Genomic DNA, 113,348 nt, shown 5'->3' with positions numbered 1-113,348 from the left:
GAAACATTGAGCCGCTTCACAATAAGGATCGAAGCTCTATGGTATCCATAAAGGTGAAGAGAACTTTCAGGGCAAAGTGTTGATGGGCTGGATGTGGCCAGGGACGAAGCAATTTTGTGAGAGAGAGGTGGCGAGTCTAGCTCCTTGAAGTGACAGTCCGGTCGAAAACATGGATCTGGGAAACACCGACTCATAATTTCTAATACTCATCACAACCACCGTGCAAAATATTACAGAAGAAATCGTATCGGGCGATTTATAATAGATTTTTTTCTATGCCGCAGTCGGTCCTGAGTTAGGGCCGCAGCGAGCTCTCGCGTGACCTGCATAAGAGCAAAGCCGCGCGTGACTTGCGCATGTCTGTCCGCTCGATAGTTAGTTGTTGCGTGCTAGCATATGTCCGTTATTATGATTTTGATTAGCAATCACAAGTTATGCAGAGCAAAATGCGGAGTGGCGTCAATGTAAACACAGGTATTAACCTACAGCTCGGTACACTAATAGGAGAAAGAAAAAAAAAACACCTCTCTGCATTCCCAGCAACCGCGCAGCCCTGCGCCTCACTATGTCCATTGGAAATGTACATAGAAGCTCCTTAGGGCAAGCAGTATGCGAGGGAGAAAAATGAAACCAGATATCTTCAGAGTAGTTTTTATTCAGCGTCTCGAAAACCACGCCATTATGTCAGCTTAAACTTTCCAAACAGCATGTAAGCATCAGCGGCAGTTGGAAAAATCAACTTCCGCTTTGTCTCGGACTGTCCGTTTTATGGAATCCAGAAAGTAGCGTTCGCGAAGGTTGACAATGCCGGCTATGGAGAAGAATGTGTTCTAGTTCTTCTACAGCACCTCGGTGACAGCATTGACAAGAGTCACCTTGTCTAAAGCGGTAGCCACCGTGCTGTAAAAGCCACATCAAGGTGTATTCGATCAACTCATGCAGCATCTTGAGGAGAGGTATGCCGAGGCACGTGCAAAGCGAGCGCTGAATCAACTCTCTTCGGCAGGACTGAGAGAGAACGTCAGCAGTTCATTGGCGGAAAGGGGCCGTCCATGGGAGTCACGAGGCGTTAAAGTACGGAAGGACGATCTCCTGTCAGCAGGGCAATACGCGTCTGGCTCCGGCACGACATAGCTGCTTCTGCGGCGCTGTCGGCCCGCTCCTTCACATAGACACCGCAATGGGCTGGAACCCACTGGAGAACCAGCCTCTGCCCTGCTTCATAGACAACGCTGTAAGCTATTAGCACATCCATCACCAACGGTGCGGATGAGCCTCTGATGCCAGAAGTTTTGAGTGGCTTCCAACGCATATGCAGGGTCAGTGAACACGGCCCATTCGCGAGGGGTAAAACCAACGAAGTGCTGCAGAGGACGTGGCATGGAGGTCTGCGGCTGTGGATGAGGTTTGGTGTGATTTTCCATTTCTAGATGCGCCATCGGTGTATGCCGTGGCATACGTAGAAAACTTCGCATCTTGCAGAGCATAAAAATGGGCTTGAAGAACATGAGGGGAACCTGATATCGAAATAATGTTGCTCATTAATAGGATTAATAGTTTTGTTCCAACAGTTGGTAACTGTCTGCGAATTGGGATCACCGGTTGATGACCGAAAACGAAGTGGAACTGGAGTTCCCTACCAGAACGACCAGCTGGACACATAATTGATTGATTGATTGGGAGGTTTCTGGCGCAGCGACAACGACACATAATGTTCAGTAGAGTGTCCAGTGTGAGTGCATGAAAAAAAAAAAAAAAACAGTCGGAGAAAGCAGTCACGGACGGCGTTCCCCATTCTCGCGTGACGTGGAAACAACCCTGTGTCTTTCTTATTTTTTTTCTGGAGCCCGTACACCGCTGACACTTGCTTCAGCTGTGACGCTGTTCGTCAGCGTACACTTGCCGGAGCCCATGATACGTAACAACGTCCTCTTGTTCGGTGTGACTCTTTGCAGGAAGAGACCAGTTTTTAAAGATGTACGAAACAGAGCCGCACGCGTGCTCTGTATAGATCACTGCGCTCATCCAGCTTTCGCAGGAGCTCATTTTATTCGTTGCAGAACACGCCGCAGTGAAAACAAAACATAGTGTGGGTGTAACTTCCATGCTCCTTTAAGGTAGTGATACAAATCGGGGACATAAATAATGCAGGTAAAACGAAACATGCAATTAACACATAATCAGTGAACAGATAACCGTCGGGATCATCAGGGGCCGACGGCTCCTTACAACGCGAGCGACATCCCCAACTACATCGAGCGGGTTTTACGGAAATATCTTCCAGGAACAGCACTGCAAATGATAATGCTCCGACGATCAGCCGTTCTTTAGGACAAAATCCTCCCAGAAATAAGAGCTCAAAGGAAGCTGCGCCGAGAACCCTTTTTATACGCCACGCACTCAAAATGTAGAATTGGGCCTGTTGGTACTGCATGCCGGATTAAAAGCGCTAAAAACAGACGAGGACAACACACACGGAAGATTCACTAACAACAAATACTGGAACGGAGATAAAGGCAAGGTTCCGTGATAGTAGGGAAAGGGAAATTTGGGAAGCTTTTTTGAGCTACAAGAGGGAGGAGCCTGAAGTGTCAGCTGCATGTCCATTGGTTTAACGGAAAAGGAGAGGGAGTTTTTCAGCTCTTTTACAGTACGTGCGTCTCATGTCAAATAAATTTGGTGTTAGTGTGTTGTCGTCTATCTTTAGCGCTTTTAATCCGGTATACGCCGCGCAATCAAAGGCACGGCCGACCCGTGGGAGGACAGCTTTCTCTACACTCTAAATCTGGTACCTTATAGTAAAGGGTAATAATTTCAAAATTTTTACCCTATATTTCAGAAGTTACCCTGTAACCTATGAGCAATACCCTCTATAAACGTTACACAAATCACCTATAAATAGAGGTTAGTGTCTCCTAACCGCCACACCGACTTAAAAGTTACAGTTTCGCCAGCCATGGCTGTCTCTAAGACGCACGCCTCTTCACAGACGCTACAGAACAAATGGTGCTCAAAATGAGTTCTAACAAGTCCAGAACGCATACTGTCATTTCCAACATATAGCTATAATATACGTAATTCATCTAAAGGCATCCAGTGGCGAAGAGCGAGTGATCACTACATGCACTGATACACATGCACAACAAATGAAATAAATAAATAAATAATTGCAAGTGGACCATATGTATTATTTAATTGGCAAGTGTTGGAACTACAGCTGAGGCAAGAGCATGAGGACTTCACAATACCAACACTTCAGCTGTGGTGCTTCAAGGAGGCATACTATTTACAGTCCTCACGTTGTTGCAACTCCCTCTTCAGTACGCCGAAAACATTTCTATTCCTTTCTGATATGTCAGAATGACACACCAGCAACGCGAACTTTCGAGCGAACGAGAACGAACTTGGAGAGAACGCATTTGATTATCGAGGCGAGCAAACCTGAAGGTCTTTAGTCTTCTGACTTACGACGCGGAACGGAACAAGGCTGAAGCTGAAGCTGCAGTTACGGCTCCTACAACGAAGGCACCTCCAATGGCAGTGGCTTCTTTTAGATCGATGTCAGACACTGGGACACCCAGCCGTCCTAGCAGCCTTTTGGTCCAGTGCTGGCAGTTGTTGGAGACAACGTCATACTTCTCGCAATTCAGGTTCAGTTCGTCCACCACTTCTCTGATATCTCCTTTGGAGAGACAAACACCATCCTTCAATAGTATCTGCGTGTAAAGTGACACAGTTGATTAGTAGAGTTACCAGAAGAAAAAAAAGTAGCAAATGTGAAGAACTTAAGAGTCGGCAAGTGCAGCTATCTATATTCACTTATGTTTTGAAAATCATATAAATCTGACCTTGAGGGGGTTCTCTTACGTCGCGACAAGTTATGGGGAAAGATGATAATTTGCATCGACGTGAACCACTAGAACAAGCTCAGACATATACAAGAATTGAGAATTAAGACAAGAAAAACGTTAGAATGTAAATGAGATAGAGTATAAATACAAGAAAATCAAAGTAATTCAGATAGAGTACAAAATGCTTCAGAAAGTATTTGAAATACAATAAAGATACTATTTATCCTTGAACGCAAAAAGTCACCGGGCACTGGGCAATGCGGCACGACGCCGTTACATCACATGAATCACCTAAACCACGCGCACTACGCTATAGCCGCTACTGTGTCATAGGAGTCATCTAAACACATGTCCGAAAAAAAGATGACAGAGAGATATCACGTAACTCCACTAAGTATATGTGACCCAGAACAAATCAAACTTCTAGGAGGTCCCTCCTCGGCGAGTTCAGGATGCGGCGTTACCGTGTCAGGGCACACATAACAGAACGATCACTGGCCAAGAATAAGTACACACGGGGCAAGATCTCTCGTTGGATACTCCCAAGAAGGGCCAATGTCCGAGTCTAGAGTCACTATCCCGGTCAAGTCCGAGGGACTCAGGAAATTTCCCCTGAACTAGCCAAATAATGGAAAGACGAGACACAGACCTTTTAAGAGGGAGATCCAAAATATGTAACTAGAGTATTGAGTAGAAAATACCATAAAATGTATTTTAAATACAGTACAAATACACAATGCAAGAAAATATTGAGTAGAGTACCAAGATACCGCAAATCGTACTTAAAATACAGTATTTTAAATACAATACTGCAAATACGTACAAGTCTAATTCAGGGTGGGATTTGTTAGATGTGGGCGCTCAAACACCGCATTTTTTCATATGTGGTAGGCTCCTCCATGCCTGACAGAAACCTGGCCTAGACACTACATATTGCATTCGATACCAAATTATAGAGGCACGGTCTCCACTACATGGCGATGTCTTTCCCGTTCCACCGGCATGTAGACAAGTGCAGCAACAGGTGCAAGAATATGAGCGATTTTCGTTGTCGTCGCCAGCTTTAAGTATTTTTAACTGTAAATCACAAAACGACCGCCGGAACTGAACCCACGCCCTAGAAGATTACAGTGCGAGCAAGAAAAATCAAAGCTGTGAACGCGTTCGCTCGAATGATACTGAATGCAAAAATCGCTATGGCTGAAAGTGTGTCGTACCCGACATATTTTTCCGGATTCTTCTTTTTCTTTTATCGGGGAATTACGGTCACTTGAGAAAAAAAAATACTTGCTGATGCATTCTCAAGCTGAGTCAGGCTACAATATTTTTTTTTCAGTAAAAATCGCAGGTGCTGTCCGGAGCACCTGGCCAGAATTGATATGGAATCATCCATAGTGTACGAGTATTATCGTGGGGGCGTTACCGTAGCCGGTGAGCATGGCGCTGCAAAATGTTTGAAGAGTCAACAAACCGTGCAAACATCTGCATCATGTGATATAGTATTGCCTCGTATTCATGATATACTCATATCTTCGTCATATATATGATATATACATGATTCATGCAAGAAAAAAAAAAAGGAGGAATGAGGTGAACCCCACTTCCACCTCACCCGCATTCCGAAATGTACTGCTTCTGTGAGTTCTTGACTACTCCTAGGTGAGGGAACGCACGTATTCCAAATGTTACCAGACGCCGCGATTTAAGGTGCCACTTTTCTGGACGTGGTCCCCCTGTTGAACAACCCTTCCTGGTAGACGATGTTCCGCCTCGAGGACGGAGGAATATGGTCACAACACGTACACCTTACTTCAGTTCATTCGATGATAAAAATATGAAAAACACCCATAGGTTCTCCCTGGAGTGTCGATGCGCGCAATACATTCTTTACGTTGTCGAACACGAATACCTGCATGAAAAACATAAACCGCGATTGTTATTTTTCATTTTTTGGCATCATTGGCAAAATATGCCAATGGTAGTCGCAGTGAAAATTTACAGGACAAAAAAAAAAAAAAACAAGGAAAAAACAGAGAGGCATTGCAGACAAGGAGGTTTGTACGGCGAGTTTCTTTTATAGGCCCGACTTCACCAACGCCGGTTATCTTTGAACCGAGATCAAGCGTTGCTAAGACTCGACGTTAGTGGTCAACTGTAGGCTGTCAACGGCAAACGTTAGTTGGTGATATGGTGAGTGTTTCAGTAACAATAACTCCCTTCAGTGAAACACAGTTATGCGTTAAATTCCAGGTAGGGGACCGTTGATCTCGGTTCAAGTGTTAATCGGTGTTGGTGAAACCGGGCCTTAAAACGTTTGTTCATCCTATTCGTCCGTGTCTTGTTATGTTTATTCTTGGGTAACCCAGTCATCACCGTAAATGGAGGCGATGCTCTTTGTGTGCTCTTTCTTTCTCCATCTGTCCACGTCTGTACACCGCTCATAGCCACAGTTGCTTCCGGGCGCTAACAATTGAGAATAAAATAAGAAATAAAAAATAAAAAAGAATTGAGAAAAAATTGCGCAGTAGAATGGGGGCGACGACCGGCTCTGCCTTTTCTAAGAGCCCGTAAAACATAGTCCCGCATTTCCAGCGCCTATATACATCAGGTAAGTGCGCGAAATCTTTTGACACCGGCAGCTCGCTTAACCATTCCTTTCTTGAACTTTCAATGAAGTTTATTCAGTTGACATTTATAGCGTTGGCACGCAATGCATGGGATACAACCGATAATACTCAGCGGAGGAAGGAGCGCCACGACAAGTTGGATGCTTTCCAGGCGCATTGCTCCTTCGGCGCCGACACAGACTAGCAGAATACCATGCACCGTCTAGCGCGGCCTTGAAAGCATACTCGATAAAAGATAGCAACACCAGGAAGTGAGTAAAAAAAAGCGGCGGGTGGTGGTCATTGCTACAGGTTGCATCATCAAATGTAACGGAATCTTTTTCGTTTCCGTTACCACCTCCGTTACTGTCCCGTATTTGTTTCTGTATCAGTTTCGGTCACCACCATTGTTGCTTTCGTTTCCGGTACGCTTCCGTTTCGGTTTTTGGTACCGCCCCACCTCCAGCTTTTTGTTCTTTCTTTTCTTAAAAAAAAAAAGAGAGCATTGAGACCGTGACAACACTTAATGCCTTTATGTTCGGATGTCTATTTTGAGGATGAGGACTCCAGGGGTAGATGCATACAAGAGACAACGTTTATTTAAAATACACATATAGGTACGTGATTTCTGTGAACAGGTAATATCAACATGGTTTCCAAGAACATTACTCACGCTTGCAACTTGCAGGTCACCATAAGCATGTAAAAACTACGATTCTTCTGTTTACTGTATACTACTTAATTATATGCTCCAGTTTGATAGTTGATTTTGGTTTTAGTTCTTCAGTTCATTTTAGTTTGCTTCATTGAGGTTTATTTCATAAATTTATCTGCATGATATGGTGAAGACAATAATTCGGGTCCTGCGGTACCCGAATTATTACCGTAAATTATTATCGCTTCCGTTTCTGCTTCAGGTATTCTAACTGTGCGATATCCGTTTCTGTTACCTGCAATATTTCCGGTATAATACCGTTTTCGTTTCTGTTACCTTTCACTATGTTCAATCCAGCTACTGTCGCGTTGGCCGTGAGACATCGTGACGTCGTTAGCGTTGCAGAAGGCCGGTGTCTTAGACTGACGGGCAGTATGAACGTATCGTTGGCATCGTAGAGCTCTCGCAAAACTTGTCAGTCTGGACATCCGCGCACACTTTGCATCCGCTGATCAGTCATGCAGATGCCGGTAAGCGACAGTCTGCGAGCACGTTCACGAAATATTGACCATGCTTCCAGCACGACGAACTATCGTAGTTGCCTCAGGCGAAGGCTTGTCAATCCCGAGCCATTTTTGCGTTCCCGGGATTTCGGGACGTCTACACCCTTTTTGGTGTAGCGTCATATCGCACACCTTTTTCAGTGAAGTAGCTACACCCAACAAGGTGGGTGCAATGAAGAACAGTCACCTCTCAGAGTGTATTCCACAACTCCTTCGAACCTGTACACTTAAAAGGGTGTGAGTTATGGTACACCAACATTACCTCTGAAAGGGTGTAACGGTTACTTAGCAGATGTGTGCGGCCTGTTAGTGTACAATGGTAATTTTGACGATACTCTGACTGGTATAATTTTTGGTGTAAATCAACACCCATAAGCAATGGCGCACCGTGTGCAGCTTTGTTTCAATAGTGAGTGCATCATGCATATCAACCAAAGTAAATGCATAACATGAACAAGTAATGCGTTGTGTTCTCCCAATATCGCCATTCCAAACTGGTGCATTATTGAGCCCAAATGCGGTCTGATATACCGATAAGGATATACGCGCTTAAATTTAGAGATACATTTCAAACATCACATAAATGGATGACGAACCAAAAGCTTACTTTGAACGGCATTTCTTTTCTAAGAGAAAACAGATACTACATACATTGCCTGTCATGCAAGCGTCTGCAAATTCCATAGCCTTGATCGCGTTCGAATCAAAACGAAGGGAGAGGTGTCAACGTTTCATTTGATTACAGATGCACAAAAAAGAAAAAAAAACACTGAAGTGAGAAATTGCTTGGTGTATCAACTCACCACCAAGATAATGTTTGTGTTTCTTACTGGGTTTTTGTATAAGAGAAAATTAAGACTCGATGCACACGCATTTCATATCCGACGACAATGTAGCTGCGGGGGTGGGGGGTGGGGGGGGTGGAAACAGTCAGCATCCAGGTAGAGGTAACACAAAAGAGAACCAACGATGAACACTTCTTTAATGGACACTAGCATGTAGGCTACATGAAAGCTAATGTCCATAAAATAAGTGTTCATCGTCGGTTCACTTTGGTATCCAACGACAATGTTAAACAATTTAGAATAAGGCAAAACAACTTCATCTATTGCAAGTTGCATGCTATTGCAAACAACTATTGCACTTATTACACCCATACTGCACCCCTAGCAAACCAATGCAGATGCACCCAATTCACACCCATCTATAAGAGGGACTGCCTCGTAGGAGTGTAATAGGAGTGTGGTCTGGGTGTATATTGCAAAATGCACACCTCTTACACCAACATGGGTGAAAAAAAAATAATTAGTCAGCCCCGTTGAAATCGGTACGTTATTTACCGAGAAAAAAATGACTGTTTCTCCCATAGAAAATGTAAGCCACCGAAACAGGTATTATCCCCTCTTATATACCCTCTAATATATTCCCTCATAAAGGCTTCGCCGTATCCCATGTAACGTGTCACTAGCGTACAAACGCTAACCACTGCCAGCGGAATAAATGAGTTGCTCGCCGTTTTAGATTCAGTGATCGTGACGAGGTGAAGTCTGTTTTATGTTTCGTCTAAAATTCAGCGTAAGGAATCAGGGATAGGGCGTTTCCACAGGTGGCATTGTCACCGCTGCATTCGCATTGTAAGGGGAGAATAATACGAATAAGAAAGCACATTGCAGGAACAGTAGTAAAAGCGCTGCGATGGTAGCGTCCTATTCAGCTTGAGGGGTTGCGGGGTCTGAGAAGGTCCAAAATGGACGGCGGGTACATATCGCGCTGAAAAAACGAGAAACTGAAGTGCCATCGCATTTTAATGTTGCACGTCTCACCATGTTTTTTCTGAAGGGCTCCACATCGCTGTGACTTAACAACCGTGTGTTTCCACGGAGTTTCTGGCTCATAGCGTCTTCTTCTCCATCGCACTCTAGAACTGTTCCGTCATCAAAAACAAAGTAGACCATCCAGTGCTGAAGCTGCTTCGAAGACGACGATAAACTGCGCAGAATCCCCGCCGAACGCTCTTCCAAGATCCGGTGGAAGAGATGAACACTACACTGTTTCTGCCCAGCCATAACGCACGTAGCAATCACCGCGCCTGCGACACTTCGTCCGCGATATCAAAGAGAATGAGAGGAGTGTACGAGGTGGCTCCTGTCTGCATCCCGTCGGGAGAGCCCCACGTAACTCAGCTCCATCACGTGACCTCGTCGCGAAAGTCGCCAGCCGCCGGCTCTAAATTATATGTGTAAATATTTGGATGCTCATTGGTTTCCGTGAACTGTCGTCAGTTTCCTTCGCGCTTAGTGGGCGAGAGTCATTTGATCGAGGTGCGAACAGGCCTCATAGCTCTCCGCATTCGCGGCAGTAGAAGAAGTAAATCACATCATAGTCACGTGGTATTATATCGTCAGGCATCATGACGGATGCCCATTGGCCGAAGGACGTTGCGCGCTCCGGGATTGGTTGACAAAGTTTCGAAATATCTGACAGCTCACTTTTCGCGGGCAGTCGGCCAGGCGGGCAGCTCCAAGCAAGGTCGCTGCGTCTCCGCGGCTCGCCGATGTTGACCACAACGACCAAAGAGGAAGTGTATTCGCGGGTTCGTGAGTTATAGTGACTCTGGCCATGTACTGATCTCCGATAAAGTATCAACCAACGGACATTCTAGCCATGTCGGAACTGGAATGCTTGGTGAGCTGACGCCTGAGGAACACTTTCGAGCGCTGTCGCATTTTCAAATACAGTGACTAGGAAGAGAGGGTTCGTAACGATACAAGTATTCCCCGTGGCAGTGTGACCTTCGGTGCATCGCCAGTATGAGAAGAAGATGCTCATTTTAATCATCATGATGCGGTGGCGAGCTCAAAGCCATAATGAAACAAACCTCAGCATGTATTCGCATTTTTCGTGTTAGCCATGCTCGGACTTGTTTCATCATTGCTTTGAGCTCGTTACTGCATCATAAAGATTCCAAGGCAAACGCCACCCGTAAAACCATAAGTGAAACCATCATGTAAAAAAAAAAAAAAAACATCCTTGAGAAAAGTAGTAGTGAGCTCTCGCACCTGAAAATATGGCAAAATAGGCACTTTTATTGCACTTTCATGCGATAAATCCCACAACCTTTTGATGCATTCCAAACATAGACCAAAAGTGTTTTCACCTTCCAGATTAGGAACTATACTGAGAAGAAAAAAAGAAAAAAGATTTTGCATGAAAATCCGCGCTGCAGTGATCACTGTTATTTCATGATTTATAAAATGTATATCGTGATGTGAAGTTAATTAAAACATCCATGGTGTGGAGGCAGTAACTGTATGAAGTTAGCGTTTTTAAGCAACAAATAATTGTGGTTAGTCCCGTTTGGGCGTCGGTATGTGAAAGCCATTGCTCGATGAAAGTTCTCATAATGGGTCCCGTTGCAGCCGATTATACTGCTCAGGGAGCTGTATGTCGCTGCAAACCCGTGTACTTGTAAAATAAAAAAAAATCAAATATGCTCAACAGCCTAGTTTGGTTTGTTGTGCCCAAACGGCTAGCACGAACGTACGGATAACGCGGCATACGCGATCGTCAACCCTTGCTGCCTTCGCGCGCGCCGTTGCGCGGCAGCTCCGCTCCCTAGGCAAACTTTCCGGCGGAGTTTCGTGACCAGAAAGAGTACCAAGGGACCGTGGCTGTACTGAGGCCGTAGCTGAAAATAAATAAGGGGACAAAAAATAAAAGGAAAGTATATCCCATCCAGGAGACCGGATTCCTTACTGTTGAAAGTACACCGGGATCTTCGTTAATGATTGATTGGAACTTGTAAATCAGGTAAGACTTTAGTTGTTCCCTGCCTCTATCTGAGCTAAAGTTTTATTGAAGAATGAACGGGGCGACGTCATTTGTCTAATAACCAGGCTGTTTGAAATGACGAGACACAGGAAGATTTGGCTTTTTGTTAACGTCCGAACGGTGGTTGTTCAATCTAATCCAAAAAGATGTTTTGGTTTGACCTACTTATTGTGCTTAACACGCGTTGCACTAAATGGGATAAATAAGTTGAATGAGTTATAGTCAAGGTCACTATGAATTTCGACGTACAACTAGAATTTCTGCTGCCTAGCACGTAGGCACTTTGCATTAGTTTGCATCTGCGACCATTGCACAGGTGGCAGTCTGCTGTCGGGCATGCCGCTCGGTTGACCTTGGAGCTGACTAGATTATCATGGACGTTTTGCATGCGCCTGTACGTCACACGTGGGTGTTCCGGGAAGATTTCTCCCATTTGCTCTGACAGAAGAAGAATACTGTGGTGGCGATTAAGTATACTGTCGATGTCTGAAACATTATTATTGAATGTTAAAATTAGGTTAATTTAACGAAACCACTGTCTGATTTGCGGTTGCGGTTTTGGAACAGAGCTTTGCGATCTGCCCTGCGAGCATTCTTTATTGCGTTCTCAACTAAACTGGTTGTGAACAGATGAATGTTTGCTTAAGTTGCTTAAGTTTCTGTCCTGATCACTGTCGCTGGAACAGATCCATCTGTAACAAAGTGGCTGGCCAGATGGGATAGCAAATTTAGAGTGCCGCGGATGGCAACTATTGAAAGCTAGCTACTGCTGGGAGTCCGTAGATTTACGGATCACGTCCGTAGTCACGACCCCGTCAGTTACTTCACTTGGACACCAGGAAGCTAACAGTTAGAGCTGAGTGAGAATGGGTGAAGGTGATAGCCGGATGTGCTTCGTTAAGATCACTAATGAATAAATTTAGGTCGTCCTCCGAATATGGCCAAACTAAGAGGATATAGTCCAGAAAACGCTTGCACAATGTTTGATTTTTCTCGCGTTGTAATAGAAATGCCTCCTCCAGATCTCCCATACAAATGATTGCATAATTTGGTGCCATCTTAGTGCCCATATAGCCGTGCCATTAACTTGCAGGTAATGTTTACCGTCAAATTCAAAGTTGTTACTTTTCAGAATAAGGTTAAGGATCGTGAATGGGACAGAAGGGTCGTGTGAGTTGTCCGAATATTTAAAAAAAACGTTATTTGAGCTGCGGCAATGCCATCTCCGTGGGGGATGTTGGTATAGAGGGAAGAAACGTCTAGCGTGACCAGCAAACTTGAAGAAGGAGGTTGGCACTGACTTAATATTTTCAGGAAGTGGTTTGAGCTGTAATTTAGGATGGACGTTTTGGGGGTATACCTTTGAGAAGGTAATCTACAAAGCTGGGAACATTTTATCTAGCTGTACCGTTACAGGAAACGATCGGGCGTCCTGGGTTCCCAGGTTTGTGGATCTTGGGGAACATCTAAAATGTGTCTGGCACGGAATCTCTAGGGAGGAAGTATTTGTACAGGGTGAAGTCTATCTTTTTGCTCGTTTTCAGATTTTCCAGGATACGGATAACATTCGCAAGTGATCTGTTCCGTAGGGTCAGCTTCGAGGTCTTTGTAAAATGATGTGCAAGGCAACTGTCGAATACCCTTCTTAATATAATGAGTTTCGTTAATTACCACAATTGTACAACCTTTGTCTTCTTTTTTTATAACCAAATCGTTACGTTCTTGAAGGTTGGAAAGGCTACGGTGTTCAGCTGGCGATAAACTTGACTTAGACTTAGGGTTGGATGAATGGCTGTACGCGTTAATAATATCCTTTTGGACTGCGCGTACATACATATCCAGGGCTTTATCGCTGTTACCGTCTGGTGTAAAACAGGACGGCTGTTTGAAAGGGTTGGAATCAGACTAGGGCTTGTCATGGAAGTATTCTTTGAGGCGTAAGCGGCAGGTGAAGTTATCTATATCTATGTTAAACTGATACTTTTTTTAAATTCATTATCGCTGGGACAAAATGAAATTCAATGGCTGAGTAAAGGTGCTTCAGAATCAGTGAGAATATGGGATGGCAAGTTAACGACATTATGAGACTTGGGACATTCGAGATTACCGGGATCAGCGGAGGCGGCGTCTTATTTTGATTACAAAGGGTGTCCTGGTCCTGTGATGACTTACTAGTTATCTGGAGAATACTTATCGCGTGACCATCCTGAAAAGTTGTTTTAAACCAAGTAGGGACAACCTGACTAATCGACGTTTTCTGCATCGTTTTCTGCGTTTTACAAACGTTTTCTGGATGATATCTTCTAGGTTTGGCCATATTCGGAGGACGACCTAAATATATTCATTAGCGATTTTAACCAAGAACATTCGGCTATCAAATTCACCCATTCGTACTCTAACTGTTAACTTCGTAGATGTTCAAGTAAAGTTAACTGACGGGGTCCTAACTACGGAGGGGGGGGGAATATATATTTATTGAAAGGAAAGGTCTGCCAGACCAAGGTCGGCATGCTATTCCATCCTAACTACGGACTCCTAGCAGTACCTAGCTTTCAATAGTTGAAACCCGCGGCACACTAAACTTGCTATCCCCTACAGCCAAGCGCTTCGTTATAGATGCATCCGTTGCAGCGACAGTAATCCGGACTGAAATTTGACTCAACTTAAGCAAACATTCATCAGTCGCCTATCCCCACCCAGTTTAGTTGAGGACGCAATAAGGAAGGCTCACAGGGCAGATCGCAAAGCTATGTTCCAAAACCGCAACCGCAAATCAGACATTGGTTCAGTTAACCTCATTTTAGCATTCAATATTAATGTTTGAAACGTCAACAGTGTAATACTGTACGAAGACCGACCGGAGTGAAACAACAAATGTCTTACTCGGCTGACGCCGGACGTAGACTATCCCAGTCGAATAGCTGATCCACGCAGCGCGCGCGTCTCGTCCTCATCGCCCCTCCTCTCGTGATGGTTGAAACAAGGGGATGAAACTCGCGAGTTCCTTTGCGGACTAAAGTGAGGCGCTGCGAGCCTTTCGCGTCATCAAACGTCATGACACGTCAAAATTTTTACGTCGAAGCGCGAGTTCTCTACCGAGAGCATCCCATTGGCTCCTGCGGCCGCTCCCCCGGTATGTGAGCGCTCATTGGCCGGTTTGAAATTATAACCTTTCCGTGGCGCGCGCGCGCGTAAGCCGGCACCGCCGTGTCTGGGGTGCCAGAGCAGAGGAGGCACAGTAAGCGGGTTTCGCCGCCACGAAAATAGTGTCGCCGCTGGCATTTCCCGCCAAATTCTGGCTATTTACTTTTCATTGGCTCCGGTCCCCCACGTGACCTTTCTCGATCATGATTGGCTGAGGCTTATTTAACCGGTGGATTCGCCCGTGTTCGTTTCTCCGAGGCGCCGACCCGTCTGACCGTTGTGTGGCTGGCGTCTATGGAGGCAGACGGTGATTTCGTTTCGTGGATTTCGAAGATGTTTGAGCCATGGACGAACGCCTGAATGAAAGGTAAGCAGACAAACGTATGATGCATGTCAGTGATCAGACTTTTAATACTGTCGCCTAACTGTGTACACATGGAGGTACGCCTTGTCCCGTATTACATCACTTTCTGCCGGTTAACAGTCATGATCTGGTTGATGATTCTGCGTGGCGTTACTTGTTGCGTTTTGTTCCGCTATTTGAATGTGTCTGATGTTTAATACACTGGGGCTCAATCTTGATGTGCACATAGCGATCGTTATAGCTATTTTTCAAAATTTGCGCGCTCATTCCGTCACGCGCATTGGCCGTCAACCGGGGAGCACGAGCGTTTAGCAAGCGTTACGGGATAGCGAAACGTTCAAAATCTAGCCCCCAGATGGAAAGGAAAACAGCGTGTATCGCGTACGCAGGGGTATTCGAATTTTGTCATTAGTCGACATTAGGCGCGTAACGATTGCATGTCTTACATGGCGTTATACAGAATATTAACGTTGCCTGTGCTCGGGTTTACCATATCATTAAGAGGTTCATTTTATTTTAATTTTATTTTTTCCATTCAGACACCGACAGCTGTTCGTGGCCCTGTGATCCGTGAACATGTGGCCCCTGTCAACTGAAGATTCTACAGTTGTGCTGGGATATAGCGGATGGCTTCTGCGACTCATCACGTGCTATATATGTGTATAGTAATATCTACTTTCTCCAAACCGAATAGGTTCCCTTAATGATTGTATAATATGATAGTCACTCTTTCTGTTGCTCGTCACTATTTCTTCTTTATTTATTCTGTAATAATCGTGTAGATTTACTTGCATTCAAATGTTGCTTCTTGTTTATATGTTTACCGTGTCAATAAATTTGTACATGTGAATTCCTTCGTCTTCTGGATTTTCATTTTCTGCTTCCCGATAATATTAGCAGATGGCCTGGCCGGCCTGGCGAAGCGCTCCGAACAAGGTGGGGGCGGGGGAGAAAATTCGAGTGAGAGGGTATGGAGAGGGCACGCAGCGCACATGCGCAGTTCGATCAGCCAGCGCGCGTTTTTTGGCGCCGTTTTCCGGCTATTTTGTCGTGATTCGTTACGGATGATCACGTGGTAAAGAGGGGCGGTGGTTTCCATGGCGAAACTGTGGAAGCTACAGCTGCACTCCACTGGCCAGAGCAGCTCGCCGTGAAGTTTCGAAATATGGTGCAGCAGGGACGCACGCAAAGCATCTTTGCCGGTACCGCTTTGGATGGTCTTTAGTGCCCGTCGATACCGACTCTGCAAAACTAGAATCTTCTTGGATACTTCTGCAAGTAAATTCAGTGATAGATAAGTGGAATGCAGGTCTGCTTCGCTTGCTTGGCGCGACAACGGTTCAAGAAGGATCAATACTGTGTTTTTCCACTCGATGGCAGGTAGGTCAGTTCCTATTCCATTCTGCCGCTTAGCGTAGCATAGCATGGCACCACACTGGCATATACGCAACATTTCGGCCGGTAGAATTTTTAGTTTTCACGTTTTCTGATCCCTGTTCTGGTCTTTCTTGCTCAGGTATCAACTAGGTACTGCTCAACTCATATCTGCTTCAGAAAAGCATCTGCAAGGACGCAATAGAATGGATATGCCACTCTGAGTGGTTGGAACATCATCTTTCGGCTTAGGAGCCGCACAGGTTCCTTTGTGACGGGTCAGCCTTGACATGTGACTACACAAGCAGCAAAGGGATATGGACATGTTTTCTGTCATGCTGGATTTGTGAATGTGTGTGCCTGTGCAGTGAATTTACTGATTCACTGTGAAATCTTCCACGTGAGACATATCAGCTAACACTGAATGCGAATTTGCTTCGGCATATTTCAAACTTCAGAACTTCAGAACTTCACTCGGAACTTCAGAAACAATGTTCATGTAAAGTTTGTGTTTGGCGCAGATACAGAAGACTGCATATGTGTGATTTGGAAATACCAATCCCGAAAAATAAAGCAACTTGTGCAACAGAAAGAGCCAACGCTTCCGCGTTGTATTTATTTCACTGGATGCGAACGAAAATCCAGAACCGCCAAAGCGGGGGAGAGAACAGAGGGGAAAGGGAAAAAGAACGCCTCGGCAGCGTCGCTTTACGTCACCCGTCACCCAGGGAGACAAAATAAAACAAAGCAAAAAACTACTCTACCGAGGCCCAATGATTGGCCCGACGTCAGAGGTCACGTGGGTTTTTCCAACAATAGAAATATACTACACGTTCATTCCCCTGGTTGAAACATGTTGAAACATGTTGAAATCTAATACTGCACGAAACAGAGTCGCGTGATGGTAGCAGAGCTGTTTCCAAGAAGATGTCCTACAAAATTGGTAACAACTTTCACAGGTACGTACTACATGATAACCTTCTTGTCGAAGCTGTTTGACATATATATTTATATATATATATATATTTTTATTAGTCATTTCTATTAGAAAATACATACATGTTTACATACAGGTGGAGAATCCAGTAGGAATGAACATGAAGGAACATGAAGCAGGTACATCAGTTGTCTTTTTAACATGTACCTTAATGCCGTTCTGGATACTATCTGAGCACAACACGAATAATCTATTCTTTTTTTCTTTCTTTTTTTTTGCTGTTGTTGTCTGCCTCCACCAGCTTCCCTGCGTGTAATGAAGTCCACGTCTTTTTTTCGTATATGTATCTTGTTTTTCTATTAGGCTGATACTATACAGGGTGTCTTCTTTTTCGATACAGATTCTTCATTAAAAAACTATAAGAGCTATAGAGATCCTGTTTTCACTTCTATAACCTCTGGGTCTTGTAACACTGCTCAAAAATCTTTTGCAAATGCACGAGACTGTGCTGACGCGGACGTACTGTGGCGGATGTTCGTGACCATCGGTTACTCAACCGTCGAATGACTAATTACCTAAAAATTGTTAATCAAATTTTTATTTATGAAACCTCTGAAGTTGTCCCAATGAGAACGTCTGTTCCTTTCGGTCACCTGATATCGTAGCTGTTTTCAGAACAAAAAATCTGTTCGGTAGATCGTCTGCTAACAAATTCTTCAAGAAACGCCATTGTTTTCATCATTTTGTTCGTAGCGCTTCTTCGGAGATGCGTCTTTCCTTCACTCCAAATATCAGAGGGTGAAGGAGCACAGTTCCGCCTCATACGTCGAAGATGAGCTTAAACTTGCGAAAGCAAAACAATAAAGAAATTGATCAGTTGACGCTATCGGAGCTGCCCTTATCTTGGGTTGAATTTTCTGTTTTCTTCTAATCTTTTTTCAGAACCCAAGAGGTCATAGCGTGCTCTTTCATACACAGCGCGCGCTTTCCTCAAGCCACTTAGGGACAGTCGCATCGACCACAGATCGATTCCGAAACCACAGTGAAATGCGATTGCCCGTCCTTCACTGACCATGACTCCGAAAGTCCCATCCCGATCGACGGAATACTTTTTAATAAGTCGTGTGTAAGCTGCGCTACAGCAGACAACGGATCCGGGCGTCAAGCGGAACTCCCTGCTGAGAATCTTTAGCAACGTCATATGAAATCTGACCAATAAGAACGCGGAAAGCCAGAGGAGTTCCCGTGGCTTACAGCTTGCATCAGCAAGGTCAGGGAGGTGAAGGCACATAAGGAGGTAATAAAAAATCGCTAGAGAAGTCGGCCCAGCTATTGTTCTTGAAGTTACATACATCTATCGGCACTTCTAATTAGAGCTCCACTATGGTGGTCACGTATAATAATGTTAGAGTTTTTATAATAAAACTTTTGATTTTGATTGTAATCATAGTGGTTAAAATATATTCTTTGATTACAATGTGCTACTCCTTCTGCTTAATTGAAAACTTGCGTGATTATCGCTAATAAAAAGATGTGATACCCCTTCAATGCTATTGCATCATATTTTTGGCTAAGTTTTTCTCCTTCACACAGAGTCATAACATAATTCTCGACACTGATGACTTTAATAAATATATTTTCACTTGTACTTTTGTGTATGGCTATCTTTTGCATGTAAACTTCCTACTGCACACCTGTTGTAGCGTGGGAAAAATTGCGATTGAATTCGACACAGACTGAAAAATGATGAAAGAAGTCGGCCCAGGCTGAAAAGTGTGAGTGGTTAGGCGCGCACGCAGCCCTCCGGCCACGCTCCGCCCACCGGTAAGAGCCTCCACCCGAGCGCCGCCTGCCGCGCGCGAGGAAAAATACGCGAAAAAAGTCGGCGTGACGGTGGCACTGCCCTGGCGGGGGAGCCGGCGTTTAACATGGCCGTAGTTTCTCAGCATAACAGTACTACTTCTGCGGCAGGCAGAAGGCGTTATGCTACTCCCTTGAGGGAGTGGGGAGACACCCTTTTGAAAGTAATTGTACTCTCCAAAAGGGTGCTATATATGTAGCAAGGAAAGGAGTTAAAGTACACCCCTTTTTTAAGAGTGCAGCTTGAACTGGTGCCACTTCACTTTCCAGTTGCCGCTAGCTGAGCTCGAACGGGTACCCCTTCATGTCCACTTGCAACCGGCCCAGCTTGAACTGGTACCGCTCTAGTTTCCAGTTGCCACCGGTTTGGTTCCACTTGGTTCGAGTTCATGACCAGGCGTAGGCAACTGCAACCAAACTGGTATCAATTGAGCTCCCAAGTGTGTCAGTCAACCATCTATAACACTTTCTGATAAAGAACTTGCCTTCCTAACTACCTAATTACGTCCTTACTATCTACTGGCTGCCGTGCGTCTATCAGCACGGTTTGAGGCTTATAACCCGGCACGTGTCGCCCAGCGGTTGTGTTTTAAAAGCAATCTTTTGCCTGCAATACATATTAGTTGCGAGCAGTGGCGTAGCCACGGGGGGGCTAGGGGGGTCTCGAGCCCCCCCTACCTGCCACGGACCGACCCACGGAAATCGTGCAAATCCGAGGAGAAAATAATATATGGGGGGGGGGGGGGGTGACAGTGTGACGATCGCGAAAGTTCTTACAGTTCATGGCGTCTAAGCAGCACTCTTGAATGGTTTTCAAAGTATGAGCTTTTCAAAATGCTTCCAATTTCGTGACACCACCTCATTGGACATGACAGCCTATACATGTAATCGTATTGTGCACGTCCAAATCAATTATTTTCGTTCGGTTTTTTTGAACCGCATTTTGCGGCGTGCATGAGTATGTGTGTGTTGTCGCACCCAGGATCAGCGGGGGGGGGGGAAGTGGGGCGAGTTTTCGTATCGAGCCCCCCCTACCTCGGAGGTCTGGCTACGCCACTGGTTGCGAGTGACGCTTGTGTTTGTGTGCTTCCTTCAGTCCCTGTCTTCCGCGTCCCAACATCTGCAGTATATTGACTTCCCACTTTTTTGCATTTTTCTGTTGTCGGCCACCAGTATCAAACTGGTAAATGATAAGGAGAAAATTGTCCATGGTTCACAGCACGCGGAATGGCGATAACGAAATCGTTGAAAGGAAGTTCGAGTACACTTTGAAGTCTGCTACTTCCCCCACTGTAACCCTCTCGTAAAAGGTACAACTCACGGATTTAATAATGCTTCGCCGCTATCGCTACGAACGGAGCAGTGTATCGTCTGAACGCAGAAGCGCAGCTAACTTTAAAGTGTACTATAACAACGTGCGGGCCACCACTACCAAAGGAGGGTGAGGGCACTAGTGAGGCCCGTCATGAATTGCGGCCATTCGTTGAAACTCGCGTAGCAAAGGCAAACGTCGTGGCGTCTTGTGGCGGGACAGTCGATGGCAACGGAGTTAGGAGGGTGGATTTCTAGGCACTAACACAGGGCCCTCTAGACTGCATAGCACCAGTGCCGTATATCAAAAAGGAGTCTGGCCATTAATGGGACCTGCATATACTTGAGGCTCCACGTTTTGAGGTATACAGCCAATCACAAGCCGGAATACAGTTGTCTATTATGTCTATAAAATCAAGTGACGTAAGTTGACTGAACCGAAAATGCGCAAAAAGGTACGTATGTATTCTATCATGTAATGCAAAATCTTAAGTGCGTCTTTCGCGCTATTTTTTTCGGAATCTCAGTCTTATAACACTCAAAGCTCCACCACATAGCACGCTGAAGGCCAACCATCGTACGGAGTGATACATGTATCACTCTTGATTTGTGGAAAACACGTGCCGTACGCCTTTTTGTGACAATTAACTGATCTGCATAAGTGTCACAAAAAGGCGTACCTCTCCCGTTTTCAACAAATCGTGGGAGAGAACGATGACAGTTGAGATGATAGTTGACTATGAGCGTGCAATGCAGTGAAGTTCATTTTTAAGAGTGCAGGCCTAAAGTTAGGGACGAAACATCTCAATTTCGTGCGAAGAATGATGGCGGCGGAGAGTAAGTTGAAGCTGATTTTGCGTATGCGTAGAGAAGGATATATACTCACAGCATAAAATTAGAGTTGTTTATGAAAGAATTTTGTGACGATATCTCCGTTTCTCCGCTCCAAGCACCATCCTCCATTTTGGAGAAATTTTGGTGTCATGGCGGCCCCCGTGGAAAACGTTTGACTGATAGGTCGAGCCTCTTTTTTATGCTCCTCTTAACGGCAAGCCTCCATTTTAGCACACGGCTCTGCATGGCACGCAGTATGCCAGTCTCCCGATAGGCTGAGGAAGAGGGCGCACACTTTTTATGTATCAATCGGAAGATAAAGCGATACGATTCGATACGGGCGTGCACGGGCCTGACCCAATCCTTCTCCCAATCCTTACCCCTCTCACCAAGGTTTGCGAACGCGTTTTTGAAATACGTGAGGAGCCAGGAGTAATGTAAAGTGGCTTTGAGAATGTTATATACAGAGTCAAATCATATGCATAATGCAGTGTCCCTTGCTTGTTTCTGCAGATACTATGCACAAGAATGACGCAAGCACGTGGTGCTATGATATAATTGTCATCCATTGCGTGGAATTAGCTTCGTGACCCGGTCCAGCCTGACTCTCGGAAACATGGTTGTCGGCCCTGCCCACGGGCCGGGACGGAGGCCCGAGCCCGTGCACGGCTCTACTCGCCCGTATCCGAAAAAAGTGCGTTTTTGTTTAACGCTGCACCCATTTTGAAGGAGAAGCATTGAGCAAGAACTTGTAATAGAATTACGAAGCGTAGGAAAACAATATTACAGCTGTTACGCCCGTCATAAATAGCTGCAGATAGGAGTACTTACCTCCTTTAAAATTCTACGTTGTATGAAAACAACCAGTCTTAAAATGACTAACCTTTTGTACACTCTTGTCACGACCACAACTCGTCTTATTGGTCTGATCTCCTTTGCCACGAACACCGCCTAGCAACAGGCAAGCAGTCAAGAAAGTGGCTAGCTGAATCATGTTTCATATGTATACTTCTCGACAGATACGCCTCAAGCGTGCGTAACTCGAATAAACGCTTATACGTGGTCAGGACGGTGTTCTCTCTCTGACGTCTACTTCACGCTTGAGGGAGAGATCACCAATACAATAGCGCCCGGTCTAACGAAAGGCCAAGAAAAACCATTACTAAGAATTGTTCCCAAACGTTTATGGTCTGCACATATCAGCAGCCTTTGCATTGCTGTACACGTACGGAGCACGTGTTGGATTTCCCCGGTGATGGCGAACACTGAAACCACAGCTGCACGTGAATCAATCAACTGTAGAGGTATTTATTGACACATCACGTTTAGACTTTGTAGACTTTGATAGATAGTTTGTAGACATGTTGACTTTGATAAATCGACTGTACTACCTCGTAGTATCCGGTTCTTTGAAGGAAATGTGAAATGTCCCAAGCGGCACAATGCATTGAAAGTCGAGTGCAACAGGGGTGGACGGGTAGGTGGAAGACTTTGAACAGACTCGTGAAACTAAGGGACATTGATAAGATGCATACCGTCCACCCCTATTGCACTCGACTTTCAATACATTGTGCTGCTTGGGGTGTTATACAGTTCCCAATAAACCATACAAGTCCCATGGACGTCCCAAGCCGGTCCAGATATCTTCGTCCATCTTGGATTTCATAAGATGTCCGCTTCTCATTGCAAAAATGACGTTCATGGGACGTCTTTTAGAGATGCTCATGTGATCGCGAAGAAGACGTTCCTTCTTTGACTTCTCTCTTGTTTTTATCTTCCTTCTCCTCTATTCCAAAGGCATATACAAAATCAGTGTACAGGACTGTGGGGGCCAGCCCTGTGATAGGTCTCGGTCTTCAACTTTCACATATCGTTCGCGAGCTCCAAAGCCGCTTTGATAGGCTCGTGCAAGAGCTCGTGGCGAATCAGGGGCCGGTGTGGTGCATTTAACGCGCGTTGTGGGATAACGACAAGCTGAAGCTCGGGGCCCTGGCCAAACAATATATGAAAAAGCGTAGATATTATAAGGGGGAGTAGAGTAACAAAGCAAAACAAAGAAAACGAAAGGCATAAACAACAACGCATGCTGCAGGCGTGGAGGTCACAGAGCAAAGACAAAAAAAGCGTTAATGATCGCACAAAACCAGAAGATCTCCGAAACAAGGGTACTATGGTGTCAAAAAGCGCAATCTCCAGGTCCTCAATGATGGACCTTATAATGATGGATCTCAAGTGCAACGGAAGTTCGTTCCAGGCATGGCTACCCAGTGAGGACAATAGGGATGATAAAGACGGCTTAAAAGCGCTAAAAGGATAAGGACACAAAGAGTGAGACGAACAAGGGGCGCGAACAACGCGCCAAAAGATTCCCTCTTCGGAAAAAACAGGGAGTTTTAGTTCCCACTGCGATAACACGCCAATCGATAAGACCTCCGAAAAACAGATACGACTCACGAGTCGGTGGGAATGATTCGTACAGCGCTCGTCCGCAGTTTTAGTTTGCAGGCGAAAAGTTACCGAGAACGACCCCATCGATGCAGAATATCAATCAGGATACAATCTGCCTGCAAAAATCGCAACTTCATTTACTCGTATCTTATTATGTGCGTGTATCTCGGGATTATGTGCTATACTGAGTAAAATGACCCCGGGAAACCCAGTTCCGCAAAGAAAACGTTGGGAAATTTCGGAGTTCAATTCAAGAGATTAACTTTCCGTCAAAATAAAAATTACCAATGTGTGGCAAAAGTTATTGGCAAAAAAAAAAGTCCCTTGACCACATGTGTCCCGGGGCCTACGTTTTTTACTATGAATTTCTATCATGGTTGGTGGACCACCCTGTATAGCTATAATATACGTAATTCATCTAAAGGCATCCAGTGGCGAAAAGCGGGTGATCACTACATGTACAGATGCACATGCACAACAAACGAAATAAATAAATAATTGCAAGTGGACCATATGTATTATTTAATTGGCAAGTGTTGGAACTACAACTGAGGCAAGAGCACGAGGACTTCACAATACCAACACTTCAGCTGTGGTGAACGACATTCAGTTTCAAGGAGGCATACTATTTACAGTCCTCACGTTGTTGCAACTCCCTCTCCAGTACGCCGAAAACATTTCTATTCCTTTATGATATGTCAGAATGACACACCAGCAACGCGAACTTTCGAGCGAACGAGAACGAACTTCGAGAGAACGCATTTGATTATTGAGGAGACCAAATCTGGAGGTCTTTAGTCTTCTGACTTGCGAGACGCAGAACGGAGCAAGGCTGAAGCTGAAGCTGCAGCTACGGCTCCTACAACGAAGGCACCTCCAATGGCAGTGGCTTCTTTCAGATCGACCTCAGACACTGGGACACCCAGCCGTCCTAGCAGCCTTTTGATCCAGTGCTGGCAGTTGTTGGAGACAACGTCATACTTCTCGCAATTCAGGTTCAGTTCGTCCACCACTTCTCTGATATCTCCTTTGGAGAGACAAACACCATCCTTCAATAGTTTCTGCGTGTAAAGTGACACAGTTTATGAGTAGGGTTACCAGAAAGAAAAAAAAGTAGCAAATGTGAAGAACTTAAGCGTCTGCAAGTGCAGCTATCTATATTCACTTATGTTTTGAAAATCATATAAATCTGACCTTGAGGGGGTTCTCTTAAGTCGCGACAAATTATGGGGAAAGATGATAATTTGCATCGACGTGAACCACTAGAACAAGCTCAGACATATACCAGATTCTCCAAAAATGTATCTGAGATAATAAATACTAACGGTTAGAATGTAAATGAGATAGAGTATAAATACATGAAAATTAAAGTAATTCGGATAGAGTACAAAATGCTTCGAAAAGTATTTGAAATACAATAAAGATACTATTTAGCCTTGAACGCAAAAAGTCACCGGGCACTGGTCAATGCAGCACATCGCCGCTACATCACTTGAATCACCTAAGCCGACTTCTAGGGGAACTGTGCTGACATATGCCTCAAGGTCGGCCCAGGACGCACATTTCCCCAGGGCGTCAGTCGTGACGTTGCCCACATACGTGAGGCCGACAACGGCAAGCCCTTTCACCACCACCACCACCTGAATCACCTAAGCCACGCGCATTACGCTATCCGCCGCTGTGTGATAGGAGTCATCTAAACACAGGTCCCCAAAAAGATGACCACATGATGAGAGATACCACATAACTCCACTATATATGTGACCCAGAACAAATCAAACTTCTAGCAGGTCCCTCCTCAGCGAGGTCAGAATTCGGCGTCACCGCGTCAGGGCACACATAATAGAGCACTCTCTGGGCAAGGATAAGTACACACGGGGCAAGATCTCTCGACGGATACTCCCAAGAAGAGCCAATGTCCGAGTCTAGAGTCACTATCCCGGTCAATTAAGTCCGAGGGACTCAGGAAATTTCCACTGAACTAGCCAGATAATGGAAAGACCAGACATAGACATTTTAAGAGGGAGATCCAAAATATGTAATTAGAGTATTGAGTAGAAAATACCATAAAATGTATTTTAAATAGAGTACAAATACACAAAACAAAAATATTGAATAGAGTACCAAGATACCGCAAATTGTATTTAAAGTACAGTATTTTAAATACAATACAATACTCCAAATACGTACAAGTCTAATTCGGGGTGGGATTTTTTAGATATGGGCGACACCAACCTGGCCTAGACGCTACATATTGCATTCGATACCAAATTATAGAGGCTCGGTCTCCACTACATGGCGATGTCTTTCCCGTTCCACCGGCATGTAGACAAGTGCCGCAATAGGTGCAAGAATATGAGCGATTTTCGTTGTCGTCGCCAGCTTTGAGTATTTTTAACTGTAAATCACAAAACGACCGCCGGAACTGAGACCACGCCCTAGAAGATTACAGTGCGAGGAAGAAAAATCAAAGCCGTGAACGCGTTCGCTCGAATGATACTGAATGCAAAAATCGCTATGGCTGAAACTGTGTCGTACTGACATATTTTTCCGGGTTTTTCTTTTTCTCTTATCTGGGAATTATGGTCACTTCAGAAAAAAATACTTGCTGTTGCATTCTCAAGCTGAGTCAGGCTACAACATTTTTTTTTTCAGTAAAAATCACAGGTGTTGTCCGGAGCACCTGGCCAGAATGGAGATGGAATCACCATAATGTACGAGTATTATCGTGGGGGTGTTACCATAGTCAGCGAGCATAGCGTCGCAAAATGTTTGAAGAGTCAACAAACCTGGAAACATCTGCATCATGTGATATAGTATTGCCTCACATTCATGATATATTCATATATATTCGTCATATGTATATGATATATACATGATTCATGCAAGAAAAAAAAAAAGGGAATGAGGTGAACCCCACTTCCACCTCACCCGCATTCCGAAATGTACTGCTTCTGTAAATTCTTGACTACTCCTAGCTGAGGGAACGCACCTATTCCAAATGTTACCAGACGGCCCGATTTAGACAGGGCAGGTCCCACTTTTCCAGACGTGGTCCTGCTGTTCAACCACCCTGCCTGGGGACGGAGGAATATGGTCAAAATACGTACACCTTACTTCGGTTCATTCGATGATAGAAATATGAAAAAGCGCCCATAGGTTCTCCCTGGAGTGTCGATGCGCGCAATTCATTCTTTATGTTGTCGAACACGAATACCGGCATGAAAAACATAAACCGCGATTCCTTCTTTTTATTTAGAAAATGAGAGAGTGGGAGTCGAAGTGAAAATTTAAGGCACCAAAAGAGACATTGCAGACAGGGAGGATTGTACGGTGAGTATCTTTCATAGGCCCGACTTCACCAACGCCGGTTATCTTTGAACCGAGATCAAGCGTTGCTAAGACTCGAAGTTAACGGTCAACTGTTTTCGGCAAACGTTAGTTAGTGATGTTATGAATGTGTCAGTAACAATAACTCCCTTCAGTGAAGCAACAGTTATGCGTTAAATTCCAGTTAAGGGACCGTTGATGTCGGTTTCAATGGTAATCGGTGTTGGTGAAACCGGACCTTAAAACGTTTGTTCATCCTACTCGTCCGTCTCGTGTTATGCTTATTCTTGGGTAAACCCAGTCATCACCTTAAAAACGAAGGTGATGCTCTTTGTGTGCTCTTTCTTTCTCCATCTGTCCACGTCTGTACACCGCTCATAGCCCCAGTTGCTTCCGGGCGCTAAGAATTGAGAGTAAAATAAGAAATAAAAAAATAAAAAATAAAATAATTGAGAAACAATTTCGCACTAGAATGGGTGCGACAACCGGCTCTACCTTTTCTAAAAGCCCGTAAAATGTAGCCCCACATTTCCAGCGCCTATATACATGAGGTAGGTGCGCGACATCTTTTGACACCGGCAGCTCGCTTAACCATTCCTTTCTCGAACGTTCAATGAAGTTTCTTCAGTTAACATTTATAGCGTTGGCACGCAATGCATGGGATACAACCGATAATATTCAGAGGAGGAAGGGGCGCCACGACAAGTTGGATGCTTTCCAGGCGCATTGCTCCTTCGGCGCCGACACAGACTAGCAAAATACTATGCACCGTCTTGCGCGGCCCTGAAAACATACTGGAGAAAAGATAGCAACACCAGGAAGTGGGTAAAAAAAGCGGCGGGTGGTGGTCATTGCTACAGGTTGCATCACCTCGTGCAACGGGCGGCGTCTTGGCGGTGGCTAGTCACACGGACGCCGCTTATATTCAAATTCAGGAAAAGGTAACGGAATCTTCTTCGTTTCCGTTACCACCTCCGTTACTGGCCCTTATTTGTTTCTGTTTCAGTTTCGGTCACCACCATTGTTGCTTTCGTTTCCGTTACGTTTCCGTTTCGGTTTTTGGTACCGCCCCACCTCCAGCTTTTTGTTGTCCTTCTTTCTTTTCTTTAAAAAAAAAGAGAAAAGAGACAAAACTTAATCCATCTATGTTCTGATGTCTATTTTGAGGACTCCAGGGGTACATGCATACAAGAGACAACGTTTATTCGAAATACACATATAGGTACGTGATTTCTGCGAACAGCTAATTTGCAACAGAACAGCTTTGAACAGCTAATTTGCTTCTGTTTACTGTATACTACTTAATTATATGCTCCAGTTTGATAGTTGATTTTAGTTTTAGTTCTTCAGTTAATTTTAGTTTGATTCATTGAGGTTTATTTCATAAATTTATCTGCAGGATATGGTGAAGACAATAATTCGGGTCCTGCGGTACCCGAATTATTACCGTAAATTATTATCGTTTCCGTTTCTGTTTCAGGTATTCTAACTGTGCGATATCCGTTTCTGTTTCTGCTACCTGCAATATTTCCGGTATAATACCCCCGTTTCCGTTTCTGTTACCTTTCCCTATTTTCAATCCAGTTTGTCAAACTGTCGCGTTGGCCGTGAGATATCGGGACCTCGTTAGCGTTGCAGAAGGCCGGTGTCTTAGACTGATGGGCAGTATGAACGTATCGTTGGCATCGTAGAGCTCTCGCAAAACTTGTCAGTCTGGACATCCGCCGATCAGTCATGCAGATGCCGGTAAGCGACAGTCTGCGAACACGTTCACGAAATATTGACCATGCTTCCAGCACGACGAACTATCGTAGTTGACTCAGGCGTAAGGTTGTCAATCCTGAGCCATTTTTGCGTTCCCGGGATTTCGGGACTCTTACACCCTTTTTGGTGTCAGCGTCATATCGCACACCCTTTTCAGTGAAGTAGCTACACCCAACAAGGTAGGTGCAATGAAAAACAGCCACCTCTCAGGGTGTATTTCAGAACTCCTTCGAACCTGTACACTTAAAAGGGTGTGAGTTATGGTACACACACATTACCTCAGAAAAGGTTTTAACGTATACTTAGCAGGTGTGTGCGGCTTGTTAGTCTACAATGGTAATTGGACGATACTCTGACTGGTATAATTTTTGGTGTAAGTCAACACCCATAAGCAATGGCGTAACGTGTGCAGTTTTCTTTCCATAGTGAGTGTGTCATGCATATCAACCAAAGTAAACGCATTACATGAACACGAAATGCGTTGTGTTCTCCCAATATTGCAATTCCAAACTGGTGCATTATTGAGCCAAAATGCGGTCTGATATACCGATAAAGATATATACGCGCTTAAATTTAGAGATACCTTTGAAACATCACATAAATGGATGGCGAAAGAAAAGCTCACTTTGAAATGCATTTCCTTTCTCAGAGAAAACAGGTAATACTGCCTGTCTTGCGAGCGTCTGCAAATTCCATAGCCTTGATCGCGTTCCAATCAAAACAAAGAGAGATATGTCTAAGTTTCATTCGATTACCCACGCACAAAAAAAAGAGAAAAAAAAAACACTGAAGTGAGGAATTGCTTTGTGCATCAACTCACCACCAAGATAATGTTTGTGTTTCTTACTGGTTTTGGTAGAAGAGAAAATTAAGACTCGATGCACACGCATTTCATATCCGACGACAATGTAGCTGCGTGGGTGGGGGGTGGAAACAGTCAGCATCCAGGTAGAGGTAACACAAAATAGAAGCAACGATGAACACTTCTTCTTTAATGGACACTAGTTTTCATGTGGACTACATGAAAGCTAGTGTCCATAAAGTAAGTGTTCATCGTCGGTTATTTGGTATTCGACGACAATGTTAAACAATTTACAATAAGGCAAAACAACTTTAAGCTATTGTACAATTATTACACCCTTATTACACCCGTAATAGAGTTGTAGATGTGCAGCCAATTCACACACGTCTATGAGAGGATAACCCTGGAAGGAGTATGGTATGGGTGTGATCTAGGTGTACATTGCAAAATGCACCCCTCTTACACTGACATGGGTATAAAAAATAGTTAGCCCCGTTGTATTAGGTACGTTATTTACTGTTAGAAAAATTTGACTGTTTCCCCTATAGAAAATATATGCCACCGAAACAGGTATGTCCCCTTTAATATATCCCGTCATAATGGCTTGTACGTATCCGAAGTAACGTGTCACTAGTGTTCAAACGCTAGCTACTGCCAGCGGAATAAATGCATTTCTCGCGGTTTTAGATTCGGTGGTCGTGAAGAGGTGAAGCCTGCTTTATGTTTCGTCTAACATTATTCGTAATGAATCAGAGATAAGGCGTTTCAACAGGTGGCATTGTCACCGCTGCACTCGCATTGTAAGGGGAGAATAATACCACTAAGAAAGCACATTGCAGAAACAGTAGTAAAAGCGCGACGATGGTAGCATCCTATTGAGCTTGAGGGGTTGTGGGGTCTGAGGAAGGACCAAAATGGACGGCGGGTACATATCGTGTTGAGAAAACGAGAAACTGAAGTGCCTTCGCATTTGAATGTTGCACGTCTAACGTCTCACCATGTTTTTTTTCTGAAGGGCTCCACATCGCTGTGCTTTATCAACCGTGTATTTCCACGCAGTTTCTGGCTGATAGCGTCTTCTTGTCCATCACACTCTAGAACTGTTCCATCATAAAAAATAAAGTAGACCATCCAGTGCTGAAGCTGCTCGAAGACCACGATACACTGCGCAGAATCCCCGCCGAACGCTCTTCAAAGACTCGGTGGAACAGAAGGACACTGCACTGTTTCTGCCCGGCCATAACGCACTTCGTCTGCGACATCGAAGAGGATCGACAGCGTTAATGAGAGAAGTGTACTACGAGACGGCTCCTGGCTCCTGTCTGCCTTCCGTCGGGGGAGTCCCACGTGACTCAGCTCCATCACGTGACTTTGTCGCGAAAGTCGCCAGCCGCAGCTCTAAAACAAAACGCACCGCCTCCAAAATACTGTCACCACCAAAATACTCCAAATACCGCCTCCAAAAAACTGATCTGGGGATCTCTGACGTGAGACTTCCATTGAGCTCGGCGTTCTTCACTAAGCGGACGCACAGACACAGGAAAATGGGAGACCTTAAATGTGATAGGTGCTGCCGTAGTTGTAGCATAAATTCTGAGTAAACGTAGGACGCTTGGCGCCTAAATATTCAAGGTAAAATTAGCATATGTAACGAACATGACTGATTGAACTCGTTTATTGGTCTTGAGGTGACGTCCGCCTCACTGGTTCGTGTAGAGCACTTGCTCATGATGGTACGCCTTCTGGGATTTCTCTGTTATCTTGCGAGACAGTTCAGGAACCGCTTCATGATCACTTTCACCCACGCTTTCACCAGTGGATGATATGTTGGGGCTCAGAGCTGTAGTTATCCAAGAGATGCCATTGATCTATGTAGTAGACTTTATGGTATAGTTATGCTACCTTATTCATGACAATGTGACTAACCAAAACAGACTTCTGCTCAATTCATTTTGAAGGAATTTCACTGCACGTATATGCATGTAGAGACTGTGTTGAGAGAGATGTATGTGAGACAAATCTGTTGCTTGTGCGCACTCATTTTCACAATTTATTAAATCCTAATTTCACAGGCTGTGGACACTGCAGTCATATCCTCTGGAATGACATGAATGTGGCACCGTGCCTCGCAAACAGGTGAAGGCGCTTCATTACCTTCAGAAAGTGGTATGGCCAGAGTATGGAGCCAAGGATTAATAGTAAAGCTTTGTACCACAGTACAACTAAACAGTTTTCAGTATTTCCTTATTCATTGTAATATCTATTTCTTAGGTGTACTTTACTGTGTGCTACAGACAGTAAACACTTAGTAACTGGAACAGCCAGGTTCCAGCACTTCTTGTTTAAACTAAGCAGTGATTTCCCCAGAAATTCACTCTGGGGGGGGGGGGGTGCCGAGCTTTCAAGGGGGGTTATGCTTGGTGAAGGTTCCACTTAAGGAATTTTTCTTAGACACGGAACGAATCGTGGCACAATGGTGACATCTCTGCACAGCTTTCCCGTTTTATTTGTACATGTTATTACGTTAGAACACAGTACATTAGAATACAGATTCATTCTGAACGGCATTTCAACTTTAAGATGTATAATCACACGACCGACAAAGAAAAAAATACTAGCACCTTGTCCCACGAAGCTCAATGAATACCTAGCAACGAACGGTGAAAAAGCAGAATACCTCGCTTGATTGAGTTGGGCGCATATAGTTCTTGATGATCCATATTGAGTTTGCGTGCAGCACGCATTTTTGCTCGTATATGCGCACAATATATGTATTAAGCAGTCACTTTCAAATTATTTTGGACAAACGCATGGTACAATCATATGCATCACTGTGGTCCTACAGCCCAAGTTTGACAGTACAGGATGTAATTCGCTGCGCCGGACTCTCTAGCAGAACGTGTTGGTGGCCGAGCTGGGTGGGGTCACCTGAGAAATTTCAGAGGGGGGTGCAAAAATGCAGGGGGGTGTACACCCCGCTGGGGAGGGTGTAGGGAAATCCCTGGAGCTAAGCAGTAATTGGACTAGTGGACTGCACTTTACAACAGAGTGAATATCTTTGTGCACCATGGTGTGTTTGATTTGACCATAAGTTTCAGCTAATGTGACGTTTGACTGAAAGAGCATTCACTGTATAATGCTCGAAACTGAGGTATTGATTTTGAACTTACACGTTAGTTACACCTCAGTCATATAGCTATTACGTGGACCCCCGACCAGTTGCAAACGCTGCTAATGCGCGAAAGTGTGTATTGGACTCTCTGCATCATACCAAATGAAATTTATATACTACCGTCCTGCTGTCCTGTTTCCAGGAGAAAACAGTGGGGATAGCACTGTTTACCTGGCTTCAGCCATTTTTTGTTGTGGCTAGAGTAAAAGCATGAGGGTTCGAAGTGTTTGGAACATATCCTTTGAGTCTGAGAAGGGTGAAAAGACTGCTCAAATACGCGTTGAAGCCACTGTCTCAAAAGTATGGGGTCATGGTAGGGAAACCTGCAATATTGACAGAAGTAAGACCTATGGCACCTCAAAAATTCCCATCGCCTATGAATAGAAATGACGATTTGGTTACTTCTATGTCTCCAATAAAGATGTTAGGGAATGTTAGTGAATAATGACACTCACTTGTGGAAATACATTCCATATGGCAGAATGTCTTGTGTGACACCTTGGAAGTGCGCATGACTTGTGCCCGAAGCACAAACACAATTCGGTAAACAAAACTCCAGATACAGTGCGGCAAGATTCGCAAGTTCACCAGCCAACACCAAACACCTTATTACAAATGAAGAAACGCTGACATGACAACAACAGTGGGAATAGTGGGTATTGCCGGTGTACAGTGAAGAACAATATTCACCATGATCCTGCGGCCTGGGAAGCTTCCTTGCACTGGCTTCGAAACTGTAATCCACATCTCCAGAAAGCAGACCATTACATTAAAAAGAAAGAAAGTCAGAGTTCCAAAGAATTCTTGGCGAGCTTGTGCTGTAAGGTTCCACCTCTTCCCCGGGAGCGCCGAGCCCGCAAATCATTCAAAATTCACATTATGTAATCTTTCTCCTGGCTTCACTGATCCAGTGACACTCCCCTTTTCAATGTGTATTAATTGCGTAAAAAGAAAAGAAAACAACTCGTCGCACCCGAAAGTTGAACGTAAGAGTGCCAGGCATAGAAATCATCAGGAGAAATCATCCTTATGATTTCTATGGTGTCAGGGCCTCATGTCTTTAGCGACGACAGAAGGCACCTGAGGCGGTATGTTTGTTTGTGCGCTTACGAGGATCTTCCGGGAGATCGAATATTTTTTGGGTGGGGCGGCAGTCCCACAAAGGAGGGACCGCCAGGATTGCCATCCCCAAGGTCAAACCAGTCTTTCAATCGTTTCATTGCTCATTGGGAGTTGACCTTCCCACGCAGACCATTCAGGAGTACTTTCCCCCTAATTCCACATGTTCTAACGTTCTAGTCAAAGATTTCTGGTCAGTTGTTTCAGTTGCATTATTTCTTGTGAAGCAGCGAGCGTCAAAGTCGCACTCTGCGTAATTAGCTTTAGCCGATAACTCCGGAACCGAAACTCCGCTAGCTTCCCCTTGCACTCAAGGCCTCCTTTTTTTTTCTTGAACAGGTAATTACAGCACGGGAAGGGCGCAGTGTTACTTACTTCATGTTTGTTTTATGCTTACCGCACATTTTGTTCATCATAAATTGATTACAGAAAACAATATTCACCATTGAAACCGAGCTGCCAAGGACAGCGCGCAGACAGCACTGGCACATGGCAACACTGGCCGCCACAATATGGCGCATCCCTCGTTTTGACGCAGAGCCAGCGCCACCTTTGCTTAGCCTCTCCTTATGATTTCTATGGCCAGAATGGAGTCGCTAGATAATGATCATGAACAGTTAACTATCCTGCTGATAAGGATCGCGTAGAATCACGCGTTCAAGAGCGCGTCATATCATATCAAGAACCTGTCTGTCATTCTTCTTAGAATCAGGGCCACCAAGACACTGATAAAAAATAGCTTAGAAACCTGCGGCAGAAAACGGAACCACCTCTGAATGTTTGCCATTTCATAGGGGCTGCTGGATACGAGACTTAGACAGTGATTTATTTAGTCAGACTTATTCAGACTTTATTCACAGTTATTCAGGTGGTCTTGCTGCGGAAGGAGGTCTTAAATGCGTTGTTATCTGCATTACGACCCCTGAGGAACTATGACCACCTCCCAGTTTTTCGCGACAGCCCCACAAGCTCAGACTTTCTGTATAAACCGCTGGGCTAGACCCTTTCTTCCGCCACATTCAAAATAAACTTGGTCCTGTGAACAGCCATGTTGCGCTCGCAAACATTGATTTGGAGACTTCATAGAGCCTATGTCGCTTTTTAAAATGCCTCGCCGCTCCATCTGACACGTAAATCGTTAGCACCGCACCAAGACGAACATTCTCGTCAAGCCACTCTTCAAAAGCCATAGAAGCTAACAGTCAGTGTGCTGAATCGTGACGCAAGTCTTCGCTCACCACGCCGAGACTGTACGTTTCTGTGCCAGCTGTTACCACACATGTGAATATGGTAATCTCTTTTTCCCCAGTGGCACGCTTGTATTTCGCTAGGCATAGCTACGGTCCAGTTTTCAGCGAAATCGAAGTACATTATATGCGTCTTGGACGGTTGATTAGTATTTTTCTCCCGTATGGCTTTGATTACAAATTATGACGTTGAATTATGACAAATGTGAGAACTCGCCGACTTCCTTAGCTCTGAGAGGAAATGTACTGTTGCAACTTCAGCACAGAACATGCGACAGCCCTCTGCATAACCCAGATATGTCGTGAAAATGAACTCGTGAGAACCCCGGAAAAAGCCGCTCCTAGTTCGATATTTATTTGTACAGTGTTCGTATCACCGTGTACGCAGCTTGCAAGAGAGAAGTTGTACGTTCGCTGAGCATTTAATCGTTGAAATACGGCTTTACGGCAATGTAGGATTTCGTTTCGATGCTTTGCGGGAAATAACGAACTCCCAGGTAGAGCTGAGAGCGGGTGCGGGTATAGGCGCAGGTACCCGCAGGTACCCGCACATCGTGACGATTTGCGGGAAGGAATTCGCAATCGCAGCGGGTAGCAGGCAAAATGCGGGTGTACCCGCAATGCGACCGCAGGTAATGCGGGTACACCCGCATTACCCGCATTCCATGGCCCCACCCCATGTGATCCCTCTCTGTCACACGCTAGCTCAGCAGTGCCGTATGTCGTTGGCCGCATAAATCCATGTGCCAGACTGCAGCAGGAAAGTGCTGGCGGGCGAGTTCGGTTATTAATGCAGACAAATATGGCTCTCTGTCGAATTGCAGTTTTATTGGCATACGATTGAAGCCGCGCGAGACACGTAGCCAACACTCATAATCTCCATTGTTTTAAAATAGAAACAAAGGTAAAGTGAACGACGAACAGTTCCCCCTGCAGGTCACAATGCGGTATACAGACAGCATTGCAGGTGCGGGTCGCCCAGATTAAATTATTGTGGGTGCGGGTCCCACACGCGAGGGTACGGCGCGGTTGCGTGGCCCAGTTTCCTTGCCTGCACTCACCTCTACTCCCACGAGTGGGTTCTTTCTTCAGCAGGGCGTCAACAGTTTGCCGGCGAATAGCTCAGGCAAGGCTAAGGCAAGACAGCCTCCGCCAAAATGGAACAGTGGGTCTGTTGGTACATGACTGAATTAAAACTAGAAACACAGACGAAGAAGCACACAAGACGACACTTGCTCAACTATCAACAGATTTAATGGCAGCGATCCTTAAAAAGAGTTGCAGAAGGGAAAGGGAGAAAACAAATAGGTCACTCCTCATGTTCTACATCTGCCTTCTAGATACTTCACTTCTAATGTGTCAGTGCCACGGACGGTTCACTAACACAGTTATCTTTGCCCAAGCTCTCGATTAAAAAAGCTCCAAACGCTTCCCCTTTCAGTTTTTGTTTTGAACCTACCATTGATCTGTGTTTTTGTAAAATCGGGAGAGCAACCACACTTGATTACCTGCACCCCAAGTGTACCACTACATGTGCCTTTGGTGCTGTAGTTATGCTCTTTAAGACGTTGCTTGATACATCTTCCCGACTGTCCTATATACACTTTTTGAAAAATCGGGTTTGCAACCAAACTTGATTACATGCACCCCAAGTGAACCACTACCTGTGCCTTTGGTGCTGCAGTTTAAGACGTTGATTGATACATCTTCCCGACTGTCCTATATGCACTTTTTGAAAAATCTGGTTTGCGACCACACTTGGTTACATGCACTCCAAGTGTGCCACTACCTGTGCCTCTGATGCTGTAGTTATGCTCTTTAAGACGTTGCTTGATACATCTTTCCGACTGTCCTATACACACTTTTTGAAAAATGGGGTTTGCAACCAGACTTAATTACATGCACCCCAAGTGAACCACTACCTGTGCCTTTGGTGCTGCAGTTTAAGACGTTGATTGATACATCTTCCCGACTGTCCTATATGCACTTTTTGAAAAATCTGGTTTGCGACCACACTTGATTACATGCACTCCAAGTGTGCCACTACCTGTGCCTCTGATGCTGTAGTTATGCTCTTTAAGACGTTGCTTGATACATCTTCCCGACTGTCCTATACACACTTTTTGAAAAATGGGGTTTGCAACCACACTTAATTACATGCACCCCAAGTGAACCACTACCTGTGCCTTTGGTGCTGCAGTTTAAGACGTTGATTGATACATCTTCCCGACTGTCCTATATGCACTTTTTGAAAAATCTGGTTTGCGACCACACTTGATTACATGCACTCCAAGTGTGCCACTACCTGTGCCTCTGATGCTGTAGTTATGCTCTTTAAGACGTTGCTTGATACATCTTCCCGACTGTCCTATACACACTTTTTGAAAAATGGGGTTTGCAACCACACTTAATTACATGCACCCCAAGTGAACCACTACCTGTGCCTTTGGTGCTGCAGTTTAAGACGTTGATTGATACATCTTCCCGACTGTCCTATATGCACTTTTTGAAAAATCTGGTTTGCGACCACACTTGATTACATGCACTCCAAGTGTGCCACTACCTGTGCCTCTGATGCTGTAGTTATGCTCTTTAAGACGTTGCTTGATACATCTTCCCGACTGTCCTATACACACTTTTTGAAAAATGGGGTTTGCAACCAAACTTAATTACATGCACCCCAAGTGAACCACTACCTGTGCCTTTGGTGCTGCAGTTTAAGACGTTGATTGATACATCTTCCCGACTGTCCTATATGCACTTTTTGAAAAATCTGGTTTGCGACCACACTTGATTACATGCACTCCAAGTGTGCCACTACCTGTGCCTCTGATGCTGTAGTTATGCTCTCTAAGACGTTGCTTGATACATCTTCCCGACTGTCCTATACACACTTTTTGAAAAATGGGGTTTGCAACCAGACTTAATTACATGCACCCCAAGTGAACCACTACCTGTGCCTTTGGTGCTGCAGTTTAAGACGTTGATTGATACATCTTCCCGACTGTCCTATATGCACTTTTTGAAAAAATCTGGTTTGCAACCACACTTGATTACATGCACTCCAAGTGTGCCACTACCTGTGCCTCTGATGCTGTAGTTATGCTCTTTAAGACGTTGCTTGATACATCTTCCCGACTGTCCTATACACACTTTTTGAAAAATGGGGTTTGCAACCACACTTAATTACATGCACCCCAAGTGAACCACTACCTGTGCCTTTGGTGCTGCAGTTTAAGACGTTGATTGATACATCTTCCCGGCTGTCCTATATGCAGCTTTTTAAAAATCTGGTTTGCAACCACACTTGATTACATGCACTCCAAGTGTGCCACTACCTGTGCCTCTGATGCTGTAGGTATGATCTTTAAGACGTTGCTTGATACATCTTCCCGACTGTCCTATACACACTTTTTGAAAAATGGGGTTTGCAACCACACTTAATTACATGCACCCCAAGTGAACCACTACCTGCGCCTTTGGTGCTGCAGTTTAAGACGTTGATTGATACATCTTCCCGACTGTCCTATATGCACTTTTTGAAAAATCGGGTTTGCAACCACACTTGTTTACATGCACCCCATGTGTACCACTAGCTGTGCCTTTGGTGCTGCAGTTATGCTCCTTAAGACGTTGCTTGATAAATCTTTCCGGCTGTCCTATATACACTTTTTGAAAAAGCGGGTTTGCAACCAGAGTTAATTACATGCACCCCATGTGTACCACTACCTGTGCCTTTGGTGCTGCAGTTATGCCCCTTAAGACGTCGATTGATAAATCTTTCCGGCTGTCCTATATACACATTTTGAAAAAGCAGGTTTGCAACCAGAGTTAATTACATGCACCCCATGTGTACCACTACCTGTGCCTTTGGTGCTGCAGTTATGCTCCTTAAGACGTTGATTGATAAATCTTTCCGGCTGTCCTATATACACTTTTTGAAAAAGCGGGTTTGCAACCAGAGTTAATTACATGCACCCCATGTGTACCACTAGCTGTGCCTTTGGTGCTGCAGTTATGCTCTTTAAGACGTTGATTGATAAATATTTCCGGCTGTCCTATATACACTTTTTGAAAAAGCGGGTTTGCAACCAGAGTTAATTACATGCACTCCATGTGTACCACTACCTGTGCCTTTGGTGGTGCAGTTATGCTCCTTAAGACGTTGCTTGATACATCTTCCCGGCTGTCCTATATACACTTTTTGAAAAATGGGGTTTACAACCACACTTGATTACATGCACCCCAAGTAAACCACTACCTGTGCCTTTGGTGCTGCAGTTTAAGACGTTGATTGATACATCTTCCCGGCTGTCCTATATACACTTTTTGAAAAAGCGGGTTTGCAACCAGAGTTCATTACATGCACCCCATGTGTACCACTACCTGTGCCTTTGGTGCTGCAGTTATGCTCCTTAAGACGTTGCTTGATACATCTTCCCGGCTGTCCTATATACACTTTTTGAAAAAGCGGGTTTGCAACCAGAGTTAATTACATGCACCCCATGTGTACCACTACCTGTGCCTTTGGTGCAGCAGTTATGCTCCTTAAGACGTTGCTTGATACATCTTCCCGGCTGTCCTATATACACTTTTTGAAAAAGCGGGTTTGCAACCAGAGTTCATTACATGCACCCCATGTGTACCACTACCTGTGCCTTTGGTGCTGCAGTTATGCTCCTTAAGACGTTGCTTGATACATCTTCCCGGCTGTCCTATATACACTTTTTGAAAAAGCGGGTTTGCAACCAGAGTTAATTACATGCACCCCATGTGTACCACTACCTGTGCCTTTGGTGCAGCAGTTATGCTCCTTAAGACGTTGCTTGATAAATCTTTCCGGCTGTCCTATATACACTTTTTGAAAAAGCGGGTTTGCAACCAGAGTTAATTACATGCACCCCATGTGTACCACTACCTGTGCCTTTGGTGCTGCAGTTATGCCCCTTAAGACGTCGATTGATAAATCTTTCCGGCTGTCCTATATACACATTTTGAAAAAGCGGGTTTGCAACCAGAGTTAATTACATGCACCCATGTGTACCACTACCTGTGCCTTTGGTGCTGCAGTTATGCTCCTTAAGACGTTGATTGATAAATCTTTCCGGCTGTCCTATATACACTTTTTGAAAAAGCGGGTTTGCAACCAGAGTTAATTACATGCACCCCATGTGTACCACTAGCTGTGCCTTTGGTGCTGCAGTTATGCTCTTTAAGATGTTGATTGATAAATATTTCCGGCTGTCCTATATACACTTTTTGAAAAAGCGGGTTTGCAACCAGAGTTAATTACATGCACTCCATGTGTACCACTACCTGTGCCTTTGGTGGTGCAGTTATGCTCCTTAAGACGTTGCTTGATACATCTTCCCGGCTGTCCTATATACACTTTTTGAAAAATGGGGTTTACAACCACACTTGATTACATGCACCCCAAGTAATCCACTACCTGTGCCTTTGGTGCTGCAGTTTAAGACGTTGATTGATACATCTTCCCGGCTGTCCTATATACACTTTTTGAAAAAGCGGGTTTGCAACCAGAGTTAATTACATGCACCCCATGTGTACCACTACCTGTGCCTTTGGTGCTGCAGTTATGCTCCTTCAGAAGTTGCTTGATACATCTTCCTGGCTGTCCTATATACACTTTTTGAAAAAGCGGGTTTGCAACCAGAGTTAATTACATGCACCCCATGTGTACCACTACCTGTGCCTTTGGTGCTGCAGTTATGCTCCTTAAGACGTTGCTTGATACATCTTCCCGGCTGTCCTATATCCACATTTTGAAAAAGCGGGTTTGCAACCAGAGTTAATTACATGCACCCCATGTTTACCACTACCTGTGCCTTTGGTGCTGCAGTTATGCTCCTTAAGACGTTGATTGATAAATCTTTCCGGCTGTCCTATATACACTTTTTGAAAAAGCGGGTTTGCAACCAGAGTTAATTACATGCACCCCATGTGTACCACTACCTGTGCCTTTGGTGCTGCAGTTATGCTCCTTAAGACGTTGCTTGATACATCTTCCCGGCTGTCCTATATACACTTTTTGAAAAATCGGGTTTGCAACCACACTCCATCACATGCACCCCATGTGTACCACTACCTGTGCCTTTGGTGCAGCAGTTATGCTCCTTAAGACGTTGCTTGATAAATCTTTCCGGCTGTCCTATATACACTTTTTGAAAAAGCGGGTTTGCAACCAGAGTTAATTACATGCACCCCATGTGTACCACTACCTGTGCCTTTGGTGCTGCAGTTATGCCCCTTAAGACGTCGATTGATAAATCTTTCCGGCTGTCCTATATACACATTTTGAAAAAGCGGGTTTGCAACCAGAGTTAATTACATGCACCCATGTGTACCACTACCTGTGCCTTTGGTGCTGCAGTTATGCTCCTTAAGACGTTGATTGATAAATCTTTCCGGCTGTCCTATATACACTTTTTGAAAAAGCGGGTTTGCAACCAGAGTTAATTACATGCACCCCATGTGTACCACTAGCTGTGCCTTTGGTGCTGCAGTTATGCTCTTTAAGACGTTGATTGATAAATATTTCCGGCTGTCCTATATACACTTTTTGAAAAAGCGGGTTTGCAACCAGAGTTAATTACATGCACTCCATGTGTACCACTACCTGTGCCTTTGGTGGTGCAGTTATGCTCCTTAAGACGTTGCTTGATACATCTTCCCGGCTGTCCTATATACACTTTTTGAAAAATGGGGTTTACAACCACACTTGATTACATGCACCCCAAGTAAACCACTACCTGTGCCTTTGGTGCTGCAGTTTAAGACGTTGATTGATACATCTTCCCGGCTGTCCTATATACACTTTTTGAAAAAGCGGGTTTGCAACCAGAGTTAATTACATGCACCCCATGTGTACCACTACCTGTGCCTTTGGTGCTGCAGTTATGCTCCTTAAGACGTTGCTTGATACATCTTCCTGGCTGTCCTATATACACTTTTTGAAAAAGCGGGTTTGCAACCAGAGTTAATTACATGCACCCACTACATGTGTACCACTACCTGTGCCTTTGGTGCTGCAGTTATGCCCCTTAAGACGTCGATTGATAAATCTTTCCGGCTGTCCTATATACACATTTTGAAAAAGCGGGTTTGCAACCAGAGTTAATTACATGCACCCATGTGTACCACTACCTGTGCCTTTGGTGCTGCAGTTATGCTCCTTAAGACGTTGATTGATAAATCTTCCCGGCTGTCCTATATACACTTTTTGAAAAATGGGGTTTACAACCACACTTGATTACATGCACCCCAAGTAAACCACTACCTGTGCCTTTGGTGCTGGAGTTTAAGACGTTGATTGATACATCTTCCCGGCTGTCCTATATACACTTTTTGAAAAAGCGGGTTTGCAACCAGAGTTAATTACATGCACCCCATGTGTACCACTACCTGTGCCTTTGGTGCTGCAGTTATGCTCCTTAAGACGTGATTGATACATCTTCCTGGCTGTCCTATATACACTTTTTGAAAAAGCGGGTTTGCAACCAGAGTTAATTACATGCACCCCATGTGTACCACTACCTGTGCCTTTGGTGCTGCAGTTATGCTCCTGAAGACGTTGCTTGATACATCTTCCCGGCTGTCCTATATCCACATTTGGAAAAAGCGGGTTTGCAACCAGAGTTAATTACATGCACCCCATGTTTACCACTACCTGTGCCTTTGGTGCTGCAGTTATGCTCCTTAAGACGTTGATTGATAAATCTTTCCGGCTGTCCTATATACACTTTTTGAAAAAGCGGGTTTGCAACCAGAGTTAATTACATGCACCCCATGTGTACCACTACCTGTGCCTTTGGTGCTGCAGTTATGCTCCTTAAGACGTTGCTTGATACATCTTCCCGGCTGTCCTATATACACTTTTTGAAAAATCGGGTTTGCAACCACACTCCATCACATGCACCCCAAGTGTACCACTACCTGTGCCTTTGGTGCTGCAGTTATGCTCCTTAAGACGTTGATTGATAAATCTTTCCGGCTGTCCTATAGACACTTTTTGAAAAAGCGGGTTTGCAACCAGAGTTAATTACATGCACCCCATGTGTACCACTACCTGTGCCTTTGGTGCTGCAGTTATGCTCCTTAAAATGTTGATTGATAAATCTTTCCGGCTGTCCTATATACACTTTTTGAAAAAGCGGGTTTGCAACCAGAGTTAATTACATGCACCCCATGTGTACCACTACCTGTGCCTTTGGTGCTGCAGTTATGCTCCTTAAGACGTTGATTGATAAATCTTTCCGGCTGTCCTATATACACTTTTTGAAAAAGCGGGTTTGCAACCAGAGTTAATTACATGCACCCCATGTGTACCACTACCTGTGCCTTTGGCGCTGCAGTTATGCTCCTTAAGACGTTGCTTGATACATCTTCCCGGCTGTCCTATATACACTTTTTGGAAAAGCGGGTTTGCAACCAGAGTTAATTACATGCACTCCATGTGTACCACTACCTGTGCCTTTGGTGCTGCAGTTATGTTCCTTAAGACGTTGATCGATAAATCTTTCCGGCTGTCCTATATACACTTTTTGAAAAAGCGGGTTTGCAACCAGAGTTAATTACATGCACCCCATTTGTACCACTACCTGTGCCTTTGGTGCTGCAGTTATGCTCTTTAAGACGTTGATTGATAAATCTTTCCGGCTGTCCTATATACACTTTTTGAAAAAGCGGGTTTGCAACCAGAGTTAATTACATGCACCCCATGTGTACCACTACCTGTGCCTTTGGTGCTGCAGTTATGCTCCTTAAGACGTTGCTTGATACATCTTCCCGGCTGTCCTATATACACTTTTTGAAAAATGGGGTTTACAACCACACTTGATTACGTGCACCCCAAGTCAACCACTACCTGTGCCTTTGGTGCTGGAGTTTAAGACGTTGACTGATACATCTTCCCGGCTGTCCTATATGCACTTTTTGAAAAAGCGGGTTTGCAACCAGAGTTAATTACATGCACCCCATGTGTACCACTACCTGTGCCTTTGGTGCTGCAGTTATGCTCTTTAAGACGTTGGTTGATAAATCTTTCCGGCTGTCCTATATACACTTTTTGAAAAAGCGGGTTTGCAACCAGAGTTAATTACATGCACCCCATGTGTACCACTACCTGTGCCTTTGGTGCTGCAGTTATGCTCCTTAAGACGTTGCTTGATACATCTTCCCGGCTGTCCTATATACACTTTTTGAAAAATGGGGTTTACAACCACACTTGATTACATGCACCCCAAGTAAACCACTACCTGTGCCTTTGGTGCTGGAGTTTAAGACGTTGACTGATACATCTTCCCGGCTGTCCTATATGCACTTTTTGAAAAAGCGGGTTTGCAACCAGAGTTAATTACATGCACCCCATGTGTACCACTACCTGTGCCTTTGGTGCTGCAGTTATGCTCTTTAAGACGTTGATTGATAAATCTTTCCGGCTGTCCTATATACACTTTTTACACGATAAGGGAATTTCATACACAATTGAGGAGTCACACTTCACAAATTGGTTCTAGTGATCAGGTCACACAGCGTCAATCATTTTTCATTTGTCATTGGGATGAGTGATGACAACCTTGCAATGAACTGAACACGACTGGTACGCCGAGGCTGTTTGCCATTTATTTTATATGGTGAGATGTTTTGTGTATATGTAGCAAAACTACTGGTCGTTCTGAAGGCTTATTCCGATCTTTTTTTTTCATATTTTACCTCATTTTGTAACCTAAGCACTATTGAAGCTATCACATGATGAGGCAACCCAGCCTCAGCCAAGCGGGACACGTAGATTAAAACACTATGCTGGATCTGATGAGAGCACGATTTTATTAAGGCTTTTCTGATCTAGGATATGCCAATTCCATTCATTATGGTTTTCGAATGGTTCGGACAAAATGGTAATAAGGGTTTTTCGGACCGCTGTTTATATTGGGAACATAAGTGGCTAGTCCCCTGAATCATGCATAAATCAAGGAACTGAAGTTTCCCATTTTCCGGTACTTCGTGGGTGAACACTAACCCTTTAGCGTGAGTCGAAAACGTATTTAAAATCGTCTGTTCATCAACTTCACCTTGACTAAATAAAATATTCTCGTCGACATACCTAAGCACGTTCCTGGCACCCGACATTTGTAAATGATCAAACATTTCATTGTCCCCACATCCCAAGAAAAGAAGGGGGCTATAGGTAGGACCCTATGCTAATGCCCCACTTTTGAATACACACTTTGTCGTCAACCTTTACTTTTAGTGATTGTAGATATAAATCCAGCAGATACAACAAGTCATGGCTACTAAAACGGCACTCGTTTTGGAACTGATTATCTTACATACAGTACTCCGCACATTCCATTAAGAGACTTGTTGGAATAGAATGACAGAGATCCTTTGTTGCCTGGTGATATGGACGTACTAAAGATATATTTTATATTATTACAAATACTGCTGGCATGACTAGCTATGTGAGGGGGTAATTAAGTTGAGATTTCCCGAATCGGTGTCTAACAGTAGCTACGAACGTACAATGGGAATGTAGGAGAACTTTGCCGCACTTTGTTCATTGACTTCGGTCAAGCTCCACTGTTTTTTTTACAATGGTTACCATTTGCTGACATGTTTACTAGGACTGTCTGTCAATGTTGTGGCGATAAACGTGCAACGAACTTTGGCAAAACACGTTTTATTATTGAGACAGGCCACCCTGAAGGTCTTCATGCAATCATGTCACCTAGGGACAGGGGCGGATTTAAGGGGGGGGCGGTAAAAACCCTATCTCCTGGACGATGCTGCGCCGCAAAGCACGAAATTTCCTTAAGACTGCCCCCCCCCCCTCCCCGTGACAGAACCTTAACTCCGCCCCTGCCTAGGGAAGATGGAAATGCGTGCTTACGACGGTGCAGCCCTGCAATACCGAATGGCGACTTGTCTCAGATCGACGTCAGGCACTGGCACACCTAGCCTTTCCAGCAGCTTTTTGATCCAATACTGGCAGTTGTTGCAGAGAATGTCATACTTGCTGCTCTTCAGGTTCATCTCGTCCACCACTTCTCTGATATCTTCTTTCGAAAGGGAAACACCGTCCTTCAATAGTTTCTGCGTGTAATGCGAGACAATTCATTACTGAGGTTACCAGAAAATTAAGTAAAAGTGCAGCTGTCTACAGGGTGGGTGCTCTAAAAGGCCAGCCACATTTTCGTGCAGGTTCGTGAAACTTCCCTGACCGATACGACGCCGACGCACCTGCTTTCGCTGCGTCAGAGTAAAGTATTTATGCCAGGGGAAACCTACAAAAAATATATATACAAAAATTGCGGTTTCTAAGCACTGTGTAACAAAGTAAATACGACCACGCAAACTTTCGTCTCAATCCATCGGTATAGCGCATAGGAACGGCACGAAGACGAAAGTTTGCAAGGTCATATTTATTTTGTTAGGCCGTGTATGGCAACCACGATATTTTCGTAGGTTTCTCTGGCGCAAATTGTTTACTGTGTGGTAGAGGAAGCCTGTCTCTCAAGTAGACATAGCGTCACGCGCGGAAATCTGACTGACTTTTTATTGTACCCACCCTGTATATTTACTTATCTTTTATAAATCTGACATTAAAGGGGTTCTGATACTTTGCCACAAGTTATGCGGAAAGACGGTAATTTGAATCGATGTGAACCTCTAATCCAAGCTTCCGAAATTTACTTTCAAGAGCTAGTGCATGAAGAACGTTCTGTGTACAAAATATATATTTAAAAATGTGCTAAAAGGACACCAGCTGCGCGCAATGCAGAATTACTACAAATACGTTAGACAATGAACGATGAAAGATGAAATTCACTGAAAAGGTTAGCCAGCTCGAGGACTAGGCTAACCTTTTCAATGACTTTCGTCTTTCATCGTTCATTTTTTAGGCAATTTGAGGCTTTGTATGTACTTGCCCTTTCTATGCTGTTCTAGCCTCAGAACATCAGTTCTCTCACGTTAGACAACTTTCGCTTACAGCACATCCGGTTGACCGGAGAATGGCATCAACAACAAACAACTTTACTCGGTGATGGACGTGATCTTGGTATTCCATCGTCACAGATAATGGCGTGTACCTCTATGGGAATGACAGATACAGACATATTCAGGTTTGGAATGTCGGCAGAAGTCCTTGTCGTAAACAAAAGCGTTTTTTTTTTACCGTTAGGGTTAGCACGGCAACCACATCGCATCAGCAGAAATGGTCCGAATTCGGTTAGGCTAGGTTAGTTTTCAGGGGTTACGTTAGTTTAGGTTCGTTTTGAACAGTTCACCACGCGGTTGGGGGGGCTCACCACAGCTGGGCGTGCGAGCAACGTTACGCTGTAACGCCGTTTGGAATTTTGAACATATGGTATATTTCGAATGGTGGATTCTTAACCGCGGCATTCCTGGATACCCTCGAAACGCGTACAAAGACCTCGTGATCACTGGAGGCGTCAGCATAGCCAGCGAACAGAGCGCTGCAAAATGTCTGAAGATTTACACGAGTCAACAAACCGTGCAACCATCCGCCTTATATGATGCTATATTACATTGCCTTCCCAGTCCTCATGCAAAAAAAGAAAAAAGTTAATAAGGTAACGATGTCCCAGCGGCCGGAGCTCGTGTGGGCCGCCACCAATATTCCCCCAACTTCCACCTCCCCGCGTTCCGAAATGCACTGTTTCAAAATTCTTCACTATTCTTAATTTAAGGAATGCACCTGTACCCAATGTTACCATACGTCCCGATTTAGACAGGACATGTCCCGCTTTTGCGGTGGTGGTCCCGCTGTTCAACAATCCTTGCCTGGGGACGATGTTCCGCCTTGGAGACGTAAGAATTTGGTCACATTACCTACACCTCACTTCAGCTCATTCGAGGACAGAAATGTGAAAAAGCACGCAGGTTCTCCCTGGCACGTTGATGAGCGTAAATGATAATTTGCGATGCCGAAATGCATTACATGCATGAAGAACGTAAACGGGGCAACTTTTTTTTTCTGTTTTCCACATCATGTTTTTACAATGCACTGTCGCTGCAACTTTCGAAGGTAGGAAGGACAAAAGACGAGAGAACTGATGATGAAGGAACGAATAACCGAATGACACGAAACACGAAGACAAGCACAAGAGTTGTGCTTGTACTCTTGTGCTTGTCTTCGTGTCCCGCGTCTCTCGGTTATTCGTTCCTTCATCATCATGCTCCAGTTAGTCTGCGCCCTATCTCTTTTATGAGAGAACTGATGTTCTGAGGCTGGAACAACATAGAAGTTAATGACAAAACATGTTTCTTCTATAAGCGGTAGGGAGAAAACAACTTCCTTCACCCTTGGCCTTGCATGACCTGCGCTACTGAATGGACCATCAGATCTCGAGTATTATGTCACATAAAACGGATGCCGCCACCAGATGAGACAGATAACAGGAGGCACACACAAATCCGAACCGAACCGGTATCCCGAACCGGTAACCGAAATATTTAGATCGATTCAAGTCCGGTTCAGTTCCAGCTAAAAAACCGGTTAATTCCGGTTTACTGTTCGGTTCGACGCTCTGCCGGTATCTCTCGCTTAAGCATTTTTTTCTGGAACGACAAATGAGGATAATTCCATTGACATCTTTGTAGTGTTGGCACGAAGCGCGTGGGATACAACTGATAATATGTAGAGAAGGTAAGGAGGGCTACGGTAAGCCGGATGCTTGCCAAACAGATTGCCTCCCTATGTGCCAACACATTGCACCGCCCGCGCCGCCTTGGGGGCGACTGAAGTAAAAAATAACAACGCAAAGGAACGGAGTGGTAACGGCGGGTACAACGCCCGAGATGTTGTGAGTGAGGCAGAAATACGAGGAGCACGAGACATCTCAGTTGCACGACGTACGGTAAGAGATTACTTGTCGATCGCGTGATCGTTTATCGTGAGGAAAATCCGTCTTATAACCCCCATGATGCTGAAACGGAGAAAATCGGACCTAACTCGTTCTCCAGGATTGAACCTGCAAAAGTAATCTCGCCACTTAATAACATTACACAATAATATTATCACGCGAAATTCATCCTGAAACGTAACGCAGGATTCATCTTTTCATGTGTCTAGCAGCCATGTATTAGGAATCTAAAAAGCGTGTGTAACACATCCCGGTTGCAGTGCTCTGCGTTCGTCCGCTAGTGTCACGTTGCCATCGTCACTCTGATGTGAATTTTGTTTTCGATTTTGTTTTGTTTGCATGTGTTAGATCTATTTAGACCTTGGAAGTTTCTGCCATTTTCAACATGTAAATGAGGCTTCATCTGCTATGCTGCAGCGTTGGGTTGAAGCCCACCATCATCATACGCGCCATGTATTCAGGAGAACAAGTACTTCTTTTGTTGCCTTTTTATTGTTATTATTATTATTTGTTTTGCGGAATAGTAAGCCGACATACGGTTTGGCTGACCTTCCCTTGTTTTGTTCGTTGTTTTAATAAATTTATCCCCCCTACTCCGTGAAGAGTTTTGGGACTCCAACGAGTAATCGGAATGTTTTGTAATCTTTCTGAAATAGCCTATCCAATACAAACGTTCGCAAACCCGGAGGCATACACTAAAAACTGGATATTGCCCTACTGGATGCGCGGTTTCGTAAAAATGCGCCAAACGCGCATACCGACCAAATCGCTTCAATTTGCACGTAGAAACAACTAATTCTACAGTCCCGTTTCATCTATGCGAAGAGTGAAGTTGTGGCTGCGCAATGGTTGAGTTACGGGGTCGAAAACATCGGCGCTTTGAGGAACAACAACTTTATGTTGAGATGATGAGTGGGGAGAAATAGCTGCAAGCGCTGCTGTATATAGGGAACACATTGATATGCGAGCAGAAGCGAGGAACTGGGCGCTAACATGACTCCATATACATGATGATCAATTTGAAACGGGTGTATGGTCTAAAAGGGTCTAAATTAGGACCTCCTGCAGCTGCGCATAAAGTTGCAGAGCGCACAAGACAGTCCAGTCTTTCATGCCAATGTGGAAACTTTTTAGGGAAGCCCTGGTTTTGACGTAATTAACGGATTAAGACACGCCAATGTATTCTGCCATGAAGCCAACATGGCGAAAATAAGTCTCTCAGGAAAAGTGTGACGGTGTCGAGCTACCAATCTACTTGTGGACAATCGAAGAACCTTCTGCCGTCACGCCTAGATGTGGAAACTTTTTTCAAACCCTCAGTACTAATGGATATTTTATGGAAAGCAGAGGAATGTTTAGCTTCAATGTAGGGCATCGAGTTCGCAGGTTAAGCCAACTTTAAGAGTAGGCGTCCCGCAATTCTGGGAATGTTCTCACAGGTGGCACTGTCACCGCTACACAGCATTGTAAGGGAAGAATAATATGAATAAGAAAGCACATTCCAGAAGACGACGGTAACATCCTATTCAGTTGGAGGGGTTGTGAGGTCTGAGAAGGACCAAATGGACGAGGCGTACATATCGCACGAAAAAAATGAGAAACTAAGGTGCCCTCACATTTCAATGTTGCACGTCTAGTGTCTCACCATGTTTTTTCTCAAAGGTTCCACGTCGCTGTGACTTATCAACCGCGCACTCCCACGCAGTTTCTTAGAGGTAGCGTCTTCTTGTCCATCACACTCTAGAGCAGTTCCGTCATCAAAAATAAAGTAGACAATCCAGTGCTGAAACTGCTTCACAGACGACGATACACTGCACAGAGAACCTAACGACGGTGAGTTCAAGTTTCGATGGAAGAGGTAGACACTACACTTTTTCCTCCGATCCATAACGCTTGTAGCAATCACCGCGTCTGCCACACGTTGCCCGCAATGCTAAAGTGGTGAATGAAAGAAGTGGGGGGGGGGGAGGAGTGACGTCAGTGGAGAAAAAGAAGGAGGTATGTCTGCCCAGTGTTGGGCGGCAGGGTTCGCTCCGAAAGAAGTGAGATGCGAACGAGCTCCTTTTAGCATCCGTCAGGGGAGTCCCACGTGACCTCGCGGCGGAAGTCGTTGCCACACGCCGTCTGCGTTCGCGCAAAGCAGACAGCAGGCGGGCCGTACGCAAGCCACCTTCCAGCGCGTTAGGCGAGGGAGAAAGGACAGAAAAAAAAAGGACGCACGCACGACCCGCACGAAAGCGGTAATGTGTTTTCTGTGTCTCCCTCCAACGTTTCTTCTTCTCGAGTGTCGGCTTTGACGCCTGTCGTGGTCGTTCTTTTAGTTGTGGCGGTACCTTTGCCGCGGCACCCCACCTTGCCGCGTGGCACACCATGCGTGGTGTGCCACGTGCGGCACACTATTCCTAAAACAGTGACAACAAGACTTTTTGTAAAATTATCATGGACATATTCTCGATAAAAGGGGAAAGAATACAACTCAGAAGACGAGACTAGATTTATAACACGAAAAAAAAACATCGACACCACCATCGACAAACGAGTCAGACCAAATGACGCGTAGAGACGAACACAAAACGTAAAATAAAATGTGAACTTTACGTTCGGCGCTACCTCATCAATGTAATCATTTCTCAGTCACTTTTATGACTCTTGTAAAGCAAACTGAGAGATATTCACTTCTTTACTTACAAAATACAGCGTCCGGCGCTACACCACGAAGTTAACTTTCGGTCTCTCATTGGTCTAACCGCTACGAACAGCACCGTTCACCAAAACACACACATGTTCGCGCAATACAAGTTGACACAACAGTGCATAACGACGAAGTTCCCACAGCGCCTACACCCTTTGAAGTATCACACGATCAAAATCCAAGAAAAGTAACAAGGTGGGATGCCGCGACAAAGGTGATATACCGCCACAACTAAAAGAATGACCAAGGCAGGCGTCAAATCCGACACTTGAGAAGAAGAAACATTGGGGGGAGACACAGAAAATACATTACGGCTCTCGTAGACGGGTAGAAACCGAGAGGACCGGTAGAGAAGTACGAAGGGAGTTGCCTCAGGACAGGAGCCGAGAACAGAGACTGTTCTTTTTCTGGGCAATGTCCTCATCATTGGCATGGTATTTAAAAGGTTAGGTGTGACGTGCTAAAGGTAACACGTGACACCTAACCCTTTAAATACCATGCCAATGATGAGGACGGTGCCCAGAAGAAGAACAGTGTCTGTTCGAAATATCTGCGGCCTCTGTCCTGAGGCAACTCCCTCCGTACGGCTCTCTTGCGGGTCCTGTGTGCGTGCTCTTTTCTGCCCTTGTCCCTCGTCTAACGCGCTGGAAATTGGCCAGCGTATGGCCCGTCTAGTGTCTGGTTTGCGCGAACGCAGACGGCGTGTGGCAACGACCAGGCCTCCATAGCTCCCCGCATTCGTGGCAGTATAAAAATAATTCCACGTCACAGTCGCGTGGTATAACTTCGTCAAGTATCATAACGGATGCCCATTGGCTGAAGGAGGTTGCGCGCTCAGGGATTGGTTGAAAAAAGTTTCGAAATAGCTGACAGCTCACTCTTTCGCGGGCAGTTGGCCAGGCGGGCAGCTGCAACCGGGGCCGCAGCGTCTCCACGCCTCGCCGATGTCGGTTGACCAAAACGATCTGAAAGGAAGCGTATTCACGGGTTTGTTCGTGAGTTATAGGGACTCTGGCCATGTACTGTTCCCCATTAAAGTATGAGCCTACGAACATTCTAGCCGGTTCGGAACTGGAATGCTGTGGTGAGCTGACGCTAGAGGAACACTTTCGAGCGCTGTCGCATTTTTGAAATACAGTAACTATAAGAAGACAGGATTCGTAACGACATAAGTATTTCCCGTGACTGTGTGACCTTCGGTGCACCGCCAGCATGAGAAGAAGATGCTCATTTGTGAAATTGCACGCATTCGTGGGTCTTGTTCGCTTCCAGAAATAGACTGTGTATGTGTTTTGCAAGTTCGAACTTGGTTTGGTTGCAGTCTATTCAACGCACGAAACGTCCTGTACGCACGTGATTATATGAGTCAAACATGTGAGTCTATACGTTGCATCAATAAATTTGTATTTAGCCTGTCAAAAATGTCTTAGGTATTGTATAATAGCGGGCTCCAGGCATGAAAACCCGTAGAAATAAAAGGTAGCCAGGACTGGCCGAAAGGCGAGCCAAACGGAGTGGCTGCTCATTGGCTGGCTGTTAGGCATCACGACCCATTTTCATTGGTCGTATGCCCCGTGGTGGCTGAATTATCTCGAAGTATAGGCTCTACGGGGAGCTGTGGCCGCCTGGCAACTACTTCCGCCACGAGGTCACGTGATAGAGCCGAGTCACGTGGCGCTCCCCTGAGGAGTGCTAAAAGGAGCCCGTTCGCCCCTTCGTACACTTCTCTCATTCGCCTCTTTGACATTGAGGGCAACGTGTTGCAGACGCGGTGACTGGTACAAGCGTTATGGATGGACGGAAACAGTGTAGTGTCTATCTCTTCCACCGAGTCTTGGACTCATCGTCGTTAGGTTCACTGACCAGTATATCGTCGTCTGTGAAGCAGTTTCAGCACTGGATTGTCTACTTTATTTTTGCTGACGGAACAGCTCTAGAGTGTGATGGACAACAAGACGCTACCTCTAAGAAACTGCGTGGGAGTGCACGGTTGATAAGTCACAGCGACGTGGAGCCTTTGAGAAAAGACATGGTGAGACATGAGACGTGCAACATTGAAATGCGAGGGTACCTTAGTTTCTCGTTCGTTTTTTTCCCCCGTGCGATACGTACGCCTCATCCATTTCGTCCTTCTCAGACTCACAACCCCTCAAACTGAATAGGATACTACCGTCGTCGCACTTTTAGTATCTAAAGTGCGCCCGCCACATCAGGAACTTACAGGAGAGCGTCTTCTGCAATGTGCTTTCTTATTCGTATTATTCTTCCCTCACAATGCTGTGTAGCGATGACAGTGCCACCTGTGAGAACGCCTTATCTCTGATTCATTCCGAATAACTTGGGACAAAACGTTTAGCAGGCTTCACCTTTTCACGATCGCCGAATCTAAAGTCCGAGCAATATTTTCCGCTGACAGCGGTTAGCTTTTGTACGCTAGTGACACGTACCTGTGATACGGCTAAGCCTTTAAGAGGGGATATCTTAGAAGGGATATAAGAGGGGATAACACTTGTTTCGGTGGCATATATTTTCTATGGGAGAAATTATCAATTATTTCGCGGCAAATAATGTACCGATTTCAACGGGGCTGGTCTTATTTGATAGCTTTTCACGATCAATCAATTCATTAGGTTAAAACGATTTACCGAAATGGGTGTATTTCTTATTGTGTTTCTAAAGACGTTTTTCGTACTTTTAGTAACGTCCATTTCAGTTTAGAAATTTTCAGCATAGACGCAAGCTTTCATCTGCTTCACTCAAGCTTTGGAGTGAACCTCACCATTCTCATATGCACGATGTACTCCTACACTGGCTTAGCTATTCCGAGGATGAGAATGACCGAAATTTGCGTACAGTGTTGCTTTTTTGGTATCTTTGAAGCACTCTAGCATAGTTTATTGCGGAATGTCACCTCACGCATCACATTTACTCAAGCGCAAAATCCTCTTCAATGAGCGGAGGTCAATATTCGATGTACTAGCACTGTTCCACTAGACACTATAGAATGCAGCGATGTAGTTGCTTCGCATTCGAACCCATTGCATTGCATTCCTGTGGTCGATATATTATAACCGGGATTCCGCTGCCTAGCAAGTGTCGCCTACATTTGTTTAAAAGAGTAATATGCGGACACCCGTTTGAACGTGACGCGCAAGAGAGCAGATCGCAAACAAAAACGTTGAGCTCTGTGAGCTCTGTGGAAATGATTGCACTGTTGTGTGCCTCGTGCATTGTGGGTAAAAGTGAATGTTGTTGTTATGATGTCCGATAGTAGCACGTAGTTATATCCAACAAAGGAACTCCACGAGCGCAGAGGGGGCTTGCAGAGGGTGCAGTGCGAGCACGTGTGCTGTCCTATTTCTCCAGGAGACCATGCAAACGTGCAGAAATCCCACCCTCATACAGTTATCAGTGACTAACAGTAGAAAAGCTCGCCGACGAGGAACGAACCTAACCTCTAACACGGGACGCAACACCGTCCTTTTTTATCCCTAGTGTTGGTGAAAGGCGTTTTTACACCAATCGAACGAGCCATATTTTATGGTGCTGGTTCTCGCAAGGACATATACGCCTACAGGGCATACCATTAAACATCATTTCAAGTAAACTAGCAAAAAGTTGCTGTTGTATGGCCCGGCGAGAAGTAATAAACCATGAATTAAGTGCACAATCGGACAGCTGTGCGATAACACAAGTAGAACACAGGATTAAAGCAATTTCGTTTTCTGCTTGTTTACTTTATTTTCGTAATCCAGCTAACCCAGCTGTGGCGAAGGAGGTTGCGGGTAGAAGGCACATAGCCAAGGCCAACCTGGATGGCTCCTTTACAGACTGCGCAAAAGGCGCAGACTGCGCGGGGGCTTGAGTCCCCGCTGGGCTTTCCAAGGGGGAGCAAGCCGATTGTAAACTCTCCGCTGTGGTGGTGACGCAAGGTAATGACAGCGAAACTTATCGTTTGCTCATTCATGAGGAGTTTACTTTTGAAGAAAGGTTACGCCGGAGTTTTCATTCCGCAATAGATTATGCTCGAGTATTACAGATGTCCTAAAGAAGCCGCAATCTACGCGGACAGAGTCTTTGGGCATTCCGAGTCTAAGAAATTTTAGACCTGTCTTAAATTCAACATGACGCATATGGAGTCGTGTTAGCGCCAAGTTCCTTGCTTCTCTTGCTCCTCTCTTCTTGCTCTATGTTACCCAGTGATGGCCAGTAGTTAACTATACGTAGTTAAACTACTCCTTAATCTACCTGATTGCAGTGAAAAAGTAGTTATCAACTACTTGCAGAAATGTAGTGGCAACTACTACTTTAAGCAGATAACTACAGCATTTAGGTGACTGAAGGCGCCAACTACATCCGATTTTGCCGCAAGTTTTACGGCACGATTGTGCTTCCGACTTTTACCCTAAGCTACTTGTTTGATGAGAACGGAGGTGCAGAGCAATTGTGTCGTGCATGTGTACTAAATCTTCACTTTTAATGCTTGTCTAGTGAAGCCTCCTTTGCTGTGAAATAATTCTGCAACTTAGTTTATCGCGTAGGCACAGAAAGAATCGCGCCGCTGAGCTTTGTATTTGACAATCGTAGCAATGGCTTGAGCCGAGTTGTTTGTTCCTCAAAGTGCCGATGTTTTCAAACTCGTAGCTCACCATTGCTCAGCCACAACATTCATTCCTCGCATAGGTGAAAAGGAACGGTAGAATTACTTGTTTCTACGTGCAAATTGGAAGTGGTTTGGTCTATATGCGCGTTTGACACATTTTTACGATACCGGGCATCCAGTAGGACAACCTCCAGTTGTTAGTGTATGCCTCCGGTTTTGCAAACTTTTATACTGGATAGGCTATCTCAGAAGCATTACACAACATTCCGATTCCTCGTTGGGACCCCACTCTTCAGGGTGTAGGGGGGACATATTTATTAGAAAAACGAACAAAAGGAGGGAAGGTTAGCCTCTCGTTTTGTGTGACATAATACCCGAGCCATAACTTAAAAATCCGAGACTAGGGGACAAAAAAACGACAAACATAGACAGGGTCTCAAACACAGCAGAAAGTTTACTTAATAGCACAAACATATAAGGGTTCAAGTGGGTGAGAATGAAGGGTGAGGAGAACGTAAGAACGTCCCCAAAACCAACGGGAAGGTCAGGGAAGGCTTGCTGACACAGTTCCCAGCAGAGATAATGGACAGCGTTTCCTTCACAAGCCTTTTGTTAAGGTCACTTTCACTGGACATTACAAAGGTTTCATGCCATCTGGGCGCACAACCTCTACAGATTTGTAAACGCTGCCTAAATGATCGCTTGCCGGAGCATGCCTTCAAAGTAAAAAATAACGATTGTTCTTCCGAATTGGTAAAACACCTACAAGTCTGTAGAGGTTGTGCGCCCAGTTGGCATGAAACCATTGTAATGTCCAGTGAAAGTGACCTTAACAAAAGGCTTATGAAGGAAACGCTGTCCATTATCTCTGCTGGGAACTGTGTCAGCAAGCCTTCCCTGACCTTCCCGTTGGTTTTGGGGATGTTCTTACGTTCTCCTCACCCTTCATTCTCACCCACTTGAACCCTTATATGTTTGTGCTGTTAAGTAAACTTTCAGCTGTGTTTGAGACCTTGTCTATGTTTGTCGTTTTTTTGTCCCCTAGTCTCGGGTTTTTAAGTTATGGATCTCTACCACCAGCGCGCTTGCTGCTTCTCTATCCTCTCGTTATAATACTCGAGATCTGGTGGTCCATTCAGTAGCGCGGGACATACAAGGCCAAGGGTGAAGGAACTTGTCCTCTCCCCACCGCTTATAGAAGAAACATGTTTTGTCATTAACTTCTATGTTGTTCTAGCCTCAAAACATCAGTTCTCGCATGTTTTGTCGTTCCTATATACCTTCGAAAGTTTGCAGCAGCAGTGCATTGTAACAACATCATGTGGACAACAGAAAGAAAAAGTTTCCCCGTTTATGTTTTTGATGCATGTGATACATTTAGGCATCGTAAAGAACCAATTGCGCTCATCAACACGCCATGGAGAACATGCGTGCTTTTTCATACCTCTATCCTCGAATGAGCTGAACTGGGGTGTATAGGTAATGTGACCATATTCTTACGTCTCCAAGGCGGAACATCGTCCCCAGGCAAGGATTGTTGAACAACGGAACGATGACCGCAAAAGCGGGACATGTCCTGTCTAAATCAGGACACCTGGCACCATTAGGTACAGGTGCATTCCTTAAATTAGGAATAGTAAAAAAAATTGACACAGTCCATTTCGGAACGCGGGGAGGTGGAAGTGGGGTCAATATAACGGGGGCCGCCCATTGGGACATCGTTTACTCTTTTGCTTCTTTTTTCTGCGCATGACGACTGGGAAGGCAGTGTGATATTGCATCATATAATATGGATGGTTGTACGATTTGTTCACTCGTGTAAACCTTCAGACATTTTGCAACGCCTGGGTTCGCTGGCTATGCTGACACACCCAGTGATCGCGAGGTCTTTGTACGAGTTTTGAGGGTATCCCGAAATGCCGCGGTTAAGAATCCACCATTCGAAATATACGATACGTTCGAAATGCCAAACGGCTCTATATCGTAGCGTTGCTCCCGCGCCCAGCTGTGGCGAGCCCCCTCAACCGCGTGGTGAACTGTGAGAAATCGAACCTATAAACTAATGTAACCTCTGAAAACTAACCTAACCTAGCCTAATTCGGACCATTTCTGCTGATACGATGAGGCCGCCGTGCTAGCTCTAACGATGGAAAAACAAACAAACAAACCAAGACACAACTGGCTTTTATTCACGACAAGGAGTTCTGCCGACATTCCAAACCTGAATGTGTCTGTACCTGCCATTCACATAGAGGTACACGCCATTATCTGTGAAGATGGAATACCAGGATCATCGTCCATCACCGAATAAAGTTGTTTGTTGTTGATGCCACTGTCCGGTCAGCCGGATGTGATGCAAGTGAAGATTGTCTAACGTATTTGTAGTCATTCTGCATTGCGCGCAGCTGGTGTCGTTTTAGCACATTTTTAATATAAATTTCGTACACAGAATGTTCTTTATGCACTACCTCTTGAAAGTAAATTTCGGAAGCTTGGAATAGAGGTTCACATAGATTCAAATTACCGTCAAAGTAACATTTTCGCGCGTGACGCTATGTCTACATGAGAGACAGGCTCCCTCTACCACACAGTAAATAATTTGTGCCAGAGAAACCTACGAAAAAGTCGTGGATACCATACACGGTCTAACAAAATAAATGGGACCTCGCAAACTTTCGTCGTCGTGCATTTCCTACGCGCTATACCGATGGATTGACACGAAAGTTTGCGTGGTCGTATTTATATTGTTACACAGTGCTTGGAAACCACAATTTTCGTAGGTTTCTCTGACATAAATTATTTGCTCTGACGCAGCCGAAGTCCGTGCGTCAGCGAGGTATCGGTCAAGGAAGTGTCACGTCATGCACGAAAATACGACTGATCTTTTAGAGCCTGTTGATAGCTGCACTTGTCGGCGCGTACGTGCTGCACATTTGGCAGATTTATTAAGTTGTCTGGCAACCCCAGTAATGAACTGTCTCCCATTACACGCAGACACTACTGAAGGACGGTGTTTCTCTCTCCAAAGAAGATATCAGAGAAGTGGTGGACGACATGAACCTGAATAGCAAGAAGTATGACGTTCTCTGGAACAACTGCCAGTACTGGATCAAAAAGCTGCTTGGAAGGCTAGGCGTACCAGTGCCTGACGTCGATCTGAGAGAAGTCGCCATTGCAGGTGCCATTCCTGTACCGCTGCGACCGGACCCTTTCTTCATGACCTTAGATGAGATGCCTTCATGAAGACTTTCAGAGTGGAACTATCCTTAATAATCAAACGTGTTTTACTGACGTTCGTTGCATGTTTATCGCCTCAACATTGGCACACAGTCCTAGCAAAAATGTCAGCAAAAGGGCAACCATTGTAAGAACAATTGCAAACAGTCGAGCTTGAGCGAAGTCAACGAACCAAGTGCAGCAAAATTCTCCTACGCTTCCATTGTTCGTTCGGAGTGACTGTTACACACCGATTCGCGAAATCTCAACTTAATCACCCCTCGCATAGCTAGTCGTGCCGACAGTATTTGTAGTAATCTATAATATATATATTTAGTTACTTCCATATTACTGTGGGTAACCACCAAGGCGTATAAAAGGTCACGTGAATGGAGTCACGAACGTACAGGGTACGGCAAGACCTTCCGACACATTTCGAAAAAGCTTTAAAAATCGTATACATGTCTAATAACAATGAAATTTCGTACACTACCATAAAAGGTTTTCAGAAAACAGAAGTTTTCGAAGACAGAAGTTTTCAAAAAAAAGCACAAACTTTAATTTATTTGAACAACGTGTTCCGAGATACGAGTCGAAGAATGTCGAAGATCGTGCATTTTGAATGTCGTATACCGCTGTCGCTATAGCCTTAACGCGGAAGCAGTTCTCTTCGTTCGACGCCGCACCTGATGTTGTGGCGCTGTGCTCGAAAACGAAACCGATCTTGCGCCACAGACACAGCGGCGAACGGATGAGCGAGGATGATCCACTACTGGTCGATTTCGCGTCAGTTCAGGCAGGGAGGTCACATCCACCGCCCTATTTTTTTTTTATATTTAGAAGCTCATCGTACATAATGATCAACAGCGCTAAAATGAATAATTTCTACCGAATAGTTTTTGTGCAAGAAGGTCGAGAAGATCCGGCCCTGAATTCTAGTGTTTCAGTTTTGCCGCGCCTGCACGCGTATATCTCCTTAGTTTTAAGTGATATTGTAGAGAAAAATTTTTATACTTTAGTATGTACAGGCGTGCAGTCCGAGCGCACATTTTGGCGCGCAAGTACAACGCTCTGTGCTGTAAAAAATGGCGAACATGCTCTCTCGTATAGGGGGGCAGAAATGGCGTCAGACACAAACACACTGTGCAACGCTTGTAGGCCACTCTTCGAGTCGCTATAAATAATCCATGTAATGGCACTGGTGGAATTCTCGATGTAGTTGAGTGCCAGAGCCATTGCATAAAGCTCCGCAGCAGTCGAGGACTCACGGTGTGATAACTTAAAAGACCCTTGAACAGGGAGATCCGGGATCACGTAAGCACAAGCAGACCCTGTTGCCGTGCTGGAAGGGTCTCTGAACACAGCCATTTGGTTGCTGTACTGGGTCATCAGGTCCAGACTGCACTGACGGGCGACGCAGCTTGACATAGCTTTCTTGTCGGGAAGTCCGGGGACCACCGTGCTGACTACAGGGGCTTGAAAAGTCCATAGTGGACTACGCTGTTGGACCTGTGCCCTGTACGCTGGGATACGATTCTTATATGGCATTACTGCGTTATGAATGGTTGAAAAATGTCGTCTTTGAATGGCCGAAACTAACGTCTATAGCGAGATGAACGTAGCGACGAAAACACTCTGTTGCACGTAGCGCCTGCAAGAGGGCTCTCTAGCCTCAGCTATGGATCCGTCGTTCAGAGCTGCACGTGGTAGTCCGAGGCAGGCCTTTACGCTTCCAACCAATATGCTGTGCAAAACTTGCTCAGACGTCGGACACAAGCCATGGAGTGCCGGCAAGTGATACCCTAGCATCTGGCGAATCAAGGCAGAGTGGAGCCCAAGCATCGCAGCACAAGGTGATCCCCATCGTTCGCCTGGCAGAAACGTCAAGACGTTAATGCGTGAAGCAGCCTTTTCACGAAGGCTCGAGACCTCTGCTGACCAGGAGAGGCATCTGTCCAGACAAGACAAGCAAGATTCTTTCTAGTAAACGGCAGGACGACTGTTTTGTCCTGGGACACATCCGTACCAGTAGTAATGACTGGACTCTGATAGTGCACAACGCTCAACTGGCCTGCACACGATTTAATTAGCAATTAGAGTAATTTGGGCCCCACCACAGTAATTAGGATCATTCAGGGAGTCATTACACTAATTGGGGAGCGTCTATCTCGTGTCCAGACCAGCTGAGCGTTGTGCACTACGAGAGTCCATAAAAAATAAAAAAAATAGGTAGAAAATAAAATAAACAGACAGAAATACACTGGAGAGAAACAATTTATTCGAAAACCAACGATGCTGTGGCGAAGAAACCGCTCCGCAACAGACGAGTGAGTGCCCTTCAGCATATGCTATACTGCAATTGATTTCATCTCGGAAAAACTGATTGATATATTTTTAAACATCTGTTCACACTTAGCGTGGACACCCTGTATATGATATATACATGATTCATGCAAGAGAAAAAAGGGGGAGGAATGAGGTGAACCCCACTTCCGCCTCACCTGCATTCCAAAATGTACTGCTTCTGTGAATTCTTGACTACTCCTAGCTGAGGGAACGCACCTATTCCAAATATTACCAGATGGCCCAATTTAGACAGGGCAGGTCCCACTTTTCTGGACGTGGTCCTCCTGTTCAACCACCCTGCCTGGGGACGATGTTCCACCTCGGAGACGGAGGAATATGGTCAGAACACGTACACCTTACTTCAGTTCATTCGGTGATAGAAATATGAAAAAGCACCCATAGATTCTCCCTGGAGTGTCGATGCACGCAATTCATTCTTTACGTTGTCGAACACGAATACCTGCATGAAAAACATAAACCGCGATTGTTTTTTTTATATTTTTTTACAAAATATGCCTATGGTAGTCGCAGTGAAAATTTACAGCACCAAAAAAGACATTGCAGACAGGGAGGTTTGTACGGTGAGTTTCTTTTATATTTCACCAACGCTGGTTATCTTTGAAACGAGATCAAGCGTTGCAAAGACTCGAAGTTAACGGTCAGTTGTGTGGCAGAAGTTAGTTGGTGTGCGGTGAATGTTGCAGTATCAATAACTCCCTTTATGAAACACAATTAAGCGTTAAATTCCAGTTAAGGGATCGTTGATCTCGGTTCAAGTGTTAATCGGTGTTGCTGAAACCGGGCCCTAAAACGTTTGTTCATCCTATTCGTCCGTGTCGTGTTATGCTTTTTCTTGGGTAACCCAGTCATCACCGTAAATCGAAGTGATGCTCTTTGTGATGACCGCATTTCTCGTCAACATTAAACAGATAAAAATTTACCAGCTCCCACGGAGTAGTGGTTAAGATGATCGCTTTCCACGGCGAGACACGGGTTGGAAACCTGCCACCGGCTGTGCTGTCTGAGGTCATCCTGCGTTTGCCAGGAAGTCTTTCCAGGCGAATATCGGCACAGTTCCCCCTGAAGTCGGCCCAGGACTCATACTAACCCCCTCCCCCCACTTGTCCCTGCTGTGCTTTCTCCATCTGTCCACGTCTGTACACTGCTCATAGCCACAGTTGCTTCGGGGCGCTAACGCGGAATTGAGAAAAAATTGCGCAATAGAATGGGGGCGACGACCGGCTCTGCCTTTTCTAAAAGCCCGGAAAACATAGCCCCCCATTTCCAGCGCCTATACAGGGTGTCCCAGAAAACGTGCCATTGAATTATAATAAAAAAACTACGCCACCTAGAATCATGTGGTCAACGGCATTTGTTCTTATTAGGTTTTTGCCACCTTGTAAAGTTAATGTCATGTATCCCAAGTTAAATTATGCAAATATTTGCGAACTGAACTCAGAAATTTGCCAAGGGAAGGTCACTTTTTGCCCCACTAATATGAAGAGCGTGCCGAATTCACTCAAATTCATGATAATTGACAGTGATATTCACGAGCTATCCCATCGGAAAAAATAGCCGAATATCATGCTTTTCGGAGCACCGGACCATAACGCACGATGTCTTTCTGAGTGCAATCGCTCGCAGTCCGACGAAAGGAGGTTCCGAAGCCAGCCCACAGAGTGATAGTAGAAAAAGTAACAGTTACTAAAATTGGGAGAGGGAAAGCATTATCCCAGCGAAAGTCGGACGTGATACGCCATGCCTGCGTTATCTCTTTCTGCGATGCCGGGGTGGGCTGGGTTTCCAACCTCCTTTCGTCGGACTGACACAGACTGCGCTGAAAAATTCATCGTGTGCTATTCTGTGCGACCTCCGTAGAGTATGATGTTCGGCTATTTTTTCCAATGGGATAGCTCCTGAATATCCCTGTCAATTATCATTAATTTGAGTAAATTAGACACGCTCTTCACATTGGTGGGGTAAAAAAGTGACCTTTACTAAGCAAATTTCCGACTTAAGCTCGCAAAAATTTACGTAATTCAACTGACGTTACACGACATTCACATAAGGAGGTGACAAAAACCCAGTAAGAACAAATACCGTTGACCGCATGACTCTAGGTGATGTAGTTTTTTTAATTCAATGACACGCTTTCTGGGACACCTTGTGTACATGAGGTAAGTGCGCGACATCCTTTGACACCCGCATCTCGCGGAAACATTCCTTTTTGGAACGTTCAATGAGGTTAATTCAGTTAACGTTGATAGTGTTGGCATGCAATGCATTGGATACAACCGATAACATTCAAAGGAGGAAGGAGCGCCACGGCAAGTTGGATGCTTGCCAGGCGCATTGCTCCTTCGGTGCCCACACAGGCTAGCAAAATACTTTGCACCGTCTTGCGCGGGTTTACCCTGTTTTACACCACTAAAAATAAATAATTGAGAAACACACGCTTAAAATTCCAGTCACCAAAATTCATCCACTGAAACAAACCTCTGAAGAATCCATCCCTTTGAAATCCACACTTTCAAAATAAATCATAGTTAGGCTTATGTGTACGCTATGCCGTGCTACATTGGGTGAGCAACGTAGTGTTTTATGTGGGTGGCAACAAAAGATTAGGGCATTTTGCGATGTTCTACCTCGCATTTATCGTGTTTCTTCAAATTTATAGCTGGTATCATCGAAATATTGGCAAAATGAAATGTCGCGTATGAATACACCGATCTACAGGTCCTCCAGCGGAAAGCAACTGAGACCAGGGGCTATCGGAGGCTATCATGTCTGTACGAAGCGAGAAGTTGTATTTGCAACGTAAACAACGAGAATTGCCGAGGTAGACCACAATTCGGGACGACACAGACACGTGAGCCTCAAACCCTCCAAAATTAACCAATTCAAACAACTGAATGAAAAGGGGTGCTGACGTCAGGAATGGAGCGATTGCTGGCGTGAGCACCTCTTTTCTCCAAGTTGTTTGAACTAGTGGTAGTTGTATCTGATTGTGTTTCTTCAACTTAATATGTCGGGTTGGAGCAAATAAAAACATAGCGAATTTCCACATATGTATCCATTTCTCATGCGGTTGATGTTGACACGTAACACTGCCAAGTTTTCCCGTTTCGTGTATCACAGATTGCTTGTACGGCGTTTAGCTGTGTGTAGAACTATTACACTTCGTGTCTTCGTTTCTTTTTACGCCTGTCATTCGTCCCTTCAAGTATCCCGAATCTTTCTCTATACTCTTGCAGCAGGGTGGGAAAGCATATTATGTAAACTTGTAACCTGCCTCCCTGTAACCTGCCTGCCTGTTTCAATAGGTATTGCAGAGATGGCCCTATAGTTAATTTCTGAACTGCACGCATGCCACAAATCCCTGTTTTATCTTTATTGCGGCTGTGTCAGTAGTGAACCTCGCACAGGATCATTTCAAGGATGGCCTCCTATGCGAGGAAGCAGGCAAACTGCTGCTTTCTTCTTCTTTTTTCTTTCAAATGGCCGGCTGTGTCCTACCCATGCGCCCTACCTATGAGCTGAATTAAATTGCCTACTTCTTCAAATAAAGAACATGTATAATTACCACCTGGACCTGGACCTGGACCAGAAGATGTGGGTTCGAGTCCTACAGCTGGGCTAACCTTTTCAGTGACTTCCATCTTTCATCGTTCATTTCTTAAGCAATTTTAGGCTATGTATTTGTCCCTTCTATGTTGTTCCAGCCTCAGAACATCAGTTCTCTCATGTATTCTGATGTTTTTAAGTAGCCTGTATGGTCTTTCCCCGCATTCTGCCCTGTGACTGCACTGATGATGTGTCTCGTACGAGGGACGAGACTTCTCTTATTAAATGTTGTGTTGTGTCAAGTCGATGTTGAAGCTTAATTTTTTAACAATAAGGCCAGGCTTTTGGAACATATTGGTCTTCTACTGCCTTACTTGAAGGTTATTTGAGTTGAATTTTTATGATCCTGTGCATTATTGTTGTGCTCTATTGTACTCTGTATTGCTCGCCTTCTAAAGCTTATTGTTCAGCAAGAAATAAATAAACCTTTCACCTGATGTTGATGGCATAGTTAAAGGCAATATGTGCCAAGTTTCCTCAGTACACATACAAAAATCTGGATTGCTGATCCAGTGATTGAATACAGCAATGTTGCACAAGTATATATGTCTTACGTTGCTTCAAGTTATGTGTTGTATCATTTATACCAGAAAAGAGATACCACAAGTTCATAATTTGTGGCCAACTGACATCAATGAGCTCAGGTCCCCGCTCTTGGCTTGAAATTAGAACTGAGGGGGGGGGGGGGCTGTTGCAAGTGACCACAGTTTGTTAGTCTCAGAAAACACCTTCGTCTACAACCTTTGCTCTGTTGGTAACCGTTTCTATTTGTACCAGTCATCTCAGTGTGTGAGTGATACATAATGCTGCTGGGGACTCCTTCAACTGGCTGGTATCCAAAATTCTATCCCTCAATAACAGTGGCACACTTTGCTCGGGCAACAATTGCTGCTGGCAGTGTTTTGAAAGTTGACCAAACATTGCTCACTATGGAACATTACCAGAGGTGGACCTACACCCGGTGAGACAATGCTATGAAGAACAAATCAATCCAACTGACCTTAGGCAACTAAGCAATGTACCCAGTCTGGCGCTGTTTGGATCCCATTGTGCCAGAAAATCCCAGTTCATACCAAATCAGAACCAAAGTGATACACAATGCATTAAATAATTCATCCAGAAATTGTTGCATGTTACCATAAGTAAGAGGGGAAGAAAAAAATGTCATGTTGTGGTCTTGAACAGCTGCCAGGGAATGCTCATCATTGATGAGTTGGACTTGATTTTCATTGAACGAAACAAAAGGACAAAAGAAGGCAAGCGAGCTGATGTAACATATGCAAGAGTGACTTTTCCTTTAGTCTGAGGAGCAGGGAACAAGACGCCAACACAGCGTACAAGAAGTCTACCTACCTGCAGCAGCATTGTCGCAAGCAACATGCAGGTGTAGTGCTCATAGTCACAGTGAGATATTACATACTGCTTTGCACAAATGTATGACTACAGATTGCTTGCCAATCACGGCTTTCCTAAACAATGTTCACAAAAAGGGCCAGCAAAGAGCTCATCATGCTGCTTAGCTGCCTCCATATATAGCCAGGTCATTACAGAATTCTTGGTTACAAGTAGCTGATTGTTTCTGTCCGGACTTATTGTCAGTATTTAATGAACAGTCTGTGGACAAGTAGGAAAGTCCCATCCACAAAACACTCTCTGCTCTCTGCAAGCAGGAGAAAGTGCTCTTCACTAGTGAAGCACAGTTTTGTTTTGCCCATTGCGCTACAGGAACCTCCTCCTGTTCAGTCTCACTATAGTGACCACTGAGTCCATGGTCTGCTGCAGCCATGGCCAGTAGTGACCCTTTCCACTGTACATTATGGCTTGGACAGTACTGCACAAAACATACCATGCAATTCTGAATTGAAGAGTAAAATTCCTAATTAAACTTTTACTTCAAAATAGCAGTGTCTAATTCTACAGTCAATCATCATTTTGTTCCAATTCCTAATTCTACGTTGAAGCATCATTTGAAATAAAAAATTTTGATTTTATTTGTTTTTCTATGTTATGTTAGTGTGTTTGTCTTTTAGGTTTGTTACGTTGTGTTTATGTATGTCCAAAGGCCTGCATATTTTGCATGTACTGCAGTGAAAATGGCACACCTTGTGCCATGCAGAGACAAACACTGCCCACAGTGCACCTATTTCAAGGCCAAAGATGCAAGATCTCTCTTGCATTTTCTGATTAAAGCCTCCAGATGCATGCTCACAGGCCTCCCAGCTGTTTGTAAACCCTAAGAAAGTATTAAGCATTTCTTGTTCTTGGATTGTCAGTATTTGACCAAAATCTGTGGACAAATACACTGAGAATTCACATATTACACTCTAAATTCCATTTCTAAATCAAATTTAAAATCCCTAATTGAAAATTATGTGGACAGCCAGATTAATAAAGACTGTTCAAGCTGGAGCTGGCACTCGGATCTGGCCTGTGGCCCAAAAGGGGGTGGTTCTCTCTGTTTTCACGGTAGATGCATGGACGGTGTTATGCAAGAGCATATTGCGGTATTATAAATTGCAAATTCTGGTTTTGCATTCTAAATTCCAATTTTAAGTTCAAGTGTGAAATGAATCATTAGGATTCTGATTTTATGTTCAAAATTCCAAATTGCACAGCCAAACTCTGAATTGGAAATTCTCATTTTATATTATAAATTCATATTTTAAATTAAAGTGTGAAATTTATCATAATTCTGATTTTATGTTCAGAATTCCCAACTGCAGAGCAAAATTCTGAAATCAACTAAAGACCATGACATGAAATTTTTGTGTACAAAATTACCAAGTTTGCATACAAATAATCTTGTTCAATTAATGCCATTAGGCTAGTTAATGAGAGGTGTAAATATGAACTAACAATGTGTTGTGCAATTTAATTTTTATGCAGGTGACCCTGAATTTTAATCTCCAACTGCTGCTGTCAGAATTCTCATTAGGCACCCTCTTTATCTGTCCTAATTGCTGTCCGTGTTTCTATGATGTAGAAAGGGCAGGAAGTTCATACCAATGTATGTATGCTGCCACGATTCCATTGCATTATTTGTCCGTGCACCAAGGTTTCCCTGTTGGTTCAATGTTAACGGAGGGTACTGCCCATACATCCACATATTTTCGACGTAGACTACAAAAGCCCCCACCCCTGGCACCTGGGGTGCAGTAGCCTTCAGTACGCCTCCGATAACGTAAAAGCGCTAAAAGCCCAAAAGGATGTTTTAACGAACTTCAGTACGCCCCATGCCATCCGCACAAAAGTGGCTAGCAAAAGCGCCACTGTTAGTCTTTCTCACAAGCACACATTTTTTTTGTGTGTCTGTATGCTGCCGCTAGTCCACAGACCTGCACATTGCGCCATACAGCCTGCCCATAATGGGAATGGCACCCTCTATGCCGGGCAGGCATGAACACAGCCTGCAATGCACCAATGAGCGCCTGTTCAAAATTACTTCTCGTCAAGTCCAAGGATAACGCAAGGTCTTGATCTTGCATTTCCTGCAGAAACCGTCGAAAGGCATGTTCATAGGTGTCCCAACTCGTTCCCGGCATCAAGAAGAAAGCCACGATTAAGTGCTTGCCATCCTTGTCAACATTAATAGTCAATATTTGGTCGAAAATATGTGGGCACGTGAAGAATGCCCCATCCACGAAAACCTTGAAAATTCTCATTTTACATTCTAAATTCCAAATTGCAAAGCCAAATTCTTAATTGAAAATCCTGATTAAATACAATGCAATTCTCATTTTTTGTTAAAATTCAATTTCTAAATTCAAGTGTAAAATCTGTGATTGAAAATTCTCATTTTGTGTTTGTGTAATGCGCATCTGATAAGGGCCTTCATGTACCAAGTTAGGGTTGCATTATTTGTTGTTGCACCACTTTCTATTCCCATTTCCTGAGCAAGTAGGGCCCTGTGCTGGCAGGTGTCTCCAAAATAGGCTGCAGGTGCCCCCAGACACCCTGAGTGCAGTTGCCTTCAGTAGATCCCACGGTGTCTGCACAAAAGCGAGTGGCACAAGTGTGCACATATTTTCATTGTGGGTGTAAGCAGCTGCCAGTACACAGGCCTGCACATTTCTGAAAATGACACCCGCTGCGCAGGCAAAAACACTGCCTGCAGTGCACCAGTAAGTGCCTGTTGAAGCTATGTTTCACTAGCAATTTCTACCTGAGGCTTCAAAATGCAAACTGATGCACCTCCAGCTTTTTCCAGGCATCAGGAAGGGACTTCTCTCGTTCACATTGACGGTCAATATTTGACCTAAATTTGTGGACAAGTAAAAATAATGTTTGTGACTCTCTGCAAGCAGGAGGAAGAGCTCTTCGGTAGAGAAGCACAATGTGTGTTGCCCATTGTTTGCCTCACTGAAGAGCAGGAACCTACTCCTATTCAGTTTCTCCGACCACTGAGCCTGCAGCACCATGCGGCCAGGAGAAGCCGATTCTATCTTTTTCAGTATAGATTACTGCCTGGAAAGTGTCTGATTGCGCACTGTCAAATTCCAAATGTAAAATTGCTCATTTTGCATTCTAATTTTCAATTCAAAAATGGATTGCAAAATTTGTAATTAGAAATCTGATTTTATGTTGGAAATTGAAAATTGCAGTCAAATTCTGAATTGAAAATTCTCAATTTGCTTTTTAAACTCCAATTTTACATTGAAGTGTGAAATTTCGGATCATAATTCTGATTTTATGTTCAAAATTCTAAACTGCAGAGCCAAATTCAGAATTGAAGATTCTCATTTTATTTTAAAGTGAAGTGTAAAATTTATTATTCGAACTGATTTTATGTTCAAAATTCCAAATTGCAGCCAAATTCTGAATTGAAAATCCTCATAATACATTCTCATGGAATTCTACAATCAAACAGAATTAAATTCTGATTTTCTTTTTGTTCTAAATTCCAATTTGAGATGTCTGTCAATTTGCATTTTTACATTCTGCAGTTCGTAGACTTATTGTCGTTTACTTTATTTTTCCTGTGGGTGTGTCAGGGCAATTTACATAGCTATAGCTCCAAAAATGATCATAAATTTACTAAGAGTAATATAGCTTACAGGTGCACTGTTTACATAAATGTGTGTTGCTGTTGTAAGGAACTAGGACGCGCAGTACCCCTGGGCATTTCTGAGGAATGTGTCCATAGTTATCTCCCCCGCCTGAAGTTTTTCTTCAAGGCGGAGGATCGCGGCATCTTCCTTTTGCCACTTCTTGCGTTGCCGTTGAATGGCACCACACGTGCCGATTCGATCTGGCGCAGCGCTTCCAGGTACGTGTAGATATTCGGGTTGAGTCTGCCCACCACCACAACAGCCATGAGGTAATAAGAATGTACGGTCTGTTTATTATTATGCTTTTGTTTACACCATGTTGCATGCAGTATAGTAGTGTGTGTGTGTGTGTGTGTGTGTGTGCTTACTGTATTTCTAATCGTCAAGCTTTGTTTCTGTTGGCGTCTGCAATTGTTGTTGTAGTGGCATTTTGCATCACATAAGATGTGTGACTCATGAATTTACTATGTCACTTTTTGTGATGCTGTGGAAATGCTACACACATGTGCTCTGTCCAGGGATACGAGCTCCTACTCGTAAATGTCAGGGACAGGCAGGTGAGGCTCCTCCCGTGGCCAGTCTTTCAGCCTCGCCCGCAGCCTGTCTTCTGTTGCACAGGCAACCACAGGAGCACGAATGTGATCTCGTGGAAGAGAAAAATTCATGGTATGGAAACTATTGTCCTAGTTCAAGTAAGTGTTCAACCGACTTTCAGCTCAAGATGTACCATATTTTCTGGTGTATAACCTGCATGTTATACACATTGAAAGGAAGAGTTGCAAATTTGCAAATAGGCAATGTGCATCTTTTACTACTGTGTGCTATACAGGGTGTTCTTTTTTTTATTCGTTGGATTTTTTAATAAAAAGCTATGACATCGGCAGAGATGCTGTTTTTGTGATTCATTTTCACATCAAAGCAGATATCTTCTGGAAGACAGTATGTAACTACTAAACGACTAATTACCTAAAATTTCCTCCTTAACACTTCAATTAAGGGACTTTGGATAAAAGCGAGCCCACAGAGTGAGAGACAATCCTCGATGAAAGTCATTGCACCTTCTACAAACCATGAAGTGAGTCCGTACATTGAAATATCCATTGTCAAATATTGCTATGCGAATGGGGCAAAAGCACACAAACCAGATGCGCTGAGGAAAAAGGGTTTAATCCACGTCAGACGGTGTTGCCCTATGATGTGCTGCCAAGACTTTGCAGCCTTGATAAGGCTGCGAGGACCAAGGACATACACTTCTCAGGTGAACAGTTTCGTCTTTGCCTCATCTGCATACAAATGTTTCGTGACGGATATTTTAACGCACATGCTCATTTCAGGGTTTTTAGAAGGTAGAATGGCCTTCATCGAGAATTGTCTGTCCCACTGGATGCTTACTTTTATCCTAAGACCCATCATTAAAGAGTTAATTAGTGAATTTTACATAATTAATCATCTAGAAGCTACATACTATTTTCGAGAGGACGTCTGCCTGGTCGTACAACGCAACTGCAAAAACCGCATCCCTACCGATCTCGTAGCTTTTTTTTAATAAAATATATGTGATGAATCAAAGAAAAAGACACTCTGCATATCAGTTCCTTTCCAAAAATTCAACCTTTCTGGGAGATGTCAGGTGACTTGTAGCCGGATAACCATGCATGGAGTTTCGTTGCGGCACCCGATTACGACGGGGCAGATGTCCGGCAAAAAAGGGACACTACATATTGGGTTGCAGATGGATAGCTGCTATCCTTTGCAGCGGGATTGCTCCTGACTGAGGGCGACATAGCACACGAGTCAGATGGGGGTCCCCAGATATATTCGGAATACCTGTCTACACTGCTGTTTTCACGTGACCTCACGTTCTCTAGATCATCACTCAGGTGGCAGACATTCCTGCTTTAAAATAGAGGAAGTACCTTGTAGGTAATTAAAATGTAATAATAATATAATAGTGAGAATAGTAGGTAATAACCCGTACTTGGACCAGACGTGTTCCTTTCTAGTTCCTGTTCAAAACTGGGAATTGCATGACGTAGATGTTCGTTATCTATCGGTGTGCATCACACATGTAACTGTCAATTTCTGCAAATTTTAAGTGGTGTGTGTTATACGCTGGAAAATCGATAAATAACGTATACCAATTTATATTCCATGCAGTATAGTTTCCTGTATACACGTTCTTATCTTGTATTCGTAGGTCTCTCCTTGCACACAAGCAATTAACGATTTTCTTGACCAATGGGCCATCCCGTGTTATAGATTGTGATTAATGAAGCAAAGTCACACGATACCTGAACCAATTTTGCGACAGTTGAGAGACCTTCACATAGGGGCACCTGCTTTGTCGCCACTGGGGTCCGCGAGGAGAATACAGAGAAGCACCACGTCACAACAAGCAAATGTCACTTTAGAATAATATAGCAAGTTGAAGTAAGCCATCCCACAAATAAACAAGTAAATGTAGTAAAACAAACCATAGAATTTCAGTTCGGTTTCCTAGCATATCTGAACCTTGTATATTTGTTCCTTTATTTAAATAATTGTAAGCAGTCTTCTTTTTGTGTAGGGGGGGGGGGGCTGTGAGGAAGCTATAACATGCTCCATTGGTTTATCCAGAACTCCAAGCATGTGGGTAATTATTACACGTATATAATTACCAGCATCTCATCATAACTGAAGTAGCCATCCCTGTGGAGTTTACACATTAGGGGGTGTCACCAAACGTGAGGGTATTGGAAAAATAAATGAGGGGATAAATGAGTCTGAGTCTTTCAGGGCAAAGTGTTGATGGGCTGGATGTGGCCAGGGACGAAGCAATTTTGTGAGAGAAAGGGGGCGAGTCTAGCTCCTTGAAGTGACAGTCCGGTCGAAAGCATGGATCTGGGAAACACCGTCTCATCATTTCTAATACTCATTACAACCACCGTGCAAAATATTGCAGAAGAAATGGTATCGGGCGATTTATAATCCATTTTTTGTATGCCGCAGTCGGTCCTGAGTAAAGGCCGCAGCGAGCTCTCGCGTGACCTGCATAAGAGCAAAGCCGCGCGTCACCTGCGCATGTCTGTTCGCTCGATAGTTGATTGTTGCGTGCTAGCATATGTCCATTATGATGATTTTGATTAGCAATCACAGGTTATGCAGAGCAAAATGCAGAGTGGCCTCAATGTAAACACAGGTATCAGCCTACGGCCTGGTACACTATTAGGAGGGGAAAAAAAGCACCTCTCTGCATTCCCAGCAACGGCGCAGCCCTGCGCCTCACCATGTCCATTGCAGATGTACATAGAGGATCCTTAGGGCAAGCAGTATGCGAGGGAGAAAAACGAAACCAGATATCTTCAGGGGAGTAGTTTTTATTCAGCGTCTCGAAAAGCACGCCACTATGTCAGCTTAAACTTTCCGAACAGCATGTAAGCATCCGCGGCAGTTGGAAAAATCAACTTTCACTTTGTCTCGGACTGTCCGTTTTATGGAATCCAGAGAGTAGGGTTCGCGAAGGTTGACAATGTCGGCTATGGAGAAGAATGTGGTCTAGTTCTTCTACAGCACCCTGGTAACAGCATTGAGAAGAGTCGTCTTGTCTGAAGCGGTAGCCACCGTGCTGTAAAAGCCACATCAAGGTGCATTCGATGAACCCATGCAGCATCTTGAGGAGAGGTATGCCGGGGCATGTGCAAAGCGAGCGCTGAATCAACTCTGCTCAGCAGGACTGAGAGAGAACGTCAACGGTTCATTGGCAGAAAGGGGCCGTCCATGGGAGTCACGAGGCGTTAAAGTACGGAAGGACGATCTCCTGTCAGCAGGGCACTACGCGTCTGGCTCCGGCACGAGATAGCTGCTTCTGCGGCGCTGTCGACCCGCTCCTTCACATAGACACCGCAATATGGGCCGGAACGCACTGGAGAACCAGCCTCTGCCCTGCTTCATAGACAACGCTGGAAGCTATTAGCACGTCCATCACTAACGGTGCTGATGAGCCTCTGATGCCAGAAGTTTTGAGTGGCTTCCAACGCATATGCAGAGTCAGTGAACACGACCCATTCGCGAGGGGTAAAACAAACAAAGTGCTGCAGAGGACGTGGCATAGAGGTCTGCGGCTGTGGATGAGGTTTGGTGTGATTTGCCATTTCTAGATGCGCCATCGGTGTACGCTGTGGCATACGTAGAAAACTTTGCATCTTGCAGAGCATAAAAATGGGCTTGAAAAACATGAGGGGAACCGGATGTCTGAAATGATGTTGCACATTGATGGGATTAATAGTTTTGTTCTAACAGTTGGTAACTGTCTGCGAATTGGGATGACCGCTTGATGACCGAAAACCAAGTGGAACTGGAGTTCCCTACCAGAACGACCAGCTAGACACAGAATTGATTGATTGATTCATTGGGAGGTTTCTGGCGCAGCGACAACGACACATAATGTTCAGTAGAGTGTCCAGTGTGAGTGCATGAAAAAAAAAAAAAGAACATCGGAGAAAGCGGCCACGGAAGGCGGACCCCATTCTGGCGTGACGTGGAAACAACCCTGTGTCTTTCTTATTTTTCTTCTGGATCCCGTACACCGCTGACACTTGCTTCAGCTGTGCCGCTGTCCGTCAGCGTACACTTGCCGGAGCCCATGATACGTCACGACGTCCTCTTGTTCGGTGTGACTCTTTGTAGGAAGAGACCAGTTTTTAAAGATGTGCGAAACAGAAGCCTCACGCGTGCTCTGTATAGATCACTGCGCTCATCCAGCTTTCGCAGGCGCTCTTTATTCGTTGCAGAACACGCCGCAGCGAAAACAAAACATAGTGTGGGTGTAACTACCATGCTCCTTTAAGGTAGTGATACAAATCGGGGACATAAATAATGCAGATAAAACGAAACATGCAATTAACACATAATCAGTGAACAGATAATCGTCGGGACCATCAGGGGCCGATGGCTCCTTAACAACGCCAGCGACATCCCCAACTACGTCGAGCGTTTTAGGGAAATACTGTATCTTCCCAGGTACAGCACTGCAAATGATAATGCTCCGACAATCAGGCGTTCTTTAGGACAAAATCCTCCCAGAAATAAGTGCTCAAAGGAAGGCGCACTAACAACTACTGGAACGGAGATAAAGGCAAGGCTCCGTGATAGTAGGGAAAGGGGAATTTGGGAAGCCTTTTTGATCGCAGAGGGAGGAGCCTTATGTGTCAGCTGCCCGTCCATTGGTTTAACGGGAAAGGAGAGGGACTTTTTCAGCTCTTTTATAGTACGTGCGTCTCATGTCAAATAAATCTGTTGTTTGTGTGTTGTCGTCTATCTTTACCGCTTTTAATCCGCTATACGCCGCGCAATCAAAGGCATGGCCAACCCCTAGGAGGACCCCGTTCTCTACACTCTAAATCTGGTACCTTATAGTAAAGGGTAATAATTTCACAATTTTTACCCTATATTTCAGAAGTTACCCTGTAACCTATGTGCAATACCCTCTATAAGCGTTACACAAATCACCTATAAACAGAGGTTACTGTCTCCTAACCGCCACACCGACGTATAAGTTACAGCTTCGCCAGCCATAGTTGTCTCTCAACGCGAACTTGCGAGCGAACGAGAACGAACTTCGAGAGAACGCATTTGATTATCGAGGCGAGCAAACCTGAAGGTCTTTAGTCTTCTGACTTACGAGACGCAGAACGGAACAAGGCTGTAGCTGCAGCTGCAGCTGCAGCTGCAGCTGCGACTACCACAACGAAGGCACCTCCAATGGCAGTGGCTTCTTCTAGATCGATGTGAGACACTGGGACACCCAGCCGTCCGAGCAGCCTTTTGATCCAGTGCTGGCAGTTGTTGGAGACAACGTCATACTTCTCGCAATTCAGGTTCAGTTCGTCCACCACTTCTCTTATATCTCCTTTCGAGAGACAAACACCATCCTTCAATAGTATCTGCGTGTAAAGTGACACAGTTTATTAGTAGAGTTACCAGAAGAAAAAAAAGTAGCAAATGTGAAGAACTTAAGCGTCTGCAAGTGCAGCTATCTACAGGGTGTTCAAAATTAAGCTTTCACGAGCGCTACGCAAACACAGCGATGACAGGAAACCGGGTGATAACTTTACGCTACTTGTGTAAAAAACAGGTGCTGCTAATTATGTAGCACCTGTTTCTTACTCAAAGAACAGAAAAATAGCACCGGTTTTCTTTTGTTCGCCTATTTATAAAGTGCTAGTGAAAGCTTAATTTTGAACACCCTGTATATTCACTTATGTTTTGAAAATCATATAAATCTGAGCTTGAAGGGGTTCTCTTCAAAATGCTTCAAAAAGTATTTGAAATACAATAAAGATACTATTTAGCCTAGAACATAAAAAGTCACCGTGCACTGGTCAATGCGGCACGTCGCCGCTACATCACATGAATCATGTAAACCACGCGCACTACGCTAGCCGCCTCTGTGTGATAGGAGTCATCTAAACACATGTCCCAAAAAGATGACACCAGACGAGATACCACATAACTCCACTAAGTATATGTGACCCATATCAAATCAAACTTCCAGCAGGTCCCTCCTCGGCGAGTCAGAATTCGGCGTCACTGCGTCAGGGCACACATAACAGAACCCTCACTGGCCAAGAATAAGTACACACGGGGCAAGATCTCTCGATGGATACTCCCAAGAAGGGCCAATGTCCGAGTCTAGACTCTAGAGTCACTACCCCGGTCAAGTCCGAGGGGCTCAGGAAATTTCTACTAAACTAGCCAGATAACGGAAAGACGAGAAACAGACATTTTAAGAGGGAGATCCAAAATATGTAATTAGAGTATTCAGTAGAATATACCATAAAATGTATTTGAAATACAGTACAAATACGCAAGATGAAAATATTGAGTAGAGTACCAAGATACCACAAATTGTATTTAAAATACAGTATTTTTAATACAATACTCCAAATACGTACAAGTCTTTTTCGGGGTGGGATTCTTTAGATATGGGCGCTGAAACACCGCATCGAATCGCTAGAATATCACTCGAATGATACTGAATGCAAAAATCGCTGTGGCCGAAAGTGTGTCGGTACCTGACATATTTTTCCGAATTTTTCTTTTTCCTTTATCGGGGGATTACGCTCACTTGAGAAAAAAATGCTTGCTGCTGCATTCTCAAGCTGAGTCAGGCTACAACATTTTTTTTCAGTAAAAATTACAGGTGCTGTCTGGAGCACCTGGCCAGAATTGATATGGATTCACCCGTAGTGTACGAGTATTATCGTGGGGGCGTTACCGTAGCCGGTGAGCATGGTGCTGCAAAATGTCTGAAGATTTGCCCCAGTCAACAAACCGCGTAACCATCTGCATCATGTGATATAGTATTGCCTCATATTCATGATATATTCATATATATGACATATACATGATTCATGCAAGAAACAAAAAAGGTGGGGGGAATGAGGTGAACCCCACTTCCACCTCACCTGCATTCCGAAATGTACTGCTTCTGTGAATTCTTGACTACTCTTAGCTTATAGGGAACGCACCTACTCCAAATGTTACCAGACGGCAAGATTTAGACAGGGCAGGTCCCACTTTTCTGGACGTGGTCCCAGTGTTCAACCACCCCGCCCGGGGACGATGTTCCGCCTCGAGGACGGAGGAATATGGTCAGAACACGTCCACCTTACTTCAGTTCACTCAATGATAGAAATATGAAAAAGCACCCAGGTTCTCCCTGGAGCGTCGAAGGGCGCAATTCATTCTTTACGTTGTCGAACACGAATACCTGCGTGAAAAACATAAACCGCGATTGTTATTTACGTTTTTTTATGGCAGTCGCAGTGAAAAATTACAGGACCAAAAAAAAAAAAAAAAGACATTGCAGACAGGGAGGTTTGTACGGTGAGTTTCTTTCATAGACCCGAGTTCACCAACGCCGGTTATCTGTGAACCGAGATCAAGCGTTGCTAAGACTCGTAGTTAACGGTCAACTGTTTTCGGCAAACGTTTGTTGGTGATGTGGTGAATGTTTCAGTGAAACCGGGCTTTAAGCGTGAATTTGCAGAAATCTATGGGCAATTGTCGCTCGCACAAGACACGTGAACGTTCTAAGCTATCATCACAGGATGGATACTGGCGTGTTCTCTTAGCTTTTCTCTAGTCAATGACGTATTTTTTAGAGGACAAGGTTGGGCTGTTGATTTTTAATAAATTAAAGTTTGGTAAAGTTTGGTGCGTCTCGAATACGTGCTGCAATCTCGAGTGTCGCGCACTAAAATATTTGCGAATTCGGGCTCAATACAAGTCAACGAATTGTCCTGGAACTCTACAAAACGTGTCATTGACGAGGGCAAACGAAGGAGAACACGCCAGTACTTCCCTTTTGACGACATTTTACGCCGTTTCTGAGCGGTGCGCGAACAAACTTTCTCTATTGTCTTGCGCAGAAGTGATTCCCCCTTAAAACGTTTGTTCATCCTATTCGTCCGTGTCGTGTTATGCTTATTCTTGGGTAACCCAGTCATCACCGTAAATGGAGGTGATGCTCTTTGTGATGACCGCATTTCTCGTCAACATTATACAGAGAAAAATTTACCAGCTTCCGTGGTATAGTGGTTAAGATGATCGCTTTCTACGGCGAGACGCGGGTTGGAACCCTACCACCGGCTGTGCTGTCTGAGGTCTTCCCTGGGTTTTCCAGGAAGTCTTTCCAGACAAATATCGGCACAGTTCCCCCTTAAAGTCGGCCCAGGACTCATAGTAACCCCCCCCCCACCACTCGTCCCTGCTGTCCTCTCTCCATCTGTCCACGTCTGTACGCCGCTCATAGCCACAGTTGCTTCGGGGCGCTAACGCGCAATTAAAAAAGAGAAATATTGCGCAACAGACTGGGGGGAGACAACCGGCTCTGCCTTTTCTAACAGCCCGTAAAACATAGCCCCGCATTTCCAGCGCCAATATACATGAGATAAGTGCGCGACATTTTTTTACACCGGCATCTCGCTTAACCATTGCTTTCTGGAACGTTCAATGAAGTTTATTCAGTTAACATTTATAGCGTTGGCACGCAATGCATGGGATACAACCGATAACATTCAGAGGAGGAAGGAGCGTCACGGCAAGTTGGATGCTTGCCGGTCGCATTGCTCCTTCGGCGCCGACACAGACTAGCAAAATACTATGCACCGTGTTGCGCGGCCTTGAAAACAGACTGGAGAAAGGATAGCAACACGAGGAAGTGAGTAAAAAGACGGCGGGTGGTGGTCATTGCTTCAGGTTGCATCACGTCGTGCAACGGTCGGCGTCTTGGCGTTGGCTAGTCACACGGAACCGCCAACTCTGAGCAGGCAAACCTCGTTTTCTCATTCCAAATACGTCACTACCACCACCACCACCTAGTCACACGGACGCCGCTTATTTTCAAAATCAGGGAAAGGTAACGGAATGTTTTTCGTTTCCGTTACGACCTCCGTTACTGGCCCTTATTTGTTTCTGTTTCAGTTTCGGTCACCACCATTGTTGCTTTCGTTTCCGTTACGTTTCCGTTTCGGTTTTTGGTATATTGGCTTTTTGTACAGGGTTGTGATGAGGTTGCCATTGTCTAGTGATATTGTGGTGTCGAGGAAGTTAATTAAGTGAGTTGACTGTTGTGATGTGAACTTTATGTTGCCATGCGGGGTGTTCAGTAGATCTATGAACATTTGAAATTCATGTTCCCCGTGTTCCCATATTATCAGTATATCATCGATGTATCGAAGGTACACCGTGGGTTTCAATCACAGGGGTGGCATCCAGTGTATTGCTCCGTAGACGAAAGCGTGCTGGGCGAACGCAATGCATCCTGGACAGGTCCTGGTCGCACGTCACAGCAAACGTCGAGGCACACGTGACCTTAAAGATGGCGGCGCCCGTGATCGGCGGCCAAACCGTTTGTAAACAATGCGGTTGTTGTTTCTGGACGACGTTTTGGATGTTTTTCGATTACGGTAATTATTTTTATCCGATAATCTCGCAATAAAACGCGCAGTTTTACATATAAAGCCTCGTATTGTTGACAACTTCCAAAGATGTGATGACGACCACGCGTTAAGACTTACCGAGCCGATGCGATGTACTTAAACTAAGGTGAAATGGACTACCATGTTGCGGAAGAAGCACCGCATAGTTTACGCTGGCAAAATACGGTCATCCGTTGGTGTTATGATGGTGAAAATATGTCGATAAGCGGCAAAACGGCACGTAAACAAAGTCACATGACCTCAAAATGACGTTTCCTATGACGTGCGACCAGGACAAGATGGCAGTTTTGCCAAAAGCACCCGCTTGAGGGTAGTTACAACAATGGCGGGTTTGTGTCACCCCTGTGGTTTCAATGAGAGGGCGCTGAGAACTTTGTTTTCTAAGAACCCCATGAAGATATTTGCGTATGTGGGTGCAGCAGGTGTGCCCATACTTGTACCGTGTACTTGTAGGTAGTGTTCGCCAATGAACTCGAAGTAGTTCAGTTTAAGGACCAAGTCCATTAGAGCGAGTATGGTTTCCGTGTCTTTTCTGGTGTTTGTTGTAGAAAGGGTATTGCAGAGGGCTGTGATTCCGTCGTTGTGTGGGATGTTAGTATACAGTGATGTCACATCCAGCGTGGCTAGTATTGTGTCCCTACCAAATGTACGAGTGTTGTTTATATCTTTGATTATCCTGAGGAGGTGGGGTGTGTCTTGTACATGCGATGGCAGTGTTGTCGGAATATGGTTTAAATAGTGGTCCAGGAATTTCGAGAGTCTTTCTGTTGGTGTGTTGTTATTAGATACAATTGGCCTGCCGGGGATGTCAGCCGTATAGAGCTCGTTGGCGTGTACCTTGTGGAATGTGGGCAGTAAATAGAAACGACCTGCGCCTCTGTTTGATGGGGTGAGATATCTGAGGTCATCACTTGTGATGAGCTTTCGTTCGTGGAGGTCCTGTATGGTATGGGTTATTAGCGCCGTGTACTCCTTTGTTGGGTCATGGTTCAGTTTGAGGTAGTGTTGCGTATTGTTGAGTTGCCTATGAGCTTCAGAAATATATTTATCTGTGGGCCAGATGACGATACTCCCACCCTTATCTGTGGGCTTGATAATGATATCATCTCTGTCAGCTAGCGCTTTGATGATGTCACGCTGTGTTTTAGTGAGGTTGTGACCACGCGAGCTTTGGGAAATACCGCGAAGGATATCGTTGCTTACTTGTTTAATGTACAGGTCTAATGCGGGTTCTCGGCCGTGATTTGGTGTCCAGGTTGATGGTAGTCGGAGGTCGTTGTTGTTTTCTTGTGTTGTATGAGCGAAGAATTCTCTATAAGGCGTAGCCGTCTCGCAAAGTCTCATATGTCTTTGTGGATTTCGTATTCGTTAACAGAATTGAGTGTAGGGCAGAATGTTAACCCCCTAGAGAGGGCTTGTAGTTCGTCGCTGGTTAGCGAGCGTGATATATCTATTACGGTGCTTGCGTCAGCGTTTTCTCGGGGTGGCTCAGCGATGTTGCGGAGAGTTGTGGTTGTGATGCTCGAAATGATTTGTTCGGCTGCTGCGTGTGTCGTGTTAGTGGATCCGGTATCCGTGTCGTTGTTGGAATTAGGTTTACCGAGTTTTGAGTGTTCCTTGTTAGCTAGCTCGCGGTTGAGTTGTTGAATGTGTAGTTCGAGAGTGTTTGCCTCCGCGTCGGTGAGACTGATATTGTTCATATGGGCCTGGATCGTAGCGAGTTGCGCGTGGCACTGTTTCTTCGATATTTGAAGAAACGTACGGGCTGTGTTGTTGAGGGCTGATGCCCACTCTAGCTCTAGTCCAGGTGTCAGCTTTCCTAATGCAGGAACTGTTTTAGGGGTAAGGCCTTTAGGTATTGTGTTGTGAGCCAGGTGGTGGGTGTAGATCCGTAGATGATGTAAGTATCGGCTACGTTTCTCCATAAGTTTTCGCATTCGTAGAAAGTTCGTTGACTGCGTGGTAGGCTGGTGATTAGATAGTCAACGGTGTTTTCTGCGTGATGTGCGCGTGCGTCGTGTCTGTGGGGTCGGTGGCTGTGGGGTCAGTGGCTGTGGAGACTCGCTGTGTTCCTCGATGTCATCTGTCTGTGTTGCGTGCTTGTGGTTTTCCGTGTCACAGTTTGCGTGAACTTTGTGTGTGTGCGGGTTGTGTTTGGAGTGTTGTCGTTTGCCGCGTGTGTATGCGTGGGTGCAGTGGTCGTTGTGGTCCCCTTTGATGCCATCGTGTGTTCTGGCGTGTTTGCGGTGCTGGCACTGGAAGTGTAAGCTGGTTGAGGATGTTGTGTTTGAGCGTATGTCAGTGCAGGACGGCATCTATGGACCATTAGGTGTTTGATGTTGTGTGCCATAGCTCGTACGCCTGCGTGGTTTGGGTGGATGCCGTCCCGAGCGACATATGCTTCAGCGTGGTATTCGAAAGCTGCGTTTGTGATAACCATAACGTTGGTGTGTACCTGACGCATGTGGGTGAGGTGGTTGTTGACAGCGTGCGCCTTCCTGTCGAACTCGTGTAGCCATGTGTCCTGGTATATGAATGCTCGGTGTTTGTTCTGTCTTCGGGGAAGTATCGTTGTCAGTACTATTTCAGCGCCTGGTCTGTTGTTTGTGATGAAGGAAACTAGTGCTTCGAATTCCTGGATGACATGTTGTGCTGTCGACCGTGCGATGTCGTTGGTCCATACGTGGAGGATGAAGTGCGTGATGTTCGGTGGGGCGGCGGTTACATGTGTCATGATGTCTCGTATTCTTGCGCCGCTTGAGAAGTGTATGTGAGGTCCGTGTTCTCCGTGCGGGATGTGTTCGTGTATGTACTTGTAACAGCTATCCCCTAGGAGTGCGACATGTGAGAAAGAGAGGACGGGTTGCTTACCTCTTGAGGCCATCGGATCGTCAGTAGCGAACGTAGACGGGTAGAAATCCAGCGAACCGGTAGAGACGTAGGAAGGGAGTTGCCTCAGGACAGAAGCCGCCGATATTTCGAACAGAGACTGTTCTTCTTCTGGGTACCGTCCTCATCATTGGCATGGTATTTAAAGGGTTAGGTGTGACGTGTTTAAAGGTTCATGCGAATTGCGGGTCAACAGCCCGGAGGGAAGAAAAGGTCCGTACGGGCTTCTATGGCCGGAGTGAATGGCTGCTTTGTTAAAGTGTGGAGGGGATTATGTGAACGTAGTGATCTAGGCTACAGACCGGTTACAGAAAAATGGAAGGTTCACGAACACGTGGACGAAACGGGACAACAGGCAAGAATTGGCAAGCATAGCGAAAGATAAGGAGGTTAGTGGTTACGTGGGGAAACGGGAAAACGTGTAGCCTAGATCACTACGTTCACATAATCCCCTCCACACTCTAACAAAGCAGCCATTCACTCCGGCCGTAGAAGCCCGTACGGACCGTTTCTTCCCTCCGGGCTGTTGACCCACAATTCGCATGAACCTTTAAACACGTCACACCTAACCCTTTAAATACCATGCCAATGATGAGGACGGTGCCCAGAAGAAGAACAGACTCTGTTCGAAATATCGGCGGCTTCTGTCCTGAGGCAACTCCCTTCTTACATCTCTACCGGTTCGCTGGATTTCTACCCATCTACATATAGGTACGTGATTTCTGTGAACAGCTAATATGAACACGGTTTCCAGGAACATTACTCACGCTTGCAACTTCCAGGTCACCATAAGCATATAAGAACTACGCTTCTTCTGTTTACTGTATACTACTTAATTATAGGCTCCAGTTTGATAGTTGATTTTAGTTTTAGTTCTTCAGTTAATTTTAGTTTGCCTCATTAAGGTTTCTTTCATAAATTTATCTGCATGATATGGTGAAGACAATAATTCGGGTCCTGCGGTACCCGAATTATTACAGGAAATTATTGTCGTTTCCGTTTCTCTTTCAGGTATTCTAACTGTGCGATATCCGTTTCTGTTACCTTCCCCTATTTTCATTCCAGTTTGTCAAACTGTTGCGTTGGCCGTGAGACATCGTGACCTCGTTAGCGTTGCAGAAGGCCGGTGTTTTAGACTGATGGGCAGTATGAACGTATCGTTGGCATCGTAGAGCCCTCGCAAAACTTGTCAGTCTGGACATCCGCGCACAGTTTGCATCCGCCGATCAATCATGCAGATGCCGGTAAGCGACAGTCTGCGACCACGTTCACCAAATACTGACCATGCTTCCAGCACGACGAACTATCGTAGTTGACTCAGGCGTAGGGTTGTCAGTCCTGAGCCATTTTTGTGTTCCCGGGATTTCGGGACTCTTACACCATTTTTGGTGTCAGCGTCATATCGCACACCCTTTTCAGTGAAGTAGCTACACCCAACAAGGTGGGTGTAATGAGAAACAGCCACCTCTCAGGGTGTATTTCACAACTCCTTCGAACCTGTACACTTTAAAGGGTCCCAGACAGAAGATTTTCTCCTGTGGACGTCCGAAACAGATCCCAAGATCCATCTCCGGAAATCTATATCCGTCGCATATTATTGGGAGCCTCGTACATGGACGTCCCAGGATCTGTGTTCACAGGATGTCCGGTCGCGGCTGTTTCAAGAATTGTCCGAGTTAGATCCCCGTCGGCATGTTACACGGATCATTTATTGAGGGAGAGAGAGAAACGGGTCGCAATGTAGCACTGGGAAGTTTGACTTTCGATGTACCAGCTGAATGCCTCTAACCAAAACCAGTAGGAAACACGGACGTTGTCTTGATAGCGAGTTAATACAACGAGCAATTTCTCACTTCGTTGTTGTATGCGTGCGTAACTGAATTAAGCTTAGACAACTCACCCATCATTTTGATTCACAGGCGAGAATGTATCTGGAATATGGGGATGCTCGCGAGACAAGCAGTATATGGTATCTGGTCTCTCTTTGGAAGGAAATGGCACCGTGATGTGGGCAAGCTTACGCTTGTCCCATCCTACAGTTTGCAATACGAAATGGCACTGCCTTTCGAAGTCAGCTTATGAGACTGGGTGGTCCTGTCGGAGATTTTGTATATATATTTTTTTTATTAAAACGCTGCGTTCATTCACGCGTATTCACGCTGCGCAGGCGAGGATTTAAAAAAATCTGGCAGGCGGAAAAATGTTGATTTCTACGAAAACTGAGGATAAATGTCTATCTCCTCTACTGATGTTTGTATGTCCACACAACGTGTGCATGTACATAAGTAGGTCCGTGCAATATCCAGGCATCTCCATGTAACATCCCGTGAGGACAAACGACGGATATATGTGGGAAGTCCGAACCGTGGCCACTCGGAGATGTGGGGGACGTCCGTAGGAAAAATGTCTGTCTCCCAGGGGGATCCGAATTTCCATGAAGGGATATCCACAGGAACACCCCGGGAGGTTTTGTTCGGTTTGGGGTGTGAGTTATGGTCAGTGGCGTAGCCAAGGTAGTGGGGGCTCTATACCAAAACCCGCCCCCCCCCCCCCGCGCTGATCCTGGATGCGACAACACACAATACTTGCGCACACCGCAGCATGCAGCTGAAAAAAAAAGAAAAAGAGCGAAAATAATTGATTTGGACATTCACAATACGATTATACTGTGATGTCCAATGAGGTGGTCTCACGAGATTGGAAGGATTTTGAAAAGCTCATACTTTGGAAACCATTCCAGTGTGCCGCTTAGATAAACGCCATGAACTGTAAGGACTTTCACGATCGTCACACTGGTCCCCCCCCCCCCATATATTATTTTCTCCTCGGATTTGCACGATTTGCGTGGGTCGGTCACTGGCAGGTAAGGAGGGCTCGCCCCCCCCCCCCCCATGGCTACGCCACTGGTTATGGTACACCCACATTGCCTCTGAAAGGGTGTAACGTCTACTTAGCAGGTGTGTGCGGCTTGTTAGTCTACAATGGTAATTGAATGATACTCTGACTGGTATAATTTTTGGTGTAAATCAACACCCCTAAGAATGGCGTAACGTGTGCAGCTTTCTTTCCATAGTGAGTGTGTCATGCATATCAACCAAAGTAAATGCATTATATGAACACGAAATGCGTTGTGTTCTCCCAATATTGCAATTCCAAACTGGTGCATTATTGAGCCAAAATGCGGTCTGATATACCGATAAGGATATACGCGCTTAAATTTAGAGATACATTTCAAACATCATATAAAGGGATGGCGAAAGAAAAGCTTACTTTGAAAGGCATTTCCTTTCTAAGAGAAAACAGATAATACTGCCTGTCTTGCGAGCGTCTGCAAATTCGATGCCTTGATCGCGTTCCAATCAAAACAAAGAGAGATGTGTCTATGTTTCATTTGATTACCCACGCTCACACACACAAAAAAAAGAGAAAAAAAAACACTGAAGTGAGGAATTGCTTTGTGTATCAACTGACCACCAAGATAATGTTTGTGTTTCTTACTGGTTTTGGTATAGAGGATTAAGACTCGATGCACACGCATTTCATATCCGACGACAATGTGGATGCGGGGGTGCGGGGTGGAAACAGTCAGCATCCAGGTAGAGGTAACTTCTTTAATGGACACTAGCTTTCATGTAGGCTACATGAAAGCTAGTGTCCATAAAATAAGTGTTCATCGTCGGTTATTTGGTATTCGACGACAATGTTAAACAATTTGCAATAAGGCAAAACAACTTTAAGCTATTGCACACTTATTACACCCTTACTACACCCCTAATAGAGATGTAGATGTGCACCCAATTCACACCTGTCTATGAGAGGATGGCCCTGGAAGGGGTATGGGTGTGATCTAGGTTAACATTGCAAAAGGCACCCCTCTTACACTAACGTGGGTACAAAAAAAAATAGTTAGCTCCGTTGTATTACGTACGTTATTTACTGTTAGAAAAATTTCACTGTTTCTCCCATAGAAAATATATGCCACCGAAACAGGTATATCCCCTCTAATATATCCCGTCATAATGGCTTGCACGTATCCGAAGTAACGTGTCACTAGTGTACAAACGCTAGCTACTGCCAGCGGAATAAATGTAGTGCTCGCGGTTTTAGATTCGATGATCGTGAAGAGGTGAAGCCTGCTTTATGTTACCTCTAACACTCTTCGTAATGAATCAGAGATAAGGCGTTTCCACAGGTGGCACTGTCACAGCTGCACTCGCATTGTAAGGGGAGAATAATACCAACAAGAAAGCACATTGCAGAAACAGTAGTAAAAGCACGACGATGGTAGCATCCTATTGAGCTTGAGGGGTTGTGGGGTCTGAGAAGGACCAAAATGGACGGCGGGTACATATCGCGCTGAAAAAACGAGAAACTGAAGTGTCTTCGCATTTGAATGTTGCACGTCTAACGTCTCACCATGTCTTTTCTGATGGACTTCACATCGCTGTGCTTTATCAACCGTGTATTTCCACGCAGTTTCTGGCTGATAGCGTCTTCTTCTCCATCACACTCTAGAACTGTTCCGTCATCAAAAATAAAGTAGACCATCCAGTGCTGAAGCTGCTTCGAACACGACGATACACTGCGCAGAATCCTTGCCGAACGCTCTTCCAAGATTCGGTGGAACAGATGGACACTACACTGTTTCTGTCCGGCCATAACGCACGCAGCAATCACCGCGCCCGCGACACTTCGTCTGCGACGTCGAAGAGGGTCGACAGCGTGAATGAGAGAAGTGTACAGTGTACTACGAGACGGCTCCTGTCTGCATTCCGTCGGGGGAGCCCCACGTGACTCGGCTCTATCACGTGACCTTGTCGGGCAAGTCGTCAGCCGCCGGCTCTAAAGCGAAACGCACCGCCTTTAAAATACTGTCGCCACCGGCGCGCCTGATCTGGGGATCTCTGATATGAGACCTCCATTGAGCTCGGCGTTCTTCACTAAGCGGACGCACAGACGCAGGAAAATGGGACACCTTAAATGTGATAGGTGGTGTCGTAGTTGTAGCATAAATTCTGAGTAAACGTGGGACGCTTGGCGCCTAAATATTCAAGGAGAATTAGCATATGTAACGAACATGACTGGTTGAACTCGTTTATTGGTCTTGTCGTGACCTTCGCCTCAGTGGTCCGTGTAGAGCACTTGTTTGTAGAGCCCTTCTTCATGATGTACGCCATCTGGAATTTCTCTGTTATTTTGCGAGACAGTTCGCGGAGCCTCAACAGTACTCAGGAACCGCTTCATGATCACTTTCACCGGCGCTTTCACCAGTGGATGACATGTTCGGGCTCAGAGATGTAGTTGTCCAAGAGATGTCATTGATCTATGTAGTAGACTTTATGGCATAATTGTGCTACCTTATTCATGACAATGTGATTAACCAAAACAGACTTCTGCTCAATTCATTTTGAAGGAATTTCACTGCACGTATATGCATGTAGAGACTGTGTTTTCAAATCTGTTGCTTGCGCGCACTCATTTTCACAATTTCTTAACTCCTAATTTCACAGGCTGTGGACACTGCAGTCATATCCTCTGGAATAACATGAATGTGACACCGTGCCTCAGAAAACGGGTGAAGGCGCTTGACTACCTTGAGAAAGTCGCATGGCCAGAGTGTGTAGCCAAGCATTAATAGTAAAGCTTTGTACCACAGTACAACTAAACAGTTTTCTGTATTTCCTTATTCATTGTAATACCTATTTCTCAGGTGTACTTTACTGTGTGCTACAGACAGTAAACACTTAGTAACTGGAACAGCCAGTTTCCAGCACTTCGTGTTATAACTAAGCTGTGATTTCGCCAGAAATTCACTTCTGGAGGGGTGCGGAGCTCTCAAGAGGGGGGGGGGGGGTATGCTTGGTGAATGTTCCACTTAATGAATGTTTCTTAGACGCGGAAAGAATCGTGGCACAATGGTGACATCTCTGCACAGCTTTCCCGTTTTATTTGTACATGTTATTACGTTAGAACACAGTACATTAAAATGCAGATTCATTAATCATTATGAACGGCATTTCAACTTTAAAGGGTCTCTGACCAGAAGCTGGAGAGACTTTTCCGCAGTAGCTACCGATAGAATACACAAAAGCAACTTCACATACGAAAATGCATGCCTTAACACCTCGTAGTTTTCGTAAACTCGAATTTTAAACATCGCGGTTTACGCCGATGCTGGCACACCTAGCGTCAATCCAAGAAAACGTACGCATATATAGAAATCTCATCTGGTCATCCCACTGGGATGACGTCATTCGCCCATGCAATCAGCGCGCAGAATGCCTCACGTGATCGAACACTACAACAGCAACTTTCAGCAAGAACCAGCATTTTTACACCATTCTCATTTTAGACCATTCTCCCACCTGCTGCCACTGTGGTGCTCTTGAGGATCTGGAGCACATTCTTCTTCATTGCCCTCACTACGAACCTTCCCGAACCACACTCTCCGAGTCTCTTCGTCAGCTGGACTCTCGCCCTTTCTCCCTATCGAAATTGCTTGGTCCCTGGCCCAATCCAGCCCAGCAACGCTCTGCGCTCAAAGCTCTTCTGACATTTCTGGACACCATCGGACTTCGATCGTTCTTGTAAAGGGGCTCGTTATTTTATTCCCCCCATTCCACCAAGCACTGGGGTAGAGTATCGCCTGTTGCGATGAAACTCCCCACTCTCCAAGGCCGAAAATAAAGTTGTTGTTGTTGTTGTTACTGTTGTCATAACGTCTGGAAATAAAAAGTATGTATATACTTCGAAATCTGCGACCTGATTTATAACTGCGATAATCCAGTTAGCGACTTCCGTGCAAAGAGGAAGAGGAACTAGATACGAGGCTACGAGCTTCCACCTACGACGACTTTCGGGATCCAGCGCGCTGTTTCACAGCGTTAGTGTAGTGTGTGTATTTCAAGTTTTCTTTATTTATAGCTTTTGGAACAACGACCAATTTATCGAGGTACACAGACTTCATTTGACGTGCCTCGGTGGTGTCGCCAAAGCGAAATTTCTCGGCGGGCCGTCCGATACTGCGCGTTCAACCGCAGCGTCAGGTATGGTTGGCAGCGGATTTTACCAATCGTATTTGAAGAATGCAGGCTATGAGACGGACCCCTCAGTTTGAGTACAAAGAACCTCCGTCTACAGCAGTCCGCAGTGCTTTCTTTGAATCTATCTTCCAAGACTGTTGCATCTGGACGTGACGAGGTTAGTGTCTTCTGTATAATTTATACAGTGATTACTCTCCTTGTGAGAATTACGTTGTGGCATGCAGATGTTAGGAGACCATTTACGCAACAAAGAAAGATAAGGATGAAAGAAAATTGAAGTTTACGCACTAAATGAAAAGAGATACTGTACAATTCCGAGTGTTGTTCAGGATGCAGCCATGCCATTGCAGTAAGCAACATCTACAGTACGTAAAATGAAGCTGTGTATTCCGCATCTAGGTTTAACCTTTTAATTGTCACAGCAGTGTGCACCGATGTAGTTCATGACTTCCTTGGACAAGATGTGAAACCAAATGTTGGAAATACAAGGCAGGGATCAGGTACAAGTTTTCATATATTTGTTTTCCTTATAATATGCAGCATACTGCGCATAGTAAAGAAGGGCTCTGGATTCTAAACCGACGCAGTTGAAATCCTTAGTTTACCCCAAGCTGTACTATTGCTGTGTAATCCGGGGAAACACCACAGAGGGCAACTACTATAAAATTGCAGTGCACAAAAAAAAAGCCTGGTGCCCGACAACCATGTCTACAGGTGCAATGTGCTGGACCTTCGTTGCAAAGAGGCCCATCAGGGGTGCCACTACAATCCATCCATCCATCCCGCCCCTCATCTCCTTCAAGACATGCAAAATACAGTTGACAAAGTGTTCACTTGGAAATCAGACATTTACACAAAATTGCCTTGCAAATTCAGGGTCTTTTAGCGCCATCCAAAACACTTGCCATTACGGTATGAAATTCATCACTGTGCCACCTTACAAGGTTCCACTGCTACGGACCTACTACGAAAATCAACACAAACAAATTTTTTCATCTGATTGGAAATGGCCTTCCTGTGTCCAGTTTCAAAACAGAGTTACACAAACTTGTTGAAGTCTTATTAGAGACAGGCCACTACGTTATGTATATATTGTGTGTGTGTGTGAAAATGTGCACAGCTCGGTGCAATTGTGTATTTTATTTATGTGGTTGTGACCTGCTGTATGCACGTAGTGGTAATATCTCAGTTATCGCACATTGTATTGGTGTTAGGCACCTCATCAGGCTGATGCCTTTCGTGCCTGGTAGCCTCATTTAATTTTCTCTGAAATGAGATCCTCATAAATTTGTATGGCTTTTTTTTTAACAATGTTAGGGTGATGACTTCATGGAAGTGGAAGGAACAGGAGAGGAAGACATCTGCACTGGTCATGACAGTTGTCCGTCGGGGACCAATTTCTTTTATAAATGTGGTATGCAGCGTGAAGCTGTTACTAACAAAAAGTTTTTTCTTCCCTTTAAAGGAATCTACAGGTGGTGAGCACGCGTAAGGACTTGACATATCTCAATACAACTTAGACCTGCCTGCTGCACATGAGATGTGTGACTCTACTTACACACACAAGCTTCAGTAGGTTCGATGTAAGTATATTTTGAAACATGAAAGACAGTGCTAAAAATATATCTGAGGTGAAAAATTGAACAGTTCATTGCAGTAACTCTATCAATTTATTTTCAGCATTTTGGGAAATATATAGAGATGGCAAGATTACCTGTGTTGTACTGCCAGACCATCGGCTATTGGAGTTCCATGTCCTAGGCTATTACATATTTATTATGCAAGTTTTGTGCCTGTGAGTTCCTGCAAATGTGCTCTGTGGTGATCATACTGGACAAGGAGGGAGCTATGCCTGCATATAATAACAGTGACTAATGTTCTCCTGCCCATAAACCTATTCCTAGGGTACATCTGCACCCTTGGAAGTCACTGGAGAGGCGTGTTAGCTTAGCTCAATTGGTAAGAGCCCTGGATCGGTAATACAGAAGATGTGGGTTAAAGTCCTACTACTGGATAACCTTTCGAGTGACTGCCTTCTTTCATCATTCATTTCTTACGCACTTGATGCTTCGTATGTATTTGTCCTTTCTATGTGTTCCAGTCTCAGAACATCAACTGCCATGTTCAAAACAACTGGGATATGCCTCTGCAATCTGGAACCCATCTCAACATCTCTTAATCGACAAAGTAGAATTTGTACAGAACCACACGGTTTGTTGCTCGTGATTATCATCCTTTTTCCAGCGTCTTATCCATAAAAGCCAAACTCTTTCTTACTCCTTTTATTACAAGATGAAAGGTATCAGGCCTGGCATTCTTTCATAAGTTATATTACGGTCACCATACTCCCCACCCCACTTACTATCAATATCCTCACAAGTTACTTCTAAGACTTGATGACCCGCACAAAGTACTTGCTCCACCTACACAAACAAAAAAAATCCTCTACTCTCCACACCAGCTGATGGTGTCAAACTTGAATGACCTTCCTGCCCACATAGCACCAGAACAAAATATATCGTCATTTATTTCCAACTGCTATGATCATTTTCAGATCGAATGAATTTCTTTGTGCTGAGTGAACAAATTTTGTGTATTTTTGTGTACATCATTTTGGTATGACTATGGAGGACTATGGTGGAGTTTGGTGGACTATGCTACACAGGCAACAAGGTCAAAGACAGAACTGGTTGACCATTGTTGGAAGGCCGGCCATACTTTCGATTTTGCAAATGCGGAGGCTCTGGCTCGCGAAGAAAGGTGCTGGCCCAGGAAGCTCCTGGAATCGTGGCACATTAGGGGTTGCACCCACTTGCGTGCAACGTGAACCGTGGCCCCCTCCCGGATATCTATGTCGACCTTCTGAAATAGCGACTTTTGTGTCTCTCATTGCTGCCTTTTGCACTGATGATGCCTCCCGAATGGGAGACAAAACGTCTGCAGTAAATTGTTGATTTGTTGTGTTAAGTCGGTGTATTTGTGTGTTTTTCTTAATATCATTTTGGTATTTGTCTTTTTGGATACAAACCTCCCCCCTTTATGTAAATCCTTTCACAAGGGTCTTTAAAGTAAACAAATGAAATGAAGAACTTCGTGATACTTTCATACTTGGAGCATTTTTAATGCATATTTTAAAACAGTGGCTGCAAAAAATGTGTCAGACACCGTTACAAAGGTTCCCGTCTGTATCAGGTGAATCATGGTTTTCCCTAAAAGCTCAATAATGTATGATACTGCATCACATACGCTATTTTGGAACAACCTGTGCAGACATATTATGAAGATCTTATCTGAGTGCCACAATAAACTATATGAACCACATTTCATGTTATATCATCTTTGACTACAACATGCTTATTTGAGCAGCCCAAGATAAAAAGCTCGGTTCCTCAAGGTCTACATCCTACTCGAACTGGGTGCGCAGTTTGCACACAAAAGGAAGATCGAGGTTTTCGATAGTTAACATGTGCAATCAGCACTTCTGGAGGACTGAGAGCAGGAACCGGATGTCACACACTGGGTAACCTGCATAACAGTCTGATTTACTTTCCACATAACGATAATTAAAATACTTGAGGTGCTTAAACAATACTATTTGGGTGCCATCAGACAGTAAGAGTTCGAACAACACTTACGAATGGGTGGACAAAGGGATGCGTCAGAACAGGATCGGATTTGTGTCTGTGGTGGAATTGAGAGCTCAATGTAATTCTTATCAGGCAGAGCAGGCTCATGAGATGGTGAGCAGCACAATGGTTTATCCAGAATCCCAAGCATGGAGGGGTGTTGAAAAAGTTCGGGGAGAGGGTAGTCATTATTATAGTTACATCAGTACCGACATGCGTCTACAGCTGAAATTGCAAGGGCACCCCCTGCAGTGGGTACTTCCACCAAGTATCTTGGGTATTTAAAGCATGTAGTAGTTAGTATGGGAAAGGCCTTGCGAATCCTGCTCACCGCGCAGACTGGTATGACGATTCTCTCGTTTTTTTCCAAGTTTGTGCAACACCCATCTCACGAACTGCTGGTATGTAGTGTATCTATTTCCTGTATGACACGCAAGCTTTGAACAAAGCTAAAGCTAGTAGGATACCGAGTATTAATTCAGCTGCACTCTTTCTGAATAAGTTACGAACAATAACGGAAAGTTCAGAATAGCTATTTTGTACCAACATGATTGTGCATGAGACACTCTTCTTACTTGTGAACATGAGCGCTAGGTTCGTGCTGCCCTCGAAGTTCTAAATATGCTACTCTAAGAGCAGCTCCTTGCAACATAAGCACTCCACTTTCTTTCGGCATTATTATGCATGAACCACTCCGGCCCCTTTACACGGCGCCGTCACACACGAAATTTATACCAACTGTTCATGGGCTCCATCATCATGGATGCTGAAAGCTCATCTAACAGTCTGTCGTTGGGACTTCCTCTTCATGCTGAAGTCGATTCGCGGCTCAACATTTCAAAAGAAAGGCCTCCAAACTCTGCTGCACGTAGCAGGTTCCTCTCAGCTGCAGAAAGGTAGCTGAAAAGCTGACTTGTCGGCCCCGCTGTGCTTCCACGTCCATATTGAAAAAGCGCAGAGCAATACGGACGTTGCGGAAACCACCCGAACTTCCGGTGTGGACTTTCCACCAATAAACGTCGAGAGCGTTTGACGTCATACACATGGGAAAACCACTGCATAATAGCTAGAGTTTGCGCTGATCGCACGAGTTGAGGGCAGAAATCAAAACCGCTTTTCGGCTCCTTGTTTGGAATAGTTGGCGGCTCCGCAGAGACGAAACGTTTCAGTTGTAACTTGGAGGCACCATGTAGGTTCGCTACCCATACAAACAAAGACATTGACCAGGTTCTGGTCAGAGACCCTTTAAGATGCATAATCACACGACCGACAAAGAAAAAAATACTAGCACCGTGTCCCACGAAGCTCAATGAATACCTAGCAACCAACGGTGAAAACCTTAGACGAAAAAATCAGAATATCTCGCTTAGTTGAGTTGGGCGCATTTAATTCTTGATGATCCATATTGAGTTTGCGTGCAACACGCATTTTTGCTCGTATATGCGCGCAATATATGTATTGAACAGTCACGTTCAAATGATTTTGAACAAATGCATGGTACACTCATCTGCATCACTGTGGTCCCTACAGCCCAAATTTGACAGCATAGGATGTAATTCGCTGCGCCGGACTCTCTACCAGAACGTGTTGGTGGCCGAGCTGGGTGAGGTCACCTAAGAAATTTCAGAGGGGGGTGCAAAAATGCAGAGGGGTGTACACCCCCCTGGGGAGGGTGTAGGGAAATCCCTGGAGCTAAGCAGTAATTCGACTAGTGGACTGCACTTTACAACAGAGTGAATATCTCTGTGCACCATGGTGTGTTTGATTTGACCATAAGTTTCAGTTAATGTGACGTTAATGTGACTGAAAGAGCATTCACTGTATAATGCTCGAAACTGAGGTATTAATTTTGAACTTACACGTTAGTTACACCTCAGTCATATAGCTATTACGTATCTCTGACATTAGTACTTTTCTGGAACTGTTATTTCCTCGTACTATAATACAAATCTTGATTATTACTACCTACTCCTGCCAGAGGTGACAAGGTGTAATTATGTAAGTAAGTAAGAAAACAAATTATTACAAAGCAATTATTTTCTTGAGAAGCATCGTATGTATACACGGCTTCATTCTGCCCCAACATTGCTTTCATCTGTCTTGTTATTCGAAGGCCATGCCACTTTTTGCATATGAAATAAATTGTAATGTACCATATCTTGTTCAAGTGTCATTCCTACATATTTCATGGACAAGTGTAGAACAAACAACATGGACCCCCGACCAGTTGCAAACGCTACCAATACCCGAAAGTGTGTATTGAACTCTGCATCACCAAATGAAATTTATACACTAACGTCCTGCTGTCCTGTATCCAGGAGAAAACAGTGGGGATAGCACCTGACTTCAGCCATTTTTTCTTGTGGCTAAAGTAAAAGCATGAGGGCTCGAAGTGTTTGGAACATATCCTTTGAGTCTGAGGAGGGTGAAAAGACTGCTCAAATACGCGTTGAAGCCACTGTCTCAAAAAGTATGGGGTCATGCTGGGTAAACCTGCAATATTGACAGAAGTAAGACCTATGGCACCTCAACGGAAGCTATGAGAAGGCCGAAAATCATAACGCCGAACTATCAGAAGGGCGAAAGCCAAAAGGCCGAAAAATCAGAAAGCCGAAAGTCAAAAGGCCGAAAATCAGAAGGCGGAAAATGGAAAGGGCAAAGAGACAGAAGATCCTGAATGGTCGGCGTCGGAGTCGTTGAAATACGGCTGTACGGCAAAGTAGGATTTCACTTCGATGCTTTGCGGGAAATAACGAACTCCCAGGTAGAGCTGAGCGCGGGTGCGGGTATGCCCGCAAGTACCAGCAGTTACCCGCACATAGTCACGATTTGCGGGTAGGAATTCGCGATCGCTGCGTGTGGCGGGCAAAATGTGGGTGTACCCGCAAGGCGACCGCGGTAATGCGGGTATACCCAGGCGAGTGCTGATGGGCGAGTTCGATTATTAATGCAGACAAATATGGCTCTCTGTTGAATTGCAGTTTTATTAGCAAACGATTGAAGCCGTGCGAGACACGAAGCCAACACTCACAATTTCCATTGTTTTGAAATAGAAACAAACGTAAAGTGGACGAAGAACAGTTCCCCCTGCAGGTCCCAATGCGGGTATACAGATAGCACTGCGGGTGCGGGTCGCCCAGATCAAATTCTTGCGGGTGCGGGTCACACACGCGCGGGTACGGTGCGGTTGGGGGTCCTAGGTTCCTTGCCCGCACTCACCTCTACTCCCAGGAGTGGGTTCTTTCTTCAGCAGGACGTCAAAAGTTTGCCGACGAAAAGCTCGTTCAAGGCTAAGGTCAGATAGCATTTACCAAAATGGCAGACTGGGCCTGTTGGTACATGACTGAATTAAAACTGGAAACACAGACGCAGAAACACACAAGACGACACTTGCTCTACTATTAACATATCTTAATGGAAGCAATCCTTAAAAAGAGTTGCAGAAGGGAAAGGAAGAAAACAAGTAGGTCACTTCCCATGTTCTACATCTGCCTTCTAGGTACTTCACTGCCACGGACGGTTCGCTGACACAATTAGCTCGATCTCCCAATATCTCGGTTAAAAAAGCTCGAAACGCTTCCCCTTTCAGTTTTTGTTTTGAACCTACCATTGATCTGTGTCTTTCTGAAATCGGGTGTACAACCACACTTGATTACATGCGCCCCAAGTGTAACACTACCTCTGCCTTTGGTGCTGTATAGTTGTGCTCTGTACGACGTTGATTGATACATCCTCTCGACTGTCATATCTACACTTTTTGAAAAATCGTGTTTGCAACCAGACTCCATTACATGCACCCCAAGTGTACCACTACCTGTGCCTTTGGTGCTCCAGTTATGCCTTTTAAGACGTTGATTGATACATACATCTTCCCGACTGTCATATATACACTTTTTGAAAAATCGGGTTTGCAACCACACTCCATTACATGCACCCCAAGTGTACCACTACCTGTGCCTTTGGTGCTGCAGTTATGCCCTTTAAGACGTTGATTGATACATACATCTTCCCGACTGTCATATATACACTTTTTGAAAAATCGGGTTTGCAACCACACTCCATTACATGCACCCCAAGTGTACCACTACCTGTGCCTTTGGTGCTGCAGTTATGCTGTTTAAGTTATTGACTGATACATCTTCCCGACTGTCATATATACACTTTTTGAAAAATCGGGTTTGCAACCACACTCCATTACATGCACCCCAAGTGTACCACTACCTGTGCCTTTGGTGCTGCAGTTATGCTCTTTAAGACATTGACTGATACATCTTCCCGATTGTCATATATACACTTTTTGAAAAATCGGGTTTGCAACCACACTTAATTACATGCACCCCAAGTGTACCACTACCTGTGCCTTTGGTGCTGCAGTTATGCTGTTTAAGACATTGACTGATACATCTTCCCGACTGTCATATATACACTTTTTGAAAAATCGGGTTTGCAACCACACTCCATTACATGCACCCCAAGTGTACCACTACCTGTGCCTTTGGTGCTGCAGTTATGCTGTTTAAGACATTGACTGATACATCTTCCCGATTGTCATATATATACACTTTTTGAAAAATCGGGTTTGCAACCACACTTAATTACATGCACCCCAAGTGTACCACTACCTGTGCCTTTGGTGCTGCAGTTATGCTGTTTAAGACATTGACTGATACATCTTCCCGATTGTCATATATACACTTTTTGAAAAATCGGGTTTGCAACCACACTTAATTACATGCACCCCAAGTGTACCACTACCTGTGCCTTTGGTGCTGCAGTTATGCTCTTTAAGACATTGACTGATACATCTTCCCGATTGTCATATATACACATTTTGAAAAATCGGGTTTGCAACCACACTTAATTACATGCACCCCAAGTGTACCACTACCTGTGCTTTTGGTGCTGCAGTTATGCTGTTTAAGACATTGACTGATACATCTTCCCGACTGTCATACATACACTTTTTGAAAAATCGGGTTTGCAACCACACTCCATTACATGCACCCCAAGTGTACCACTACCTGTGCCTTTGGTGCTGCAGTTATGCTGTTTAAGACATTGACTGATACATCTTCCCGATTGTCATATATACACTTTTTGAAAAATCGGGTTTGCAACCACACTTAATTACATGCACCCCAAGTGTACCACTACCTGTGCCTTTGGTGCTGCAGTTATGCTGTTTAAGACATTGACTGATACATCTTCCCGATTGTCATATATACACTTTTTGAAAAATCGGGTTTGCAACCACACTTAATTACATGCACCCCAAGTGTACCACTACCTGTGCCTTTGGTGCTGCAGTTATGCTGTTTAAGACATTGACTGATACATCTTCCCGACTGTCATATATACACTTTTTGAAAAATCGGGTTTGCAACCACACTCCATTACATGCACCCCAAGTGTACCACTACCTGTGCCTTTGGTGCTGCAGTTATGCTGTTTAAGACATTGACTGATACATCTTCCCGATTGTCATATATACACTTTTTGAAAAATCGGGTTTGCAACCACACTTAATTACATGCACCCCAAGTGTACCACTACCTGTGCCTTTGGTGCTGCAGTTATGCTGTTTAAGACATTGACTGATACATCTTCCCGACTGTCATATATACACTTTTTGAAAAATCGGGTTTGCAACCACACTCCATTACATGCACCCCAAGTGTACCACTACCTGTGCCTTTGGTGCTGCAGTTATGCTCTTTAAGACATTGACTGATACATCTTCCCGATTGTCATATATACACTTTTTGAAAAATCGGGTTTGCAACCACACTCCATTACATGCACCCCAAGTGTACCACTACCTGTGCCTTTGGTGCTGCAGTTATGCTCTTTAAGACATTGACTGATACATCTTCCCGACTGTCATATATACACTTTTTAAAAAATCGGGTTTGCAACCACACTCCATTACATGCACCCCAAGTGTACCACTACCTGTGCCTTTGGTGCTGCAGTTATGCTCTTTAAGACATTGACTGATACATCTTCCCGACTGTCATATATACACTTTTTGAAAAATCGGGTTTGCAACCACACTCCATTACATGCACCCCAAGTGTACCACTACCTGTGCCTTTGGTGCTGCAGTTATGCTGTTTAAGACATTGACTGATAGATCTTCCCGATTGTCATATATACACTTTTTGAAAAATCGGGTTTGCAACCACACTTAATTACATGCACCCCAAGTGTACCACTACCTGTGCCTTTGGTGCTGCAGTTATGCTCTTTAAGACGTTGATTGATACATACATCTTCCCGACTGTCATATATACACTTTTTTCAAAAATCGGGTTTGCAACCACACTCCATTACATGCACCCCAAGTGTACCACTACCTGTGCCTTTGGTGCTGCAGTTATGCTTTTTTAAGACATTGACTGATACATCTTCCCGACTGTCATATATACACTTTTTGAAAAATCGGGTTTGCAACCACACTCCATTACATGCACCCCAAGTGTACCACTACCTGCGCCTTTGGTGCTGTAGTTATGCTCTTTAAGACGTTGATTCAGCTTCTCGTCTACCCTATATACACTTTTCGAAAAATATGGTTTACAACCACACTCCATTATCCACGCTCACAGCATAAAATTTGAGTTGTTTATGAAAGAATTTTGTGTCGATATCTCCGCTTCGCCGCTCCAAGCACCATCCTCCATTTTGGAGAAATTTAGGTGTCATGGCGGCGTCCGTGGAAAACGCAAACCAACGAAATGCGCCTAAGTTTGATTCACAGGTCGAGCCTCTTTTTTATGCTCCTCTTAACGGCAAGCCTCTGTTTTAACACACGGCTCTGCATGGCATGCAGTATGCCAGTCATCACCGCAGATGGTATCACGCTGTCTCCCGATAGGCTGAGGAAGAGGCGCACACCCTTTTATGTATCAAGGTAAAGCGATACGATTCGATACGGGCTTGCACGGGCCCGACCCAATCCTTCTCCCAATCCTTACCCCTCTCAGCGAGCTTTGCGAACGCGTTTTTGAAATACGTGAGGAGGCAGGAGCAATGTAAAGTGGCTTTCAGAATGTTATATGGAGAGTCAAATAATATGCATAATGCAGTGTCCCTTGCTTGTTTCTGCAGATACCATGCACAAGAATGACGCAAGCACGTGGTGCTATGATCTAATGGTCCTCCACTGCGTGGAATTAGCTGCGTGACCTGGTCCAGCCTGACTCTCGGAAACATGTTTGTCGGCCCCGTCCGCGGGCCGGGCCGGGGGCCCGAACCCGTGCACGGCTCTACTCGCCCGTGTCCGAAAAAAGTGCATTTTTGTTTAACGCTGCACCCATTTTGAAGGAGAAGCATTGAGCAAGAACTTGTAATAGAATTACGAAGCGTAGGAAAACATTATTGCAGCTGTTACGCCCGTCATAAATAGCTGCAGATAGGAGTTCTTACCTCCTTTAAAATTCCACGTTGTATAAAAACAACCAGTCTTAAAATGACTTACCTTTTGTACGTTCTTGTCACGACCACATCTCGTCTTATTGATGTGATCTCCTTTGCCACGAATACCGCCTAGCAACAGGCAACCAGTCAAGAAAGTGGCTAGCTCAATCATGTTTCATATGTACTTCTCGACGGATACGCCTGAAGCGTAACTCGAATAAACGCTTATACATGGACAGGACGGTGTTCTCTCTCTGATCTACTTCACGCTTGAGGCAGAGATCACCAATACAACAGCCCCCGGTCTAACAAAAAGCGAAGAAAAACCATTACTAAGAATTATTCCCAAATATTTCTGGGGTGCACATATCAGCAGCCTTCACATTGCTGTACACGTACGGAACACATGTTGGATTTCCCCGGTGAGGGCGAACACTGAAACCACAGGTGCACGTGAATCAATCAACTGTAGGTATTTATTGACACATCACTGTAGACTTTGATAAATCGACTGTACTGCCTCGTAATATCCGGTTCTTTGAACGAAATTTGTGAATTTTGTGAAATGTGTTATACCGTTCCTAATAAACCACACAAGTCCCATGGACGTCCCAAACCGGTCCAGATATCCTCGACCACCTTGGATTTCTTAAATTGTCCGCTTGTCATCAAAAATGACGTTCATGGGACGTCTCATAGACATGCGCATGTGATCGCGAAGAAGACATTCCTTCTTTGGCGTCTCTCTCCTTTTTATCTTCTTTCTCCTCTATTCCAAAGGCATATACAAAATTAGTGTACGGGACTGTGGGGGCGAGCCCTGTGATAGGCCCCGATCTTCAACATTCACATAGCGTTCGTTATCGTTACATATAAAGTTCGCGCGCTCCAAAGGCGCTTTGATAGGATCGTGCAAGAGTCCACGGCGAATCAGGGGCCGATGTGATGCATTTAACACGCGTTATGGGATAACGACAATCTGAAGACCGGGGCCCAGGGCGCCGATCTTCAGATTGTCGTTATCCCATAACGCGTGTTATTATAAGCGTATATATTATAAGGGGGAGGAGAGTAACAAAGCAAAACAAAGAAAACGAAAAGAATAAACAGCAACGCAGGCTGCAGGCGTGCAGATCACAAAGCAAAAAAAAAAGAAGCGCATATGATCGCACAAAACCAGAAGATCTCCGAAACAAGGGTACTATGGTGTCAAAAAGCGCAATCTCCAGGACTTCATTGATGGACCTTATATCGAGGGATCTCAAGCGCAACGGAAGTTCGTTCCAGGCATGGCTACCCAGTGAGGACAACAGGGATTATAAAAACGGCTTAAAAGCGCGAAAAGGATACGGACAACAAGAGTGAGACGAACAAGGGGCGCGAACAACACGCCCAAAGATTCCCTCTTCCGAAAAATAGGGAGTTTTAGTTCCCATTGCGATAACAAGCCAATCGATAAGATCTCGAAAAACAGATACGACTCACGAGTCGGTGGGAATGATTCATTACAACCACCGTGCAAAATATTGCAGAAGAAATGGTATCGGACGATTTATAATAATTTTTTTCTATGCCGCAGTCGGTCCTGTGTAAATGCCGCACCGAGCTCTCTCGTGACGTGCATAAGAGCAAAGCCGCGCGTGACTTGCACGTGTCTGTTCGCTCGATAGTCGGTTGTTGCGTGCTAGCATATGCCCATTATGATGATTTTCATTAGCAATCACAGGATATGCAGAGCAAAATGCAGAGTGACATCAATGTAAACAGAGGTATCAGCCTACTGCTCGGCACACTAATAGGAAGAAAAAAAATACCTCTCTGCATCCCCAGCGACGGCGCAGCCCTTGGCCTCACTATGCCCATTGGAGATGTACATAGAGGATCCTTGGGGCAAGCAGTATGGGAGGGAGAAAAACGAAACCGGATATCTTCAGAGGAGCAGTTTTTATTCAGCGTCTCGAAAACCTCCGTTCCTCCGCGGCAGTTGGAAAAAATCAACTTCCGCTTTGTCTCGGACTGTCCATTTTATGGAATCCAGAGAGTAGGGTTCGCGAAGGTTGAGAATGTCGGCTATGGAGAAGAATGTAGTCTAGTTCTTCTACCGCACCCTGGTGACAGCATTGAGAAGAGTCGTCTTGTCTGAAGCGGTAGCCACCGTGCTGTAAAAGCCACATCAAGGTGCATTCGATGAACTCATGCAGCATCTTGAGGACAGGTATGCCGAGGCATGTGCAAAGCGAGCGCTGAATCAACTCTGCTCAGCAGGACTGTGAGAGAACGTCGACGGTTCATTGGCGGAAAGGGGTGGTCCAGGGGAGTCACGAGGCGTTAAAGTAGGGAAGGACGATCTCCTGTCAGCAGGGTAATACGCGTCTGGCTCCGGCACGAGATAGCTGCTTCTGCGGCGCTGTCGGCCCGCTCCTTCACATAGACACCGCAATGGGCTGGAACCCACTGGAGAACCGGCCTCTGCCCTGCTTCATAGACAACGCTGTAAGCTATTAGTACATCCATCACCAACGGTGCGGCTGAGCCTCTGATGCCAGAAGTTTTGAGTGGCTTCCAACGCATATGCAGAGTCAGTGAACACGGCCCATTCGCGAGGGGTAAAACCAACGAAGTGCTGCAGAGGACGTGGCATGGAGGTCTGCGGCTGTGGATGAGGTTTGGTGTGATTTGCCATTTCTAGATGCGCTATCGGTGTATGCTGTGGCATACGTAGAAAACTTCGCATCTTGCAGCAAAATGGGCTTGAAGAACATGAGGGGAACCTGATGCCTGAAACCATGTTGCTCATTGATGGGATTAATAGTTTTGTTCCAACAGTTGGTAACTGTCTGCGAATTGGGATGACCGGTTGATGACCGAAAACCAAGTGGAACTGTAGTTCCCTACCACAACCACCAGCTGGACGCATAACTGATTGATTGATTGGGAGGTTTCTGGCGCAGCGACAACGACATATAATGCTCAGTAGAGTGTCCAGTGTGAGTGCATGAAAAAAAAAAAAAAACAGTCGGAGAAAGGAGCCACAAACGGCGACCCCACTATCACGTGATGTGGAGACAACCCTGTGTCTTTCTTATTTTTTTTCTGGAGCTCGTACACCGCTGACACTTGCTTCAGCTGTGCCGCTGTCCGTCAGCGTGCACTTGACGGAGCCCATGATACGTCACGACGCCCTCTTGTTCGGTGTGACTCTTTGCAGGAAGAGACCAGTTTTTAAATATGTGCGAAACAGAGCCGCACGCGTGCTCTGTATAGATCACTGCGCTCATCCAGCTTTCGCAGGAGCTCTTTATTCGTTGCAGAACACGCCGCAGCGAAAACAAAACCATAGTGTGGGTGTAACTTCCATGCTCCTTTAAGGTAGTGATACAAATCGGGGACATAAATAATGGAGATAAAACAAAACATGCAATTAACACATAATCACTGAACAGATAATCGTCCGGATCCTCAGGCTTGCGCTTGGAATCAGGGGCCGACGGCTCATTAACAACGCCAGCGACATCCCCAACTACATCAAGCGTTATGATTAGGAAAATTTTAGGAGATTTTAGGGAAATCTGGGAAATATCTTCCCAGGAACAGCACTCCGACGATCAGGCGTTCTTTAGAACAAAATCCTCCCAGAAATAAGAGCTCAAAGTAAGCTGCCCCGAGAACCGTTTTATACGTCACGCACTCAAAATCTAGAATTGGGCCTGTTGGCACTGCATGCCGGATTAAAAGCGCTAAAAACAGAAGAGGACCACACACACGGAAGGCGCACTAACAACTACTGGAACGGAGTTAAAGGCAAGGTTCCGTGATAGTAGGGAAAGGGAAATTTGGGAAGCCTTTTTGATCGTAGAAGGAGGAGCCTGATGTGTGAGCTGCCCGTCCATTGTTTAACGGGAAAGGAGAGGGAGTTTTTCAGCTCTTTTATAGTACGTGCGTCTCATGTCAAATAAATTTGTTGTTAGTGTGTTGTCGTCTATTTTTATAGCTTTTAATCTGATATACGCCGCGCAATGAAAGGCATGGCCAACCCCTGGGAGGACCCCGTTCTCTACACTCTAAATATGGTACCTTATAGTAAAGGGTAATCATTTCACAATTGTTACCCTATATTTGAGAAGTTACCCTGTAACCTACGGGGAATACCCTCTATAAACACTACACAAATCACCTATAAATAGAGGTTACTGTTTCCTAACCGCCACACCGACGTATAAGTTACAGCTTCGCCAGCCATGGCTAAGACGCCCGCCTCTTCACAGACGCTACAGAACAAATGGTGCTCAACATGAGCTCTCACCAGTGCAGAACGCATATACTGTCATTTCCAACATATAGCTATAATATACGTAATTTATCTAAATGCATCCAGTGGCGAAAAGCGAGTGATCACTACATGTATAGATGCATATGCACAACAAATGAAATAAATAAATAAATAATTGCAAGTGGACAATATGTATTATTTAATTCGCAAGTGTTGGAACTACAGCTGAGGCAAGAGCACGAGGACTTCACAATACCGACACTTCAGGCTGTGGTGTTTCAAGGAGGCATACTATTTACAGTCCTCACGTTGTTGCAACTCCCTCTCCAGTACGCCGAAAACATTTCTATTCCTTTATGATATGTCAGAATGACACACCGGCAACGCGAACTTTCGAGCGAACGAGAACGAACTTCGAGAGAACGCATTTGATTATCGAGGCGAGTAAACCTGAAGGTCTTTAGTCTTATGACTTACGAGACGCAGAATGAACCAAGGCTGTAGCTGCAGCTAGAGCTGCGGCTCCTACAACGACGGCACCTCCAATGGCAGTGGCTTCTTTCAGATCGACCTCAGACACTGGGACACCCAGCCGTCCGAGCAGCCTTTTGGTCCAGTGCTGGCAGTTGTTGGAGACAACGTCATACTTCTCGCAATTCAGGTTCAGTTCGTCCACCACTTCTCTGATGTCTTCTTTCGAGTGACAAACACCATCCTTCAATAGTTTCTGCGAGTAAAGTGACACAGTTTATTAGTAGGGTTACCAGAAAAAAAGTAGCAAATGTGAAGAACTTCAGCGTCGGCAAGTGCAGCTATCTATATTCACTTTTGTTTTGAAAATCATATAACTCTGATCTTGAGGGGGTATTCTTACGTCGCGACAAGTTATTGGGAAAGATGATAATTTACATCGATGTGAACCACTAGAACAAGCTCAGACGTATACAAGATTCTCCAAAAATGTATCTAGGATAATACATACTAACGTTAGAATGTAAATAAGATAGAGTATAAATACATGAAGATCAAAGTAATTCAGATAGAGCACAAAATGCTTCAAAAAGCATTTGAAATACAATAAAGGACTGTTTATCCTTGAACGCAAAAAGTCACCGGGCAGTGGTCAATGAGGCACGTCGCCGCTATATCACCCGTGTTCGAATCCCGGTGCCTGCTGTGCTGTCTGGGGTTTTTCCTGGGTTTTCCTCAGACGCTTTCAGACATATGTCGGCACAGTTCCCTTAGAAGTCGGCCCAGGACGCACATTCCCTCAGGGCATCAGTCGTGACGTTGCCCACATGCGTGAGGCCGACAACGGCAAGCCCTATCACCACCACCACCACCACATGAATTACCTAAACCACGCGCGCTACGCTAGCCGCCGCTGTGTGACAGGAGTAATCTAAACACATGTCCCCAAAAGATGACACCAGAAGGGATACCACATAACTCCACTAAGTATATGTGACCCAGAACAAATCAAACTTCTAGCAAGCCCCGCCTCGGCGAGGTCAGAATTCGGCGTCACCGCGTCAGGGCACACATAACAGAACGATCACTGACCAAGAATAAGTACACACGGGGCAAGATCTCTCGATGGAGACTCCCAAGAAGGGTCAATGTACGAGTCTAGAGTCACTCTCCCGGTCAAGTCCGGGGTACTCAGGAAATTTCCACTGAACTAGCCAGATAATGGAAAGACGAGACATAGACATTTTAAGAAGGAGATCCAAAATATGCAATCAGAGTATTGAGTATAAAATACAATAAAATGTATTTTAAATAGAGTATAAACACACAAAACAAAAAATATTGAGTAGAGTACCAAGATACCACAAATTGTATTTAAAATACAGTATTTTTAATACAATACTCCAAATACGTACAAGTCTGATTCGGGGTGGGATTCTTTAGATATGGGCGCTCTAACACCGCATTTTTTCTATATGTGGTAGGCTCCTCCATGCTTGACAGCAGCCTGGCCTTGACACTACATATTACATTTGATACCAAATTACAGAGGCTCGGTGTCCACTACATGGCGATGGCTTTCCCGTTCCACCGGCATGCAGACAAGTGCCGCAATAGGTGCAAGAATATGAGCGATTTTCGTTGTCGTTGCCAGCTTTGAGTTTTTTGTTACCTGCAAATAACAAAACGTCCGCCGGAACTGAACCCTCGCCCCAGAAGATGGCAGTGCGAGGAAGAAAAGTCAAAGCCCTGAACGCGTTCGCTCGAATGATACTGAATGCAAAAATCACTGTGGCCGAAAGTGTGTCGGTACCTGACATATTTTTCCGAATTGTTTTTTTTCTTTTATCGTGGAATTACGGTCACTTGAGAAAAAAATGCTTGCTGTTGTATTCTCAAGCTGAGTCAGGCTACAACGTTTTTTTTTTTTTTTTCAGTAAAAATCGCAGATGCTGTCCGGAGCACCTGGTCAGAATTGAGATGGGATCATCTATTGTGTACGAGTATTATCGTGGGGGTGTTGCCATAGTCAGCGAGCATGGCGCTGCAAAATGTCTGAAGATTTGCCCCAGCCAGCAAACCGTGCAACCATCTGCATCATGCGATACAGCATTGCCTTATATTCATGATTATATCCATGCCACTTTTCCGGGCGTGGTCCCTCTGTTCAACAATCCTGCCTGGGGGCGGAGGAATATGGTCAAAATACGTACGCCTTACTTCAGTTCATTCGATGATAGAAATATGAAAAAGCACCCACGTTCTCCCTGGAGTGTCGATGCGCTCAGTTCATTCTTTAAGTTATCGAACACGAATATCTGCATGAGAACATAAACCGCGATTGTTATTTTTTCATTTTTTTTACAAAATATGCCAATGGTAGTTGCAATGAAAAGATACCAGACAAAAAAAAAAAAAAGACATAGCAGACAGGGAGGTCTGTACGGTGAGTTTCTTTTTAGGCCCGGTTTCACTAACGCTGGTTAACTTTCAACCGAGATCAAGCGTTGTCAAAATTTGAACTTAACGCTCAATTATGTTTTGTAAACGTTAGTTGGTGACGTGATGAATGTTTCAGTAACAATAACTCCCTTTTGTGAAGCAGAGTTAAGCGTTAAATTGGAGTTAAGGGGTCGCTGATCTCGGTTCAAATGTTAATCGGCGTCGGAAACCGGGCCTAAACGTTTGTTCATCCTATTCGTCCGTGTCTTGTTATGCTCATTCTTGGGTAACCCAGTCATCACCGTAAATGGAGGTGATGCTCTTTGTGTGCTCTTTCTTTCTCCATGTGTCCACGTCTGTACACCGTTCATAGCCACAGTTGCTTCCGGACGCTAACGCGGAATTGAGAAAAAATTGCGCAATAGAATCGGGCGACAACCGGTTCTGCCTTTTCTAAAATCCCGTAGAACATAGCCCCGCATTTCAAGCGCCTATATACATGAGGTATGTGCTCGACATCTTTTGACACCAGATACAACCAATTAATCTTCAGAGGAGCAAGGCCACGGCAAGTTGGATGCTTGCCAGGCGCATTGCTCTTTCAGCGCCCACACAGGCTAGCAAAATACTTCGCACAATCTTGCGCGGTCAAAAAAAAAAAAAAAAAAAGAAAGAAAAAGACTGGAGAAGCGATAGCAACACCAGGAAGTGAGTAAAAAAAAAACGACGGGTGGTGTCATTGCTACAGGTTGCATCACATCGTGCAACGGTGGGCATCTTGGCGGTGGCTAGTAAGAGCGAAGGCAGACCTTGTTTCCTCTTCCTCTATATCAACGTCATCCCCCCCCCCTCTAGTAAGAGGGAGATGGGGTAACTTCGCCAATAATCCTGACGGTTACCGTGGTACAGGGAGCTTCCCAATGAAGACTTCGGAGGGATGCTCGCATGTTTTCTGTGGTAAAGAGGGTTAGCAAATCCAGAGGGTTACCAAATCCCAGAGCAAGTGTGGTTAGCACGCCCCCTCCCTCTCCTGTGCCACCATCATCTCTCTCCTCCCTCTTTCACCCTCCCCCCAACCCTAGTAAGACGGACGCCGCTTATTTTCAATCCAGTTTGTCGGTCTGTCGCGTTGGCCGTGAAACATTGTGACCTCGTTACCGTTGTAGAAGGCCGGTGTCCTAGACTGATGGGCAGTATGAACGTGCCGTTGGCATCGTAGAACGCTCGCACAATTCATCAGTCGGGACATCCGCGCACAGTTTGCATTCGCCGATTAGTCATGCAGATGACGGTAAGCGACAGTCTGCGAGCAGGCTCACAAAATATTGACCATGCTTCCAGCACGACGAACTATCGTAATTGCCTCAGGCGCATGGTTGTCAACCCCGAGGCATTTTTCATTCCCGGGACACACCCTTTTACACCCTATTTTTGGTGTCAGCTGGGCGCGTCATATCGCACACCCTTTTGAGTGAAGTAGCTACACCCAACAAGTTGGGTGTAATGAAACACAGCCACCTCTCAGAGTGTATTTCACAACTCCATCGAACCTGTACACTTGAAAGGGTGTGAATCATGATACACCCACATTGCCTCTGGAAGGGTGGAACGTATGCTTAGCAGGTGTGTGCGGCGTGTGCGGAGTCTACAATGCTAATTGGACGATACTCTGACTGGTGTAATTTTTGGTGTAAACAAACACCCATAAGCAAAGCAACTTTAAACCATTGCACGCTTATTACACCCTTACTACACCCCTAGCACACCAATGTAGATATGCACCCAATTCACACCCATCTGTGAGAGGATCAGCCTTGAAGGGGTGTAATGTGGGTGTGATCAGTGGCGTAGCCAGACCTCCAAGGTAGGGGGGTGCTCGATACGAAAACTTGCCCACTCCCCCCACCATCCCGGAGGGGGACGGGGGGAAGCACACACACTTGTGCACACTGCAAAATGCGGATGCAAAAAAAAAGACCGAAAATAGTTGATTTAGACGTTCACAATACGATTACATGTATAGGCTGTCATGACCAATGAGGTGGTGTCACGAGATTGGAAGTATTTTGAAAAGCTCATACTTTGAAACCATTGAGGAATGTTGCTTAGATAAACGCCATGGATTGCGAGAACTTTCGCGATCGTCACTCTGGTCAACCCTACGCCACTGGGTGTGATCTGGGTGTATGTTGCAAAATGCAGCCCTCTTACACCAACATGGGTGTAAAAACAAATTAGTAAGCCTCGTTGAAATCGGTACGTTATTTGCCGCGAAAAATTTGGTTGTTTCTCCCATAGAAAATGTATGCCACCGAAACAGGTATAATCCCCTCTTATATACCCTCTAATATATGCCATCATAAAGGCGTCGAGGCTTCGCCGTATCCCAAGTAACGTGTCACCAGCGTACAAACGCTAACCGCTGCTAGCGGAATAAATGTATTTCTCGCTGTTTTAGATTCGGTGATCGTGAAGAGGTGAAGCCCGCTTCATGTTTCGACTCACATTCTTCGTAACGAATCAGAGATAAGGCGTTTCCACAGGTGGCACTGTCACCACTGCACTCGCATTGTAAGGGGAGAATAATACCAACAAGAAAGCACATTGCAGAAACAGTAGCAAAAGCACGACGATGGTAGCATCCTATTGAGCTTGAGGGGTTGTGGGGTCTGAGAAGGACCAAAATGGACGGCGGGTACATATCGCGCCGAAAAAAACAGAAACTGAAGTGCCATCGCATTTGAATGTTGCACGTCTAACGTCTCACCATGTTGTTTCTGAAGGGCTTCACATCGCTGTGCTTTATCAACCGTGTATTTCCACGCAGTTTGTGGCTGATAGCGTCTTCTTCTCCATCACACTCTAGAACTGTTCCATCATCAAAAATAAAGTAGACCATCCAGTGCTGCAGCTGCTTCGAAGACGACGATACACTGCGCAGAATGCCCGCCGAACGCTCTTCCAAGATCCGGTGGAAGAGATAAACACTACAGTGTTTCTGCCCAGCCATAACGCACGTAGCAATCAGCCCGCGACACTTCGTCTGCGATATCGAAGAGAATGAGAGAAGTGTACGAGATGGCTGGCTGGCTCGTTCCTGCCTGCACCTGCATCCCGTCGGGGAGCCCCACGTGACTCGGCTCCATCACGTGATCTCGTCGCGAAAGTCGCCACTCGCCGGCTCTAAAGTGAAACGCACCGCCTCGAAAACGCATTGGCTGCACATTAAATGTGTAAATATCTGGATGCTCATTGGTTTCCGAGAACTGTCGTCAGTTTTCGTCGCGCTTATTGGGCGAAAGTCATTTGATTGAGGCGCGAGTATCCAAACCGTCGGTCGAACAGCGGTGACATCACGTCTGTCCGGCCACGCGTGTTCTCTCACCAGCTAAAATCTGGAGTGGTCCCAGAATGGTTCCAGTTGGATGTTTCATGGTCCCGGAATGGTTCCAGTTGAATGTGGATGGTCCCAGCTGTATTCCCAAGTGGGGTGGCTGGTTCCACTTTGCTGACATCAGTGCGTACCTCTCTGGTCTCAGATGGTTCCAGAAGTTCCAACCGCAGGTACCATTTTGTTCCCAGAATGGTCACTGGAAACTCCAAGTTGGGCAGCTTCCCAGCTTCCTCCTTTGAGATTTCATCTTGTGCACCAGAGGAGGCACAGTATGCGGGTTTCGCCGCGAAAATAGTGTTGCCGCTGCCATTTTCCGCTAAATTCCGGCTATTTACTTTTCATTGGCTCCGGTCCCCCACGTGACCTTTCTCGATCGTGTTTGCCTGAGACTCATTTAACCGGTGGATTCGCCCGCGTTCGTTTCTCAGAGGCGCCGACCCGTATGACCGTTGTGTAGCTGGCGTCTATGTAGGCAGCCGGTGGTTTCGTTTCGTGGATTTCGAAGATATTCGAGCCATGGACGAACGCCTAAATGAAAGGTAAGCAGACAAACGTATGATGCATGTCAGTGATCAGACGTTTAATACTGTCGCCTAACTGTGTGTCGCCTAATACCATGTCAATGATGAGGGCGGTGCCCAGAAGAAGAACAGTCTCTGTTCGAAATATCGGCGGCTTTTGTCCTGAGGCAACTCCCTTCCCCCCGTTATGATTGAATAAAATGATAGTCACGCTTTCTGTTGCTCGTCACTATTTGTTCTTTATATATTCTGTAATAATCGTGTAGATTTACTTGCATTCAAATGTTGCTTCTTGTTTATATGTTTACCGTGTCAATAAATTTGTACATGGGAATTCCGTCGTCTTCTGGATTTTCATTTTCTGCTTCCTGATAATAGTAGCAGATGGCCTGGCGAAGCGCTCAGAACAGGACCGGGGGGGGGGGGAGAGAATTCGAGTGAGAGGGTATGAAAGAGGGCACGCAGCGCACATGCGTAGTTCGATCAGCCAGCGCGCACTTTTTGGCGCCGTTTTCCGGCTATTTTGTCGTGATTCGTTACGGATGATCACGTGGTCAGGGGGGGGGGGCGGTGGTTTTCGTGGCGAAACTGTGGAAGCTACAGCAACACTTCACTGGTTGAAACTTGGACGCGTCGCAGGAA

General features: G+C 44.9%; 3 protein-coding genes and 2 long non-coding RNA genes across 8 annotated transcripts; 2 read left to right on the top strand and 3 right to left on the bottom strand.

Moving 5' to 3' along the window:
- The first annotated feature begins 14,935 nt into the window (after positions 1–14,935).
- On the top strand, positions 14,936–15,864 carry LOC135365950 (uncharacterized). Its single transcript, XR_010414032.1, has 2 exons — positions 14,936–15,017; positions 15,554–15,864. It is a non-coding gene; the product is annotated as an uncharacterized LOC135365950 (long non-coding RNA).
- An 8,419-nt stretch (positions 15,865–24,283) lies between these two features.
- Positions 24,284–111,902, bottom strand: LOC135365948 (uncharacterized). Of its 3 annotated transcripts, none has more exons than XR_010414031.1 (2): positions 30,672–31,025; positions 24,284–24,839 (listed from the first exon to the last, which is right to left on the bottom strand). XR_010414031.1 is itself a non-coding variant. In XM_064598602.1 (2 exons), the coding sequence occupies exons 1-2, from the start codon at positions 111,799–111,801 to the stop codon at positions 24,573–24,575; spliced, it is 510 nt and encodes a 169-aa protein (XP_064454672.1). In that variant the 5' UTR covers positions 111,802–111,902; the 3' UTR covers positions 24,284–24,572. The 3 variants fall into 3 exon arrangements, 2 of the variants coding, with proteins under 2 accessions (XP_064454672.1, XP_064454673.1); XM_064598602.1 differs by lacking the exon at positions 30,672–31,025 and adding an exon at positions 111,559–111,902; XM_064598603.1 differs by lacking the exons at positions 24,284–24,839; positions 30,672–31,025 and adding exons at positions 106,061–106,605; positions 111,559–111,893.
- On the bottom strand, positions 45,896–51,382 carry LOC135366464 (uncharacterized). The gene is made up of 2 exons (XR_010414173.1): positions 50,765–51,382; positions 45,896–46,324 (listed from the first exon to the last, which is right to left on the bottom strand). It is a non-coding gene; the product is annotated as an uncharacterized LOC135366464 (long non-coding RNA).
- Positions 53,513–59,705, top strand: LOC135366462 (uncharacterized). Its single transcript, XM_064599176.1, has 2 exons — positions 53,513–53,843; positions 59,409–59,705. The coding sequence occupies exons 1-2, from the start codon at positions 53,601–53,603 to the stop codon at positions 59,655–59,657; spliced, it is 492 nt and encodes a 163-aa protein (XP_064455246.1). The 5' UTR covers positions 53,513–53,600; the 3' UTR covers positions 59,658–59,705.
- On the bottom strand, positions 73,987–88,302 carry LOC135365947 (uncharacterized). 2 transcript variants are annotated; one of them, XM_064598601.1, is made up of 3 exons: positions 87,937–88,302; positions 76,281–76,569; positions 73,987–75,305 (listed from the first exon to the last, which is right to left on the bottom strand). In XM_064598601.1, exons 1-2 carry the CDS (start codon positions 88,177–88,179, stop codon positions 76,291–76,293), a joined length of 522 nt encoding a protein of 173 aa, XP_064454671.1. In that variant the 5' UTR covers positions 88,180–88,302; the 3' UTR covers positions 73,987–75,305; positions 76,281–76,290. The 2 variants fall into 2 exon arrangements, with proteins under 2 accessions (XP_064454671.1, XP_064454670.1); XM_064598600.1 differs by having other exon boundaries at positions 76,308–76,569.
- Positions 111,903–113,348: the final 1,446 nt, after the last annotated feature.

The sequence above is a fragment of the Ornithodoros turicata genome, chromosome 8 (assembly GCF_037126465.1).
Source record: "Ornithodoros turicata isolate Travis chromosome 8, ASM3712646v1, whole genome shotgun sequence".
In the NCBI taxonomy this organism is placed as follows: Eukaryota; Metazoa; Arthropoda; class Arachnida; order Ixodida; family Argasidae; genus Ornithodoros; species Ornithodoros turicata.
This window is presented reverse-complemented; position numbering and strand designations above follow the sequence as displayed.

Excerpts from the sequence above, each read along its gene's own strand:
- LOC135365948 (XM_064598602.1), bottom strand. The coding sequence starts at position 111,801 with ATGGCTGGGCAGAAACACTGTAGTGTTTATCTCTTCCACCGGATCTTG. Across the intron at positions 24,840-111,558 it reads AGCCCTTCAGAAACAACATG|AAACTATTGAAGGATGGTGT; the intron begins GTGAGACGTTAG and ends CTTTACACGCAG.
- LOC135366462 (XM_064599176.1), top strand. The coding sequence starts at position 53,601 with ATGGATGGACGGAAACAGTGTAGTGTCTATCTCTTCCACCGAGTCTTG. Across the intron at positions 53,844-59,408 it reads AGCCTTTGAGAAAAGACATG|ACACTACTGAAGGACGGTGT; the intron begins GTGAGACATGAG and ends CATTACACGCAG.
- LOC135365947 (XM_064598600.1), bottom strand. The coding sequence starts at position 88,179 with ATGGCCGGACAGAAACAGTGTAGTGTCCATCTGTTCCACCGAATCTTG. Across the intron at positions 76,570-87,936 it reads AGTCCATCAGAAAAGACATG|ATACTATTGAAGGATGGTGT; the intron begins GTGAGACGTTAG and ends CTTTACACGCAG. Across the intron at positions 75,306-76,307 it reads CTTGTTCCGTTCTGCGTCTC|AGTCACACCGAACAAGAGGA; the intron begins GTAAGTCAGAAG and ends CTTCCTACAAAG.